Source organism: Pleurodeles waltl, chromosome 5 (assembly GCF_031143425.1).
Source record: "Pleurodeles waltl isolate 20211129_DDA chromosome 5, aPleWal1.hap1.20221129, whole genome shotgun sequence".
NCBI lineage: Eukaryota > Metazoa > Chordata > Amphibia > Caudata > Salamandridae > Pleurodeles > Pleurodeles waltl.
Genome location: NC_090444.1, coordinates 1,121,774,148 through 1,121,918,326, shown reverse-complemented (window position 1 = coordinate 1,121,918,326; position 144,179 = coordinate 1,121,774,148). Strand labels below are relative to the sequence as shown.

Genomic DNA, 144,179 nt, shown 5'->3' with positions numbered 1-144,179 from the left:
TTACATTAAAAAACCCTAGAAATTCACTAAAAAAAACAAAGGTTACAGGGAGTTATAGTTAGGTTCTGAATGTACTTGTACAAAACCATAAAAATTCTGCAGTTATGGTTAGAATTATTTCAAATACCTATAAAACGTGCCCTTAGTTAACTATAACTCGTGCCCTCGCTGTGCACTGCTAATTACCCCACAAATTACACCACTCATGACATCTTTGATAACATCATTGCTAATGGTACTATAACATCTATAGTAAAATTATTGAACAGATAACTATGCAAGGCGGTGGCGCGAGTTATAGTTACCTTAGGGCGCTAGTTGTAATAACTCTAGCTGTAACTGCTGAATTTCTATGGTTTTGTGCAAGTAAATTCAGAACTTAACTATAACGTGCCTGTAACATTTGTTTTTTTCATAAATTTATATATATGGACATACAGTATATATGTGTGTGTGTGTGTGTGTGTATATATATATATAGAGAGAGAGAGAGAGAGATTTTGCTGTACAAATGGCAAAAGACTTTGTCACTAATTAGCTCGGCGAGGATAGCACTGTGCTGATCCTATGCTTAAAAACTTTTCTAAATAAGCAGACATTTGAGGTAAGCAAATCTAGAGTGCCGCTGGTGTTGCAGGGTGCTCCTTACTAGAGCAGCTCTCCACCTAAAATTGGGAAATTCCCAGAGTTCTCCTTTGTTTTTTGCATTACTCCCTTGTGTCTGGACAAAGCTGTACCCCTCTGAAGAGCTCTAATAAGAGTGAAACACATGTCAGGGGTTGCTTTACTCATTCCAGGTTGGCTTGGACGGTGTTTGACCAGTCCAAAGCTATAATACTGTGCCTGGAGTGGTAAATGGCTTTTGTCATTTTACAGCTCAGTGAGGATGACACTGTGTCAATTCTATGCTTAAAGGTTTTGCTGTACAAATGGCAAAAGACTTTGTCACTATCTAGCTCGGTGAGGATAGCACTGTGCTGATCCTATGCTTAAAAACTTTGCTAGATAAGCAGACATTTGAGGTGAGCAAATCTAGAGTGTCGCTGGTGTTGCAGGGTGCTCCTTACTAGAGCAGCTCTCCACCTAAAATTGGAAACTTCCCAGAGTTCTCCTTTGTTTTTTGCATAATTTATGTGTCATTCTAACCCTGAATGGTCTTTGATATATATATATACATACATAAACTTAAAAATCAAAGTTTGCAAGGATGTTATTGTTAGGCTTTCTTCACATTTTAAACCTACAAAACCATAGAAATTCACTTGCTATTTTTAGAGTTATATCAAGTAATTCTAACTCATGCTGTAAGGTAACTGCAACTTGCGCTCCCGCCATGCACAGTTTTTACATAAAAAATGTTACTGCAAATATTACATTGATATTATCAATGATACTATCAAAGATATCATGAGTGCTACAATTTCTGGGATAATTAGCAGTACGTGGCGAGGGCACCAATAAGTTATAGTTACTTGAGACAGCTCTAACTTTAACAAGTTTATTTCTATGGTTTTGTACATTTAAAATGTGAGCCTAACTATCACGTCCCTGTAACATTTGTTTTTTAAGTCAATTTCTATGTTTTAAAAAAATGATATTTCCTAACCATAATGTCTTTGTAACCTTTGTTTTTTCAGTGAACTTCTATGTTTCTTTCTAACGTAAGGTAATTTTTATTACTATACTTTAATTCAACCAGGCCATGCGTGGCCTTTGGTCATGCACGGTGGGGTGCCGCAGGGCCTGGCCTGCTGCTAGACCCTATAACCAACCCTGCTAATCATGGAGTGTAATCGTCTCATCATGTGCATCGAGAGAGACATCCAAAGCCTGGTTACTTGTGGACTGCATTACCAGTCAAACATCCCTTGTGGCCATGACACATTTATTACACATAGGTACAATGTACAGAGGGAGGGGCAGGGACTTTTGTAAGCCCTCCTGTTGTTACATTTGATTCAATTGATGTGGCCCAGCTATGGTGATTTGCACCAACCATGGAGATGTGAAGCCATGTGCATACCTTCGGACTGCCATCCATACATGGAATGTGGCACAACTAACTCAAACAAACATTCTAAGATGTTAGCTGAGGGCACCTTACACCTTTTCACGATGTTTTCAAATCCAGATCTGACAGGTATCCAAAAAGATCAAGGAACACAATAATCCAAAACATTCATAGTACTTCTGTGAACGCTTTCCTTCCACACTCACCAGACTCACATGAGACATATGTCTGAGCCACTTTGCTATTATCAATTGACGTGAAGGCAGCACTAATTTTCTGCATCAAGTAGTAATTCTAAAGTCAGTCTAGCTCTTGCGTCAACAAAGTTAGCCAATATGTTGGTACATCTTTACTTCTCTGTCATTAGTACCCTATATAGACATGATTGGCTCCTATTTTGTTTGGTTGCCTGACACAAAGGCCGCACCAATTTACTTCATGGAAAAGTATCCTGTAAGTTTGCTGAGCACGTGCTACCTGACAGCTAACAATTGTGATCCTTACCATAGTGCATCAATTAGCCCTGTATGTTTCCCCAGCATTACACACAGTCAGCAAGTTAGCTGGCAGACATAGTACAAATCCTCTTATGTCACTACAGAGCATTTAATCGTGCACATTTACATGATTAGTACTCACCAACAGGGCCACCAATCACGATTCCCAGGTGGTTTAAGAGATCCTGCTCCCTGGTGATGAGGTCAGCCCACTGGTGCTTCAGCTGGTGGTCACTCCTCTGGCTGGCATACACACGCTGCAGGTAATGCAGCACCTTTCCCCACCGGATTCTGCGCGCATATGTTGGATACCCCTGTATCACCCTGCCTCGATCATGAGTGGCAAGAAATGGCACACAAGCCATATGACCCCCCCAACTCCTAAAGATGAAAAGTAAACTTAACCACTAAAAGAGCCCAACTATCCCCAAACTAACACTACCCACAACAGACTCCCACAAACAACAAAAACACTAGGTAAATGGACAAATGGACACAAAACACAGTAGTACAGTATACACCAACAATATTTATTTCACGAATGGACAAAACAGATAGCACACAGGACAAAAAAGCACAAAATCTCAGGACACCACTCTCTACACAGCCACACAGTCTAGAAGAATCATAGACTGCAAAGTGAAAGTGAAAGTACACCCACTGTACATGATCTGTAAACAGGATATCCTATAACATCACTTCCTGTATGAAATGTCCGCCCTTTTTCGCGTTATGCGTCATTTTTGTCCACCAATACTGCATTTGCATCATTTTTTTTGACGCACAGGAGTGAAAAGTAGCCCGCATCCAAATAATAGTACATGGCCTGTACAAATATCTGGATGCGGCCTAATGTTCACTCCTGTGCGTCAAAAAAAATGACGCAAATACAGTATTGGTGGGTAAAAAATGACGCTTAACGCTAGGAAGGTCAAAATTTCAGTGCATTAACTAGTTTTGGGCAATTTTTCTGTTTTTTGGTTATGTTACATTTGGGACACATCAGAGATAGACTGATTGAACACACTATGGTGTTGATGTTGTATGTTCACATGTGTGACATCATACTGCAGCGGACCATGATCCGCTACTCCCTTCACAGTATTTTTACGGTTGGCTGACGCAATAGATGGTCATAAGTGTGGCCTACATATTTGTGTTGCACAAATTGGGCATATTTGGCATAAGGAGAGGATAGCAATGTGACGCACAAATGTACAATACCTAAATGCCTTTGGCTCAAAGTGTGTGCTTTGGCAACTAATGTATTTGTTGACCAAGTGTGTATGTATCACATGAAGCATTATTGCACATATGCTTGTATGAATGTGACTTCCATGTGTCTAATCCTAAGATGCAAGTCATTGTGGAACTGAGAGAGGGCATGTGTTAGTCATACATGTAGCAACATCCGTAAGGTGGACTTCCAAGATTTAGGGTAACGTAGACACCACATGTGACAAAGCATGCACCAGATAGATGGCAGACGCTTGTTCATGTCAATGGTCCACATTTTCAACATCCTATGTCATAGAGTTTTGCTAACAGCTTCCTAGGCACTAGTTGGTGAATCCCAGAGTGAGTCATACACATGCATTGAGGAAGTGGGTACCATGTTGTTTGCACAGAAAGACAAGGGTGAATCTCAAATGTTTGATGACACTACAGTTGAGGCCATAGAAGTGAGCTGTGATGGACCAGCATACAAGACAGCACTTGTCCACATATTTCCAGTGATCAATTGCACATAGGTGTCATGTTCATGTGTGTGGTCCAATGATGATCCTGTATATAGTTTGGGGTGTAATTTGTCACAGTTCGGTCCAGGACCCATCATGAGTCAGTGGCAGCTATTCCTGTATCTACTGAGTATCCTTGGTTGATCAATGTGAGTAAAGTGGATGAGGACATGTGAACCTACATGGGGATGGTCCCACCCTGTCACTAAAGATGTGTAATGAGACAGTCAACAGGGCAACCTCTGTGTGCTGAGTGACATAATGTCTCAGGTGTCATGTTCCGGCAGGTGTCATTACAACATTTGTATACAGGTTAGCCTCTGCAATTCCCACTGCATCTGGGAACATCATAGCCTCTGTGCTTATTTTTCTCGCAGCTATTAACCACACATGGCCCATCAATATGTTGTGAGCAATGTGATTCTATGTGTGATCTGTCATGGTCCTGACATGTGTGGATTTTTCATGGACATTATCAGAGGTTGCTGGTTCTGCTGAAGGCCCCGTACCCAATCCCTGCATACGGCCCTGGGACACTGTTACACTTTGTCATTCATGCATAAATGAGACCCAGACAAGGGATGGGCCATGAATTTTGCTTTTCCCAGAGGATTTTACTCAAATGGTACAGTTAAAAGGCAGATGATGCTATACAATGTATTTGGGTATGCATTGAAGAAGCCCATGCCCAATAACCCCTGATGAATGAGAGGTTTGCTAAAGCAAGTGTGGTACATATGTAGACACAGGGATACTTTAGTGTGACGCGCAGACAGATGCCAGTCAGGCTGACAGAATGCAGGGTGAATCAGGATCCAGCAATTTGACAAGTTACATAATCAGTGGTCTGACTCAGACTGTTTGGAGGACGAACTAGACAGTTGACATGTCAAACTGTGTATGTCATATGTTTTTGAAGGTGACAAATGAACCCAAGGGCTGTGTTACACGGCTTAATTAGTATCAATGCCTAACGGTGTATTTGACAAAATGGCAACTCCTATGCTGTTCCAGGCATCAGCAGGGGCAGTGCTTGTTGAAATGGATGGTGTGCCTGGATGTGATCACAGGTGTGGGCTGCATCAGTTTCTCACCAGTCCTGTAGGTGAGATTTGCATTCTAAGGGCCAACATACTTTTTCACACGGGAAGCAATCTACAGGTGCTAACAGGGCTTAGAAACTAGAAGACAGTGTATAAATTAACCTGACGTCCATGAAGTCAGATGTTCCATGACAATGGCATACCGTAGGAAAGGGTGTAGCACACTGGATTGCTATTGTTAGTCTGTGTGTGTAGAGTAGGTAATATCAGGGTACACATCTTAGTATTCCAGGGACCTCTTCACACAGGTGGGTTGTGACCAGGTGCATGGGTGTGTCAGGAGTTGGGAAATGGGCTGACATGTACATGGAATGTCATGTGTCCACTTGTGCTGTCTACGTTCTGCTTCTATGGAACTCTAGTCACTGATAGTCTTTGCAAATATTGGATACAGTTGGACTTACTGCTGTCAAGGGTCTGGTCAGACATTCCTGTTACTGATGCAAAAGCACATTGACTGCCTCATGTATGAGGCTTGTTTTCCCCTTATTGAGTGATGGTGTTTTAGTTGGACCTTGATTTCAACATGTATGTGTGAAGTAGGTGTGGGCCTCTGCTATTGGCCTTCAAAGGAGAAATGTACATGATAGATGTCATTTACAGTGTGTGTGTATGTGACCATTGTATGTTAGGCATCACAATTGCTCTGGATTTTCAGTGTCCTAATCAGTATCTCAGCAATGCCCCATGAGGCAACACTCTTATTCTGATAAGTAGAGATGAAGGTGTGCAAAAATGATTAGCCAGACCATGATATGGTGATTATTATAGGTGTTTATTTAAATTAGTTAACTAAAGTGGTGAAGGTGATTATATTTAAAAGAAATTGTTGACGATATGTTGCCGCCTGCGTATACCAGCGGCCGTGTTCTGTAGTTCCCCCTCGTGTTGCAGGCCAGCAGCATCCTCTTCCTCCTCTTCAGGCATGTCTGGCTCTGATTCCAGGAGGGGAAAAATCCTTTTGATGCAAATGTTGTGCAGAATAGCACATGTTAGGATGATCTTACAGACCATCTCCGGGGAATATAGGAGGCTACCACCAGTGATGTCGAGGCACCGGAACCTTGACTTGAGGATGCCGAAGGTCCTCTCGACTATGCTGCATGTCCTATGTGCGTCGTTGTAGGCACGATCTGCAGCAGTACTCGGGTTGCCAATAGGTATCATTATCTATGGCTTGATGCCATACCCCTGATCAGCTGCAATAGAGAATGAATGGGATCATGTTGATGTAGCTGGCCCTATTGAAATGACCTTGCATGGCAGTAGTTGTCTTGTGTTGTCTGTGACTCTTTTGTATTATAGTGTTCCTTCTTAGGCTTGTAGGATGTACCATCTGCATTGTGTTGTTTCCTTGGCTGAACGAGTGTTTGCCTGCTGACCATTTGTCAGCAGTATGTTTTGGGATTTGCAGTACAGTGTGCCCTCCCTAGCATTGTGACTTGTGATACAGGTGTCCCTGTGTCTTCACTGGGGGTGAGATGATAGTTCCATACACAGGTTAAAATTGACAGTGTTGTTAACACGTTCAAATCAATGTACCCTGGACATCCCATACCTTTAGACTTATGCAATGGATTAATGTATTAATGTAAACGTCATTGGGACACTTACATTTTGCAAGGTGACATTTAGGCAACCCACTCCACACATTGTGATCTTTGACATCTTAACATTAGGCTGTACAGTAATTTCAGATGTGTGACAGGTTCACTGCAGACCTATGAAACATGGCTAGCGATGTCACAACCTCAGTGTGTTCCTGTTCAAATGTTGCTGTTGTGGTGTATGTGTTGTGTGTCCTAGAGGGTTGCTGTGCAGTGTGTATATAAGTAGGTTTTTGTACTTACCAACAAGTAGTCCATTGCCATGCCGTCCATCCTGGAAGTGTTCATTGATGGTGCAGTGACGGAAGATGAAGGAGTCATGTACACTCCCAGGATATTTAGCCACGATGTTGGTGATCAATCCCTGGTGATCGACAATGGCCTGCACGTTGATGGAATGTGTGTGCTTCCTGTTGCGGTAGAGGTGTTCAGTTGCAGCAGGTGGCACAAGGCGTACATGTGTGCAGTCAATTGCACCAAGGACATGTGGGAAGCCACTGATGAGGTAGAACCCCTGTTTTGTTTCCTGCTGCTTCTGCAGTGTGTTAGGGAAGCAGATGTGGCGGGTCTAAGTCCAATTATGGCATCCAGTACTTTGGGCAAAAAGGCGGAGAATGATGGTTGTGATATTCCGGCAACCAGGGCACCAGTTGTTTGAAAAGAGCCACTTGCCAGCATGTGAAGTACGGCAAAAAGCTTGGTTTCTGTTGGGATGGTGCGGGGTGTCAGCAAAGTGGGTGGCAACTGCGGTTCAAAGTTGCGCAGCAGCTGCTGAACGGCCTGCCAGTTCAACCTGTACCTCTGGAGGATGTCATGTTCCCTGAGGCCATGAAGGGTTGTTCTTGGGCGGAATATCCTCTCCTGCCTTCTGCACTGCCTTTGGGGTCCCTGCTGGTGTTGTTGTAGCTGCTGTCGTTGCTACTGGGCTCTGCGTCTGCGTGCATGCAGGATTAGAATCACCTCCATGTCTCCCTGTTGCTGCTCTGCTGTTGCTTCTGTGTGTTCTGATTAAATACAGGTGTGTTTACCCCATTTTAACACCTGCCCTGACCCAGGCATTAATTGTTGACACAAATTGGGCTGTGTGCCATTTTCTGGCTCCACCTCCCGGCCGTCCGTCATTTTTGCCCGAAAGCATAAATACGACGCACGGTCGTTTAAGTCATTTTTTGGACGGGAATGCCTACCTAGCATATGATTAACGCAAGGCGGGTTGCCGCATCCCAAAAATGACGCACACGGCGGAACTTTGTCATCCGTGGACTCGGGCGTCAAAGTTTAAATACGGGGCAATGTTTGTGCTGAATGTGCGTTTGACGCACATTCAGCGCAGGCGGAGTATAAATATGCCCCTAAGAGTACAAAAAGTCTAAAAATACCAAAAACTCACCATGGGAATGATAAATAAGTGTAAACGATGAAAAAGAACTCCACATGGTAATTGATATCACAGTACCTGTGAAACTCTGCACAATAACTGTTGTCACTATACTAGTGAAGAAATAGATGCTGAAAATGAGAAACATGATAAAACATATTAGGCCATCATGTAGGCCATATGGATAAAATATTGAAGCCAGAACCTCAGACCCATTGTACAATGACTGCAACTATACCTCCAACTCTCATTTACAGGCAGAAGGATTTTCAGTCCAAAAGAGATTTATATACCAACTGGTGTAGCCCATATCTTAATTATTTCTACTGCCCTGAAAACAATTATAGTCTTCATAGAGTCTAAAATCAGTGTGAGACTCTATTCAGAAAATAATAACCAACTGACAAAAAAAACAGCTAAAATACCTCGCCTACCATAATAATCAAACCTCACAAGAATGCTGACAGTTCATGATCTATATTAAGGCCGAAGATCACAGTTGTAAAATAATTAATGAAGAAAGTTCCTCTTGCTCTCAGCTTCTTCTCAACCTCTCCTCCTCTTCTGCCAATTTTCACTCCCTCAATGCCAATAAACCTGAGATCCTCCGCTTGTCTTTATCTGTGTTCTGAGCAAAAGTGAACCGCCATTAGATATTTATTATCTAAATTCTTAATGGCCTAATATGTTCCTTCCAATAAACTTTTAATTTGTGCATAGTGGACCATTTGTATTGCTTCCCATAGACACACATTATCATATAAACACTGTTAGTGATGTTACAATTTTAAAGGGGGTGATATAATATGGTTTTTGCCTGAACATGTCAACCAACTTTGGAACCTCTGAAGCATATTTTCAACATATGCAATTGCCACATTTGAAAGTACCTTTTGGTAGTCCAGATAAACACCCAGTTGTAGTTGTAGTAGATTAACTGACTCAACATCCTACTTAAAGTTTGTGCCTTCTACCTACCTTTGGGAAAGGCATACTTTTTGCTCAGTCCATCCCCCAAACCTTTAGACTGATACTGGTGGTTACTGACTCTGACTGTGCCCTGGGCCCTGCTAACTAGTCTCAGGGCCAGTGTTCTGTGTAAAATGGTATATGCAAATAAGACTAAATTATAATAGGCTGTGACAACCTACCTGTAATGCCCTAGTATATTGTAGGCTCATTAGCTTTAAGTACCCCAGTGTAGATAGTGCACCCAGGGGTGTACTGTTGTGGTGTCCACTGTCCTTTTGAAGGCAGGCCTGCATTCCTAGCTGCTTTTATGTTAAGATTAACCACAAACTCGACTTTGGAATTAAATGTACTTCAAAGCCCTAAATTACCTTATTTTAAAATATAAGTCATCCATAGGGTTTGCCCTAAGCGCCCCCAGGGTTGGGTGCAGTGCAGTGTAAATATAGGCAGGGACTTTATTAAAGATGTTTCATAAGTCCTGGTGAGGGAAACGCAGTCTGATTTGTTTTCCCCATGGTAGTCACTGAGTCCCAAACGCTAACATTGAAGTCTTTATTTTAAAATAATGAAGTCTTATTTTCAATAGAGGTCAGCTAAATATAGCAAGGTTGGTACCAAATTAAATGTTATCATAAATCAAAGAACTTTCCAATGTTGAATTTAACATAACTAGAACAGGGAAATTTACCAAATCCAGCCCTGTAGTGTCCTTTCCTGATTGGTCAGTCCATGGCAGGTTGAGCCAGGCTGTCTTAATGAGGTGTGAAGTGGCCTGGGCTGATACAAAGGACGCATCGGGGTGCAGAGAACTGTTAAAGCAGATGGCAGAGCAGGATGGGAGAAGAGTAGCTAAACTGGTCTTCAAAGGAGGGAAAGCTACTTGGGACAGAAACTATTAGATTAGGAGAGGGGCTGGAAGAGGTGTGGTAAGGAAACTTGACCACACCAGTCAGTGGGCTCAGCTAGATGTAACCTTCTAGGAGAGATTTCCTCCATGTTGAATGTTGCTTTCTGTGATTGATTTCTGTCACACTTCGCAGGAAGTGATCACCCCAGAGGGTGTTGACCTGTGCCACATGGGATAGGAGCACCCTCTGCTTTCCACCCTCAGGAGCAAGGATAAATATGGCAGACCTGCCCCACAATTCAGATCCCTGCTGGAAGAAGATACTGGAAGAAAGACTGCTCTGCTATATCCATGGCCTACACCTGGACACTGCGCTCAGAAGGGCTGCACCATCTGCACACTTTGGGCTTCATTAAGGAAAGGATTTTGCCTTGCTTCTGCAACTCCAGGAGTGGAGTCACTGCACGATACATGTACAAAGGAGCTAGCCAGAGTCCCCTGCATCAAGTCATGCAAGAAAAGCCTAGCTGACCAGCGTCCAGTGGCCATTTGAGGATTCTGGCTTGATGCATTCTGTGAGCTGTAGTCCCAACTTCCAAGGAACAACTTAGAGCTTCTGGGACCTTGGATCGAGTTTGTGGACACTTTGAGGACTCAAAAGGTACTTCTGGAAGAAGATCCTTAAGTTTGGAGAAGTGTGGAGCAAATTTGAAAAAGAGCTTCATAAGGTGACTGACCCGTCAACGAAAGTTAAGCAGGTGATGTTGAACCGCTACAAGGTCTGAATTTCAGGTTCATCCTGCCGAAGCCCTGGAGCCTTTCCCTATCAACAAGACACCCAAAAGTTGACTGGGACCCCGTTCTGAAGTAAGTTGTCATTGTCACATCGCAGTCTGGCCTGAAGAGGAGCCTACTCAAGGATGAGAGAAAAAGCTCCAGAAAAGTGACTAAGTCCAAATGTAAAATTTTGACCGACGCCTCCCGTCCAGTGTGGCCGATCAGGGCTCCATAGCGGTCAGCCTCGAACTTTGACTTTGCCTCGGTCGAGTGCGACCAGATGTTCCCAGTTGGCACTTCTAGTTTTTAGGCATTAGAAAGCATTGTTTTACATAAATAATCTTTAAAAATTCATATCTCCGGTTCCCTACATTGGTGTAATTTTAAAGATAAAATATTTCCTATTTTAATAAATTTGTGTTAGTTTTTTATTGTGTGTTGTCTTATACTTAAATACTGTTTTGTTGACATTAAATGGCTTTACACACCTGTCTCTTAAGTTAAGCTTAACTGCTCGTTGGCCAAGAGGGTTGAGTAAGGATTAATTTACTGAAATCTTGACTGGACCTGAGGGGGTTGTGGCCTATTTCTAAGGGTAGATTGCTACCTGCCCTTACGAATATTCTACTTTGCAACAATACCATTACAGGTTTGTCTGGCAACACTTCTCTGAGATCCGGACATCACTTGAGAATATCCCAGTGTTTGCATAAACTGTTGTATATATGTCTATTCCGATTGCTGTAAGTAGTTATGTAGCTACCTTTTTTATTAGGACCCACCAGATGTTTCACTTTGTCTTTTAGTAACTCTTCTCCAGATATTTTACTTGCCCTATATCTAGCTGTCTGTACTGTTTGTAAACCATATCCCCTTCTATGAAACCTCACAGTGATGTTAGCTGCTTGGATTTCATATTCACTTTGTAGGCTCCATTTTCTTTTAGCCCACACAAATTCTCCAAAAGGAATATTACTAATAGGCTTTTGAGATGTCCTGAGTCTGTATGTAGAATCGCATTTGTAGAGGTCAGTTTATTATATAGTCTTGAGACCAACTTGTCATTGTCCACATGTAATTCTAGGAAACAAACAGATGATTTGCTATATTCCATACTCCATTTGATATTTAAACTATTGTTGTTAAGTTAATCATTATTAGCTTTAAGTGTCTCTTCATCCACTTTCCAGATTTCAAACATATTGTCTATGTTACAACCCTAGTATACCATCTAATTTTTCTCATAAAATGATCCGGCCCAGGCATGCTCCCTCTCTTACCTACCCATAAAAAAGTTGGCATGGGAGAGAGCAAATCTGGAACCTATTGTTGTTCCTCGTAACTGATGATACAAATCATTTTGATTCAAGAAAAAGTTATTGGTCAAAACTATTTCCACTATTAATTGAGAATGAAGAAGGAAACTTGCAGATCTAGTATACAAAAAGTACTTGATAGCTTTAATGCCAGTTCTACTTATGTATAAGCTACCTACGTCCATGGTGATCATGTAAAAATCAGACTGCCATGTGATATCATGCATTTGTCTTGAAATGCGATGACAGAGCTGTGACAAATGGATTTGGAAACATATCCACATATTCAGAAATATTTTTCATCAAACTGATTATACCAGCTATGATAGGTCTACCTGGAGGGGTGGCACTCCCCTTTGTGTATTTTTGGCAACAAATAAATTACTGGAATGTTAGCGTTTCCCACTGACAAATAGTTATATTCTTCCATATCTAATAGCAGTTTATCAATATACATATGAAGCACAGTTCTAATCTGATTCTTCAAACTTTCAAGTGTGTTAAAATCTACTTTGGTATAGTTCAGATGATCCCCCAGCCATCTGTGTGCCTCTTAATCATAGTCCCTAAAAGTTCTAAATCACCACATTACCCCCTTCCTCTGCTTCCTAAATAATAATAGTCTTCTCATTTTTTAAATCATGAGGTGCTTTAAGTTCATCTTTATTCATATTTGACTGTTTACATGATAGTTTGAGCTTTTCTTAATCATTGATAACAAGATTTAAAAAAACATCAATAACATTGTCAGCTCTAAATGGAGTTATGAACTTGAATTCATCTTTCAGACCACTGGATGTACAATAACCTGAATCAATATCCAACTGGTGTGCCAAATCCGCTTTATCTAGATCCTGTTCTTCATTAAAACTCATCACCAAGGCTATATTGCGCAGCTCCCTAATGAAATTATGACTCTCTTCCTTTATAATACTAATAGGTTCCTGTTTCAGCTGCTTGTCATGAAAACATATTTTTTATTTAAATTTCCTAACAAATGTGACCAAATCTTTTTTGGCGTGTAAAGCATTTAATTTGTATGTGGGGGAAAAAACTAAGACCATGATTTATAGCTGAAACTTCAACATCAGTTAGTTGCCTACCTGACGGACCTATTACCGAATAATCCTATATTTGTTGTTCCTCATTCTCTGTAGCCTTGTCTTGACTCTTATTCTGTCTCAGCTGTCTGCATCATCAAACTTTTTCACATGTGTATATACCCTACTGTATCTATAATCCTCTTTTCTCTTAAAAATTTAGTTAATTTCTTGTCCTGGTGTTCTTCCTGAAATCTATCTATAACTCTGCCTCATAATTTTTAATCATGTTCTCCACACAATTTGAGCTCTCAATGTCAAACTTAATTTCATCTTTTTCATTTCAACAAAACATTCCTTTGCTTCTCTGAAAATTCTATGAGCATATTCATTACTTCTTTGGAGGTTCAAGTTCAAGTTCAAGTTTGGACTTCTTGAACTTCTTTGGAAGTCTGGTTAAGTTTATTCTCCCATAAATCAAAAGGATGTTAGAGTGCTGAAAGTTTTCAATCACTCACCCGCAGTCAGAGACCTGGGTTAATTCCAACATTCTTTTGCTCACCATTTCACCCCAATTTGGACCCAGCCATATGAAAATCAGTCTCGACCCTGATCCCCATGGGAACACTCCAGCCCAAACTGCCAGGCCAGGCCAGGTCCTCCATGGACTGGAAACAAGCATTCCGGGACTGGTTTCGGGGTATCGCCCCTCATCATTCAGGCTAGCTTAAATGCAGTGGCACAGTTAACAAGTGACCCATGTCTGGGCATACCCTAGCCTCTTAGGTCAACTTTAGCAACAAAAAAGGATGATGGACAGAGTGCTGAAACTTATTAAACACTCACCCCCAGTCACAGATCTGGGTTCAATCCATTGTTCTTTTTCTCACCATGCCACCCTAGTTTGGACCCAGTCACATGCAAATTCACAGTTATTTTTTTTTTGTTTAAATATACACAGAAGCCCCTGGATGGGCCAAGTCTTGGGAACAGTCTTTTCTTTTTAATAGTGGGTTCTCCAGCCTGCCCACAGCCCTGGGGACAACAACCTGCCTGGGGCAAATAATAAAATATGAGCAGTGGGGCGCATGGCCCACGCATCCCGGGGACCACCACAACACAGGGCAAAAATGCCTTCATAACATGTAGGAGGCCTGATGTCCTCCCCCACTGCCCTAGGGACCACCACCTCCTCAGGGCTATAATAAAATATGAGCAGGGGTGCTGTACGTGGGCCCTCAACTCCTGAGGCAAAAATACTTTTATAATGTGGAGGAGGCCCTATGGCCTCCCCCACAGCCCCAGGGACCACCACCTCTCAGGGTTACAATGCAATGTTAATAGGGCGGTATGGCCCCCCGCGCCCGGGGACCACCACCCCAGAATAAAAATGCTTTTATAAAATGAGGGAGGGCATCACCTTTGGGACCACCATCCCCTGCGGCATTTAAGAAATTGGGTGGGAGGGCATTTGGGCTTGACCCCCCCCCATCCTGGGGATTACTATGTCCTCAGGGCTAGTACTAAATAATGTAAAGGGGCTTCTTCAACGATGGAGGAGTGCCACGCAGACCCCCTTGTGGAGTCACTGGCCTGGGAATCAATATGTCCCCAGGGCTAGTACTAAATAATGTAAAGGGCTTCTTCAACAATGGAGGAGGGACACGCAGCCCCCCCTTGTGGAGTCACTGATGGCCCTGGTGAACACCACCTCCCAGAGCCTGCTCCTGCTATGTCCCATGGCGCTCACCCCCGGGACATAGCTATTTGCTTTGGCTTGGCAGCAGCTTTGACAGCTGCGGCCTAGTCAAAGCAAACAAAGTCCACTTTTTGACAGCGGGACCTGTCAAACTGGTCCTGCTGTCAATAAGCAGACTTTTCATCTCTGGTTCCTGCACGCAGGTATGCGTGCAGGGAGCAGAGATGAAGCTTTGCTCCAGCGAGCAGACAACTGCTGTTAAAAGCAGCTGCCTGCTTGCTGGAATAATGGGAGCCTCAAGGCCACCACACAGTCCCAGATAACCCTTAAAGCACTTAGTATTAAAAAAAAAAAATCAATTAAAAATAGTGAGGGGCCACGGGGGAGGCCTTGAGGCTTCCCCCGCAGTCCCTGATAGCCCTCAAGGACATATTAAACAATACATTAAAAAATAGTGAGGGACCACCAGGGAAGCCCTGAGGCCTCCCCCTTGGTCCCTGAAAACCCATAAAAGGCTAAAAAAAATAGAAGAACAATAGAAGAAAAGGAAAATTATATAGCTTAAGTGTGAAGGGTTACAGACCTTTACACTGTGCTTTGAGGGTTCAAATCCAAGGATGATTTTCTAATACAAACGTTTAATACTAAAAGGTGATCTGACTCTTCGTAATTGACAAATACATTTGTCTTTTCAATTTGTGCAGCAATATCTCATTCTAAGCATATCATCCATCAAAGCCTAAAACAATCTCTCTGTCTCCCTTCACCTCTCCTTCTCTCTGTCTCCCTCTCTCTCTTTCAGTCTTTCTCCTGCACACACACCCACTCACACACTTACGCACGCACTCACAGACCTACTCAGACACTCACGCATCCACTCACAGACCCACTCAGACCCTTGTGCCCTATTGACAGCCCCAGTCAGACCCTCACACACCCATTCACAGACCCGCTGAAACCCTCATGTACCCACTCAGATAGTTACACACCTACTCACAGACCAACTCATACTCTCACACACCCAGTCCAGGCCCTTTGGCCAACTGCGCCATGGTGGTTGGTCAACGTATAGTAATAAAAAGTACTATACATTAAAAAAATAGAAATTCACTGAAAACAAACAAAGGTTACAGGTAAGTTATAGTTAGGAAATAGAATTTCTTTGAAAACATAGAAATTCACTTAAAAAAACAAAGGTTAAATGGACGTTATAGTTAGGCTCAAATTTTAAATAAAAAAAACAATAGAAATTGACCAGTTACAGTTAGAGCTACCGCAAGGTAACTATAACTCGTGCCCTAAAGTAACGATAACTTGCACCCCCACCCTGCACATGTATGTGATCAATAATTTCACTGCAGATGTTACAGTGACTTTATTAATGATGTTTTCAGTGATGTCTTGAGTTCCGCAATTTGTGGAGTAATTAGCAGTGGATGGCTAATATATGAGATGTTGCATTTTTGCATTTTTGAACTGGGAGCTAATCAATGAAAACTTCTAGATTTTATGACACCCTTATGCAAAGTTTGGGATGGTGTGTGTTTATGTGTTTGTCTCTGTGTGTGTTTGAGAGAGAGAATGAAAGATAGAAACGTTCCTAATAAGTTCATCTGAAGAATACAGAGTTAAGCACTACTTTGAACATATGTTAGCAGTAAATGTGAACAATGACACACATCTTTACCTTATTATATAAAACCTATGTAGTGCATTGCATAGCCACTACTTTAGGTTTTGAGCGTTTGTGCTGCATGCCATTCTGCAACCCACCTAAGAGAGGGCCTTAAGAGATGTGGCTACAGGTGAGTATTAATGGATTATCTTAAGAGATGCTTTCAATTATCATGAGTCTGCTTTGTATGATTATACACTCAACAGTACAGGTATGATTTGGTGAATTAACATTGCAACTTGACTTTGGAAGAGGTCAGCGTCGCATCTCCAGGTACGGTGGAGGATGCAAAATAAAACTGCATTTACCAAATGAGTGGGGGAATGTACTTTCCAATCTTTAATGCCGTCTGATAAAATTCCTCCAAGAACCAGGGCAATTTATGTCCATCAGTCTAAGGTTAGAATTTATTCACACCTACTTTAGGGGGTCTTTGAAACATTTGTATGTTACCATATAGGAGCGTGCATGAATAAGAAAAGGAATTCACTTGCTGGTATGGAGTAGCTACAAGTAAATTGCAATCATTATCACATTAGGGGGTCAAGAAGGTATTATAACCAGTTCTCTAACGCTAACTCAAATTGGAGTTTGGACAGAATATTGAGGTTTAAATATCGAGATACAAGAATATTTTCACACGAATATCATAATGTAGAAAATACTGTTGACAGGAATATCACAGGTAAGAATATCATTTTCAGGGTTGTATATAATGTCATTGTTAAATACATTGGGATTAGAAATATCACTGTAGGTAATATTGTTTTTCAAAATATTTGCAATGTTAAAAGTGTTATTTATTGACTAATGCTTTATGTTGGAATGTTCAAGATTTGTTTTTAATTTAGTGATTATGTTTTTATAAACAAGTTTTAAAAAGTTATCATTTGAATTCAAATTAACAATGTTGTTTCAATTTTTAATTGTTATATTATTTTAGTGGCTGAATGTTGGATTTATTATCAAAAAAAGGCAGGGAAAATTTTAAAAATATAAGTAGTTTAAAATAAAATTATTTAAATATTCAAAATATGTAAAACATTTTTTCATATAAGTTTACATTTTACAGACGTTGTGTTAAAAGATGATAAGTGGAGTTGCTTTACTGTTAATTTATGAAGATGAGATTAATAATGTTAGTGTTTTAGCTATATTTCATGTTTTAATTGGAAGGTAAAGTGGTATATAATGTAATTTTGAATTAATATTGTATTTTAATGTTTATTTTATACTTTCCTTATGTTCGTGCTATTTAATAAAATATGAAATAATTAATCATTCTACTTTTTGTAACATTTATGAATATAACGTTTTTTAATTTTTTTATTTTCTCATTTTTTTAAATTAAAGTAAGGGAAAATATGTTTAATACATCCAATACAATATTTTTATTGATATATATTCTGTTTATGTATTTATTTCATGTTTAGATTGTTTTCTTCTTTTTAATTGGAATTTGTATGTGATAATGTATTTTATGCTTATAAAGTGAAACACCAATTTTAACTAGTATGGCTTATTACTTCAGAAGAAGTCGCTTAGATTGTAGTGGGTATATAAATCTGACCTTTTAAAGTCCAAATTATTCTCCAAAATCATTTAGGCTGGAGTAGGAATAGTAAAGTTGATTCCTTTAATGTCTAAAACCTTCCCCTAAATAGCTGATATTGGACTGGGAGTTGTAAATCAACCCCTTTAGTGTCCAACGCCTTCCCCAAAATGGTTCATACCAGAGTGTGAATAGTAAATGTGATTTCTTTAATACTCAAAACCTTTGCCCTAATGTTTTATATTTGGTGAAGGGTACCATCTACACCACTTTAATGTCCACAAATGACATATTGAGTGGGAGAAGTAAATTGGACATCTTTATTTTACAATACCTCTCTCAAAATGGTATACTGGAGTGGAAATATTATATCTGACCCTTTAATGCCCTATATCTTCCCCAAAATTGTTTAAATTGGAGTGGAAATAGTAAACTGTCCACTTTAATGTCCAGTGTCTTCCCTAAAATCCTTTAGAATGGAGTGGAAATAATAGATCTCACCCTTTTAATGTCCAACAACTTCCCTAAAATAGTTTATACCAGAATGGGAATAGTAAATCTAACCCATTTAATGTCCAGGATCTTCCCCAAAATGGCTTTGAGTGGAGTGAGAATAGTAAATCTTGCCCCTTTAATGTCCAACACCTTCCCTAAAATAGCTGAGATTGGAGTGGGAATAATAAGTATCACTTCTTTAATGTCCAACACTTTCCCAAAAATACATTACGTTTGAGTGGGTATTGACTATTTTGTTAGTCAAATGTGAACATTAATGGAAGTTATTTCAAAGAGGTATAAATTGTTGTATGTTTTGAACTTGTATCTGCTTTGTAGTAGTTGTATGTATTCACAAATAAAAAGCATTTCTTTTTACACACTTATTGATATGATTAATATAGGGATATAGGAACTGATTCACAAGGGTAAACCTGCTTTCTTTTCACAAAGGTATTTTACTATTAGTATCTCTACGACGTAGAGTCTCTGCACATAAAAAGATAGGACAGTGATTAGCAAACAATCATAAACTTACACAAAATCGGGCCATGCATCTGTTTTATATTTTTATTTAGTGTTTTTGTTAATGCTAAATACAAGTCTTATACTATTCAATTCAGTGGTCGCCGATTGTGTTACCCCTTGTTTGCACTTACCTGTTGCTGCTCTAAAGATAAGGTAAGACTTATTTTAAATAATATTTAGGGTTTCTGAGTTAGGAAGATGTGAGTAGGAGTAGCAAGTACATTGTACTGTATGTAATTGTAGTGGTTGTGTACTTTAGTGTTAAATTCTATTTTGGTTTTCTGTACAGTAGTACAGTAGGCATCAGTGTGGTATGTGGATACCTTCCTGCACATAAACAATCATTGATGGTATTTTGCTCTTTCTATGTGTGCTGTAGAATGCAGCATGCATAGAAAAATAAAAAACGAGAAGAAATAAAAGTATTTTTCCTCCCTGCACCTCGCTAACGCTACTCCTGAGATTAGTTTTTGGTGCTGTCTCAGGTTTACGATTTCTCATAAATCTAGGGAGGCATCAAAATGCAATGAGTGTCGTGGTGGAACACCAACAGCAATACTCATAGCACACCCCTTTCACGCTAAGTAATGCGTGTAAAGGGGCAACACTAAAGGTGACGCTCTGGTGGTACAAAGGCCTCATAAATGAGGCCCAGAATGTTTAACTTGTAAATTTAAAAGACATTTTTTGCTTAGTTTTAGGAGTTTGTGGGTATTGGTTTTAATAGAAATATCTCAGGGTTAATATTTTTGACATTTTATCAGATTTACTTACTATTAAAGTTTCTTTGTCTAGTTTGACGTTTGGGAAGTTGGCATTTTTAGCAAGCAGGGTTGTGTTTGCCTTTGCAATGTTTAAGTGGAAGCTGAAGCTCAGAGATATAAATAGAAAGACATATTTTAGCTATTTGCTTTGTTTAGTGGTACGCAGTTAGTTTAGTATATTTTTAAGTTAGTGGTTTATATTACTTTTGGAGGTGGTGGATCTGCTTTGTGAAGCGTAGCAGAGAGTTGCTTTCTTTTAAGTGTATCATTTTGATTAAAAACATAGCTGCTTTGTCTTCTGTTTTTATACTGGTAATTTAAGTAGTTAAATAGTTCTATTGGTTAAAGGATTTTGGTTACTTGATTTTTAGTTTAAGTTTTTTTAAGTTTGTGCCTGTGAGAAATTGGTTTGTTGATTAAGTGGTTGTGGACCCCCCTCAAGCAACAGCAAAAATCCCTGTCTGGGTGAACCACAAAAGTCACTAAATAAACTGGTGTTTAACCCTCTGGAACCATGGCACAAACTTACAAGCATTGTATAAAGTATTTATGCAACAAACAAGCAATAATAATGGTAAAACAGAACACAAGAAAAATCCCACACCAATTTAGAAAAATAAAGTTTATTTTAATAAACTATTTGATACCAAAACAACAAAAACCCAACCAGTAAAATCAGACTTATGATTTTTTAAAGTGCAAGATAAAAACTAGTGCCTAAAAGATCAAGCAGCAACGATGGACATCTAGTCGCACAAGAAGGGTCAAAGTAAAAAAATTGTGGCTGATCCTAATGGAGGGTGAGTCAGATACATAAAGTGGATTGGGCTTGGTCAGCGCTGACCTTTGGGCGAGGAAGCAACCTGAAGATAACATCTCTGAGAAGGTAGAAGTTCATTGGAGCAAAGCTGCAGGCACTGTCGGGGAAAGAGGTGTGATCGTCAGGGAGCCGATGGTTGAAGTCACAGTAAGTTTTCATTTTTTGGAGTTAGGGTCTGATTATGAGTTTGGCGGTTGGACCGTCCGACAATGATGTTTGTGGCCCTAAAAAGACTGCCACACTGGTGGTCCCCAGCCTGCCATATTATGATTCATACAGGTAGGACTGCCATTCGCCAAGCATAAAAGGCAGACTGCCAGCAGCACGGCAGTTTGGGTTTAGGCAGTCTGACCTCTAGTGCTGTTAGTGGCTTGGCCAACCACTGAGCCTATTACAAACACACATTCACCATGATGGTCCCCTCAAGGCAGTCAGACAACAGAGGTTGACCACCATTTGTATACCGTGTGTAATGCAGAGAGTGATCAGACTGCAAAGAACAATAGGCCCTGTTCCAATAACTCCAAACGCTAGCCCAGCGGACACTTGCCCAAATACACCTGTTTGTGAACTCTCAATTCAAGTGTACTCAACTTGGAGGGTTCAATTTGTATAAGGTGTGTAGTAGAGAGAGTGGTCTGACTGCAAAGCAGAATATGCCCTGTTTCAGTAACTCCAAACACCAGTCCATTGGTTACTTGTCCAAATACCATTGTTTGCGAATTCTCAATTGAAGTGTACTCACATGGGAAGATACCATTTGTATAGTGTATTTAGTGTAGAGAGTGCTCTGATTGAATAGCACAATAGGCCCTGTTCTAGTAATGCCAAACACCAGCCCAGTGGTCACTCAATTGGAGTTTACTCACCTTGGAGTGATCAAGATACTGATCATGCTCAAATCAGAGATCTGTCTGTCTACCTAGCTCCATCTTGACCTGCTAACTCAAGATGAACCATTGGGAACAAGAATGACACCTTACCCAGTGTGTACAAGTATTCATAAGGCCTCAAGCTGCATCATCAGATTGGTATTGTCAGCAGACACATTGACACAACATTGTGCACATGATGACCTCAGTCACATATACAGCCAGGTCCTGGGTTTGCCTGCATCCCACTCAACTAGGTCTCTAAATGGTCAAAGCCATTTCTTGCCTTTCCAATGTGTTGACTACACTGCTGGTAAAATGTTATTTTCTGGACATCTTCCAAAGTGCAACTGATCTGCACATCTCATCAGATGCTTAAATCAAATTGGGTTGGCATGGTCCACATATGTCATATCAAATCACCAAATACCATGGTTCCTTGGCACAATTGAATTACCTACAACTCAACTTTGTCCACGGTCTCTCCTCACTGTAACACAAAAGCTTTAGAGGTAGATTTCACATTTCAACCAGTAACAATTTACGTTTTTCATCAACAGGTGGATTTGTTGCTAGGTACAAGGAGGCAACAGACTGTCACTACCCCCTTGAAAAAAGCCTACAGTGACAACAACGTTCCTGGACTTGTGGAAGTGGAAGATGGTTCTGGCCCATCTGTGCAACCTGGTCAGGTGGCAACAGTGAGTCTCACTGTGCCCAAAACATCAACCCCAGCCCTGTTTCTTCAATATCACAGGAAGCCATTCACCCTCCAACCTGTGTACCCAGCGCAGTGTCCACCATCTTGTGCCCCCAGTCCTGGATCCTAAGTTGCAACAAGATGAAGAGGGAATGAAGTGGCAAGGGCACAGACCTGTGGGGGTAGGGTACCTGGAAGAGATGCTGTGGACCAGTGTGATGAAGCCACTGTGGCTGCCCTTGGCTAGAACACCATCAGGCACATCTTGGGGGTCTATCAGGAGGCACAAGTTGTGATGGGATAGGTGTTAACTGAACTTCAGGAAATTAAGCAGTTACAGAGGGACATGCATAGGGACATTTCCAGAAATTCCAGCATGGCCTCCCTAACAGGGGTGTTGAGGGACAAACACACAGCTCTGAGCAGGGCTTTTCATAACCAATCTACCACTTTCTTTGGCTCATCAACAGCAGTCCCATAAACATCGGCTGATCCCACAGGAAGGGAGGCCCTGCAAGAGGAACAACCAGCCACAGACACCCCTTCCTCTGTAGCAACTGATCCCACCCCCGGCAAGCGGGGATATCCATCAAAGAATCTAGGAGGTGCATATATCAAGACACCTACCACTGCCTGCATTGACCCTCTTCCTTAAGGTCCTCTTTTGTGTGTTACTCATTAACTTTGTGGGCTGATCCTGAACCCCCTTCTACTTCCAGTGGGGGGAGTACTCTGGCCCCTTCACATATATTTTATTTTGGTTGATTCATGTCACGTATATGTTCTGTTAGTTGTAGCTTCACAATAAAATCACCCATCACTGACTTATTGTCTGATGAATTTGCTTTCACATTTAGCCATGTAGATATGTCAGACCATGTGAACCATACAATGATGATCCAAGGTACTTGTTCAAGATGGGATTTGTTGCATGTACATGGTCTCCAGCTCAGGATTGCAAGCAGCCCACATGAACACATACATACAAATTTCTGGTTAAACTAAAACAATTACTACAGTGTTCAGCACATACGCTGTCAACATGTCAGAACTATTGGAAACCATAAATGATTGACTCATACTGAATAAATGAACATACTTACAGGTACAGACCTCCAGACCACATAAGGAAGGGATTTGTCAGACAGTTCTGTAGAATTGGTAAACATTGAAGTTGTTGATGTCGTCCGCTTGAGTCATATCACATACCACAAAAAAGCAATCCAACATCACATCATCCAAGATTCAGACAGACGGCAGTACAGCATTTCCTGATTAAAGGACCATTATAATCTATTGTTCATGCATTTGGTGGTTTGGCACAAACATATGTCAGTGTTTTGGTACAGGCACTGTGGCCTACAATGATGAAACACATTTATATGCGTATACATGTCATACAAAAAAAATGTGTCACACGGGCAGGCAAACGGCTATGTAGATGGATAAATGAAGTACACTATGCCCTGTTTGGTTACTTAAGGGTCTCGTTATTTTCTCTATTTACGACTCATGCTTTGCTCCTCTTTGGCTTAGTTTGTAATGGTCCTCTCTGTTCTTCCTCACCCTTCTAGTCTCGACCGGACTGGACCACTGTTGTTGTTGCACCCCTTGGACAGAAGAGTAAAAAACCAGAGGTAAGTGTATACTCTTTAGTTTTGTTTTATTTTATGGGGGTGGGTGTGAGGGAGATAATCGCAGTCTTCCCTATTCTGTAACCGTGTTGTCATGCTTGTTTCATTTACTTCAAAATGTAGCATGTGAGGCTTGTTCCTATATTCCAAATAAGAAAAGGTGCCTGTCTCTCAGATGGGTGTCCCCTTTTCACAACTGCCCATTTGCCACCCTCCCACTTTTCCAGGCAGACCCCCATGTACCTGGGTTAGCAACTGTCCTCCTTGAGCATGGCAGTGACGGTGGTCTTCTGGCTTACTCCACTAACTCTCATCAAGTTCCCTGGAAATTTCCGAAAGGGCGTTAGAGCCTCACAAGGCATCCTGTGCTAGTCGGTCTGGTCCTTTGCTGGTCTCCCACAGTGTCTCCATTTGGTGCTCCTCTCTTCCTCTCTTGTCAGCACTCCTTCCTTCTGGGTTCATCGTCCTTCTGATTTCCGGCCACCAGTCATCTGGGGGCTGATCAGTGTCACACTCAAGCCCACGCCCCTCTTCACGTCTCTCTGTAGATGTCTTAAAGGGACAGACGTCCCATGTAGTCTGTATGAACAGCCAGGTGCATCTTGTGTTGCGGAAGGAGAAGGGAAGGGCCAGGGTTAAACCTAATCTAAGCTGACATTGTCACCGTCACAGAGTGTTTAGCCAATATGAGTGGAAAATGACTTGGTTGTGAGCTACAACCACATATTTTATGACCACATGATGCATCAGGCCCACCACAGGAGACAAAACAAGTCCAACGTGCACTTGCAAACTTCCATCCAAACACCGTGCAAACTCTCTTGGCACAGGTCTCATACACCAAAACTATGTGGCCTACATTACCCCGAACAATCCATGTCCAATTTGTACGTCAGAACAGCATTACATACCTGCCAATGACATGACTCTGAAATGCCTACATGAATATGGCATGGTGAAGGTACCTGTACAAGGAACAAAACAAGGTGTATAGGCTTGAAACCATATATATGACACAAGTCACATAGCATGCATCTGGAAAACAAAGTACATAATCATTCTGCAATAATTCTGACACAAACAAAGCAACATTTTCAAGGTGGGGATGTGCCAAAAGCTATCTTATCAATCAGCCTTTGGTTGATTTTTGCAGAGTATCAGCTCACTAACTGTTTCGAGAACGCTAAACCTCATTCATTCTCACAACTACAGTTCATTGTACAGTCACAGTCTTGACATCACATGACATACTTGCACTCATGAGAAGTCTCTGTGGATGAGATCTTCTTGCAAGTCAGCTTCTTCCTCTTCACCACTGTCATCTTCTGTTTCTCAGCTCGTGGCAATGCAGGCTGCCCCTCTTCTGGGATGTATGGCATATTCCTCTGCAGGTTGATGTTGTGGAGCATGCGGCATGCCACAATGGTCTGACTCACTTCCCTGGGTAAGTAGAGGAGGCCCTACCAGTCCTGTCCAGACAACTAAATGTGGCCTTTAGGAACCCACAAGCCTGCTCCACTGCCCACCTTGTTCTTTCATGGGCCCCATTGAAGCAGATTTTCCCTGGCATAGTTGACTTCCTCAGTGGCGTCAATAGCCAAGAACAGGTTGGATATGCTGATTCTCCTGTTAAGGAATAGGACATAAGTGCAAGAATGAGTCACTCACTTCATGATTGTAGCACCTGACATTGCTCACACACAATCAAAACTAACATGACTTACCAACCAGCCAGGCCTTCTCTGGTTGCATTTGTGACATCAGCTGGGGTATGGTGCTGTTCTGCATTATAAAGGAATCATGGGCTGATCCAGGAAAACAGGTACACACATTTGAGATGTAGATATGCCAAACAGACAATTTGCATGTTAATGGAGCAGAAGTTTTTTCTGTTGTGATAGACTTGTTCTGTGGACTGTGGTGGCACTAAGTCAACATGTGTGCCATCAATGGCCCCCACCATATGTGAGAGGAGGTCAAAAGCATAGAAGTCAGCCTTCACAAAGGCTAAATACTCACATTGTGGGAACCTGACATAGCTGTCAATCTGTTTCAACGTTGCTGAGAGGAAATCTTTCCACACCAGACAAAACATAGGTTGGGACAAACCACCAGATTGGGCCACTGTATGTTGGAAGGACCCTATGGCCAGGAAGAGCAATACTGACATGAATTCTATCTGTCTTCAACTGATGGCATAAACACACTATTGTTTGCCTATTCATATGGTAGAGCTGGATCACGGGGCATTCCTCCATTTTCTGAAGGTCTGGCACTGGACGGTAGACAGGAGATTGTCGCATCCTCTCTCTCCCAGGGTACCTATGTGTGAAATTACATGATTTGGAATGTTAGGCACTGTGTGTATAGCAACATACATGAAGCATGCCAACAATATCATGTGACAAAACATTTCTGACTGGATATACATGACACACAGTATACATCACAGCTTGCAACTACACAAGGGTCACATGTAACCCCATGGTTGACAACACATGTATGCACAATATTGATTTGGGAGACACCCAACTATCTGCTACGCAATTGCCACTCAAAATATGACTGTATTTTCTGACTGCCAAAAATACAGTTGGGTGGTGGCTGTGTCCCGCTGTCATATGCCATCTGTGCCCTGCAACTCACTCCATTGGTGGTTGTGTAGTCGGACCTACAGATCAAGACAGATTGACGATGGTTGTGATGATATTAAACTTATATTGTTTTTGTTATGCATAGAACGGGACCACATAGTCTTTCAAGCAGTGAAAATGGCGGATGCCTGACCCACCCCATTGGACATTAGGAACTGCCCACAGCCACCAGCGGAAGTTGTCTGCAGAGTAAGGGGTTCCAAACATGGAGGCGGACACAGCCATAGGCTCACTTGAATCAGTCACTTGACTCCTTACACTGCTGCCAGCAACACTGTGTGCAGCCTCAGAGAGCAATCATACCATATTCAGCAGGTGAAAGCGCCCCTGCCTTCTCTCCACAGGAGCTGGAGAGGTTTGTGAGTGAGGTCCTTCCCCTGTATGGTTAGCTCTATGGCTTACCAGAGGAGCCGTTAATACTTCATAGGCACAATTCACTCTGTTCAACACCATCATTTCTCTCCTCACAGGCTACAATGTGTCCCTGTGTGCAAGTTAGACTTCTTTTGTGCCTGTTGTTGCAGTCTGTGTGGCATCAATGGGATGTAGATGGTGCAAGTATTGGTGATCAGTGTTATGTGTTGTGTAAATTCATATTGTGTTGGTGATGTTTTTTGGGGTCCTAGATTCACCTTCTGTTGGATGCATATAACTAGGCAAGGAGACTTTACTGCCATCAAATGACATTTTTTTGTTTATGATTGCTGTAAATATTAACCAACATGTATGTGAATGACAGCATGAGCTGTGTATGCATCTTGTCTGAGTGATTTGAGGATCTTGTAAGCAATGTGTATTGTGCCACAGAGCTCCTTAACACTACATCTGGCCTTGCCAAACTGTTGTCTGGAAGGCATATTATGACTCACTGTGCCCTTCAGGTTGTGACACAAGCAACATTGCTGATGGCCACATGATGTACTGTCATGCATGGAAGTGATGTAACTGTGAGTGTCATGTAGGTTCTGTATGCTCAGCTTGCAGAGACCACGGCCTGTCAAATGTATCTCCCAGTATGGGACATAGGCCAGACTGTTAGAGAGTCACTGTGGCTATGCAACTGTGGCACTGTGCCCACTCCCTGTAGACCTGCAGATCATGTGAGGTGGCCAATATGAAGCTCTAGGGACAAACCTTGACTAGGTTAGGAATAGGAAATGCAATAAATCCCAGAATTAGGCATATGTGCATTTTGCCTCATTGTCAACGTGTGTCTTTGACTTGTTACAGGTCCCTTACTCCTACAGCTCTATTGTCACCTTCACAAAAGTCATATTTGTCCTGTACAGGCTTATTGCACAAATGACAGACCCACAGTGCGAACAGTGTGTAGCTTCTCGGGAGGCCATGACATGTGACTCAGTGGCTTGATTACATAGCAGAAATTGCACAATACATATCTTTGTATGTTGAATGCCATCTCTGCATGTTAGAAACATATGTTCAAAGGAGTGTTTTGCGGTACAGGCAGATACCACAGAAACCCACCCTGAAGTGACAAGAGTCTGCATTTGGTAGGACAAATGTCCACACATGCACAGGGAAGGCATTTTCCATACCCACCATGCCAGCCCTTTCATTGTCACTCATATGTAAGGGTGAAGTCTGTACTGTGATAGTTGCCCATAGGAACTGTATGTAGTGAGTCAATCTTGTAGAATATAAATGTGTTTGTCCAGTCAGGCCTAAGGAGTATACCCTTCAGAAGCCACACTGTTGTGTAGTGTTTCATTGTGGTTCACATCACAGTACATGTTGCTGGAGCATTGCCTACTTCATGTCAGTAGGCTTGTCTAGTCAATGAAGTCACCCATGAGCAGGGTAGTGAGTTAGTCTACAGATGAATCCAAAAGTGTGTAGTCATGTCCCTGTACATATTGGCATGTGTGCTTTACACTTGTGGCGTGCTTTGCCCATTTTGTGCTTGTCATTTCTGACGTGTGTGAGAAAACCATTTGGGTAAAAACTTGTATTTGTAATTGCTTGATTTATCTCTTGCACCCACACCGGCAAACGTCCATCAGAAGGAGGAGATTTGGAGAGCCATTGCACGGAAGTTGTGGACCCTAGGGGTTCATTGCTAGCAAAGCGTCCACTGTCGCAAGAGGTGGGAGGACCTGAGACAATGGGCCCAGATTATCCCAGAGGTCCAGCTGGGGCTATCCTCCCAATGTGGGCAGAGTGCTCCTCAGAGCATGAAAGCCCTAATGGCCCACATTCTGGGTGTAGCATATCTGGACCTTGCTGGACATTTGAGGGGAGCACAGCAGCCAGATCGTGGTGAGTACAGGGCATATTCCTGCCCGTCACATAGCCAAGTTCATATGTTATGTTCTGACATCTCCCCTTACGATTAGGGATGGCCCATGTGTAACACAGAAGATGAGTAACTGTTTGCTTAGATATCTAATGTGGTGCCTACTGATGTGCCTTGCCTATTAGCCCAGGAACCTAGGACACAGATGAGAACAATCCACAAAGAAATGCTCTCCAGGGACAACACATGGCTGTGTACATTGATAAATCAAGTAATGTTTGTTTTTGAGAGTTAATTGGCATCTGCCCCCCCATCGGCCATATTTCTTCAATGTGTGATGAGTGCTGGGGCCTTACTACTGTCTGTCATGTGAATATGGCCATCATACATGTGACAGAGCATACATTGTTTTTTTGGGTGCAGCTGCAGATCAAGACTTTCCCTTGGTAAGCAGGGAATGTCCATTGACATGATTTATGTGGCATCACTGTTGCCAACATTCTTTGTGCTGACATGTTAGCAAGTGTCCCTTTCTCTTCTGACAAAATGTGTGCACTGCTGTTTCATGCATGGTCAACCTGTGTTCATGTTATGATTTCTGCATTCCATAACACATATATATGCATGCCAACCTGTGTTTTGAATTGGACATAAGCAATGGGGCTACATTTCATGCGGTGCAACAGTCAGGAGTGTGTCACCATTTACTGTTGGTTCACACATACCCTCACCCATCATTGCATGCCATTTGGCATGTACAACTGCAGTAGCAATGAGGGACATGACAGGTAGGACTAGAGTTTTTACACACAATGCTCATTTCCATGCCACTGATGTGGCATTGTGTGGTAAAGTGCGCTGCACATGTGAAATGGTAAAGGTTTGTTACCTGACTGTTGCCATACATCAAGGAGTGACTTGCAGTTATGTTGGAATCACATCTGATAGAGTACAGCCATTCATCCACGGACATCTGGGTTTGCAGGACTAAAATGCAGAAAGTGATGTCACTTCCCATTGGGCAACGTGTTGCAGGCCTTCTACTAGTACTTAAAAATCCCTGGGCATCTCCAACATACCAAGGACTAATGACTTCTACTGATTCAATCAGAGCTTCATTGTAAGGGGTGCCATACAGTAGTGGTGATATCACTGGGGCCAGCTGATTCACTGTGTTGTAGATTTTAGAGACACATCTCCCTGACAAGTTGCACATTTTGACTAAATTGTACATTTCCATGTCAAATGTGTAGCATATCTGAGCAACCATGTCTCCATTAGGACAAATTATGCATGGTGAGGGGTGCATTGTTGATATGTTTCCAGTGTGAAATTAGTATTTCCATATCACCTTCTTCAGGATACTGTACTGCTGTCAGTAACATGGCAGGATTTTGGAGTTTTATTTCTTATTGTTGTGTTATTGTGTATGTGACAAAATGTCTGCATAACCTTGTGTGGGATCAGTGGGAATGAAGTTGTCATTGAGCTACTATTGTATGAGAACAGGTAACTAGGGTATGCTCCATGAGGCAAAGCATTGAAGGTGCTCCTACTTGTTCAACGGTCACTCTGATTGCACAACTTCAGCCATGTAATTGTAGTTTTTCCTGTGGGCAACCTTTGACAGTTCATGCAGCATGTATTCATATGGTATGGTACGTACAGGAGCCACTTTGATATAGTTTTTACTGAGGCCTACTTGATGTCAAGGTGTTGTAGAAACATTTTAGTGATGTCTGTGGGCACGTCATTTTTTCACAATTAGGCCTGCTGCTTGTGCCTTTTAGCCGAGTAACATTTAATTATATTTTAGTATGGGGGTCATTACGACCTTGGTGGGTGGCTACCGCCGCCCGCCAGGCGGTAACCGCCGTGCGGCCGCCATTGCGGCCGCACTCACGCGGCCCCCATTATGACATTCCCGCTGGGCAGGTGGGCGCAAATCAAGTTTGCGCCCGCCGTCCCAGCGGGAATGAGGCCGCAACATAGAAGCCGGCTCCTAATGGAGCATGCGGTGTTGCTATGCAGACAGTGAAAAGCTGGCTGGGGCCCTGTTAGGGGGCCCCTGCACTGCCCATGCCAGTGGCATGGGCAGTGCAGGGGCCCCAGGGGCCCCAGGACACCCCTTACCGCCAGCCTCTACCTGGCGGTGCAAACCGCCAGAAACAGGCTGGTGGTAGGGAGGTCATAATCCCCATGGCAGCGCTGCCCTGGCGGATTATCACCGCCGGGGCTAAAACGGTGGTAAACCGCCGGCCCCGGCGGTGCGACCGCTGCGCTACCGCCGCGGTCGTAATAAGGGCCTCCGTACCGCCAGCCTGTTGGCAGTACGGACGCCACATTTTGGTCGTAATGACCACCTATATTCTTTTAGAATCGGCCACATTCGTGGTGGTGATTTATTTTCCTTTATCTTGCTGTCCTTCTTTCACTCTGGGCTTTCTTCAAAGCTGCAGTGAGATAGGATTTTTGACACAAGTGGTACACACTTATTTTTATGTAGGGACACTTTCGTAGAACAACAGTTGTTTTATTACAAAAACATTTCCCTGCCCCATGCACATTAGAGGGCGGTTTCCAGTCAGAAGACCACAACTGCATGCTGTTTTACCTTGTTACAGCTGCTCGCTGAGACCGCAGGCTTCATGGCCAACATGGGGATGGTGTTGCTATAGGTAATAGGCCACTGCTGTCATACTCAGGTATGGGGGATGATATCTTCCTGTGAGTTGTGCTCTAACATAGCTTAGGTAGAAATTACATGTATTGTGCTTAGTGGCAGTATGGTGGGACGTTTCCTGTGTTTTTTTTGCTTCTAGTATGTTTCATCATTCTAATTATTGCATTTCATGTTATTTTATCTAAGATGCAGCTGATTCAATAAATTCAAAGGAGACAGGGTGCAACCAAGTGGAAAAGCATCTAGCAACAATACCTTCATTCATAACACCACTGACGTGGAGGGACCCAGTGCCCTGGAAGTTGAAGGGAGTGCCATGGAGGACACAGGATCAACCTCCTCATCATTGGATTCTACCTCCAGTGGTGACTCCCTAGTGGTGGCAGACGCATCAGCACATGCTGCTGAACCATCCTTGTCCACCACCCCCCTGTACACAACTGTACTCAAGCACTGTTCTTCAACCCACTGTTTATCTTGTCAGCCTGCCCTGTGATTGTCTCTCAATAACTGATTGGCAAATCCTGTCCCTCTGCACTGTCTGACACTTCACCCCAGCATGTCCAATAACATGTCCTTTTGCACTTGTGTAGCATCACAATGGAAGATGTCACACTAATGGACTCACAATCATGGACAATGTACATATAGCACTGTTAAATAAATAGCACTTACACAACAACTTTGTCTCTGTGTAATGTGGCACATCAACCGTGATGGCCATCAGTGATGTTAACCTCAGCTCGAGGATCACTGATTGTCTATACACCTGACCTGAATGATTCTTGGCTGATAACTATGCACAATGGACTCATTACAGTAAGCAAAGAAACAAATAGAGACTATCAACCAGGAACTTGAGTCCTTCAATTTATATGTAGTCAAAAGAAAGACAAGCTAAGGAAGGATATTAGGTGGTTCACCAAAGAACAAGCCTATCCTTATCTATCGGATAAATATTATTTAAATCAACAACAAAATGGTCCAGAATAGGATCGTCAGTTCTGGACTAACAAAAAGATTGTCACCTTTTCCGATACCTCCGAGTCTGAAGGAGAAGGTAACTCCAATCAGTTTGATCAATACAGTGGAAGGTCAGGCCCCAATGAAGGCCCCAGCCGCTCTAATCATTTTTTGTCCAGGGGAGGAAGACCCCGAGCGAGATTCAGGATCTACCAGAGAGGGAGATTTCAGAATGTGGACAATCCACCGCATATCCTACAAACACGGAGACAACAATATGGGAGGGATTAAAAGCAGTACCGGTTTTTAACCTTAGATCTACTCCCATAGACACCGATACCAAATCGCTGCTTAAGAAAGGGCTGTCATTTATTCCCACTACCTCTATTAATAGGTTTGACCTCCTTTCCAATCTCCATGCTTTTTTTCGGAGAATTAGACTCAAAAGATTCTTTGAAGACAGAACCGATAGTAGAGAGTTGAATCTATCAAGACTAAAACCAGTTTCCACCTTAACTCCCTATCTAGATATGGTAGGCCCTGAAGTTAAAATCTTTTAAAATATTGTTTCAGACAAGATCCAGACTCTGTTGAAATTTATTCCTAAACCTCATTTTAATCTAAGCAAACGAGAACAACAGGCCCTTCAAAAGCTACAAAAGGATAAGCACATTACAGTAAAACCTTGTGATAAGGGAGGTGGCATTGTGTTACTAGATACTGAAACTTGTAAATCGAAAATTCAGATCATGCTCAATGAATCTGACTACCATCAAAAAGCAAAGAGCAGCTGGCAAGAACGAGTGAAAAGAGAGATAACTCAATTAAGTAATGAGGCATTAAATAAGGGCCTTATTTGCCAACAAGAATTTCAATATTTGAATCCCCAGAAGACCAGAACCCCAGTGTTCTATGGAGTTCCCAAGATTCATAAAAACAAGGTAGATCCTCCGATGCGACTGATAGTCTCTACTATAGGGGCTTTAATAGAACCTTTGTCTAAATACGTAGAGAAATTCTTGAACCCTAGAGTAGCTCAACTCCCTGTGTTTATTCGAGACACTAGCCATATCATCGCCAAATTGGAAGGTATCCCCTTCAATTCGAATACTCAGATGCTAGTCACAATGGACATTAAAGCACTATATACGAACATCCCTCAGAAAGAAGCTTGGCATGCAGTTGCCTGTCTATTCAAAAAAGAAGGCATGACAGAACATTTTGCCTTTATTTTACAGTGCTTAGATATCGTTCTATGAGAAAATTTATTTGAATTTGATGGACAGCTATGCCAACAAAAGAAAGGAGTCAGTGTGGGGGCCGCCTGCGCTCAGAGTGTAGCTAACATCTATGTAGGCTCCTTTGAGGAAGTTCATATCTAAAATGAGGTGGCGCCCTTCTTTGAAAATATCCACTTCTGGTCACGATACATAGATGACATCTTCTTCATTTGGACTGGTGAAGAAGAATCTCTTAAAGAATTCAGTCAGTGGATTAACTTATGTGACCCTAACCTTAAATTTACTATTCACACTAGTCGGGATAAAGTAGAGTTCTTAGACATTTAGATTGGTCACAACAGTTTTCAACTTGAGATGTCGTTATTTACTAAACTGACAGCCAGAAACATTATACTTCATTTTGACAGCTTCCATCCTACCAGCCAAAAACAAGGGATACCCTTTAGCCAGTTTCTACGTGTTTGTAGAAACTGTTCCAATCTGCGTGATTTTGAATATCACGCACATATCCTATAGCAAAAATGTATTCTGAGAGGGTACCCCAGAAGACTCGTCAGAGATTCCTACAAAAGAGCTAAGTACTATAGGAGGACCAGCATGTTCGAGAAACAGAATAAAAAATCCCAATCGCAGACAGTTTGTGTGATCCAATATTCCAACTTGAATAAAAAAATCAGAAGGATAATTCTCTCTAATTGGAAAATCCTTAATAGTAACCCAAATCAGGTTCCATTGGAACGTCCTCTCCTAGCTTTTAGGAAAAATCTAAATATTTCTAACAAACTAGTGAGAGCTCTTCCACCGAGAAATGAGAACTTCTGTCAGAAATCCATCTGTGGGAACCAACCCATCAAGGGTAATCACAAATGTGGCAATTGTAAAGCTTGCCCTAGAGCAATAGTGGGTGACTCTTTCCATTGGAAACATAGAAACTACAAATTTACTGATATGACTAATTGTAAAACAGCAATTGCATCTATTTGATCTGTTGCCCCTGTACCCTACTATATTTCGGCGAAACAGGGAGAGAAGTTAAAATAAGAATATTGGAACATATGTCCAACATACGCAATGACAAGGAGAGTGCCCCACTAGTCCAACATTGGAAACAACATGGACATAAAGTTGATGATCTCACTTGGACCGTATTGGAAAAGATTAAGAAATCAGGACAGATTGAGGACAATAAAATCAGGAAGAAACAGGAGGTCTTTTGGATCTTTACTTTGGATAGCTGCGAAAAGGGGTTGAATGAATATATTCCTTGGGAAAATGCCATTATTTAATTGGTACCATATGTATCCTTTATTCACTCCTAGTGAGATATGGTGTGTCTTCGCTTAATTATTCCTGTATAGTCATCTGATGAGATATTTTTCTCTCCCCTTCTTTTCAGTTCTTTACCTTGAAGATACTAGAATACCAACTTCCATGGCAGTAATGGTAGTTTTACATCTAAACCATTTTGAATATTCCATAATATTTACTTTTAAGTGTTAAAATACCGAATAAAGTATTGTTTGGCTTACTGCTATTACCAACCGCCTTATAAGCTCTTTTCCTATTTTTTACAAAAAACTCTCTAATCCAGTGAATAATATGTAATCCTGTCCTTTCCAACATGGCCACCATTTGACCTCCATTTATTCATTTTCTTTATTTTCCCTGTACTTTCGGTCTAATCCAACATGTCATTTAAAATATCTTTACAGATATAATCTATCCTCTTACAGGACATTATTCACGATTCCTATGCCCGTTATTTTTATATATAGCCCATTTGCGTTAGCCTCTTTGATTCTCATTCTGTTTTTTGCTTTTCATTTTAAGCAAGGCTCCGTTCATTTCGGGAAATCCAATATGGCGGCCGTTGTGTTCGGCAAGCTCTATTCGTCTAGTGCGGTCTAGAGTTCCCTTGAGTCTACTAATTAGACCAAGGATAAAACTGAACGTGGCCTGTGGCCGCCGACAGTAATTATCTATTGTTAAGCCGTCCTGCTCGCAGGTAAGCACCAGGTTTCCTTCTTTGATACGAGAGACCACCTTGTTATTCGTTATACCAATAGACCGCCCTACGTCAGGTTGAGAATCCTTCCCTAAAAACTATTTGTGATATTTTTCTTTATTTTGTTTTAGCTTTCCTATTTAATACATACATCATGGAATGGCTATGGGATCCAACCCAAGCTTGAGGATCCTTTAATGACCGTAAAACGTGACTTTTAAGCCTGTTACATCTAACGGCGTTTCAGGTAACTCTTAGTCCTTTATCTATATAAAAATCCTTTTACATATGGGCTATGCCTGTAACTTTTTACTAACCGTAACAGTATATTATTATACTGTCTCTCTGCATCTGAGCTCTTTAATGGACTAGAGCGTTTTTCTCTCAACAGCATGTCTACCCTTATTGACAACCAAAAGTTCCTTCACGCCACATTATGAGAATGGAACAGCTTTACGTCAGTCATACTGTATAGACTGATACTACAGGTATCTCAAAGAAGAATAAAAGTACTAACCTACCATAATTATTTTCACAACACACCTGGGTGCATTGTATATAGATTTGGGAAAGGTAGTAAAGGCAGCACTGAATAAGGCATATTTTTATATAAGTTTATTGTTTATTAGACTTTCTATTATTATACCAAATCAATTTTCCCAATAATCTCTAAAATATACTTCTTTTATCTTTTTATCTCCTACTAACTCCACAGTTCAATGCCCACTTTTGACTGTCACCATGCTTTCCCCAATAGAGAACCATGTCTCTCCTCCATATAATTGACCTATAATTTATTAACACTTGGTCTATTGAATGATAAAGTAAGGACCTACTATAGGTCCATAAAATTCTACTCTTTAATATGAATAATCTTTTTTCGTCCCTGTTTTATATAAATTCAAACTGGTGATTTTCTGGACTCTAGCACTATATTTTTATATATATATATATTTTTTTGTTCATTAGATATCATGACTACATCATTAATGAATATCCAGAACCTATAATAAAAATTACCAGGACGTTCGGCTGCTAAAATTAGTTTATTATTGGACTGTAATATTGGGACTGGCCCTGAAGAAGGTGACCTTTACAACTGAGGAACACTGAAACGCGCGTAGGCCCTGTCCCTACAGTACCTCTCTGACCAAGCAATTTCATTATCATCTTTTGCTAATTACAGATTTTGTTTGTATCAGAAAATAAATTGTTTTTGTGAACTGTGTTTGTATTCTCTTAGATTAATATATAGATTTTTTTGTCGTTGCATCAATTTGCCATTTGTGCCTCTCAGTTTTTGTTTGTCATCATGTCAATCTTAGTATATATTATATTTAGTTTTTACTTGTGTATTTTTCATTTCATTTGTCTTTAGCTCAGTATGAGTGTGGTATGTCTGAGTCAGGTCCCTAATATTTTGGTGATAAAATATCTTCAATTGTTATCCCTATTCTAGGTTCAGCCGTCCTGTTCCTTTAAGTGTCTTTTCTAGTTCTCGACATACCATGTTATAGTTATCTGTATCCATAGCGATTTGTACCTAAGGATTATTTTTCCTACAGGTTTATTGTTGTAGCTCGTTTCGTAGATTTTCTGTACTTCTGGATTGTACCATCATCTGCCCTCCCTGAGGGTTATTTCTGAGCAAAATATAAACTATCCACCAAAATGCTGTGTTGGACAGAATAACGCCTCCTCAAGGGATGTCTAAGCCAGAAAATAGTGCCTTCGATTGTTACTGAAAGTCAAAACTAACATATGTGACATTTTCGCCAATTGTGACCTAACACACACCAAACAGCATGAAGGGATATGTATGAGTTTCCATACAAATAAGTAACCGTGCTGAACATTGTAACAAATGATATGTGTGAGTTATGTATACCATACTACATGAGAGCATACTACCACTCACCTTATAAGGATTTGCTTGGACATCAGGCTGCAGGCAGACTTTACACAGTGTCCCCAATACCAAATCTGGTAGCAAAGTATGCGACATTGAAAACATACAGCACAAAATAACCACACTTTTGGATCCATAGTAACCGTGAGTGGTGGGTGCAATGGATGGCCGAATCTTTGCTAAGTAGCTTTGGTGTAGCTGCCAATGTAACAGCTCAGTTGGGATATGGTTGCAGGATGGGACACAAAAGCTAATACAAAAGAGACACTGTTCACTCATGTCAAGGCACTGATCTACAAGCATTTGACACATACTGTAAAGGATATTTATTAAACAGTAAAAACAGAAGCTAAAACCATGGGAAACACCTAACCTAACCTATTCTACTCTAACTACACATTACCCACAACTGTCCCTAACTAACCTAAGCTAAACTTACTAATCACATTTAACGAAACGATCTAAACATCCACCCCCACCCCCCTTATAAGACGGGACACATGGAGGACAACAGATACTAATCTAAACACATACTATCTAATACTAAACAAATATATTTTTTTGTATTTTTTTAAATGTTTTTTTATTTATTTTTGTATTTTTTCATTTTTTAAAACACCAAAACCCCAACATTGTCACATAATAAAAAACAGTTGGAAAAAGTATTAAACCCCCACCCACTACTACTAACTAAACAAACAGCCTATACTAACCTAACACTAAGCCCCCTAAACCCACTAAGTTAAAGAACCAGAAAAGAGGAGGGAGGGGAGGAAATCATGTCTGAGTAGAAGCCTACAAATTGGCCCTCCTCAGGGTCTTTTTAATGGCACGCACCCTCAGGTTTACTTGTGCCACCTCCTGCTGCAGTCTGGTCATTTTTCCGTAGGACACGGTCCAAGTTCCTTTGCATTTGGGCAAAAGCTGCAGGGTCTATGACTGTGGCAGGGGTGGTCTGGGTGCCAGTCGATGAAGTATAGGCCCTTGTCCGTGCCATGTCCGTAGGCTGAGGTGCAGGTGGTGCTGTGACTGGTCCTGGAGCTGTTGCTGTAGATGGTCCAGCAAAGGTCCCAGCTGCTGTTGGTGCCACCTGGGTGGTAGTGGTGGTGCTGGTGGTGGTGGCTGTGGTGGACACGGAAGGGCCCTCTTGTGCAAATGCCCTCCACACTCCGGAGGCTCTTTCATGGCAATATCGTCTTGCCATGTGGCGGTACCCAGACTCCACATCCAGAATGTGGCAGTAACGCATTGCCCTGCGTTGAAACTCTCGAAGCTGGATGGGAGTCATATTGGCAGCTGTTAAGACAAATAGAAAACCAAACATTAGGTACTGCATTGTGTGAAATGGCTCAAGAAGTAAATCAGACAATACATCTAATGTACCTGTAACAGCCCATATCATCATACAGATCACTGATAGTCCCTGAGTAAGCACATGGCAAGCCAACCTACAAATGTCCTAACATCAAATAGCACATCCAAACCCTACAAGATGGGTAACAACTGGAATGACTTTGGCATCATAGTTCTGCCAGTTTTCAGGAAAACATCATGCTACATATCCTCCACTACTGACAGGCCAACACATTTCTATGTTCTGGATGGCAATCTAGAGCCACAAGATTTGCGAGTTGTGAATGGGCTTGCCAGTATAGAATGCATGTGCTAATCATGAGTGGGTATCCTAGGTTTGTCAAGTAATTTACTGATTTACATGTCTGTGTATCAAACTTGGATCATCAGTCCTACACTATTCACAACCCTACGCCTGTGTCCTGGGGAGGGTGGACAAAAACTAATAATTTCTAACAACAAGGACACCCAGGAAGCTTTGGAAAGCTGGACATGGGTTTGGCCAGCACACCACAGGTATGGAGGAACTCCAAATAGGATACACCCAAAACCTTGGACAATCCCATCAACACTTATCTTTGGAAATGCAGACCTTTGTCCACATCAGTTACTACCAGTAAGCCATGACTTTCAACAAACATATAGATGCAAGCACACCTCTGGCCATGAGTTGCATGCACACCTAGGCCATTGTACTCAAGTGCCTCATACTCTTAGCACAACATGTGGAGCTTCATGCTGCTAGGAAGTTAAACATACAGTCCAACATGTTCATTAGTGAATAGGGAAGCTGAAGTCTGTGGGTAAGACTTTGGCATCCCTATTCTGGGAGAATCAGGGTCTGACTGGCTGACTAATTAACTAATATGGTCCACTGCTACATTTTATGATTTCATATTTTATCCACATAACTCATCCCTATTCACATTGCCGTGCCTACAGGACTGACATAGAATCCCACAATATGACAATACGATAAGGATTGGCCAACTCAAAGATGGTGATAAAATGATATTCCACTCAAGGAGCAAAACAGATGATTGATCAGCGCATCACACCTTGCTATGTGTCCAACACACAGGAGTCAATCACACATCATCAGCAAACACAACACAGAACAGAAATATCAACACTTACTGGAGATGTCTTGGTCCTCAAATCGAGCCACCTCTCGAATAGTGTAGGGTGCAGGTCCACCTGTAAGGCATGGAAGGGAGAAATGTGCTCAATGTCTGTGCACTGTACAACACTTCAAAATACTATGTGTAATATTAACTCAGAAAGTAAAGCCTCTCAGACATGATGATACTGCATCCTAAATACCACTGCAAACATGTACAGACTCGGGGACTCCAGTGAGTGATACACACATATCTGCACACATGCAGTGGCCCTAACTATCATGTGGTGGCAAACATGCTACTTCATTAATGAGCAGACAAAATCATGGAGGTATTCCTCTCATCATGTGTATCCATGAAGACATCCAAAGCCACTTTCTGTGAGGAGTGCAATACCAGTCACCCAGACATTGTGACTAAGACCAATTTTAGACACACAGGTACAATGTACAGAGGGCCTGGGACAGTTGTTAGCCCTCAATTTGTATCATTTTCTTCATTTGATGTGCTATGGTGAGTTGCACCAACCATAGAGATATGAACCCGTGTGCATACATTTTGCCAGCCATCCCTAATTGAAATGTGGTACTACAAACTCAACATATCAGTCTAAGATGTTACCTGATGTAAGCTATAACTTGTTATGTATGTGTCAGCATCCAGTTCAGACATGTATCCGAAAACAATTGAGGGACACAATATTTCAGGAAAATTTATGGATTTCCAAGATGTTTCCTGATCCACTCAACGACCACACATGAAACATATGTTTGAGCCACATTGCCATCATCAATTGACGTGAAGCCAGCACAAATTTTCAGGCTCCTGTTGTGTTTAGAAAGTTAGTCTAGATGTTGCGTCAACAAATGACAGTAATGTGTAGGAAATATTGTATACCTCACAGGCAACTGTGGCCCATATCTATACATCTTTTGCACCACATTTGTGTTGCTGTTTGACACAAAGGCGGCGCAAACTTACAAAATACAATTGTATTTTGTAAGTTTGCGCCGCTCTTGCTTCAAAACAGGTCGCAATTGCGGTGCTAACAAAGTAGAAATATGGCCCTGTATGTTTCACTAGCATTCCACATGTTCAAAAACATTGCTGGCAGAATACGAAAAAATCAGCTACTGTCACTACAAAGCATTTAAACGTGCACATTACTCTGATTTTTACTCACCAACAGGGCCACCAATCACAATCCCCAGGTGGTCCAGCAGATCTTGCTCCCTGGCAACAAGGTCAGCCCAGTGGTGCTTCAGCTGGTGGTCATTTCTAGGTGTGTTGTATATTCTCTGCAGATGTTACAACACCTTTGCGCACGGGAGCCTCCTTGCCTCTGTGTGATAGCCTTGGATCACACGACCACCTGCCTCTATCATCAGGGGTAGCAAGTGGCATGCCAGCCAGATAAACCCACCCAGCTCCTCCTCTGCCATCCTGCCAAGACAAGGCCTACCCAACATTATTACACCACAAATAAAGAGGGGATACAGGGGAACAAAGGAGAATACAGGGAAAGTAGGACAGGAAAATGCAAAATAACTACAAACACAGCCCAACTATACCCAAACTACCACTACCCACAACAGACTCCCAACACAACAAAGACAAATGTTGACAACACAAATGACCACAAAAACACTCAGACAGGATACCACAGACAGTTATTATACACAAAAAGACAATTTAAAGACCACACTGGAGACAAAATCACACTAGAGACAAGTCTATACACAGCCACACAGTCATGAAATATCACAGACTGCAAAGTGAAAGTGAAAGTACACCCACTGTTCCAAACCTGTAAACACGATATCCTATTACATCACTTCCTGCCTCAAATGTGGTGTGTATTTCTTGTTATGCATCCAAATATAATGAAGCTTCCAGTCGGTGCGTCATTTTTTTTTTTACGCACATGATAAGAAATAACCCCGCATCCATATTGTTAAATATGTGTTGTACTTAACCAATTTCCGGGGGTTCAGTGTGGGCATTACCGCTCAGGGCCAATGGATGTTTCAGGGCATTGTTCGTCATATTTTGACACATATGTGTTGAAATTTCTGTCATTAACAGGGTTTGGGTCATTTCTCATTTTGAATGGGACATGACAGCTGTGAAAATACAGAGATAGGCTGATTGCACCCACATTGGGCATTACGGTGTATGGGCACATGTGACAGATCATACTACTGCGGACCATGATCCTCTACTTGGTGTGCTGGATTTTCACACTTCAATGACGCAATGAATGGCCAAACGTGTGGGATACAATTATGTATTACCCAGTTTGGTCATGTTTTGTGTTAAGAGAGGATAGCAAGGCGACGCAACTCACTACAATAAGTCAGTGCCTATGGGTCAATGTGTGTGATTTGGCTACTACTATTGTTGTTGACCCACTGTGTGAACATCACAAGATGCATTTTTGCTAATCTGCTTGTATGCATGTGGAGTCAATGTGTCCAACCCTCAGATGCAAGTCAGTGTGGAAATGAGAGTGGACATGTGTTAGTCATACACATAGCAAGAACTGCTGTGTGCACTTCCTAGGATTTTTGAAACATAAACACCACCAATGACAAAGCATGCACTGGATAGATAGCAGACGGTTGTTCATGTCAATGTTCTAAAACTTAACCTTCACATGTCCTGGAATGTTGGATACTACTTCCTAGGCACTTGTTTGTTAATCCACCATGAGTCAGGCATGGGATCATACTATGTGGGTACCATGTTTGTGACACGGAGTCCCAAATATAATACACAATTGTAATTTTACGCCACAGTTGGAGTCATATAACAGAGCCATGTCTCTCCTGTGGCAGTGGAGGACCAGCAGACCAAGCAGCACGTGTTCACATATTTCCAGGGGTAAAATGCACAGAAGTGACTGATTCATGTGTGTGGGCCAATGTTTAGCCTGTATAATTATTGGGGTCTACGTTGTCACAGTTACGTGCAGGTCTAGTCATGAGTCTGTGGAGCTATTTCCTGTTTCTACAAAGTATCCTTCACAGATCAACAGAAGGAAAGCCAATGGGGATTTGAGAACACACGTGGGGATGGTCCAACCCTGTCACTGCAGACATGTTATGAGACTGTCAACAGGGCAATTTTGGTGTGCTGACAAAGTTAATGTCTCAGGATTCTTCTACCAGCAGGTTTCCTCACAACATTTGTACACAGGTTGGCCTTTAAAATTCCCACAGCATCTGGGAACATCAGTGCCTCTCTGCTGATTACTCTCACAGCTATTCACCACACAAGCCCCATCAATATGTTGGGAGCAATGTGAATCAGCGTGTGGACTGTCAATGTCCTAACATGTGTAGACATTTCATGCACATTATCTGACGTTGTTTATTGTGATGGAGGCACCACACCCAATCCATGCACACAGCCATGGTACACTTTCACAATTGGTCACTCATGCATACATGAGACCCAGACAAGGGATAGGCCATGATTCGGCTATTTGGAGACAAGTTCCCCCCATGGTACAATAAATAAACTGATTATGCTATACAATGTATTTGAGTATGCATTGTAGATCCATCTGACACAATACCCCAGGAAGAATATGAGGGTTGGGAAAGCAACTATGATACAAATGAAGGCCCAAGGAACCTTTAGGGTAACGCTAAGACAGGAGCCAGTCAGGCTAACAGGATGCAGGGTCAATCAGCATCCAAACATTTCACAAGGTAATTACACAGTGGTCAGACTGAGTGGTCAAAGGAGGAACAAGACAGTGGAAATGGAAAAGTGTGTTTGTCCTGTGTGTTGGAATGTAACACATTAACCAAAGGGCTGTGTTACACAGCTGATTTATACGGCAAGGTATAACAGTGTTATAGATGAAATGGCTGCTTCTATGCTGTTCCAAGCAGCTGCAAGGGCAGTGCATGTTCAAATGGCTGGTCTCCATGGAGGTGCTCTTAGGTGTGCGCAGCATCAGTCTCTCGCAAGTCCTGTAGGTGAGATACAAGTTCAAAATGCCAACAGCGCATGTCACATGGGAAGCAATGTACAGGTGATAACAGGGCTTAGAGACTACAGGCCAGTGCATTATTTAACCTGACGTCCATGCAGGCAGAAGTACAATGACTATGGCATACCATACTAAAGAGGGTAGCACACTGGATTTACATTGTGAGTCTGAGAGTGCGCAGAGATGGAATTATCTGAGGACACATATTATCATTCCAGTAACCTCTGAAGAAGGGTGGGGTAAGACCGGGAACATGGGTATGTCAGGACTTAGGACATGGGCTGTCATGTGCAGGGGATGCCATGTGAGCAATGCTAGTCATACCTGGGGCACTTGTGCTATGAATTTGCTGCTTATATGGAAATCTAGTCACACATAGTCCTTGCCAAGATAGGTGATGTACGACTTTCTGCTGTCAAAGGTCTGGTCATACATTCCTGTTACCAATGCAATGGCACATCCACTGCCTAATGTATGAGGCATTTTTTTCCCTTATTTACTGATTGTGTGCCAATGCTGCGATGAACCATGTTTCCAACATGTATGTGTGAAATAGGTGTGGTCCTCTGCTATTGCCCTTCAAATATGAAACGGACAGGATATATGTCATTTACTGTGTGAGTGAATGTGGCTGTACATTCATACGCATCAAACTAGTTTAGGAATTTTTCGTGTCCTAATCGGTATTTCAGCAATGCTCCATGAGGCTACACTCTGATTCTGATAGTTAGAGATAATGTTATGCAAAAATGATTATCCAGACCATGATATGGTGATTAGTATAGGTGTTTATTTACATATTGTAAGACAGTGGTTATGGGTGAGTAGAGTTAAGAGAAAATTTGGGCAATATGTTGTCTCCGACGCAATCCTGCAGCTGTATTTGGATGGTCCCCCTCATGTTGATGGACAGCATCCTCCTCTTCCTCCTCTTCAGGCATTTGTGGGTTGGGATCATATAGGGGAATGTTCCTTCTTACACATATGTTGTGCAGGATGGCACAGGTCAAAATTATTTTGCACACCATTTCTGGTGAGTATAGGAGGCTGCCTCCGATGATGTCGAGGCACCTGAATCTTGACTTCAGAATGCCAACGGTCCTCTCGACTATGGTATGTGTCCTCCTATGTGCCTCAATATAGGCACGCTCTGCTGCAGTGCTTGGGTTTGCAAATAGTCATGATCCATGGCTGGATCCCATACCCCTGATCAGCTGAAAGAGAAAACGAGTGAGAACATGTTGATGTAGCTTGCACCATAAATATCACTTTGCATGGCAGTTGTTCTCTTGTGTTGTCTGTGACTCATTGGTGTTCGTGTTATTGTGTGGGATCCTAGGCATCTAGGATGTACCATCAGCATTGGGTTGTTTCCTTATCTGAACGGGTGTTTGGCTGTTGACCAGATGTCAGCAGTATTTTTGTAGAGTTGCAGTACAGTGTGTACTCCTTTGCATTGTGACTTGTGAAATAGGTGTCCCTGTGTCTTAACTGGGGGTGAGATGATACTTCCATACACAGAATCAATTCAACACTGGTGGTAACACGGTTACATCAATGTACCCTGGACAACCCATAAATTTTACATATGCAGTTAGACCCTTAGATTTTGCAAGGTGACAATGTGCAAAACATCTCCTTACGTTGTGAGCACTGACGTGTTAACAATTGACTACGCACTAATTTCACATGTGTGACAGGTTCCCTGCAGACCTATTTCTCTGCCCTTGCCAAGTCGACTCAGGTTGTAACGTGTACATATACTACTGAACATGTTCAGGTTCAGATGGCTAACTTGGTTGTGAGGTTGTCATTTAGAGTATCAGAAGGTCCGAATGCCAGTACATCTGTTGTGTGTGTGTTAATTTGTCGCAATGCGTATGTGTGGGAATGTGCACTTTCAATATTGTCCCATCAAGATGTGTTCTTCGCACAGTCCACTTGCTTCTTGGTAGTGGGCAATGTGAGAGCAGGAGTGATGTGAGTTATTGGTACAGCCTCAATGATTGGACGTGACCTTCATTGTAGTCACCATTGTAGTCATCATCATGCTATGTGTGTCATGGTGTTTGACCTGCAGAAAAACACATTACACACCCCTTACACAGTACGTATTGGTTTGAAGGGTGTTGGATTGAGTGTTATTGATGTGATATTGAAAGATTAATCTTCCCAGATGTACTGCCATTTGGGGCCATGTGTTTGTCATTGTGTTGTTTTAAATTTTTCCCTTGTGTCTGTGGAGTGGCATCAGTTGTTATTTGGAACGGTCATTTGTCCCTAGGTGTGTCTCCCATTGGCTGAGGATATCAAACATGCCTAGCGGTGTCACAACCTCAGTGTGTTCCTGTCCACGTGTCGATGTCGTGGTGTATGTGTTGTGTGTCTTAGAAGGTTGCTGTGCAGTGTGTGTATAAGTAGGTTTCTGTACTTACCAACAAGTAGGCCATTGCCATATCCTCCATCCTGGAAGTGTTGATTGATGGTGCAGTGACGGAAGATGAATGAATCATGTACACTCCCAGGATACTTTGCCACAATGTTGGTGATCAAACTCTGGTGATCGACAATGACCTGCACATTGATGGAGTGTGTGTGCTTCCCATTGCTGTATAGATGTTCGGTTTCAGCAGGTGGCACAATGCGTACATGTGTGCAGTCAATGGCACTAAGGACGTGTGGGAAGCCATTAATTTGGTAAAACCCCTGTTTTGTCTCCTGCTGCTTCAGCTGTGTGTTGGGAAAGCTGATGTGGCAGGGTGTGAATGAGATGATGGCATCCAGTACCTTTGGTAGGAAGGTGGAGAATGATGGCTGTGAGATCCCAGCAACCAGGGCACCAGTGGTTTAAAGGAGCCACTTGCCAACATGTGTAGTACAGCTAGCAGCTTGGTTTCTGGTGGAATGGTGCGGGGTGTCTGCAAGCAGGTTGCCAACTGTGGCTCAATGTTGCGCAGCAGCTGCTGAATGGCTTGCCAGCTAAGCCTGTACCTCTGAATGATGTCTTGTTGGCGGAGTCCCAGAAGGGTTGTCCTGGTGCCGGATATCCTCTCCTGCCTTCTGCTTTGCCATTGGGGTCCCTGCTGGTGTGTGGAAGCTGCTGTTGTTGGTCCTGTGCTCTGCGTCTGCATACATGCTGGATGAAAAGCACTTCCTTTTGGAGCTCTGCTGTTACTTTTGTGTGTTTTCCTTAAGTAGTGGTGTGTTTGCCCCATTTTAATGCCTGCCCTTACCCAGGTGTTATTGTTTTATGTAAATCAGGTGGTGCATCAAGTTCCGACTCCGCCTCCCGGCCGTGCGTCATTTTTGTGCAGTAGCATAAATAAGGCACAGGGCTGTTTAAGTCATTTTTTGGATGGCAACGCCTACCTTGCATGTCATTAACGCAAGGTGGTTTCCAGCATCCAGAAAATGACTCACACAGCGGGATTTTGGCATTCGCGGGCTCGGGCGTCAACGTTTAAATCTGGTGCACGGTTTACGCCAATTGTGCATCAAAAGTTTTGATGCACATTCAGGGCAAACAGAGTATAAATATGCCCCATTGTTTGCATTGTGAGCTTTGGATATTTGTTTCACAAACTATTATGCATTCCATTGGCCTTCCATTGGGTTGCAATGTGGGTGATGTGTGGGTTAATTACAGGGATGTTTCATGAAAGGGGTATTTGTTTACCATGTCATATCCATACATATGTGTCTTCAATCTTACAACAGTCCAAGACATGTGAGGAATGTGAGGGCCTCAGTAGAAATGGTTGATGTTATGTAGCTGTGGTGTTGCTGCTGTGTGACACGATGTTCCGTACACTTCACTTTCACTGTGCCTGAGATGGTCAGATGTGTATTATTGTGAAGGGTGGCAGTCCAGTGTCAGTGACCTGTCCAAAGGGGGCGTTTGAGAGCTGCGAATGTGTCATTCTTTGTGAATGAGTCTGACTGTGAACACAATGACAAGTGTAGTGGGTGCCCGCAGCATGAGCCTCCTATCATGTGTATGTCAGTATGACGATCTGTTGTTGAGCTTAATGAAACAGGTAGGTTTGTGTTCTTAATGTCGATTGTGTCCATGGCAGAGTGTATTTTGTGCATCATCGATAAGCAGCAGCTGTGGCAGGACGTGTGTGATAGGCTCCATTGTGGCATAGGACGTGCAATGCAGCCTGCAGGTGAGTTGCTTTATTTATGCTCTCTATTTCTATTTCTGCCTGCTGGGGCATGGTGGTTGGACTGCCACAGTCACATTGGTGGTGTGTAACATCATGATGTGTCCAGCGGCAACACCGGCTTTGTCATTCCTGATTCGCCTGCCTCACCACCACGGCACTCTGCACTGCCTGGTGGTGCCAGCGAGAGCTCCCCGGTCTTTCTTCATTGGGACAGCTAGCAAGCCGATGGCGGTTCAACTGCTGCCGCTATGGAGGTGCATGGACTGCCAAACTTGTAATAAGGCCCTTAGTCTTTTTTTATGGGAAGTTGAAAATCTCCAGTTGAGCAAGGCTGGTGGCTGTAGCTGACTAAAGTTCCACAACACCAGAAAATTCTTAAATGCAAGACTGCTGAATAGGATTTACTGCTGCCAAGATGAAAGAAGCGGGAGCTGCTGAGAATTCAGGCCGGCGATGCACCTCCAGTGGATAGACGTACAGGTGTAAGTCCCAAGTTTTGGATTTTGGCTATCTGGGCACCTTTAACACCACCACCAAGTGTCCAGGACTTCAAGGGCACCACTTGATGGGTCAGGATTCACTCAGGCTGTATCCAGCTACCAATCTAGGAGTTTGTCACTACCAGGACATATAAGTACATGTTAAACCTTTTAATTACAATACACCCTGCCCTATGGGCTTTTTAGGTCTACCTCAGAGGTGATCTATATGCATTAAAAGATTTTAAGGCTTGGCACGGTAATTATGGTGCCAAGTTGAATTGGCAGTTTTAAAACTGCATTCAGGCTGCAATGGCAAGCCAGGGGCATGTTTGCAGGGGCTACTTAAGTGGGTGGCACAATAAGTGCTTCAGGCCTACTAATAGAACATAATTTACAGGCCCTGGGTATATGGTGTACCATTCTACAGGTGACTTATAAGTAAATCAAATATGCCAATTAGGTGTAAGACAATTTTACCAGAGCAGCCGTTAAAAAGGAGGCACACCATTGATTACAATGGGCCTCAATGGCCTTTGCAAAATTAGCGTCAACATTTTTTATGCTAATTCTGCAATGCTCTGGACTAGCGTAAAAAATTATGACTCTAGTCCCCTAACTACCGCAATGGTGTGCCATTATTTAAATACAGCGCACACCTGGTGGTGTTAGGTGGGCACTAAGGGAGCACAGGAAAAGTGTTGCTGCACTGTGTGCAGTGCCACTTTTCTTTAATATGCCCCTTAGTGTTCTTTTTCATTTGTGTTCATTCGGTCTAAAAGTTTAGACCATTAAAATTAAAAAATAACAGTCTTACATGATGAATTTGAGCCGTTAAAATTCATAATAACAATCATACATAATACTGATAAAACCCAATAGCCAGCAATCGGTTGAAGTGTTATGGTAAAATCCTTAGAACTAAGGCTATGATCATAGTTAAAATACAATAAAAGAGACATACAATAAGATAAAAGAACTTTGATAAAAAAACTTATGTCCATCATACAAATATATACAGCTATTACCTTCCATGAAACTTTACTCAGTATCTTAGACAATTTATAAGCTAATGAAATTCATTTTCATGTATAAAATGTTTTATCAAGTGTCGTGGCAAATTTTGGATGGAAGTTCATCTCTATAAACTTATGGGGTCTCTACTACTCATATAAGAGACCGCAAGTTCCTAATAAGATTCCTAAAGAGACCACATAAAAGTTTTAAAGAAAAAATTTGCATCAATATCAGATTGCATGACACATCTAAAAGATAAAAAACAGAGAAAAATATGTCTTGTTAAAATCTCCTTCTGAAGACAGGAGAGGTGCCTAGCCGACTCAAGGACCCTTGGCTGAGATATACCTACGGCGGATAAACCAAGCTTCAGATAGATATTTAGTGACTGAACTAACTACCAGTGTAGATGTATCATATTTGCATATTCTGATGGCGTTGGCTCTGTCCTGCAGTAATACATTTTTACAGAGGGGAATGATCCACCTCCCTCTGGGGCTCTTGTATAAGGGGCAGAAAAATAGCATATGCTTACTTGTTTCCTTACAATGGTGGCAAAGTATACATCTATCAGTTGAAAAGTTGCTTGGTGACCAACGAGCCGTGTAGCTGTTAATAGGCAGGGTGCCATATCTTAGCTGGAGATATAAGGCACGGGCATATGGAGGCATAGGGAGATTCATGAAGTTCTCGGGCCAGGGTTCATGTTTGAGTTGAAGAAATTCTATTGTTAGCCTGCCCGCCCCATTATGATGCAGGGAATCTTCATTGATTTTCTCCCAATATCTTCTTTTGACAAATTGCCTTGCATTGTTGGGGATCAGTTCAGGGTGTTTTCAATAATGGGGAAATCCTATTTTGTCCCCGGCAAATTTAATCTCCTTCAGCCAAAGGATTTTTTCCGGTCCCTGGGGAGATGCTATGAGTTCTCTTATCGCCACCCTGAATGGTTCAAGTTCGACAGTTTTCCATAGACGGATCCAGTAAGAGAGTGGTCTCAGGCCCGCTATAGTTTTAATGCTATTTAATCCTAGGTCGAGCCTGAGAGGGGTCATTGGTGTGCCCATCCCTAACCTGGAAACCTGTCTGAGGAAATGGTTTTCTTTGGTTTGTAAAATGTCCAATTTTCTGTGCGAACCCCAAAGTTCCTCTCCGTACAGGGCCGCTGCACGGATTTGGACATTATAAATCTCCACGATTGTATTCAGGGGGGGACTCAGAGCCTTTCTAGACCTGCGTACTAGGGCCCCACTTCTTTGGCTTATAATGAGTGCCCCTTTGTCAATAGCTGCCTCCCAATTACCTGTGTTCGATAGTCTGATACCTAGGTAATCAAACTCTTCCACTTTCTCCAGCGGGATTGAGTTCATTACTATTCTTGCACGAGATCGTTTCCTTGAGGTACTGTATATCATGAGTTTTGTTTTCTTGACATTAACATCCAGCCCATAGTCTCTACAAAAGACACAAAATTGGTTGACCAGATTTTGAATTCCCATTGGTGATTTAGCTAGCAAGATTGTGTCGTCCGCGTATAGCAGACACAGGATTTTCTTTCCAGCCAATTTGTGCGAGTCGTTTGTACAGTTCTCTAGATAATGAATACAGTTATTTATGTAAAGCAAGAAAAGAGTGGGGGCCAGGACACAACCCTGTCTGACTCCTCTTTTAATGGCTACAGGATCTGTCAGCTCACCCTCCTTACCGCATCTAATTTGAGCATAGGTGTTATCATGCAGTCGGGTAATGAGTTTCAAGAGGCCAGATGGAACCCCCATATTGGAGAGTGTTAACCATAGCATATTCCTGGGGATCAAGTCAAATGCAGCTCTAAGGTCTATAAAGACCACATACAGACCCCCCCCCCAGGTCCACGTTCTTCCATTTAATTGCCAGGAATCTCAGGGCTTAGTCTATGGTACTCACAGCAGGTCTGAACCCCTCTTGTAAATTAGATAAAGCTTCAGACTCCGAAATCCATTCATCGAGGTGAAACAAAAGATGTTTTGCATACATTTTTTGGGAGTTGTCAAGAAGACAAATCGGTCGGTAATTGGCAGGAATATTGGGGCTACCTTTTTTGAAGATGGGAACTATCTCAGCCCCTTTCCAGGAAGATGGGGCAGGGGCTCCAGCTGCAATTGCATTGCAGATTAGGTTAAGATAATGTGCCCATACATCAGGTCTTGCCTTATATAAATCGCCCAGAATCTTATCAGGGCCAGGGGCCTTTCCCCAATTCAATGAGTCTATTGCAGCTCTTGTTTCGGCTAAAGTGAATGTAATCGGGGTGGCCCCATGGATTATGGGAACGTCGAGGGTCCTAAGAGATACTTCAGATGGACCTTCATATAATTGACCAAAGTGCTCAACCCATACTGCAGAGAGAATTGAGGTGCCAGGTACAGAAGCAGAATCTCTACAGTCATCTGCTATCAATTTCCAGAACCTGGAAGTATCGTTAGATTTGGCAGTCTCCAAGATAGCAGCGCATCTGGCCTCTTCCCAGCTTCTACGCGCCTTAGAGCATTACTGCTTGTAATCCTTCCTAGCTTTTCTTATGAGCTCAACGTGGCCTTCTTTTAGTGATTTCAATAGGTTGAGCTGTGCTTCCCTGCATAAGTTGTTAAACCACCGTGCACAGCACTTTTTCTTGGGATTACTAATAATCTCTTTTGTGAAGAGATACTTTAAAGAGTTAAACAGTTCAGTGTGGGCTGCTAAAAGCCCATCACCATCACCATCCTCATTGTATTGAAGCATACACTCCATTCGATTAGCTAACAAGTTATATATTGTTGTAAGGTGTTCAGGGGATGTGATAACAGACTCCCATTTTATATTGCGTCTATTATTTGTTAGGGCAAGCTGTTGTGCATAAGCCTTGGAGTGGGGTGCTTCAAGCGAAGGGAAGAGGCCTCTAGTCAATAGGATCAACGGATCGTGATCACTCTCATCATGCTCGTGTACTCTCATGTCAGACATGTGGCGCCACAGTCGAATGTCAAGAAGTATATAATCAATCTGGCTCCTATGCCCTCAACGCCTAAAAGTGGGGTGCAGATTAATATCTGAACGGGAGCGACCATTGCAAGCTCGGAGACTGTGCGTTAATGTAATGTCAGCCACTAGGCGCGCTGTTTTGTTCAGTCTCGGTCTTTTATTAGAAGCTAGCTGAGGGATACCCCAATAGGCATCCTCTTCTTTATATATCTCTTGGACCAGGGGATTGGGCTCAAATGTAACATTAAAGTCCCCTCCAATCGGGATGAAATGGGATGAGATATTGTTTTTAAGAAAGCTATCCAGTAAGGAAAAGGTGTCAGAGTCATAGTGGCTGCCCACACTCCTATTATAGATATTAATTATTAATAAAGATCTCTCCTCAGAAATCATTATTAGTGAGGCATGTAAATCAGGACAGCCCATGTCTATTGCTTCAGCTTTGCACCTAAGAGAACTACTCTATCGTTTGGAGACGGGCTACAATGGGAAGAAGCAGCGTGGAGAGCTCTTCTCTTATAAGATCCCTAGTATGATCGTTTGCCTGTCGTCCGTTGGTGTTTTCTAAGGAGGTTAGAATCGCGTCCTTATTAAAGGACTGGGCTGGATTAGAGGGGCTCAAAGTCCTAGATCGTTTGTTTTTAATAACGGGCTCCCTTAGTTTCCTTTTTCCTTTGATATTGGGATCTACGGTAATTGAGGACCCTCCGTTGAAAGGGCTCTGAATTAGCAGTGTTGGCCCGGCAAAGGCGTTAGGTTCATTTGAAAGTTCGCACTGGTACTCCTGGGGGTTTCTAGAGGGAGAGGAGAGAGGGTGGTCGGTACAGGCTGCGATTCTATTAGCAGGGGGGCTGTAAGGCATGACCAACATAGGCTGGACTAGTGGCTGGAGAAGAGGGAACAGCTAGGCGGCGCTGTACCAGCTCTATTTCTTTTTCAAGTGCCCCGACGGCCTTTTGTAAAAAACCATCTAGGGTTTTATTAGACCCATGCATTTCTTCAGCCCCCCCCGCGGTCTGCCCATCTTTCCTTCTTAATTCCGGTTGCCTAGGGTAAACACTAGGTTAGTGGCGTACTTGGCCTACGGGCCCCACCCACTATAGATCTGCTAAAGACCCGTCACCGTGGATACGACTTGTAAACTCCTCGGCCCCTGCTGCTGACGGCAAGCAAAGGCAAACCCAGGGACAAAAAATAAGGGATATGGCCCGGCCCGGCCTCTTTTGGTCACTGAGGGGCACAGGACGGGCCCGCCCTTGGCCCGGGCTTTGCCCGGGCGCGTCCTGCGGTAGCGGGCACGCGTTAGCTTTTAAAGGGGCTGCTTCCCGCCCCCACTCCGGCAACCAATAGGCGATGGGGCTTGGCTCCTGCCCCTGCCTCACCAGCTGAAGAAAGCGCGACCCGCGGCAGCGGGCGCACGTTAGTTTTTAAAGGGGCTGCTTCCCGCCCCCACTCCGGCAACCAATAGGCGAGGGGGCTTGGCTCCTGCCCTTGCCTCACCAGCTGAAGAAAGCGTGACACGCGCCAGCTGGCGCGCGTTAGTTTTTATAGGGGCTGCTTCCCGTCCCCACTCCGGCAACCAATAGGCGAGGGGGCTTGGCTCCTGCCCCTGCCTCACCAGCTGAAGAAAGAGCGGCCCCTTAGTGTTCTATCCAGTAAATGTGAAGGTAAGGAAATAGGAGGCATAGCATCCTCTCTTGACAGTGTATATCTGTGTCAAGCAAATATAATAATCACTGAGCTATGATAAAATGTGATTATTTTAGTAGTGTTTGAAATTGTGTGTGTTGATAATTGGGTGAGAGAAATGTCATTTGGGACAGCTGGAGGAGGTTGCAATTGTGGGAAAATGCCCTGGTGTCCTATATGACCTTTCAATTAATTTGAAATATATTACTCTATGTGAGCCCCAGATTATAACTGAAAGCATCCGTAGCTGTTACTAATCTTGGTGATAAGTATTGGACGCTGCAAATATATGCAGATGATATTTAGGAACATGGGGATGGTGTACTTTCAAATTACAGAGAATGAGCCCAAGGACCAAATGGGACTAGCAGAAGGATATTGCCCTCAAGTCCACTATCAATAGGCATCAACATTTTCTTCAAGGCTGGCGGAGCCCAGTGAAGAGGACAGTGAGAATGAAGTTTCCCTTACATTACTAATGGGTGATGCTGGCCAGTGTTTGGGGTCATTTAGACATGTTCCTGTACTTCATTCATGATGCAGAACAGCTCTGTGGCAGAAAGTGATTAAAGTGCTTTTGAAGAAGTTGTGATATATTGTGGAGCACATTGTGCGAATCATGTTAGCGCCTGTAAGACCTCATGACTCCAACCCATATATAAAGACTCCCAACCACAGCTTTACAAACAAATCCTTTAATTCCCACAACCGTTTCATCACTTCTTACAGTACACTCCACTTAACAATATTATGACATGAGCCTCTCTGACAGCAGCCTACAAATCTACTCAGAAACTTTTATCCATGTTTACTTTTTGCCCACCGTCTCTCTGCACACTAGATTCTCACACCCACTATCTCCCTTACACTCTATGTCGTCCAGCTCACATGGGCTGCATGACATAAGCATAAAATGATGTGTTAATTGTGCAACAGTCATACCTGGGACATGAGAGGCAGAACATGAAATAATTAACACTACTGGGGACATCTTTAATCGCATCCTTTATCTCATTACTTATTTAATGTAATGCCTCCCAGCTCAGCATCAAACCTCTCTAATCACAAGTCAAACCTCATTCTACAAATAACCCTGCCAATCAGATCACAGAAAGTCTCACTTTAAACCCGCCACTGCAAACAATAACTTCAAAATAAACTCTACTAAAAACAAAACTCTGAAATATCACAAAACTGTACCACAGTGCCTCCAATCCACACAATAATCTGCAAGATGTCATACACTGGCACTCTTTCTGAGATGGCACACATCCCAATGCAACATGTTTCCGAGGTTACTGGATAATTCTGTGTGGAAATGATTGACTTTTTTCACACATTTCTCAGCCAAATCCTGGCCAAATGGGTTGGTGAAAATTTCATAAAACTTACTGCCACAATTTGGTACAAACGCACAGATTTCCAGGTTAATTTTCCATCTGATAGAGTACAACTTGGTATGGTGTGGTACCACAATTTGCAATTCTGGTTAACAGCCTGCCACAATATTGATGGCACAGTATATTTTCATTAAGGTAAGTAGGTGAGGAGTTAGAATAGTAAAGCTATACTCTCCCATATATGCCTACCATGAGAATATTGTGCAAACTGGTGTCTTTATTATTGTAGATTGATGTTTTTCTGTTTATTATATTGACACACAACCCTTAGAATGCTACAGTATTCCTGAACCTTAGATGTACCACTTCCAAGAGAATCAGTGTGAGGCAAGATTCCTTTTTGCACCTTGAACCCCTATTATTTTTGTGTAACTGATGTCCTTGGCTTTTGAACTCTGTACACTGGCACACTTCTAACCAGGCGCCAGTGCATGTTCTCAGACTGCTAAAAACTTGTTGAATTGGTAGAAACTCCTAATTGACACATTTAACTTATTTATGGGTCCCTACTACACTATACTCAGTGTACCCAGGGCCTCTAAGTTAAGTGTTACTAGTACAGTAGACTGCAGCACGATTGTGCCGCCACTAAATTGATAATGCAATGCATGTCTTCATGCCTCCCCCTGCAGCCTCAGTGGGCAATTTTAAAAGTGCCAATTCACTCCAGCAAAATAACCCTTTTGCGAGGCCTTAACCTTCTTTGTTAGTACTTATAGTTCATCCCTAAGGTAGGACCTAAATGCCTATAGTGCAAGGTGCATGGTATTTTAAAAGTAGGATATGTGTACTCATGTAAGCAAATACTTCTTATTGCATGATCACAGCCAATTTGTAAACTGGTGCTGTTGGTTTTTGGAATCTGCATACAGGGACCTTGTGACCTAGGCCCCAGTGCATCTGCTCTGACCCCTTAAAACACTTTTTAATTGTTTAAAACTCCTAATTAGCACATTTAACTTATCTATGAGTACCTAGTATACTATATACTAGAATCACTAAATATACCTGTGGCCTGAAGGGTGCATGGTATTTAAAAAGTAGGACATGTGAAATTAGGTTTTGCATGTCCTGGCAGTGAAATATCCAAATCTCCATCTCACTGTGGCATGGTTGGTTCTCCCATGAAAAGCACTAGTTTACATTATAACATCTTATAATACATAACCTTAGTTTGACATAGCTAGAACTATGGTTCAAAGACTTAAATTAATAGAAATTAAAAATCAATCTGATGGAAAAGTGGAATTATTAGAATACTATTTTGAAAATGCCACTTTTAGAAAGTTTTCATTTCCCTGCCTAAAACCTCACGTAACCTTTTCAGAGTTAATCCCTAACTTTCACCTTGATGCCTGCTGGTCTCCTGCAAGTAGGTATGAATAGCTCTCAGGGAAAAGAACAAAAGGGCCGTGGCTGGGAGGAAGTGTGACTTCATCCAGGCAGTATTGCATGTTGCAGGTACCCATCAACTTCACAAGGAATGCCCCAGCCATTGTTCAAGTAGCCAGAGTATCAACAATTTAGTAGGTGAAAACCTGTTCTAGAAATGGTTTCTATGGGAGTTCCTCATTTCCCTATATACACTTCATGGGTTTGCCCAGAGCTCTAACAAGGAGAAGAAAGAGTATACCATTTAGATTTTGACAGCAAAGGGCACTGTGGGATTGTTTAGGGCAAATCTCCTAGGAAATTATGTCAAAGTAAGTGAGCGTGCCGTTGGAAACTTTTTGCCTATTGGCTAGAAGTTTTCCACCAGGCATGGGCTAGTACCAGCCATAAAAGTGCAACCCGGGTACTTTTTTCAGAACACCTCTGAAGCTGTGGGAGACAGAAGTACTGCACCTGCTGTTAACCAGTGGAAAGAAACCCTAAGGGTTGGACCTGTTCCCCACTTGTGCAAAGCAATGAATTATTGACTTCCAAGGCTAGTTGGCTAGCCTCCTGTTAAGCTCCAGGAACACAAAAGCTGCAAGAAGTCCATGACTCTGCTGCGCCCAGCTGACCAGATACAACCAGATTTGATCTGGAACCTTCTGGTGGCTTCTGGTAGATTGGGTCCCAACCCCCAAGCGGTACCCAAAAGGTTCTGGACCCATAGCTGGTACTAGGGTGTACTCTTTCCCCCTTAAACACAGTAAGACTAGACACTAAGGCCCATATTTATACTTTTTGATGCAAAACTATGCTGACGCAGTTTTGCGTCAAACATTTTTACGCCGGATAACATCATTTCTTTGTGCTGTTTGGGCGTCAAATTTATACTTTGACGCTCAGCAGCGCAAACCGCTGGTGTGAGTCATTTTTTTGGCTCAAACCAATGCGTCACGTCGTAAAGAAAAACAACGTTAACGCTGCGAAAATGACTTTGATCCAGTTTACGATGTCGCAAACTGAATATGTGCCTTTTTTTGACACAATTGCGTCAAAAAGCAGCGCAAACACAGCAAAATGTGCAAAGGAGAGCCAAAATGGGTCCCAGAAGCTTTTAGAGACCCCAAGAAGATGACAACAGACCAGGAACCAGCCAGGAGGACCCACACAACACCCAGGCGTGGGAGAAGAAGAAAAGGAAGTGTCAGTTCAGTTCAGTGCAGAGGAGCAGGAAATACTGGTGAAAGAGGTGACGGAACACCAGCACCAACTTTTTGTCACCTCTAAATTGCCAATTAGTAGGAGAGAGACAATTTGCCAACAAATTGTTGACAAGATAAACAGGGTGGCAGAAGAACAGAGAACAGTCATCGAGTGCAAGAAGCACTGGCATGACCGCAAGCGCAGGACCAAGGAAAAGATGGCCAGGAACATGAAGGCGGCACTGCAGACTGGAGGTGGAAGTCCTGCACCGCAGGACGTCCTGGACCACAAGGAGGAGATGGTGACCGCCGTCATCCCTGAGGAGATCGTCACAGGGATTCAAGGACAGGACAGCACAGACTACCAGGAGACAACACAGATGTAGGGTAAGTGGCATGGGGAACAAAAAAGCCCAAATGTTAACTGTAAGTGGGGGGGCGCACATACCTACTACACAAAGCATGTAAGTCATGATATTCAGGGAGTGGAATGGGCAAAGGGGCATGGCACGGGGGCATGGGCTGTTCAGAGGAAACCTGGGGCACAGTACTACACTACACCAACAACCTTTGCATTGGGGTATGCTGCCATGCCAAGGATGTTGGAAAGGTAAAGCCAGTACAGGAGGGTAGGGTACAACGTAAAACTGGCCTGTTGTCACACGACAGCTGGTATTCTCCCTGCATGAACAAGGGCTCAATTAACAGTCTTAGGCCATATCCACAAATTTAATTTAACATTGACAACAGTTGCCACTACCACCTCTGCTGTGTGTGCAGGTCAAGTAGCTAATGGCAGTTACGTGCCCATGAATCAAACACACCCAAATTAGAGGGCTCAGGATGACAACGTTATCAATCCCCTGTAATCAATACAAATGTGCCAATCCTGTCAAATGTGAATGTCCATAGTTGCTACAAACATCAGCCATTGTCATAAACATTATGAGGTACACAGAGAAATGTCATATCCATGCTGCAAATGCCAGGGACCACCCTGTGCCTGGGTCACAATAGCTGCAATGACAACATGCAACATCCCAACTGTTATACTGCTCAGACAACAGCAATGAGGGAGAGGACATATGTTTCCGGCTAGTGAAACACACCCGCAGTCAGAAGAGGAAATGGAACACTGCTAGGACCATCAGTGCAATCCAATGTAGCACACATTCCCCAACATCAACATTACACACTACCAATGATGACATCTGTAGTGTGCCATGCCAATGCTATACATAGTATATGCTAGGTCTCAGCAACATATAGCTGGATGTGAAATATCAGAGACATGGGCAGTTCCAGATTAAGTGTGGTGCAAGTGCCATCAGAACACCCACAGCCAGTGCAAAGCCACAACTTGAGAATGGAAGTAGACGGAGGGTTGAGTAGGACAATAAGGTGGCAACATACAATTTGGGCAGAACATACACCTAGAGGATGTGACACTGACAATTCCCCAAACTGCCCACACTACATGTGACATGCAGGTGGGGCATAGGCCTGGGAGAATGCTAATATTAAAGACAGGAACAATGAACAGGAACCAAGATCACAATGTGCAACTAATAAGAAGTCAGGGACATCACATTACAAATGCCACAACACAGACACACTAATTGTACTATATCTCATTGCAAAGGATGATGGCTCCACTGGGGATATGCCTGTCCTGGACTTCCCTGATGACATGGATGATGAGCTGACAAACATCAACCAGCAGACCCTCCCAGATGTCCTTGGAACCCTCCAGATCCCACCCTCAGTCACAAGGAGGAGCACATATACAGCAGCCATCACAGAAGATCCACCCACCACCCCAGTTGTACGACCTGCCAGCTCCAACCCAGCTGAGGACTCTGATGACACTGGCACCAGCTTTGAGAGAACTGTAATTGGAGTACAGCGGGAGCTTGCCAAGGAGGTGCGGGTGGGGATGGAAAATATGGCAGCCAGCCTAGGAGGGGTGCGTTCGTGCATGATGTCAACTGCAGAACAGGCAGCAACCATGCAAGGGAGAACATCAATCTTGCAAGAACATCAACAAAGTGTGAAGGATATCAGCACAGCAGTAAGGAAGTTGACACAACACCTCCAACAACAAACCTTTCAACGCGTGCATGAATTCAATATTGACCCCCTCAGGGCAGACCTGACTGCCTACCACAGTGATGTAGCTGCTATCCTTTAGAACCAGCAGCTCCTCCTTGCTGCAGTACTGCCCTTAATAGACCCATGGTTGGCAGCTACCGGGATTTTTTTGACTCCACATCTTCAAATACTGAAGTGTGTGTTGCCCCTTCAAACCCACCACCACCAAGGGCAGAGGAGACGACACACACATCAGGAGATGAAGACGTAAAACAGATCACCTTCACCCGTAAGAGTACCCGGTAGCACAAGTCCTTGCCACATGGGCACTTATATCCAAGGTCCTGTGCTTTGTTACATGCCAGTCTTGCAACAGCTGCTCAAAAGCACTGTTCTCCACCCACTGTTTACCTTGTCTCTATGCCCTGTGATTGTCTCTCACTACCTCATTGGCAATTCATGTCCCTATGCACTGTATGACACTTCACCCCAGCATGTCCAAAGACATGTCCTTTTGCACTTGTGTAGGATCACAATGGAAGGTGTCACACTAATGGACTCACAATCCTGGACTCTGTAAATATAACACTACAGCACTTTAAAATAAATAGCACTTACACAACCACTTTGTCCCTGTATAATGTGAAACATCAACCGTGAGGGAGGCTATTGATGTTTGCCTCATGTCAATGCCCATAGAATGTCAATACAACTGCCCTGAAAGATTGCGGGCTGATAACTATGCACTGTGGTCTAGATGTTATCATCACTTGCACTTCCTGAGGGTTAATTCTGAAGTAAATTGAAAAATTACAGTATAATGCTGTGTTCGACAGGATAAGTCTTCTTCAAGCGATGTCTAAGCAGAAAATTATTTCCTTCAAATTTTTCTTCCACACAATCTTTAGGTATGTGACATTTGACTCAAATCTTTCATCACACACACCATACAGTAGGAATGGATGTGTACGAGTGTACGTACATATAAGTAACCTGGCTGTACAATGTAACAAATGATAGGTGTGAGTTAAGTATGCTATACTACATGAGATTATACCATCACTCACCTTATCAGGGTTCAGATGAACATCAGGCTGCAGGCAGACGTAACACAGTGTCCTCAATACCAAATTCGGTCTCAATGTATGACAGATTGAGAACATATATCAAAACTTAACAACACACTGTGAACCATAATAACTAAGGATGGCAGATTCCTAGCGAAGTAGCTTTGGTGTAGCTGCCAATGTGACAGCTCAATTGGGATTTGGATGCAGGATGGAACACAAATGCAAATATTGAATTGACACTGTTCACGCATGCCAAGGCCCTGACACCCAAGCATATGACACATACTGTAAAGTAGTACCCACGTATTTATTCAACTGTAAAATTAGGATGCTAAAACTAGGGGAAATACCTTAACTAACCTAACCTATCCTAACTACACATTACCCACAACTGGCCCTAACTAACCTAAGATAAACTTACTTATTACATTTAACTAAACACTCTAAACATCAATCCCCCCCCCCCCCTTATATGACGGGACACATGGAGGACAACACATACTAACCTAAACACATACTATCTTATACTAAACAAATATATATGTATTTTTTTTATTTTCTTTATTTAATACGCAAAAACTCCATCATCTCCCACCTACCCACAAAAAAAAAACATATACAGATATCATACCCTCCACCCCCAACCCACTAATACTAACTAAACTAACAGCCTATTCTAACCTAACACTACGCCCCCTAAACCCACTAATTTAAAGAACTAGGAAAGAGGAGGGAGGGGAGGGAATCATGGGTCATGGTATCAAATTCACAAGTTTGCCCTCCTGCGAGTCGCATTCACATTTTGCGAGTCGGTACGGACCATGCAAAATGCTACGTACATCTGGCCCTTAGGGTATGACTTGCTGACTAAAAAATGAAAATGGCCCTCTGCAAATTTTTCTTTACAAGAAATGTAACAACAAATGTCACCCTATTCACATGGCCATGCCTACAGGGCTGCACTACAAAAATCAAACTCCAGTCAAGTTACAAATCAGATAATGTGCCAGCACATCATACCTCTGAGAAAACAGGGCTGATTTAATTTTCTGCTTTTGGCTGGTGTTTTCCTGACTCTGATGGTGCCCTGGGTACTGCTAACCAGTCCCAGGGCCTGTGCTCTGTGTAAAATTAATATGCAAATTAGGCTAATTATAATTGGCTAAGTCAACCTACCTATAAGTCCCTAGTATATGGTATGGCATGTAGGTGTAGGGACCACAGCATAGGTAGTGCACCCATAGGTGCACTGCTGAGGTGCCCAGTGTCATTCTAAAGGCAGGCCTGCCTTGCTGGCTGCTTTTAAATTAAAGTTATATGCAAATTCGACTTTGGAATTAAAAGTAGTTCCAAAGTCTTAAAATACCTTATTTTTACGTATAAGTCACCCCAAGGGTGCCTTGTAACTATAAGCAGGGACATTATAAAAGTAGTTTTATATACCCTGGTGAGGTAAAAACAGCCAAAATTGTTTTCCCCTCATTGTAGTGAATGGCCTTCATAGGCTAGAAGGGGGAGCCTTTATTTTAATTTTAAAAGTCCCCTTAAGTGACAGATACAAAGAGTTTGGTTTCAAATTAATTTTTATAATAAATCCTACAACTTCCAGTTGTTGGATTTAATATAACTTGTTCAGGTAAAGAGTTTTAAACTTTACCTGAAAAGTTGCCAATTACAGCCCTGAATTGTTTATCCTGCTGTGCCCTGGTTGGCCAGCCTCTGGCAGCCTGGCGAGCCTGCCTTGATAAGGTGTGAAGTGGCCTGGCTTCACACAAAGAGATGTGCCTGTGGGAGGGAATCTCCCCTCAGCAGCTGGTGAGGCAGGAAGGGGAAGGGCTGCCAAACGGGTCTTCAAAGGCAGAGAAGGACATTTGGAACAACCCAGCAACACCCCGACATCCTGCAACCCCAGACAACTAGGTGTCCCCTTGATTAGATTAGAAGAGGGCAGGAGAGGGGTGTGTTTCTGATTTTTAGCCACACCAGTGGGTGGGCTCAGCCAAATGTAACCTCCAAAAATCATTTTCAGCCATGATCGATTTTTGAAGAATGTTGCCTCCTGGGATTGATTTTTTCCACACTTCCCAGGAAGTGGTTATCACAGGGGAAAGGACCCTGCACCTGATTGGAGAATCAGATCCCCCCTGTTTTTCACCCAGGAGCAAGGCTAAAACTGGCAGTCCTGCACCCACACCTCAGTTCCCTACCACATCCCTACCAAGAAGACCTACAGAAGAAGGACTGCCCTGCTGGACCCCTGGCCTGCACCTGGAACCTGCTCTCAGAAGGACTGCACCAGCTGCACACTTGGGCTTCACCACAAGAAGGACTTTGCCTCGCTTCAACTGGTTCAAGGAGTGACTCCCTGTTTGCTACAGGGGAAAAGTAGCTAACCAGAGTCCCCTGCACCAACTCCTGAAGAAATCAACCAGCTTACCACTACCCAGAGGCCAAAAAGGAGTTTGCGCCAGGTGCATTCCGGGGGTTGTAGTCCACACCCCCAAGGATCATCTCAGAGCTTCTGGACCCTTGAGGTGAGTTGTAGACACCAAAAGAACCTTAAAAGAACATCTGGGAGGAGACCCAGAAGTTTGGAGAACTTTTGAAAAAGCTCCATAGAGGGATCGACCCGCCGCAGCAACTCTAGCCAGCTTGCCTCAACCGCGACCCGGCCTGATTTGCAGGTTCATCCCAGTGAAGAAAATCTCCAAAAAAGAGACTAAGTCCGAACGTACAAAGTTGACCGGGACCTCCCAGCCAGCCTATCCGAGGAGGGCTCCAAGGACGTCAGATCAAGATCCTGGTTTACCCCGGTCGAAGGATTTTCACCTTTAAAAAGCGACTAAGTCTGAAGGTAAAAATCTCCACTGAGGATTCCCGCGACGCGTATCCGGAGAAGGGTTCCAGGAGGTCAGATTGGACTGGCAGGTTTGTCCTGCTGAAGAAAATCTTCAGAAAAACAACTAAGTGCGAAGGTAAACTTTTGACTGAGGCCTCCCGCGGCCTGTAGCCGAGTCGGGCTCCATCGCGGTCAGCCTTAAACTTTGACTTTGCCCCGGTCGAGGTACAACCAGATGACCCGATTGACGCTTTTTGTTTCTAGGCACTAAAAAAACAATAATTCTTTAAAAATTCATATCTCCAGTTCCCCTTATCCAATTTTATACATTTTTGTTTCATTTTAAAGATAACACTATAATCTGTGTTCATAAATTGGTTTTGGATTTTTAAACAGTTTCCTGTGTTTTATTTAATTACTGTTTTGTGATATTTGAATGCTTTACACTCTGTCTCCTAGGTTAAACCTTGTCACTCGTTGCCGAGCTACCAAGGGTTGAGCTGGGTTTAATTTACTGAGACCTAACTGGACCTAAGTGGGGGTTAGTGGCCTATTGCTAAGTGTAGGTACCTACCTGACCTTACCAATAACCCATTTTCCAACAATACCTTGCTATTTATCCAACACACAGGAGTCAATCACACAACAGCTACAAACACAACACAGAACTGAAATATCAACACTTACTGGATATGTCTGGGTCCTCAAATCGAGCCACGTCACCAATTGTGTAAGGGGCAGGTCCACCTTGTAAAGCATGGAAGGGTGAAATGTGCTCAATGTCTGTGCACTGTATAACACTTTCAAATTAAATTACTGTATGTGACATTATGGGGGTCATTTTGACCTCAGTGGTCTTTTTGAAAGACCGCAGAGGGACCGCCGTGCGGAAGACCGCCAGTGGCAGCGGTTTTCCGCTCGGCCTATTATGACCGTTGTCAGCTCTCCGTTCTTTTTCGGACGGAGAGCCGCCAACAGCCATACTGGCGGAAGGCGGGGAAGTGGAGGTTGCTCCACCTCCACCGCCACACCAACAGAACACCGCCCAGCGAATCACGTCCTGTGATTCGCCGTGGTGGTGTTCTGTTGGCGGTGTGGTGTCGGCGGAGCTGCCCCCATGGCTCCCGTCCCCTCCCGGAGGATCGTCGGACCAGGTAAGTGGATCGTCCGTGAGGGGAGGGGGGTGGGGGGGTGTTGTGTATTGTGTGCGTGTATGGGGGTGTGCGTGTGTGTATGTGAAGGGGGGATGAGTGAGTGTATGCTTGCGGGGGTGTTGTGTGTATGGGAATGAGTGCATGTATGTCTGCGGGTATGTCAGTATGGATGTGTGCATGAATGTTTGAATGTGGGTGTGCGTGTCTGCCTGTGTGTGTGTGTATGTAGGCATGTATGTTGGCGTGTGTGCGTGAGTGTGTAGGTGGTGCCTGCGTGCGTGTCGTGTGGGAATGGGTGATGTGATGTTGGGGGTCGGGGTGGGGAGGGGGACCCTGCCACCTTTAGGGGGTGGCAGGGGTGGTGGGGGGGTAGGGAAGGGAGTCGGGGTGGGGGTGGGCGGTGGGGGAGACCCCTATCAGTGCCAGAGAAGGAATTCCCTGGCACTGATAGTTCTTACCGCCATGGATTTCATGGCGGGTTAAACTGCAGGAAATCCATGGCGGTAAGCCGGATCAAAATACCGCCGGCGGAACAGTGACGACCGCCGGGCTGGAGACCCAGGTCTCCAGCCTGGCGGGTGGAACGGAGAACCGGCGGATGACCATGGCGTTAACCGCCATGGTCATAATTCCATGAAGGGAGACCGCCAGCCTGTTGGCGGTCTTACCGCCGGTTAGCCGCCTTCCGCCAGGGTCGTAATGACCCCCTATATCTGAAAGCCCTGCCGCTCAGGCCTGATGATACTCCAACATACATACCACTGGAAACATGTATAGACCCTGTTACTCCAGTGAGTGATACACACAGTGACGCTAACTATCATGTGGTGACAAACATGATCCCTCGATTGTTTGCAGACTCACTTATGGAGTGTACTCCATTTCATCATTTGTTGTAATGAGAGACATGCAAAGCCACATTCCTGGAGCGCTGCAATACCAGTCACTCAGGTATTGTGGCTTGTTCATTAAGGGACAATCAGTTACTGTGTGATGCTCATGTGGGTTGAGGTTAGCTCATGATTTATTATGCTTTCTATGGTCCCTTACTTGCGGGCCTGTGTTGTGTGTATGTTACATATGCTACATTTACAGTGTACCCTGAGCCACATATGCCCCCTATGACACCATAATGGCAGGGATGACAATCTGACGCTAAGCATGGATTGGCCATTTATCAAAATTAATACAACAAAGAAAAATATGCTGACAGTGTATATTGTGGTCATCCATGACAGAATGCATGGGCACAGGTGTAGTCATTGCACCTGAAATGTGTCACTCATTGCCCTGTGTACCCATACTGGGTTTTGCAATTCACAGTTAGCCACATCCATCATCTTACATTTGCCAAGTTCGGAGATCAGCGGGCATACAACAAACTGACACTGTCTCATTATTGAAACATGGTTTGGCAAATGTCCTACTATGTCAATCATGATGATGTAGGTTTCAATTTGTATGCACCTTTGGAATGGCAGCAGTCACAGGAATGCTGGTCTTCTGATCTTAGCATACACCCATGTCTGTGATAGCTTCCATACTGGGAAGTTAGCTATAGTATATATGCTGCACTAGATCAGCAGGGCAGTACCAAACGTAAACTAGCAAAGTATTTGGGAACTTTATATGTATGATGCAATTACTCAGGGATACCTTGCACAACATCATGCAATTAATACATTGTGACCATGCATTCCCCAACATCAGGTATCCCATGATGACCCAATAACTTATGAGAAGTGCATGGCTATAAAGAAACACAGATAGGAAATGCATCAGCTCTGTTCCAGCTATTGTGCCCGAGACCAATTTAAACCACACGGGTACAATGAACAGAGGGCCAGTGATTGTTGGTATTCCTCAAATTGTATCATTTGCTTCATGTTTTACATTACAGCTATGGAAAGTAGCACCAGGCATTTAGATATGAACCCATGTGCATTCGTTTGTCATCCATTCCTAATTTAATTCCGGCACAATCAAGTCAAACTATCAGCCTAAGATATTTTCGGAGTTTAGGAAGAAATTTGTACGTATGGGCCGTAATACAGTTCAGACATGTATTCAAAATAATTGGGGAACACATTAATTATTTGCTTTAGCTTGTGAAAAACATCTCTTTCCGGGTACACTCACAGACTCCATGGATAAAACATATGTTTGAGCCGCATCACCATCATCTATTGACATGAGGGCAGCCCCAATTTACAAGATCAAGTTGTGTTTTGTAAGTTAGTGCAGCTGTTGCGTCAAAAAATGACGGTAATGTGTAGCAATTATTGTATAACTCAGGGCCACTGTACACTGTATGTTTAACTTGCATTCCACATGTCCAAAAACATTACCTGCAGCATATCAACAAATCTACTACTGTCACTACAGAGCATTTAAATGTGCACATTACTCTGAATTGTAATCACCAACAGGGCCACCAATCAAAATACCCAGGTGGTCCAGCAGGTCTTGCTCCCTGGCAACAATGTCAGCATAGCAATGCTTCAGTTGGTAGTCGTTGCGCGGTGTGTTGAACGTGCGACGGAGATGGTACAACACCTTAGACCACCTGAGCCTCCTTGCCTCCGTGTGATACCCCTGTATCACCCTGCCACCTGCTTCAGTAATCAGGGGGAGGAAGTGGCACACCAGCCAAATGAATGCCCCAAGCTGCCCCTCACCCATTCTCCCCAGACGTGGCCTACCCAACATGACAGGAAAAATAAAGGGTACAGAGGAAAATAGAGGGAAAGGCGGGACGAAAATGAAAGGAAAGTAACCCTCAAACAGCCTAACTATTCCCAAACTAACAATACCCACAACAGACTCCCAACAGTACAAAAACAAAATTTGACACCAAATATGACAAATAAGCATTTACAATGAACAACTGAGACAATTACAAATAAAACAGATGACAAATAGGATGGCACACAGGAGACAAAAGCACAATTGGGACAGTCAAAACTCTAAGCACAGCCACACAGTCTAGGAAAATCACAGACTGCAAAGTAAAAGTGAAAGTACACCCACTGTACCATTTCTGTAAACAGGATATCCTATTACATCAATTCCTGCCTCAAATGTGGTGCGTTTTTATTATGATGCGTCAAACTTTTATGACTCTTACAGTCTATGCGTCAAATTTATTTTACGCAAATGCTTAAAAATTACCCTGCATCCATAGTTCAAAATATTTATCATTGGTAACCAATTTCATGGGGTACAGTGTAGGAATTACCGTTTGGGGCCAATAGATGTAAAATGTCTGTGAGCATCATTTTTCTATGCATAAGCGGCGATTTTTGATGCATATGCATCTTTTTTTACACTTTTGCGTCACAATTTCTATCTTTTACTGTGTTTGTGTCATTTCCCACATTTTTTAAGTAAATGACAGCTGTAACTGTAAAGATATAGGCTGTTTGCACCTGCATTGTGTATTAGTGTTTGGGCACATGTGGCAGATCAAACTACTGCAGACCATGATACTCCAATTGTTGTACCAGGTGAGCACTCTTCATTGACGCAATAGATACCAAAACTTTTTTAATACAAATTACTATTACCCAGTTTGAGCAGGTTGTGCGTCAATAGAGAATAGCAAGGCTACGCAACTTAATACATTAACTCACTGCCTGTGTGTCAATGTCTGTGAATTGGCTAATTCAATTTTTGTTGGGCCTCTGTGTGAACGTCACAAGACGTGCTTTCATTAATGTGCTTGAATGCATGTGTTGTTAATGTGGATAACCTTCACATACTTTTCATACTTTTCAGTCTAGATATGAGTCAGGATATGTGTTTGTCATGTGACATCTAATGGTGTGTAAACTGCACTGACTTTTGGGACAATACATCTCCCATGACATACTATGCACAGGATAGATAGAGGATGATTGATAATGGCAATGAGTAAGCCATCACTTGTACAGGAATGTTAGATACCACATCCTGGTAACTTGTTTGTATACTAGCCATGAGTCAGTCATTTGAAAATGCTTTGTAGGTACAGTGTTTGTGGCACAGAGTTGCAAAACAATCCAAAAATGTAATGTCACTCCACTGTCTGAGTCCTATATATTACCTATGTTTCTCGTGTGGCAGTGGAGGTCCAGCAGACCAAACTGCATGTGTTCACATATTTTCAGTGGTTAATTGCACAAAGGTATCCAGTTCAAGTGTGTGGCCATGTGTACCTGGTGTCATTGTCCACCATGTTGTCACTGTTGAGTGCAGGTCTACTCATGAGTCTGTGGTTCCATTCCCTGCATTAACAGAGTATCCTACAAAGCAGAATTGACTGAAAACCAAAGGTAATTGACAACACACATGGGGATATTTGAGCTATGGCACTACAGAAGTTTTATGAGGCTGACAACAGGGTAACCTTGTGCTCACAAACGTAATGGATCAGTAAATAGAAACCCGGCTGCTTTCATCACAACATTTGTACACAGAGTGGCCTCTAAAATTCCCACTGCAACAGGGAACATCAGTGCCTCTGTGCTGATTAATCTCACAGCTAGTCACCACGCAAGCACCATCATTGGTTTGCAGCCACTGTGAATCTGTGTGTGGACCATCAAGCGCAAACATGTTTTGTCCTTTCATGCACATTAGCAAACGTTGTTTTTTGTGCTGGAGGCGCCATTCCCAATCCATGCATACAGCCATAGGACACTGTCACTGTTTGTCACTCATGCATACTTGAAACACAGGCAAGGGATAGTGCCGGGATTAGGTTATTTGAATCAATGTCCTAGACCTTGATACCATATGTAAAATGATTAAACTATACAATATATTTGTGGAACAATACCACAGGAGGAAAGTGAGGGCATGAAAGCAACTATGAGTGAAATTTAGCCACAGGGAACCTCTATGGTTACACAAAAACAGGTAACAATCAGGCTAACAGGATGCACGCTCTGTCACAAACTAACATGAACAAGGTAAATGCACAGTGAGCAGACTAAGACTGGGAAAAGCCTGAACACTGTGGATAATTAAAACTGGATTTGTGCTGTTGGCTGCAACGTTACACAATAACCCAAGGGCTGTGTTACACAAGTGGTTTATACGGCATTGCTCAACAAGGATATACATAAAAAGGCAGTTTCTAAGCAGTTCCAGGCAGCAGCAATAGTAGTGCAGATTCAAATGGGTGGTCTGCATGGAAGTGCTCACTGTGCAGCTTCAGTCTCTCACAAATCCTGTAGGTGAGAATCAAGTTCAAAGGGCCAACAACACCTTTCACATGGGAAGCAATGGACAGGTGATTACAGGTCCTACAGACTACCAGGCAGTGCATTTTAGGACCTGCAGTCCATGCAGTCATATGAACTAGGACTATGGCATGCCATACTAAAGAGAGAAGCACACTGGAGTCAGAATGTGAGTCTGGGTGTATGTAGATGATGGATTATCAGGGTACATGTACTCCTGTTACAGGGCCACCTAGAGAAGGGTGGGGAGAGACTGAATAAATGCCTGTGAAAGAACTTATAACCTGGGATGGCATGCACAGGGCATGTCTTGTGAGCAATGCTTGTCATACTTGGGGAAGCTTAGATGGACTTCTTGTCACACATGCTCCTTGCAGAGATAGCCGATGCCACACTTACTGCTGTCAAGGGTGTGGTCATACATTCCTGTTACTAATACAATAGCACATCCACTGCCTCATGTATAAAGCAGGATTTTTACTTGTGATTGATAATGTGTCTTAGTTGTGTGCCATATGTTGCAGTGAACCATGTTGCCAACATGGATGTGTCCCATAGTTGTGCTGCTCTGACATTGCCCTTCAAATGTGAAATGAACACCATATATGTCATTTATACTATATGTGAAGTTGGGTATACATTCATAACCAACAAATGTGATGTGGCTTTTTCAGTATCCTAATCTGTATTACTGCACTGCTCAATGAGGCTAAACTCAGATTGTGATTCCTAGGGATCATGTGATGCATAAATAATTACCCAGACCATGATTTTATGATTAGATTAGGTGTTTAATGAGATATGGTAAGAAAGTGGTGATGGTGACTATAGTTAAAAGAAGTTTTGTACAATGTGTTGTCTCCGACACAATCCTGCAGCAGTGTTTGGAAGGTCCCCCTCATGTTGATGGACAGCATCCTCCTCTTCCTCCTCTTCAGACATTTGTGGGTCAGGTTCATAGAGGGGAATGTTCCTCCTTACACATATATTGTGCAGGATGACACAGGTCAGAATGATCTTGCAGACCATTTCCGGGGAATATAAGAGGCTGCCTCTGGTGATGTCGAGCACCTGAATCTTGGCTTACGGATGCCAAAGGTCCTCTCTACTATGGTGCGTGCCCTCCGATGTGCCTCATTATAGGCAAGCTATGCTGCAGTGCTTGGGTTTGCAAATGGCGTCATGATCCATGGCTGTATACCATACCCCTGATCAGTTGAAAGAGAAAATGAGAGAAAAGGTTTGATGGAGCTTGCACCATGATTATCACTTTGTATGGCAATTGTTATCTTGTGTTGTCTGTGACTCATCTGTGTTTGTGTTATTGTGTGGAATCCTAGGCTTCTAGGATGTACCATTAGCATTGGGATGTTTCATTCTCTGAACTGGTGTTTGCCTGATTGACCGGATGTCAGTGGTATTTTTGTAGTCTTGCAGTGCATTGTGCACTCCCATGCATTATGTCATGTGAAAGAGGTGTCCATGTGTCTTAACTGGGGGTGACATGATACTTCCATAGACAGAATCAATTCCACAGTGGTGGTAACACGGTTGCATCTATATGGCCTGGACATCCCATCCAATTTCACATATGCAATAGAATTTGTTAAACATCAGTGAGGCCCTTTGATTTGGCTAGGTGACAATGTCCAACACATCTCCATAAGTTAGCAGCACTGAAGTGTTGACAATTGACAATGCACAAATATCCCATGTGTGACAAGTTCTAAGCAAACCTATTTTTCTGTCTTCACTGAGTTGGCTCATGTTTAAACGAGTACCTACACTACTGAACCTGGTCCAGGTAAGCTGGCTAACTTGGTTGTGGGGGTGAAAGTTTAAGTGTCAGAAGGTCCATATGCCTGAACATTTGTTAAGGTTTGTGTGACATTGTCTCAATCCGTATGTGTAGCAATGTGCACTTTGCAATATTTTCGCATAAATATGTGTTCTTAGTACAGTCCACTTGCTTATTGGTAGTGGGCAATGTCACCCCAGGAGTGATGTGAGATGTGGGTACAGCCTCAATGATTCCATGTCCCATTCATTGGATTCATCATCATCATGATGTGTGTGTCATGGTGTTAGACCTGCAGCAAAACACTTTGCATACCCCTTATACAGTACGTTTTTGTTGGAAGGGTGTGTGATTGAGTGTTATTGATGTGATGTTGGAAGATTATTCTTCCAAGATGTACTGCCAGTTAAGGCCATGTCATTGTCACTGTGTGGTTTTAAATTGTTCCCTTGTGTCTCTGGAGTGGCATCTGTTGTTATTTGCATCTGTCATTTGTCCATAGGTGTGTATCCCATTGGGTCAGGATATCAAACATGACTAGCAGTGTCACAACCTCAGGGTCTTCCTGATCACGTGTCAATGTAGTGGTGTATGTGTTGTGTGTCCTACAGGGTTGCTGTGCAGTGTGTATATGACTGTTTCGGTACTTACCAACAAGTAGGCCATTTCCATATCGGCCATCCTGGAAGTGTTGATTGATGGTGCAGTGGCGGAAGATGAATGAATCATGTATACTCCCAGGATACTTTGCCACAATGTGGGTGATCAAACCCCGGTGATCCACAATGGCCTGCACATTGATGGAGTGTGTGTGCTTCCTGTTGCAGTTTATATGCTCGGTTGCAGCAGGTGGCACAATCCGTACATTTGTGCAGTCAATGGCACCAAGCACATGTGGGCAGCCGTTGATTTGGAAGAAGCCTTGTTTGGTCTCCTGCTGCTTCAGCTGTGTGTTGAGGAAGCTGATGTGGCGGGGTGTGAGGGAGATGATGGCATCCAGTACCTTGGGTAGGAAGGCAGAGAATGAGGGCTGGGAGATCCCAGCAACCAGGGCACCAGTGGTTTGAAAAGAGCCACTTGCCAACATGTAGAGGACAGCTAGCAGCTTGGTTTCTGGTGGAATCAATCAATCAACAAAAATTTATAGAGCGCGCTACTCACCCGTGAGGGTCTCAAGGCACTTGTGGGAAATAGTAGGAGGTCTTTGGTTTTACGGAGGTTGGTGGGGAGGGAGTTCCAGGTTATGGGGGTGAGGTAAGAGAAGTCCCTGCCTCCTGTGGTGGTTCGTTGGATGCAGGAGACTATAGCTAGTGCGAGGTTGGCTGATTGGAGGTTGCGGGATGGAGTGTGGAAGTTCAATCTTTCGTTGAGGTAGGGCGGGCCAGTGATATGGAAGGATTTGTGTGCATGGGTGAGGATCTTGAAAGTGATTCTCTTGTCTATGGGGAGCCAGTGAAGGTTTTTGAGGTGTGGTGAGATTTGTCTGTGGCGGGGGAGGCCAAAGACGAGGAGTGCGGCTGTGTTCTGGATTCTCTGGAGTTTGCGTTTGAGTTTGAGTGTGGTGCCGGCGTAGAGGGCGTTACCGTAGTCTAGTCTGCTGCTGATGAGTGCATGGGTGACTGTCTTCCTGGTCTCTGGGGGAATCCATTCGAAGGATTTTTTCAGAGTGCGGAGTGTGTGGAAACAGGAGGAGGTTAGTGCATTGATTTGCTGTGGCATGGAGAGGTTGGGGTCCAGGATGATGCTGAGATTGCGTGTGTGGTTTGCGGGGGAGGGTGCGGGGCCTAGGGCGGTGGGCCACCAGGAGTCATCCCATATGGTTTTGTTGGGGCCGAAGATGATGATCTCAGTTTTGTTGGAGTTAAGCTTGAGGTGGTTAGTTGTCATCCAGTTGGTGGTGTCGAGGAGAGCAGCGTGTAGGTTGGTTTTGGCGGTGGTGGGGTTGCAGGTGAGGGAGAGGATGAGTTGGGTGTCTTCTGCGTGGGAGAGGATAGTGATTCCGTGTGGTCAGAGGATGTTGCCTAGGGGAATCATGTAAATGTTGAAGAGTGTGGGGCTGAAGGAGGACACTTGGGGGACACCGCAGATGATTTTGGTAGCGGTGAAGTGGAAAGGTGGAAGGCGGACTCTTTGGGTTTGGTTGGTGGGGAAAGAGGTGATCCAGTCTAAGGCTTTGTGGCGAATTCCTGTGTTGTGGAGGCGTGTGCGGAGTGTGTGGTGACAGACAGTGTCAATGGCTGTGGAGAGGTCTAGGAGGATGAGTGCGACGGTCTCGCCTTGGTCGACTTTGATCCTGATGTCGTCAGTGCATGCGATGAGGACGGTTTCCGTGCTGTGGTTCTTGCGGAACCCGGATTGTGAGTGGTCAAGAGTATTGTTTTCTTCGAGAAAGTGTGACAGGTGGGCGTTGACTAGTTTCTCAGCAACCTTGGTGGGGAAAGAGAGGAGGGAGATGGGGCGATAGTTGGAGAGGACCTCCGGGTCGGCTTTGTTTTTTTTTAGGAGAGCAGTGATTTCTGCGTGCTTCCAGGGGTACGGTAGGTGGCGGAGTCGAAAGAGGAGTTGATTATGTTGCGGAGTATGGGGGCGATGGTTGGGCTAGCTTTGTTGTAGATGCAGTGAGGACAGGGGTCAGAGGGGGATCCGGAGTGGATGGAATTCATGCATTTTTCAATTTCTTTGTGTGTGGTGGGGGCCCAGGTGGTAAGTGTGGTGGGGGATCATGAGTGGTGGTTGAGTTGGGTGAGTGAGGGGTGTGTGTGGTGGGTGTGTGTGGTATGAAGCTGTTGTGGATGCCCAGGATTTTGTGGTGGAAGTGGTTGGAGAGGGCGTCACATAGGTGCTGTGTGTGTGTGGGGTCTATGTTGCTGGCTTTGGGTTTGGCTAGCTCTTTAATGAAGATGAAGAGTTCTTTGCTGTTTTGGGAGTTGTTGTCAAGCCGTGTCTTGTAGTAATCTCTTTTGGTGGTGCGTATGAGTTGGTGATGGGTGCATATGGTAGTTTTGAGGGTGGAGAAGTTGGTTGTAGAGGGTTCTTGTCACCATATTTTCTCCGCTTGGCAGCATTTGCGCTTGGAGTCTTGGAGTTCGGGGGTGAACCATGGGGCGTTCTTGATGTTACGGATGGCAATGTTTTTTCTGAGGGAGGCAAGTGTGTCTGCGCAGGTAGTGATCCATTTAGAGAGGTTGTGTGCTCCTGCGCTGTGGTCGTTGGTGTGGGTGGAGGTTTTGAGCCAGATGGGAGTTCAGGCATTCCGTGGGGATCTTGTCCCACATGCGGTAGGGTGTGGTGTGTTGATGGTGGTGTGTCGGGGGTTTGGTGAAGGAGAAGTGGATGCAGTGGTGGTCAGTCCAGTGGAGTTAGGTGGTGTGGGTGTATGTTGTGTTGGCTTGAGGTGAAAATTGCGTTGAGCATGTGTCCTGCTGAGTGGGTGGGTGCGGTGACCAGTTTTTTGAGTCCGAGGTTGGTGAGGTTGTCTATGAGGAAGGTTGAGTTGTGGTCTTGAAGGTTCTCCAAGTGAAAGTTGAAATCACCGAGGAGGATGTAGTCTGTGGAGGTGAGGGCGTGCGAGCTGATGATGTTGGCGATGGTGTCGCAGAAGGCAGGGCGTAGTCCCGGTGGTCTGTAGATTAGTGTACCTCTGAGGGTGGAGTTGTTGTTAATGTGGATTAGGAAGTGCAAGTGTTCTGTGCTGTCGATAGTGTCTTGGGAGCTGGTGGTGACTTTGATGGTGTCCCTGTATAGGATGGCAATGCCACCACCTGGCCTGTTGAGGCGGTCTTTGCGTTGGAGTTTGTATCCCTTGGGGGTGGCTATAGTTATGTCAGGTTCCGAGGAGGGGTTGGTCCATGTTTCCGTGAGGAAGGCGATGTCAGGCGAGTGTGATGTGATGAGGTCCCAGAGTTCTAAGGCATGTTTGTGAAGGGAGCGGGTATTGAGGAGCAGGCAGTTGAGGTGGTTGTGGTGGGTGGTGTTGGTGTGGTGCATGAGGGTGTTGTTGCGGGTGTGTTCTGGTTGTGGGGTGGTGTGCGGCGGGGCTGGTTGGTGGGGGTGGGGGCAGAGCAGGTGTATATTGCGTTGGGGGTGTTGTGTTTGTTGTTGGGGGGTCGCTGTGGTTGGTGTGTGGTGTGAGGGATGAGGAACAGGAGAAATGACAGGTGTAGCAGGTGAAGGGGCCATGAGTGTGTGTGGGGCTGGAAGGGGTGAAGGTGGAGCGAGGGCCTGGGTTCAGTGAGTGGAGAGTGAGGTGGGAGTAGATTTGTCTCAGGGGGCCAGGGGGTCTGGCGCTGGGCGCGGTCTTGGCGCGGACTGGCGCAGACGGGCTTGCCTTTGGTGTGCCAGTGGCGCGTCCGCGCTGCGGCCGGCATAAGAGGGGAGGTGGGGGGTAGTGGCAGCTGGGAGGATGGGATGGAATAGCCAATGAGAGGGCAGTGGGGGCGGGGGAGCAGGGCTCAAGGCAGGAAACCAGAAATAGAGCGGACCGAAGAGTCGAGATGGAGGGAGGGAGGGGGGCGGGACCGCTGTGAGGCAGGGGTGTGGGAGAGCCGGGGAAAGAGAGGAAGATTGGATCAAGCAAAGCAGGTAAAATCCGAGGAATGAAAGAGAGAGAGATTCGATCAGGCAAAGCAGGTAAAAGCCGAGGAATGAAAGAGAGAGAGATTGGATCAGGCAAAGCAGGTAAAAGCCGAGGAATGAAAGAGAGAGAGATTGGATCAGGCAAAGCAGGTAAAATATGGCAGCCGGGTTTGGCAGCGGAGAAGAGGGAAGCGACCTGCCTACAGGGTCAAAGGTCGCTACCTTCTCCGCGCTGCGGCTGGCATAAGAGGGGAGGTGGGGGGAGTGGCAGCTGGAAGGATGTGTTGGAATAGCCAATGAGAGGGCGGTGGGGCGGGGGAGCAGGGCTCAAGGCGGGAAACGGAAATGGAGCGGACCGGAGAGTCGAGGTGGAGGGAGGGAGGCGGGGCTGTGGGGAGGCAGCTGCGAGGGAGAGCCGGGGAATGAGAGGAAGATTGGATCAGGCAAAGCAGGTAAAATCCGAGGAATGAAAGAGAGAGAGATTGGATCAGGCAAAGCAGATAAAAGCCGAGGAATGAAAGAGAGAGAGATTGGATCAGGCAAAGCAGGTAAAATCTGGCATCCGGGTTTAGCGGCAGAGGGGATGGAAGCGACCTGCCTGCAGGAGGAGGGTCAAAGGTCGCTACCTTTGCCGCACAGCGGCCGGCATAAGAGGGGAGGTGGGGGGGAGTGGCAGCTGGGAGGATGGGGTGGAATAGCCAATGAGAGGGCTGGGGGAGCGGGGCTCAAGGCGGGAAACTGGAAATGGAGCGGACCGGAGAGTCGAGGTGGAGGGAAAGGGGTGGGGCCGCGGGGAGGCAGCGACGAGGGAGAGCTGGGGAAAGAGAGGAAGATTGGATCAGGCAAAGCAGGTAAAAGCAGAGGAATGAAAGTGAGAGAGATTGGAGCAGGCAAAGCAGGTAAAAGCCGAGGAATGAAAGAGAGGGATTGGATCAGGCAAAGCACGTAAAATCTGGCAGCTGGGTTTAGCGGCGGAGGGGAGGGAAGCGACATGCCTGCAGGAGCAGTGTCAAAGGTCGCTACCTTTTCCGCCCTGCGTCCGGCATAAGAGGGGAGGTGGGGGGGAGTGGCAGCTGGGAGGAAGGGGTGGAATAGCCAATGAGAGGGCGGGGTGGGGGAGCGGGCCTCCAGGCGGGAAACCGGAAATGGAGCAGACCGGAGAGTCGAGTTGGAGGGGGCTGGTGCGCGGGGAGGCAGCGGCGAGGTAGAGCTGGGGAAAGAGAGGAAGACTAGATCAGGCAAAGCAGGTAAAAGCCCAGGAATGAAAGAGAGAGAGATTGGATCGGGCAAAGCAGGTAAGAGCCGAGGAATGAAAGAGAGAGAGATTGAATCAGGCAAAGCAGGTTAAATCTGGCAGCCGGGTTTAGCGGCGGAGGGGAGGGAAGCGACCTGCCTGCAGGAGCAGGGTCAAAGGTCGCTACCTTCTCCGTGCTGCGGCCGGCATAAGAGGGGAAGTGGGGGGAGTGGCAGCTGGGAGGATGGGGTGGAATAGCCTATGAGATGGCAGGGGAGTGGGGCTCAAGGCAGGAAACCGGAAATGGAGCGGACCGGAGAGTTGTGGTGCAGGGAGGGGGGCGGGCCGCGGGGAGGCAGCGGCGAGGGAGAGCCGGGGAAAGAGAGGAAGATTGGATTAGACAAAGCAGGTAAAAGCCGAGGAATGAAAGAGAGAGAGATTGGATCAGGCAAAGCAGGTAAAAGCCGAGGAATGAAAGAGAGAGAGATTGGATCAGGCAAAGCAGGAAAAAGCCGAGGAATGAAAGAGAGAGAGATTGGATACGGCAAAGCAGGTAAAATCTGGCAGCTGGGTTTAGCGGCGGAGGGGAGGGATGCGACCTGCCTGCAGGAGCAGGGTCAAAGGTCGCTACCTTTTCCACGCTGCGGCCGGCATAAGAGGGGACGTGGGGGGGCGTGGCAGCTGGGAGGATGGGGTGGAATAGACAATGACAGGGCAGGGGGCGCGGGGCTCAAGGCGGGAAACTGGAAATGGAGCGGACCGGTGAGTAGAGGTGTATGGTGGGGTGGGGCGTCGGGAGTCTTCGGCGAGGGAGAGCCGGGGAAAGAGGGGAAGGTTGGATCAGGCAAAGCAGGTAAAAGCCGAGGAATGAAAGAGAGAGGGATTGGATCAGGCAAAGCAGGTAAAAGCTGAGGAATGAAAGAGAGAGAGATTGGATCAGGCAAAGCAGGTTAAATCTGCGAGCCGGGTTTAGCGGCGGAGGGGAGGGAAGTGACCTGCCTGCAGGAGCAGGGTCAAAGGTCGCTACCTTCTCCGCGCTACGGCCGGCATAAGAGGGGAGGTGGGGGGAGTGGCAGCTGGGAGGATGGGGTGGAATAGCCAATGAGAGGGCAGGGGAGCGGGGCTCAAGGCAGGAAACCGGAAATGGAGCGGACCGGAGAGTCGAGGTGCAGGGAGGGGGGTGGGGCCATGGGGAGGCAGCGGTGAGGGAGAGCCGGGGAAAGAGAGGAAGATTTGATCAGGCAAAGCAGGTAAAAGCTGAGGAATGAAAGAGAGAGAGATTGGATCAGGCAAAGCAGGCAAAAGCCGAGGAATGAAAGAGAGAGAGATTGGATCAGGCAAAGCAGGTAAAATCGGGCTGCTGGGTTTAGCGGCGGAGGGGAGGGAAGCGACCTGCCTGCAGGAGCAGGCTCAAAGGTCGCTACCTTCTCCGCCCTGCGGCCTGCATAAGAGGGGAGGTGGAGGGGAGTGGCAGCTGGGAGGATGGGGTGGAATAGCCATTGAGTGGGCAAGGGGGGGGCGGGGGAGCAGGGCTCAAGGCGGTAAACCGGAAATGGAGTGGACTGGAGAGTCGAGGTGGAGGGAGGGGGGCGGGGACGCGGGGATGCAGCAGTGAGGGAGAGCCGGGGAAAGAGAGGAAGATTGGATCAGGCAAAGCAGGTAAAAGCCGAGGAATGAAAGAGAGAGATATTGAATCAGGCAAAGCAGGTAAAAGCCGAGGAATGAAATGAGAGAGATTGGATCAGGCAAAGCAGGTAAAATCTGGCAGCTGGGTTTAGCTGCGGAGGGGAGGGAAGTGACTTGCCTGCAGGAGCAGGGTCAAAGGTCGCTACCTTCTCCGCCCTGCGGCCGGCATAAGGGGGAGTGGCAGCTGAGAGGATGGGGTGTTATAGCCATTGAGTGGGCAGGGGGGCGGAGGAGCAGGGCTGAAGGCGGTAAACCGGTAACGGAGCAGACCGGAGAGTCGAGGTGGAGGGAGGAGGGCGGGGCCGCGGGGAGGCAGCAGCGAGGGAGACCTGGGGAAAGAGAGGAAGATTGGATCAGGCAAAGCAGGTAAAAGCCGAGGAATGAAAGAGAGAGAGATTGGATCAGGCAAAGCAGGTAAAAGCCGAGGAATGAAAGAGAGAGAGATCCGATCAGGTAAAATCTGGCAGCCGGGTTTAGCGGCGGAGGGGAGGGAAGTGACCTGCCTGCAGGAGCAGGGTCAAAGGTCGCTACCTTTTCCACGCTGCGGAAGGCATAAGAGGGGAGGTGGGGGGGAGTGGCAGCTGGGAGGATGGGGAGGAATAGCCAATGAGGGGGCAGGGGAGTGGGGGAGCAGGGCTCAAGGTGGGAAACCGGAAATGGAGCGTACCGGAGAGTCAAGGTGGAGAGGGGGCCGCGGGGAGTCAGCGGCGAGGGAGAGCCGGGGAAAGAGAGGAAGATTGGATCAGGCAAAGCAGGTAAAAGCTGAGGAAGCAAAGAGAGAGAGAGAGATTGGATCAGGCAAAGCAGGTAAAATCTGGCAGCCAGGTTTAGCGGCGGAGGGGAGGGAAGCGACCTGCCTGCAGGAGCAGTGTCAAAGGTTGCTACCTTCTATGCGCTGTGGCCGGCATAAGAGGGGAGGTGGGGGGGAATGGGAGCTGGGAGGATGGGGTGGAATAGCCAATGAGAGGGCAGGGAGGGCGAGGTAGCAGGGCTCAAGGTGGGAAACCAGAAATGGAGTGGACCGGAGAGTCGAGGTGGAGGGAGGGGGGCGGGGCCACGGGGAGGCATCAGAGAGGGAGAGCTGGGGAAAGAGATGAAAATTGGATCAGGCAAAGCAGGTAAAATCCGAGGAATGAAAGAGAGAGAGATTGGATCAGGCAAAGCAGGTAAAAGCCGAGGAATGAAAGAGAGAGTGATTGGATCAGGCAAAGCAGGTCAAATCTGGCAGCCGGGTTTAGTGACGGAGGGGAGGGAAGCGACCTACCTGCAGGAGCAGGGTCAAAGGTCGCTACCTTTTCCGCGCTGCGGCCGGCATAAGTGGGGACGTGGGGGGGAGTGGCAGCTGGGAGGATGGGGTGGAATAGCCAATGAGAGGGCAGGGGGAGCGGGGCTCAAGGCGGGAAACCGGAAATGGAGCGGACCGGAGAGTCGAGGTGTACGGTGGGGTGGGGCGCCGGGAGGCTTCGGCGAGGGAGAGCCGGGGAAAGAGGGGAAGGTTGGATCAGGCAAAGCAGGTAAAATCCGAGGAATGAAAGAGAGAGAGATTGGATCAGGCAAAGCAGGTGAAAGCTGAGGAATGAAAGAGAGAGAGATTGGATCAGGCAAAGCAGGTTAAATCTGGCAGCCGAGTTTAGCGGCGGAGGGGAGGGAAGTGACCTGCCTGCAGATGCAGGGTCAAAGGTCGCTACCTTCTCCGCGCTACGGCCGGCATAAGAGGGGAGGTGGGGGGAGTGGCAGCTGGGAGGATGGGGTGGAATAGCCAATGAGAGGGCAGGGGAGCGGGGCTCAAGGCTGGAAACCGGAAATGGAGCGGACCGGAGAGTCGAGGTGCAGGGAGGGGGGTGGGGCCATGGGGAGGCAGCGGTGAGGGAGAGCCGGGGAAAGAGAGGAAGATTTGATCAGGCAAAGCAGTTAAAAGCTGAGGAATGAAAGAGAGAGAGATTGGATCAGGCAAAGCAGGCAAAAGCCGAGGAATGAAAGAGAGAGAGATTGGATCAGGCAAAGCAGGTAAAATCTGGCTGCTGGGTTTAGCGGCGGAGGGGAGGGAAGCGACCTGCCTGCAGGAGCAGGGTCAAAGGTCGCTACCTTCTCCGCCCTGCGGCCGGCATAAGAGGGGAGGTGGAGGGGAGTGGCAGCTGGGAGGATGGGGTGGAATAGACAATGACAGGGCAGGGGGCGCGGGGCTCAAGGCGGCAAACTGGAAATGGAGCGGACCGGTGAGTAGAGGTGTATGGTGGGGTGGGGCGTCGGGAGTCTTCGGCGAGGGAGAGCCGGGGAAAGAGGGGAAGGTTGGATCAGGCAAAGCAGGTAAAATCCGAGGAATGAAAGAGAGAGAGATTGGATCAGGCAAAGCAGGTAAAAGCTGAGGAATGAAAGAGAGAGAGATTGGATCAGGCAAAGCAGGTTAAATCTGGCAGCCGAGTTTAGCGGCGGAGGGGAGGGAAGTGACCTGCCTGCAGGAGCAGGGTCAAAGGTCGCTATCTTCTCCGCGCTACGGCCGGCATAAGAGGGGAGGTGGGGGGAGTGGCAGCTGGGAGGATGGGGTGGAATAGCCAATGAGAGGGCAGGGGAGCGGGGCTCAAGGCAGGAAACCGGAAATGGAGCGGACCGGAGAGTCGAGGTGCAGGGAGGGGGGTGGGGCCATGGGGAGGCAGCGGTGAGGGAGAGCCGGGGAAAGAGAGGAAGATTTGATCAGGCAAAGCAGTTAAAAGCTGAGGAATGAAAGAGAGAGAGATTGGATCAGGCAAAGCAGGCAAAAGCCGAGGAATGAAAGAGAGAGAGACTGGCTCAGGCAAAGCAGGTAAAATCTGGCAGCCAGGTTTAGCGGCGGAGGGGAGGGAAGCCACCTGCCTGCAGGAGCAGGGTCAAAGGTCGCTACCTTTTCCACGCTGCGGAAGGCATTAGAGGGGAGGTGGGGGGGAGTGGCAGCTGGGAGGATGGGGTGGAATAGCCAATGAGGGGGCAGGGGGGTGGGGGAGCAGGGCTCAAGGTGGGAAACTGGAAATGGAGCGTACCGGAGAGTCAAGGTGGAGAGGGGGCCGCGGGGAGTCAGCGGCGAGGGAGAGCCGGGGAAAGAGAGGAAGATTGGATCAGGCAAAGCAGTTAAAAGCTGAGGAAGCAAAGAGAGAGAGATTGGATCAGGCAAAGCAGGTAAAATCTGGCAGCCAGGTTTAGCGGCGGAGGGGAGGGAAGCGATTTGCCTGCAGGAGCAGTGTCAAAGGTTGCTACCTTCTCGGCGCTGCGGCCGGCATAAGAGGGTGGGTGGGGGGGAATGGGAGCTGGGAGGATGGGTTGGAATAGCCAATGAGAGGGCAGGGAGGGCGAGGTAGCAGGGCTCAAGGTGGGAAACCAGAAATGGAGCGGACCGGAGAGTCGAGGTGGAGGGAGGGGGGCGGGGCCACAGGGAGGCAGCGGAGAGGGAGAGCCGGGGAAAGAGATGAAAATTGGATCAGGCAAAGCAGGTAAAAGCCGAGGAATGAAAGAGAGAGAGATTGGATCAGGCAAAGCAGGTAAAAGCCGAGGAATGAAAGAGAGAGAAGCAGGTAAAGTCTGGCAGCCGGGTTTAGCGCCGGAGGGGAGGGAAGCGACCTGCCTGCAGGAGCAGGGTCAAAGGAATGATGTGGGGTGTCTGCAAGCTGGGTGCCAAATGTGGCTCAATGTGTCGCAGCAGTTGCAGAATGGCTTGCCAGTATAGTCTGTACCTCTGGATTATGTCATGTTCCCTGAGGCCCAGAAAGGTTGTCCTGGTCCGGAATATCCTCTCCTGCCTTCTGCGTTGCCTTTGAGGTCCCTGCTGGTGTGGTGGAAGCTGCTGCTGTTGGTCCTGTGCTCTGCGTCTTTGTGCATGCTGGATGAAAAGCACCTCCATGTCTTCCTTTTTTAACTCTGCTGTTGCTTCTGTGTGTTTTCCTTAAGTACTGGTGTATTTGCCCCATTTTAACGCCTGACCCAGATGTAAATTTTTGACATAAATTGGGCTCTGTGCCATTTTCCCACTCTGCCTCCTAGCCGTGGCACATGGCACATGGGTGTTTAAGTCATTTTTTGGATGGGAACGCCTACATTGCATGTCATTAACACAAGGCGGTTTCCCGCATCCAGAAAATGACACACATGGCGGAATGTTGGCGTTCGCGGGCTCGGGTGTCAAAGTATAAATATGGTGTTAGATTTGCACCGAATTTGCGTTAAAAAAAATTATACAAATCCGGCGCAAGCAGAGTATAAGTATGCCCCTAAGGGCCTGATTTATACTTTTTTAGCGCCACATTTGCATAATTTTTTTACGCAAATTGGCGCAAACTTGCAAAATATAATTGCCACTAAAAAAGTATAAATCAGGCCCTAAGAATCTTTTCCAAACTTTCTGCCAAAAGAACCACAGGGTACCTCCAGACCACCACTGAGCCACTGACGTTGAACTGCCAGTCAGGCTCAACTTGCTGGTTTGCCATATTAAAAGGATTCTGATAGCCATAAACGTTTCCAAGTCCAAATATAGAGGATTTCACTGGGTCCAATGTCAAGCAGCATGCCTTCTAGGGCCCTGACTTTGGACTTCAGCCTCTCAGAGTTTTTCCATCTTTGATACATAGAATCTCGTCTGGCTGCCACAGCCCAAGCTCCCACGAGAGCCTGCAGTTCAGCCAGCCAACGTTGATGAAACCCTTTTCAGATCAGCTGGCACTCCAAACCACTGACTCACAGAAGAACTTTTCTCCAGAAAAACAATTAAGCTCGAAGATTAACTTTACAACCTAATTTCCCCTAATATTCAACTCACCCTCCATAATGGTTGATTTTAACTTCTGACTTTGACCCGGCCTAGCGTGACTATATACCAGTGGTTGAACTCTGTGCCTTTTGGTGCTAGAAACATCTAAGTATTTGAAAAAATCATACTTTCTGTTCCCTATATCTGTTTTTTATTGTTTTTTGTATATTTGTTCATTAATTTTTTTCTAATTTTAAAAGTTGGAGTAGGTTTTTATTGTGTTGTGTTTTCTACCTATTAAATGTTTTGGTTCTAATAAATTCTTTGCATATTTCTCCTAAGTTAAGTCTGTCTGCTCTGTGTTACGGGCAACACAGGTTGAACTCGACTTTCAGTTTTTGAGACCTAACTGGACCTACTAAGAAAAGTGCCATTATGACTTTAAAAGCACTACCATCCTCTTTAACTAATGAACTACTTTCTCACAATCAATCATTTCGGGAACAAGAATACAGCATCTTTTTCTTGAGTACCAGGAAAAGAGGGCCTCTCAGTCAACCCAACATAGGTCATACAAGATCATCATGGTTTTGGGAAGAGACACCAAGGCCCATATTTATAATTTTTGGCGCAAACCTGCGCTAACGCAGTATTGCACCAAAAAGTATAGAGCCGACGAGCGCAATTCCTAGACCCCCGCCAGGTGCCATATTTAAGGAATGGTGCTAGCTGGCGCTATGGCCCCGTTAGTGTCCTTGGAAAGGACACTAACAGGGTCTGGGAGGCATAGCGGGATCCGGGAGTTGTGCGCCAACTTATGGCGCTACACTGTTTAGAGGCAAAAAACTTGCCTCTAGGCAGTGTAGCGCCATTTTCTGGCGCACAAGCTCCATTGACATAGCTTCTGTCTCAGTAAGGAGACTCATCTGGACTTACCTTCGGATGGGTCCCCGATCCGTAGGTCACCTCCTGGTGTGGGTAGGGTGGGTGGGGTGTCCCTGGGGACAGGGAAAGGCGCCTGTGGGCAATTTTTATGGTCTCCAACCATGGATATCTGCCTACAGGTCTTCTAACGCCTGCCCATCCCTAGGGATTAAATAATGGCGCTAAGCAGGCTTATTTAAGGCCCTCCTCCTGCTGTGCGTGGTTTTTGCACGGGAGGATAAATAAGGCCCTAGGGCCTTTGAGGCATTTTTTGCCCTGGAACGCCTACCTTGCATCTCATTGATGCAAGGTAATTTTCCGCAGGCAAAAAATGACGTTGACTCCAATATTTTGGCGCTAGACATGTCTAGCGCCAAAACATAAATATGGAGATAAGTTTGAGCTGGATTTGACTCAATGACCCAAATCCGGTGCGAACAGAGTATAAATATGCCCCTGAATACTTTAGTTCTTATTTTGATGTTTTTAGTTTGTTGGGTATCCCTCTGAATCCATTCCTTAAGCCAATCTTGTGGGGTGTTATACTTCAATAGCTCAATGTACAAGTATAAAGATTTGAGTATTATATATTCATAATGTGTTAAGATTCTACACAAAAAAATGCAGTATCCTTCAGGATTAGTTGGATGATGAACCATCTTTTTGCGGCCTCACAATAGCTTGGCACATATGTGCTCTATTTTTCATTTAATAAAAGACAAAATAAGTCATTTAAAACTAATTCTGCAATTCTAGGTGAAATTGTAATTTACCTCAGACACACTTCCCCTTTGGCTTTGATACTGTGGCTGTTTATTATTCTAACCTCCAAATTATGTGAAATGTGTAAAAACATGGATGGCTGCATAGTACTGGTTTTGGTTAAGGTGTCGATGAGGAGCTGCAAGGTGCTGCAGTGCGAGGTCCCAACTCATTTGCGCTGGGCTGTATCATGTTGCTCTGGTTCCCTTGAAGTCCCCATTCAGGAGCTGCAAGGTGCTGAAATTCAACGTCTTTCATTGGGCTTGGTCACGATGAGCCCTTCCCAGGAGTCACAAATCAGGAGCTGAGGGGGGCAGCAATGTGAGGTTTTGTGTCTGCCTGCATCACTCTGCAGCAGTGAAAACTTCAAGTGCGCTGGAAGGAGTACAGTCTCACTCCAGTCAAGGGTCCAGGACTTGGATTACAACATTTGGGCTCATATTTATACTTTTGTTTTGCACCGCACTTGCGTCACTTTTTGACGCAAAAGCACTGCAAACTTACACATACAATTATTTTTTGTACGTTTGCGCCACCTTTGTGTCAAAAACTGACACAAATGCGGTGCAAAAAAGTATGAATATGGACCTTAGTGGGTCAAGACACATTCCCACAGAGGCCAGAAGAGACTACAAGGTCAGGTCCAGTTGAGTGTAATCAGCTAGGAAGCAGAAGAGGCTCCTGAAAATTTGTCATGTCCCTGTAGCTCACATAGGAACCAACTGACCCTTGGAGTCATTTCTGTGGAGCCTGGGATCACGGCAAGTAAGGTCTAATCTACCTTCCTCAGACAGCAAGGCAGTCCTTCAAGCAACAGGGCAGTCCTTTATATGAATCTTACACAGGTTCAGGAGTATTTTGAACAGTGGTTTTGAAGATCCTATTTTTATGCTTGGTGGCAGGCTTTGTCTGGGAGAATTCCCTGACCTACCACAAAAACTGGTTCTGGTAATTTCTTTCCCTTTCCCTGAGTTTGTCTCAAAATGGACTAGGGCCTTGTGTCAAGTTCATTGTGGGTGATGTTGGTAAAACCCTTTGAAGTATAAGTGAGGTTGGAGACAGCCCCTTTCCAGCCCTCCTGTCAGGATGGCCCATCATATTCACACCTAAGACCCTTTTGTCTCACTGTCTGGACACAATACCCAAACTCAAACATAAGAGCCATGCACAGTCATGTGACATGGTTCATGGGCAGACAAGCACAATTGATTTGAGGAGAAAAATGCTAACTTTCTACATGTGGTATTTTCAAAATTATAACCTGAATTATGATATGGCTGACTGCTGTTGTTATCCCTTGCACTGGTTCTTTAATAACTACTCCTTGCCAAGCCTTGAATCATGTGCTGAGATGAGTGGGTGATGTCTAGCATTAGGATTTGTATTGGCCCCAATACCCTTATACCTAAGCAATGAAAAACTCAGAGGTTTCCCGCATATATTATGTGGGCTGTGCACTGCAGCACACATTAGTGAGTACTTTAAATACTTCCCTGTTTACACCTGCTTTATGTAGGAAGTAGTGTATGACACAAAGCCCAGTCATGAGATCTTAAAAGATCAGACTTTGAGTCGAAATTTATGTGTGTTACCCACTTTGATGCAACACATTATGCACTGAATAGTTAGCAACATGCAATGCTTAGCCTCCCTTTATGTAACCAAATCCTCAGTAAATCTGGGGCTTCTTCTTTTTGCCCAGATCTCTGAGCTGCAGTAAAATCAAATTAATGAGTGTGCAATGGATTTGTGAAACTGCTGATCTCTAGCTACTGGTGAGCTGTCGGAGGAGTAGTTTGTTTTCTAGCTTCTACACATTTTGCTCTTTCATTAATTGATTTTACAGGTATATTTGCATACCATGAGCTTCCTTCTGAATGAGAAAATAACTCTAAGAACCAGGACCTACCCACAATATGCAAACAATTCAAATACCAAAGCATTATTCCAAAACATCAAACATTAGTAAAGTCATCAGTTTCCTGTGATCAATGATAATCTACAAAACAAATCAACATGTATAAGTTGAGTCTGTACTTCCATGTCTCACTTAGCAACAAACACCAATTCCACAGAGCTTAAAGACGGATGCTTTGCTTCAATGACTAATGGTATTTCAAACAAGAGAGACTCTCATACCCTTATTCACCATACAAATTTTTACACACCTCCCAAGTGCAGAACATAGATATCTCTCCTCGATAATGACCAAAACAAAAAACGTTTAATTTACAAGCTTCATTTCAGGATAGATGGGAGAACAGAGCTTCAACCAACCAAAAAGAATATGAATGGTTGGTCAGATTTACAAGGCCCTAGCGCCACGGGAGCGCCACTTTTTGGGATGCTCCGTTGGCACTGTGCAGTGCGCTGTATTTACAAGGTGGTGTTAAGCCACTTTTTGTGGTTTAACGCCACCTTGTAAATACAGCCACTTCACATGCAGCAGTTTATGTGGAAGGGGCATACAATGGGTGTGCTGTGGGCATTCCGCAGCAACACCCATTGCATTTTGACGCTGCCCCAGATTGATGACATTTCATAAATCAGAGGCAGTGTCAAAATCTAATGCCACCCCAGGCGGGGCGTTAGCATGGCACATCGAGGAGAAATTATTTAATTTCTCCTTGTTTTTTGCTCTTTTTATCTGTGCTGCATTCTGCTGCACACATAGAAAGAGCAAATCGCCATAGAAGATTGTTTTTGTGCAGGAAGCTGTCCCATGCTGCACAAAACCAATCTCCCCCTCAACGCAGCCATCCTTGCACTATGGTGCAAGGGTGGCTGCATTGGTGCAGAGGGAAACCCAGGGGTGTGACGTATTATCGTAAATACAGCACATCCCTACATTTCCAAACTGGCTGTAGGAGGCTGGCCTGGCTTGTAGTGGGTACCAAGGGGCACTTACACTCTGTACCAGGTCCAGTTATCCCTTATTAGTGTAGAAGAGGTGTTTCTAGCAGCTTAGGCTGATAGAAGGTAGCTATAGCAGAGCAGCTTAGGCTGAACTAGGAGACATGCAAGGCTCCTACTATACCACTGGTGCCATATGTACAATATGATAGGAAAACACAATACACAGATATACTAAAAATAAAGGTACTTTATTCTTATGACAATATGCCAAGAGTATCTCAGTGAGTACCCTCAGTATGTGGATGCCAAATATACACAAGATATATGTACACAATACCAAAAATATGCAGTAATAGCAAAAGGAAGTAATGCAAGCAATGTAGAATAACAGTGGATTGCAAAAGGAGCACATAGGTATAGGGGCAACACAAACCATGTACTCCAAAAGTGGAATGCGAACCACGAATGGACCCCAAACCTATGTGAGCTTGTAAAGGGTCGCTGGGGCTGTAAGAAAACAGTGAGGGTTAGAAAAATAGCCCACCCCAAGAGCCTGAAAAGTAGGTGTAAAGTGCACCTATATTCCCCAGAGAGCACAGAAGTCGTGATAGGGGAATTCAGCAAGGAAGACCAACACCAGCAATGCAACCAAAGTGGATTTATGGACGAGAGTACCTGTGGAACAAGGGGACCAAGTCCAAGAGTCGCAACAAAGTCGAGATTGGGCAGATGCCCAGGAAATGCCAGCTGAGGGTGCAAAGAAGCTGCCACTGGATGGTAGAAGCTGTAGATTCTGCAAGAACGAAGAGGACTAGGAACTTTCCCTTTGGAGGATGGATGTCCCACGTCGTGAAGAAGCTTGCAGAGGTGTTCCCATGCAGAAAGACCGCAAACAAGCCTTGCTAGCTGCAAGGGTCGTGGTTAGGGTTTTTGGATGCTGCTATGGCCCAGGAGGGACCAGGATGTAGCCACTTGGATGAGGAGACAGAGGGGGCACCCAGCAAGTCAGGGAGCCCTCACAGAAGCAGGCAGCACCTGCATAAGTACCAGAACAGGCACTTGGAAGAGGAGTGAACCGGAGCTCACCCGAAGACACAAAAGGGAGTCCCACGATGGCGGAGGACATCTCAGGAGGTTGTGCACTGCAGGTTAGAGTGTTGGGGACCCAGGCTTGGCTGTGCACAAAGGAAATCCTGGAAGAGTGCACAGGAGCCGGAGCAGCTGCAAATCATGTGGTACCCAGCAATGCAGTATAGCGTGGGGAGGCAAGGACTTACCTCCACCAAACTTGGACTGAGTCACTGGACTGTGGGAGTCACTTGGACAGAGTTGCTGAGTTCCAGGGACCACGCTCGTCATGCTGAGAGGGGACCCAGAGGACCAGTGATGCATTTTTTTTGTTGCCTGCGGTTGCAGAGGGAAGATTCTGTAGACCCACGGGAGATTTCTTCAGAGCTCCTGGTGCAAGAAGGAGGCAGGCTACTCCCAGAGCATGCACCACCAGGAAACAGGCGAGAAAGCGACAGGATCAGCGATACAAAGTTGCAGTAGTCGTCTTTGCTACTTTGTTGGGGTTTTGCAGGCGTCCTGAGCAGTCAGCGGTCGATCCTTTGGCAGAAGGTGAAGAGAGAGATGCAGAGGAACTCTGATGAGCTCTTGCATTCGTTATCTAAAGAATTCCCCAAAGCAGAGACCCTAAATAGCCAGACAAGGAGGTTTGGCTACCTAGGAAGGAGGATAGCCTCGCAACACAGGTAAGAGCCTATCAGAAGGAGTCTCTGACGTCACCTGCTGACACTGGCCACTCAGAGAAGTCCAGTGTGCCAGCAGCATCTCTGGTTCCAAGATGACAGAGGTCTGGAGCACACTGGAGGAGCTCTGGGCACCTCCCCTGGGAGGTGCAGGTCAGGGGAGTGGTCACTCCTCTTTCCTTTGTCCAGTTTCGTGCCAGAGCAGGGCTGGGGGATCCCTGAACCGGTGTAGACTGGCTTATGAAGAGATGGGCACCATCTGTGCCCATCAAAGCATTTCCAGAGGCTGGGGGAGGCTACTCCTCCCCAGCCCTGACACCTTTTTCCAGAGGGAGAGGGTGTAACACCCTCTCTCTGAGGAAGTCTTTTGTCTGCCTTCATGGGCCAAGCCTGGCTGGACCCCAGGAGGGCAGAAACCTGTCTGAGGGGTTGGCAGCAGTAGCAGCTGCAGTGAAATCCCGGGAAAGGCAGTTTGGCAGTACCCGGGTCTGTGCGAGAGACTCAGGGGATCATGGAATTGTCTCCCCAATGCCAGAATGGCATTGGGGTGACAATTCCATGATCTTAGACATGTTACATGGCCATGTTCGGAGTTACCATTGTGACGCTATACATAGGTAGTGACGTATGTATAGTGCATGCGTGTAATGGTGTCTCGCACTCACAAAGTCCGGGGAATTTGCCCTGAACAATGTGGGGGCACCTTGGCTAGTGCCAGGGTGCCCACACACTAAGTAACATAGCACCCAACCTTTACCAGGTAAAGGTTAGACATATAGGTGACTTATAAGTTACTTAAGTGCAGTGGTAAATGGCTGTGAAATAACGTGGACATTATTTCACTCAGGCTGCAGTGGCAGGCCTGTGTAAGAATTGTCAGAGCTCCCTATGGGTGGCAAAAGGAATGCTGCAGCACATAGGGATCTCCTGGAACCCCAATACCCTGGGTACCTCAGTACCATATACTAGGGAATTATAAGGGTGTTCTAGTATGCCAATGTGAATTGGTGAAATTGGTCACTAGCCTGTTAGTGACAAATTTAGAAAGCAGAGAGAGCATAACCACTGAGGTTCTGGTTAGCAGAGCCTCAGTGAGACAGTTAGGCATCACACAGGGAACACATACATGTAGGTCACAAACTTATGAGCACTGGGGTCCTGGCTAGCAGGGTCCCAGTGACACATAACAAACATACTGAAAACATAGGGTTTTCACTATGAGCACTGGGCCCTGGCTAGCAGGATCCCAGTGAGACAGTGAAAACACCCTGACATATACTCACAAACAGGCTATAAGTGGGGGTAACAAGGCTAGAAAGAGGCTACTTTCTCACAAACCCCCCCCCCCCTCAAACGAAGGACAATAAGGCTAACCTTGGCCAGTTGAGACTTTATTGTCTAAGTGGTGATAAGTATAGATTAGCTCTGCAATAGACTGGTTACTCCCTTTATCATCCACTATTTGGTTACTTCCCTGTGGGGATGTAAACCACCCTGTTTGAAGTTTTTTAGCTAAGCAACAATGTGAAGATATGTTTTCACAGTTTCTATCAGTAAGTTTTAGTTTAGAGCAGTGGGAATTGTCCACTGGACCTATTTCTAGTGATGAGAATGCCAGACAGGGATGCTGTCTCAGTGAAGCCATAGCTGGGCAAAAACATTGTCCATATGGCTGGAAGAGAGAACAGGGATGCTGTTTCTTTTGAGTTGGAGCAGGGCAGGGATGCTGTCCTATGAGCTCCACACTAGGGCAGGGCTGCTGTCCTAAGTGTTGTGAGGCAGTGCAGGGTTTCTGCACTAAAGTTTCTCTGGGAGGGTTGGAGGGATGCTCCATGTTAACTAAAATGGTGCTCTTTTTCTCACCAATATGAGTTATCCCACAGAGAGGTACTTCCACCTCAGGGAGTACAGCTATGCTAGCTGATGATTCCCTTGGAACAGGTGCCCCCTCAGGAGAGGTTTCTCCCACCACAGGACTGGTATCCTGAATGGCAGGGTGGTTAGGGGATACTGTGATACCCTTTTTACCTGTTGTTGGAGAGAGATCCTGAGTTCTCAGGCCTTCTCTCCTTTGCTTTTTCATTTCAGTAGAAATGAGAGGGAACAATTCCTCAGGGATACTCAGCATGGCTGCATGGGTATAAAACTCTACATCAGCCCAACCTGAGGCCTCTAGGTCATTACCTAAGAGACAGTCTACAGGTAAGCTAGGTCACACTACCACCTGCTTAGGGCCAGTAACTCCACCCCAACTAAGCTGAACTATAGCTAAGGGAAGAAACTTAGTGGAGTTATGGACATCAATAATCTTATACTGTTGTCGAATGATGTGTTGTTCAGGAGCCACTAGGTTTTCAGTCACCAAAGTGATACTGGCACCTGTGTCCCTGTAGGCCTGGGCCTCAACACCAATTATTGAAACTGTCTGCCTGTACTTATCCATTGTAAGGGGACAAGCAGCCAGTGTGGCAAGGCCAATGCCACTCGGTGTGACAGAAACTGTCTTGGGACTGACTACCCCAGTTTCTATGATGGACCCATAAGTGAACCCAACTACACCCTTAGCTTGACTGTTGCCAGCAGTACCACCACTATTACCACTACTGCTAGGGGCACTAGAGCTTGATGTATTAGTGGTGGTAGGCTCAGGGGGTTTACCTGGACAGGACTTATCCCCTGGCCTATGGCCTTTATTTTTACACACAAAGCATCAAGGCTTTTTAATGTGTGTAGGTTGTGAAGAAGAAGAGGAAGAATTTGTTTGATCCCCACCCCCTGAAGAGTGTTTAGGATTTGAAGAAGGATCTTTGCTTTTACCCTTATCCCCATGTTTATCCTGAGATTTCTCACCATCTTTCTTCTTGCCATCCTTGTCACCACCTGTATGAACATTTCTGTTTACTCTTGTTCTGACCCATTTGTCTGCCTTCTTTCCCAATTCTTGGGGAGAGGTCAGATCTGAGTCCACTAGATATTGGTGTAACAAATCAGACACACAGTTATTCAGAATATGCTCTCTCATGATCAGATTATACAGGCTTTCAAAGTCAGAAACTTTACTGCCATGTAACCACCCCTCCAAGGCCTTCACTGAATGGTCAACAAAGTCTACCCAGTCCTGTGAAGACTCTTTTCTGGTTTCTCTGAACTTAATCTTGTATTGTTCAGTGGTTAAGCCAAATCCATCCAAGAGTGCATTCTTTAAAACTGTAAAATTATTGGCATCACTTTCCTTAACAGAAAGGAGCCTATCCCTACCCTTTCCACTGAAAGATAGCCATAGGATAGCAGCCAACTGCCTTTGAGGGACCCCCTGTACAACACAGACCCTCTCAAGTGCAGCAAACCACTTGTTAATGTCATCCCGCTTCTTGTGAGGGGGAACTATCTTATGCAGATTCCTAGAATCATGCTCTTTCACAGGATTACTATCTGGAATACTGCTGCTGCCACCATGGGGTCCACACCCCAACCTCTGTCTCTCTTTCTATAAGTCTAAAGATTCCCTGTCTAGAGCCAGCTGTTGCTGTTTAAGCTTCAGCCTGGACTCTTCCACTCTCAATCTATTGAGCTCCCTTTCTAACAATCTGTCATCAGGGTGGGTGGGTTGGACATGCTTAGACACAGAAGAATGATGTGAATGAACAGAGGGAGACCTGTCCCCAACAGTTGGCACCCTAACAACCTGTCCTGCAGGAACAACATCCCTACTGTGATGTGAGCTCACAATAGTACAAGCTATGCTAGGTGGTCTGCTAAGGGGCAGGTTGGGAAGAACACCTTCTAACACTCTTACTAGGGGTGCCCCTGAGTCAGAGTGTGAACCATCTCCTAACTTCTCAATGGATGTGCCAGCTAAGGCCTTATCATTCTCAATAAGCATGTTAGATAACAATTCCCTAGAGGGATTCTTTCCCACCCCTAAACCTCTATCAATGCAGAGACTCCTTAAACCCTTCCAGTTAAGGTGGTCATAAGCTGAACTGACCAAGTCAAGAGAAGTTCCTACATCAGACATGATAGAAGAAAGGTTTAGGGACAGATAAAAGAGAGAAAAAGTTTCAGGACTTTTTAAGGAAACAGAAAAAAAAACTTTTTCAACTTTTTAGAAACTTTTTGAAAGTTTAGAGGTACTTTTCAGCACTTAGCAGATAGTGTAAGAGAAGAAAAGCAAAACTTTTTGGTTAGGTGTACATACACTGAACTTGTTTTGTATATTATTCTCATATGAAAAGTACAATATGACAAAGTGGTAAGTAGTTACAAGTACTTATCCCACCGCTGCACAACCAATGTAGGAGGCTGGCCTGGCTTGTAGTGGGTACCAAGGGGTACTTACACTCTATACCAGGTCCAGTCATCCCTTATTAAAGTAGAAGAGGTGTTTCTAGCAGCTTAGGCTGATAGAAGGCAGCTATAGCAGAGCAGCTTAGGCTGAACTAGGAGACATACAAAGCTCCTACTATACCACTGGTGTCATATGCACAATATCATAAGAAAACACAATACACGGATATACTAAAAACAAAGGTACTTTATTTTTATGACAATATGCCAAAAGTATCTCAGTGAGTACCCTCAGTATGAGGATGCCAAATATACACAAGATATATGTACACAATACCAAAAATATGCAGTAATAGCAAAAGGAAGTAATGCAAGCAATGTAGAATTACAGTAGATTGCAATAGGAGCACATAGGTATAGGGGAAACACAAACCATATACTCCAAAAGTGGAATGCGAACCACGAGTGGACCCCAAACCTATGTGAGCTTGTAGAGGGTCGCTGGGGCTGTAAGAAAACAGTGAGGGTTAGAAAAATAGCCCACCCCAAGAGCCTGAAAAATAGGTGTAAAGTGCACCTATATTCCCCAGAGAGCACAGAAGTCGTGATAGGGGAATTCTGCAAGGAAGACCAACACCAGCAATGCAACCAAAGTGGATTTCCGGACGAGAGTACCTGTGGAACAAGGGGACCCAGTCCAAGAGTCGCAACAAAGTCGAGATTGGGCAGATGCCCAGGAAATGCCAGCTGAGGGTGCAAAGAAGCTGCCACCGGATGGTAGAAGCTGTGGATTCTGCAAGCACAAAGAGGACTAAGAACTTCCCCTTTGGAGGATGGATGTCCCACGTCGTGAAGAAGCTTGCAGAGGTGTTCCCACGCAGAAAGACCGCAAACAAGCCTTGCTAGCTGCAAGGGTCACGGCTAGGGTTTTTGGATGCAGCTATGGCCCAGAAGGGACCAGGATGTCGCCACTTGGATGAGGAGACAGAGGTGGCGTCCAGCAAGTCAGAGAGCCCTCACAGAAGCAGGCAGCACCCTCAGAAGTACCAGAAAAGGCACTTGGAAGAGGAGTGAACCGGAGCTCACCCGAAGACACAAAAGGGAGTCCCACGACGCCGGAGGACAACTCAGGAGGTTGTGCACTGTAGGTTGGAGTGTCGAGGACCCAGGCTTGGCTGTGCACGAAGGAAATCCTGGAAGAGTGCACAGGAGCCAGAGCAGCTGCAAATCACGCGGTACCCAGCAATGCAGTCTAGCGTGGGGAGGCAAGGACTTACCTCCACCAAACTTGGACTGAAGAGTCACTGGACTGTGGGAGTCAATTGAACAGAATTTCTGAGTTCCAGGGATCACGCTCGTCGTGCTGAGAGGGGACCCAGAGGACCGGTGATGCAGTCTTTTGTTGGCTGCAGTTGCAGGGGGAAGATTCCGTCGACCCACGGGAGATTTCTTCAGAGCTCCTGGTGCAAGAAGGAGGCAGGCTACCCCCAGATCATGCACCACCAGGAAACAGGCGAGAAAGCGGCAGGATCAGCGATACAAGGTTGCAGTAGTCGTCTTTGCTACTTTGTTGGGGTTTTGCAGGCGTCCTGAGCAGTAAGCGGTCGATCCTTTGGCAGAAGGTGAAGAGAGAGATGCAGAGGAACTCTGATGAGCTCTTGCATTCGTTATCTAAAGAATTCCCCAAAGCAGAGACCCTAAATAGCCAGAAAAGGAGGTTTGGCTACCTAGGAAGGAGGATAGGCTCGCAACACAGGTAAGAGCCTATCAGAAGGAGTCTCTGAAGTCACCTGCTGGCACTGGACACTCAGAGCAGTCCAGTGTGCCAGCAGCACCTCTGTTTCCAAGATGACAGAGGTCTGGAGCACACTGGAGGAGCTCTGGGCACCTCCCCTGGGAGGTGCAGGTCAGGGGAGTGGTCACTCCCCTTTCCTTTGTCCAGTTTCGTGCCAGAGCAGGGCTGGGGAATCCCTGAACCGGTGTAGACTGGCTTATGCTGAGATGGGCACCATCTGTGCCCATCAAAGCATTTCCAGAGGCTGGGGGAGGCTACTCCTCCCCAGCCCTGACACCTTTTTCCAAAGGGAGAGGGTGTAACACCCTCTCTTTGAGGAAGTCTTTTGTCTGCCTTCATGGGCCAAGCCTGGCTGGACCCCAGGAGGGCAGAAACCTGTCTGAGGGGTTGGCAGCAGCAGCAGCTGCAGTGAAACCCCGGGGAAGGCAGTTTGGCAGTACCCAGGTCTGTGCGAGAGACTCGAGGGATCATGGAATTGTCTCCCCAATGCCAGAATGGCATTGGGGTGACAATTCCATGATCTTAGACATGTTACATGGCCATGTTCGGAGTTACCATTGTGACGCTATACATAGGTAGTGACCTATGTATAGTGCATGCGTGTAATGGTGTCTCGCACTCACAAAGTCCGGGGAATTTGCCCTGAACAATGTGGGGGCACCTTGGCTAGTGCCAGGGTGCCCATACACTAAGTAACTTAGCACCCAACCTTTACCAGGTAAAGGTTAGACATATAGGTGACTTATAAGTTACTTAAGTACAGTGGTAAATGGCTGTGAAATAACGTGGACGTTATTTCACTCAGGCTGCAGTGGCAGGCCTGTGTAAGAATTGTCAGAGCTCCCTATGGGTGGCAAAAGAAATGCTGCAGCACATAGGGATCTCCTGGAACCCCAATACCCTGGGTACCTCAGTACCATATACTAGGGAATTATAAGGGTGTTCCAGTATGCCAATCTGAATTGGTGAAATTGGTCACTAGCCTGTTAGTGACAATTTAGAAAGCAGAGAGAGCATAACCACTGAGGTTCTGGTTAGCAGAGCTTCAGTGAGACAGTTAGGCATCACACAGGGAACACATACATGTAGGTCACAAACTTATGAGCACTGGGGTCCTGGCTAGCAGGGTCCCAGTGACACATAACAAACATACTGAAAACATAGGGTTTTCACTATGAGCACTGGGCCCTGGCTAGCAGGATCCCAGTGAGACAGTGAAAACACCCTGACATATACTCACAAACAGGCCAAAAGTGGGGGTAACAAGGCTAGAAAGGGGCTACTTTCTCACACACCCCCCCCCCCCCCAAACGAAGGACAATTAGGGTAACCTTGGCCAATTGAGACTTTATTGTCTAAGTGGTGATAAGTATAGAGTAGCTCTGCAATAGACTGGTTACTCCCTTTAGCATCCACTATATGGTTACTTCCCTGTGGGGATGTAAACCACCCTGTTTGAAGTTTTTTTAGCTAAGCAACAATGTGAAGATGTGTTTTCAGAGTTTCTATCAGTAAGTTTTAGTTTAGAGCAGTGGGAATTGTCCACTGGACCTATTTCTAGTGATGAGAATGCCAGACAGGGATGCTGTGTCAGTGAAGCCATAGCTGGGCAAAAACATTGTCCATATGGCTGGAAGAGAGAACAGGGATGCTGTTTCTTTTGAGTTGGAGCAGGGCAGGGATGCTGTCCTATGAGCTCCACACTAGGGCAGGGCTGCTGTCCTAAGTGTTGTGAGGCAGTGCAGGGTTTCTGCACTAAAGTTTCTCTGGGAGGGTTGGAGGGATGCTCCATGTTAACTAAAATGGTGCTCTTTTTCTCACCAATATGAGTTATCCCACAGAGAGGTACTTCCACCTCAGGGAGTACAGCTATGCTAGCTGATGATTCCCTTGGAACAGGTGCCACCCCAGGAGAGGTTTCACCCACCACAGAACTGGTATCCTGAATGGCAGGGTGGTTAGGGGATACTGTTATACCCTTTTTACCTGTTGTTGGAGAGGGATCCTGAGTTCTCAGGCCTTCTCTCCTTTGCTTTTTCATTTCAGTAGAAATGAGAGGGAACAATTCCTCAGGGATACTCAGCATGGCTGCATGGGTATAAAACTCTACATCAGCCCAACCTGAGGCCTCTAGGTCATTACCTAAGAGACAGTCTACAGGTAAGCTAGGTCACACTACCACCTGCTTAGGGCCAGTAACTCCACCCCAACTAAGCTGAACTATAGCTAAGGGAAGAAACTTAGTGGAGTTATGGACATCAATAATCTTATACTGTTGTCGAATGATGTGTTGTTCAGGAGCCACTAGGTTTTCAGTCACCAAAGTGATACTGGCACCTGTGTCCCTGTAGGCCTGGGCCTCAACACCAATTATTGAAACTGTCTGCCTGTACTTATCCATTGTAAGGGGACAAGCAGCCAGTGTGGCAAGGCCAATGCTACTAGGTGTGACAGAAACTGTCTTGGGACTGACTACTCCAGTTTCTATGATGGACCCATAAGTGAACCCAACTACACCCTTAGCTTGACTGTTGCCAGCAGTCCCACCACTATTACCACTACTGCTAGAGGCACTAGAGCTTGATGTATTAGTGGTGGTAGGCTCAGGGGGTTTACCTGGACAGGACTTATCCCCTGGCCTATGGCCTTTATTTTTACACACAAAGCATCAAGGATTTTTAATGTGTGTAGTTTGTGAAGAAGAAGAGGAAGAATTTGTTTGATCCCCACCCCCTGATGAGTGTTTAGGATTTGAAGAAGGATCTTTGCTTTTACCCTTATCCCCATGCTTATCCTGAGATTTCTCACCATCTTTCTTCTTGCCATCCTTGTCACCACCTGTATGAACTTTTCTGTTTACTCTTGTTCTGACCCATTTGTCTGCCTTCTTTCCCAATTCTTGGGGAGAGGTCAGATCTGAGTCCACTAGATATTGGTGTAACAAATCAGACACACAGTTATTCAGAATATGCTCTCTCAGGATCAGATTATACAGGCTTTCAAAGTCAGAAACTTTACTGCCATGTAACCACCCCTCCAAGGCCTTCACTGAATGGTCAACAAAGTCTACCCAGTCCTGTGAAGACTCTTTTCTGGTTTCTCTGAACTTAATCTTGTATTGTTCAGTGGTTAAGCCAAATCCATCCAAGAGTGCATTCTTTAAAACTGTAAAATTATTGGCATCACTGTCCTTAACAGTAAGGAGCCTATCCCTACCCTTTCCACTGAAAGATAGCCATAGGATAGCAGCCTACTTCCTTTGAGGGACCCCCTGTACAATACAGGCTCTCAAGTGCAGCAAACCACTTGTTAATGTCATCCCCCTCCTTGTGAGGGGGAACTATCTTATGCAGATTCCTAGAATCATGCTCTTTCACAGGATTACTATCTGGAATACTGCTGCTGCCACCATGGGGTCCAAACCCCAACCTCTGTCTCTCTTTCTATAAGTCTCAAGATTCCCTGTCTAGAGCCAGCTGTTGCTGTTTAAGCTTCAGCCTGGACTCTTCCACTCTCAATCTATTGAGCTCCCTTCCTAACAATCTGTCATCAGGGTGGGTTGGTTGGGCATTCTTCGACACAGAAGAATGATGTGAATGAACAGAGGGAGACCTGTCCCCAACAGTTGGCACCCTAACAACCTGTCCTGCAGGAACAACATCCCTGCTGTGATGTGAGCTCACAATAGTACCAGCTATGCTAGGTGGTCTGCTAAGGGGCAGGTTGGGAAGATCACCTTCTAACACTCTTACTAGGGGTGCCCCTGAGTCAGAGTGTGAACCATCTCCTAACTTCTCAATGGATGTGCCAGCTAAGGCCTTATCATTCTCAATAAGCATGTTAGATAACAATTCCCTAGAGGGATTCTTTCCCACCCCTAAACCTCTATCAATGCAGAGACTCCTTAAACCCTTCCAGTTAAAGTTGTCATAAGCTGAACTGACCAAGTCAAGAGAAGTTCCTACATCAGACATGATAGAAGAAAGGTTTAGGGACAGATAAAAGAGAGACAAAGTTTCAGGACTTTTTAAGGAAACAGAAAAAAAACGTTTTCAACTTTTTAGAAACTTTTTGAAAGTTTAGAGGTACTTTTCAGCACTTAGCAGATAGTGTAAGAGAAGAAAAGCAAAACTTTTTGGTTAGGGGTACATACACTGAACTTGTTTTGTATATTATTCTCTTATGAAAAGTACAATATGACAAAGTGGTAAGTAGTTACAAGTACTTATCCCACCGCTACACAACCAATGTAGGAGGCTGGCCTGGCTTGTAGTGGGTACCAAGGGGTACTTACACTCTGTACCAGGTCCAGTTATCCCTTATTAGTGTAGAAGAGGTATTTCTAGCAGCTTAGGCTGATAGAAGGCAGCTATAGCAGAGCAGCTTAGGCTGAACTAGGAGACATGCAAAGCTCCTACTATACCACTGGTGTCATATGCACAATATCATAAGAAAACACAATACACAGATATACTAAAAATAAAGGTACTTTATTTTTATGACAATATGCCAAAAGTATCTCAGTGAGTACCCTCAGTATGAGGATGCCAAATATACACAAGATATATGTACACAATACCAAAAATATGCAGTAATAGCAAATGGAAGTAATACAAGCAATGTAGAATTACAGTAGATTGCAATAGGAGCACATAGGTATAGGGGCAACACAAACCATATACTCCAAAAGTGGAATGCGAACCACGAATGGACCCCAAACCTATGTGAGCTTGTAGAGGGTCGCTGGGGCTGTAAGAAAACAGTGAGGGTTAGAAAAATAGCCCACCCCAAGAGCCTGAAAAGTAGGTGTAAAGTGCACCTATATTCCCCAGAGAGCACAGAAGTCGTGATAGGTGAATTCTGCAAGGAAGACCAACACCAGCAATGCAACCAAAGTGGATTTCCGGACGAGAGTACCTGTGGAACAAGGGGACCCAGTCCAAGAGTCACAACAAAGTCGAGATAGGGCAGATGCCCAGAAAATGCCAGCTGAGGGTGCAAAGAATCTGCAACCGGATGGTAGAAGCTGTGGATTCTGCAAGCAAAAAAAGGACTAAGAACTTCCCCTTTGGAGGATGGATGTCCCACGTCGTGAAGAAGCTTGCAGAGGTGTTCCCACGCAGAAAGACCGCAAACAAGCCTTGCTAGCTGCAAGGGTCACGGTTAGGGTTTTTGGATGCAGCTGTGGCCCAGAAGGGACCAGGATGTCGCCACTTGGATGAGGAGACAGAGGGGGCGTCCAGCAAGTCAGGGAGCCCTCACAGAAGCAGGCAGCACCCTCAGAAGTACCGGAACAGGCACTTGGAAGAGGAGTGAACCGGAGCTCACCCGAAGACACAAAAGGGAGTCCCACGACGCCGGAGGACAACTCAGAAGGTTGTGCACTGCAGGTTAGAGTGTTGAAGACCCAGGCTTGGCTGTGCACGAAGGAAATCCTGGAAGAGTGCACAGGAGCCGGAGCAGCTGCAAATCACGGGGTACCCAGCAATGCAGTCTAGCGTGGGGAGGCAAGGACTTACCTCCACCAAACTTGGACTGAAGAGTCACTGGACTGTGGGAGTCACTTGGACAGAGTTTCTGAGTTCCAGGGATCACGCTCGTCGTGCTGAGAGGGGACCCAGAGGACCGGTGATGTAGTCTTTTGTTGGCTGCGGTTGCAGGGGGAAGATTCCGTCGACCCACAGGAGATTTCTTCAGAGCTTCTGGTGCAAGAAGGAGGCAGGCTACCCCCAGAGCATGCACCACCAGGAAACAGGCGAGAGAGCGGCAGGATCAGCGATTCAAGGTTGCAGTAGTCGTCTTTGCTACTTTTTTGGGGTTTTGCAGGCGTCCTGAGCAGTCAGCGGTCGATCCTTTGGCAGAAGGTGAAGAGAGAGATGCAGAGGAACTCTGATGAGCTCTTGCATTCGTTATCTAAAGAATTCCCCAAAGCAGAGACCCTAAATAGCCAGAAAAGGAGGTTTGGCTACCTAGGAAGGAGGATAGGCTCGCAACACAGGTAAGAGCCTATCAGAAGGAGTCTCTGACGTCACCTGCTGGCACTGGACACTCAGAGCAGTCCAGTGTGCCAGCAGCACCTCTGTTTCCAAGATGACAGAGGTCTGGAGCACACTGGAGGAGCTCTGGGCACCTCCCCTGGGAGGTGCAGGTCAGGGGAGTGGTCACTCCCCTTTCCTTTGTCCAGTTTCGTGCCAGAGCAGGGCTGGGGGATCCCTGAACCGGTGTAGACTGGCTTATGCAGAGATGGGCACCATCTGTGCCCATCAAAGCATTTCCAGAGGCTGGGGGAGGCTACTCCTCCCCAGCCCTGAAACCTTTTTCCAAAGGGAGAGGGTGTAACACCCTCTCTTTGAGGAAGTCTTTTGTCTGCCTTCATGGGCCAAGCCTATCTGGACCCCAGGAGGGCAGAAACCTGTCTGAGGGGTTGGCAGCAGCAGCAGCTGCAGTGAAACCCCGGGGAAGGCAGTTTGGCAGTACCCAGGTCTGTGCGAGAGACTCGGGGGATCATGGAATTGTCTCCCCAATGCCAGAATGGCATTGGGGTGACAATTCCATGATCTTAGACATGTTACATGGCCATGTTCGGAGTTACCATTGTGACGCTATACATAGGTAGTGACCTATGTATAGTGCATGCGTGTAATGGTGTCTCGCACTCACAAAGTCCGGGAAATTTGCCCTGAACAATGTGGGGGCACCTTGGCTAGTGCCAGGGTGCCCACACACTAAGTAACTTAGCACCCAACCTTTACCAGGTAAAGGTTAGACATATAGGTGACTTATAAGTTACTTAAGTGCAGTGGTAAATGGCTGTGAAATAACGTGGACGTTATTTCACTCAGTCTGCAGTGGCAGGCCTGTGTAAGAATTGTCAGAGCTCCCTATGGGTGGCAAAAGAAATGCTGCAGCCCATAGGGATCTCCTGGAACCCCAATACCCTGGTACCTCAGTACCATATACTAGGGAATTATAAGGGTGTTCCAGTATGCCAATGTGAATTGGTGAAATTGGTCACTAGCCTGTTAGTGCCAATTTAGAAAGCATATAGAGCATAACCACTGAGGTTCTGGTTAGCAGAGCCTCAGTGAGACAGTTAGGCATCACACAGGGAACACATACGTATGGGGCACAAACTTATGAGCACTGGGGTCCTGGCTAGCATGGTCCCAGTGACACATAACAAACATACTGAAAACATAGGGTTTTCACTATGCGCACTGGGCCCTGGCTAGCAGGATCCCAGTGAGACAGTGAAAACACCCTGACATATACTCACAAACAGGCCAAAAGTGGGGGTAACAAGGCTAGAAAGAGGCTACTTTCTCACACTGGCGCTGTGCTGCTAATTGTTGCGCAGCTCCGCACTGCATCAGTTTATTGTAAATTTGGCCAGAAGTTGTCTAAATGGAAGTATAAAGCCTTGGGAAGCTCACATTTTCTGGCAATGGCAACACTTGAGGGAAAAATAGAAATGCAGGAAGAGGGAGATGAGTAAACAGGACACATGAGGACGAAATAATTACTAATTGTTTAATAAAACATTAGAAGTTACCAGCAATTACTTACCTGGAAACGGAGCTCATGCCCGTGTTGTGATACAGGCCATTAGTTCAGCAATGCATGTTTTCTTAAACCCTCAAAGCAGTCCAATACAAATGGTCCTGATATATGTCACTTCTCTAAAATGCCAGGTGTAGCAGATGTGAAAGCACATGCACTTTGACAGTGTGTGGTGTTGTTATATTCTGGTCCAGTGCATATCTGACAAACTATAAACTATATTCTATTTTCAGGTACCCCCAGAAAAGGTGATAGATTGAGAGGCATGCAGTGTCCAGTTATAGAATTGTACAAAGCAGCAAAGAAGTACTTGACATATTATATAGCTTTCTAAATGCTAAATTCAATGATATGCAAATACATACAATCTATTTTTTGCTTAAGACATTACAGTGACTATTTCTTAAACTCAGGAGCACAGTGGATTGCCTGATAGCCATCATGCCACAATTTAATCCATCTACAAATAGCATGTTACATGATTTAAAAAGTGTGCAATGCAAATCCTAATGCACAACAAGGTAGGTCTTAAGTGAACTTAATTTTGCCCGTTGCAATTGCGATCCACCAAAATTGTCTTAATCTATTCTAATCCATTTGACTCTTAAGGTAAAGGTGTAAAATGTATACAGCAGGACCTCAGTAAAATAGACAGGTTAAGAGTTATGCTTGGTGTTCAGTTAATGCAGCGATTAGGTCCATGACGGACTGTTAGATAACTAACAGCAGCAAAATAGATGCCGCCCACCGCTCAGTTTTAATACTCTAATTAGTTACCGTACTCTTTATCGCTCCGAGTAATAGTCATCCTCGTCGCCAGCCTAATACAATAAGCCTTCTGCCTCTCACGGTGACTTCACCCATATGAGATTAAAACTACAGAGGTGCCCCCTCCACTGTGGCCAATACAGTAAGTTGTCACTGTGTGAACCATGTAGGAGAAACTCATCTGTGTACACATCCTGAAAGTACCAAACTTTTGCAAACAATAGCCCCCTCCCCATCCTCTCCAAGTAAGGGAAGGTGGGAGGGAAACCTGGGACAGTGACGAGGAAGACCAAAATTTTGAGTACTTAGAATTACCGTTGAGTGAAGAAAGCATTACCCGTCTGCCTCCTCCCAATCCTAACACAATGACCATTTACCCAAGCAATTATACGAAACAACTGCTTCAGATAAACCACCAATGTATCTGAAAAAGCATGGTTCTGCATGGGCATACTCTTCCCACTTGGGGCAACAAATGCAAAAATCGGTCCTAGGATCTTTGCGACTGGGAGTGAATGCTTGATTTGCTCTGCATTCCGTCCATCACTGTTGTTTTTGCATTTGTCGTCCCAAGTGGGGAGGGCATGCCCAGACATGGGTCCCCGTGCTCTCTGCACCACTGGATTCAAGCTAGCCTGGTTGATGAAGGGTGATACCCTGAAACCGGTCCTGGGCTGCTTGTTTCCAGTCCAGGGAGGACGTGGTTTAGCAGTTTGGGATGGACTGTTCGCATGGGGAACAGGGTCAAGGCTTATTTGCATATGGCTGGGTCCAAACTGGGGTGGTGATGTGAGCAAACAAATGATGGATTAAACCCAGATCTTTGTGATTGGGGGTAAATGTCTGTATTGTTCAGCATTCCGTCCATCATCTTTTTTTTTTGTTGTATTTGTTGCTTCAAGTGGGAAGGGTATGCCCAGATGTAAGTTCCGTGCGCACTGTGCCACTGGATTCAATCTAGCCTTGCTGATGAAAAGTGATACTCTGAAACCGATATGCTTGTTTCCAGTCCAGGGAGGACCTGGTTTAGCAGTTTGGGCTGGACTGTTCCCATGGGGAACAGGGTCAAGAATGATTTGAAAATGGCTGGGTCCAAACTGGGGTGGCAATGTGAACAAAAAAAAGATTGATTAAATCCAGAGCTTTGTGACTGGTGTTGAATGTCTGCATTGTTCAGCATTCCATTAATCATCTGTTCTTTTTGCATTTGTCACCCCAAGTGGGAAGGGTATGCCCAGACATGGGTCCTGTGCTCACTAGGCCACTGGATTCAAGCTAGTTTCACTGATGAAGGGTGATAGCCTGAAACCAGTCCTAGGATGCTTGTTTCCAGTCAAGAAAGCACCTGGCTTGGCAGTTCAGGCTGGACTGTTCCCATGGGGAACATTGTCAAGACTGATTTGCATATTGCTGGGTCCAAACTGGGGTGCCAATGTGAGCAAAAAATAATGGATTAAATGCAGATCTTTGCAACTGGAGGTGAATGTCTGCATTGTTCAGCTATCCATCCATCATCTGTTCTTTTTGCATGCATCCAGGTATGGCCTCCGGCAGTAATAGAAGATCTGGAAGCCACAGTTGCAGCAGACAAGGGGTTGAAGGTAATATAAAAAATAATTCTAACCTGCTGTTCCATAATAGATAGTTTGGAAGTGCCCTCTTCTGTTTGTTGTATATCTTCTGCCAGAGCCTGGAAGTCTTGGATGAGTGTGTGTGTGCCCGCACAAAGTTAGAAGCAGAATATTCTTTCTTTGTTGCTCCTTCTACCATCTCATTATCGTACCAGGGGAGCTGCACTCTCAGATTTTATGGTTCCATTCAATGATAGCTTGGCCATTAGGGAATCCACTTTAACTGGTTAGGGAATTATTTTTAGAACGTCTCAGAGGGTATCTTTTTGCAAAGAACATTGGAAAATTGTTTTCTCAGTATCTGCCCATTCCAAGGTTCATAAACCTCTAATGGCCTTATGAGTAAAGAAGGAGTCCTGTATTGGCAAACTACATCATCATTTTTGGAGCATCTAGGAATAAGATACTCTCTCATGTGTGCAATTAACTCCTTTACATATGTCCACTGAATGTATCTGCCCCCGTTCCTCCTTCTTGGAATGATTTGAATCAACATCTTGGGAAGTAGATACCTTAGACAACTTTGTTGCAGGCAGAAACCTGCAGAGAGCAAAAACTGTTTCCCCAGCCTTGGTTATCATGCTTTGTGCAAACTTCGGGGCATATATATACTCTGTTTGCTCCGAATGTGCATCAAACATTTTGACGCACATTCGGCGCAAACCCGTGCACCATATTTAAACTTTGAAGCCTGTGAACGCCAAAATTCCGCAGTGTGCGTCATTTTCTGGATGCGGGAAACTGCCTTGTGTTAATTACATGCAAGGTATGCGTTCCTGTCCAAAAAATGACTTAAACACCCGTGCGCCTTATTTATCCAATTGCGTAAAAATCCTGCACGGCCGGGAGGCGGAGGCGAAAAATTACGCATAGCCCGAATTGCGTAAAAAATTTACGTCTGGGCCAGGGCAGGCGTTAAAATGGGGCAAACACACCTTTAATTAATGAAAACACACAGAAGCAACAGCGGAGCTCCAAAAGGAAGACATGGAGGTGCTTTTCATCCAGCATGCACGCAGACGCAGAGCACAGGACCAACAACAACAGCTTCTACAACACCAGCAGGGACCCCAAAGGCAACGCAGAAGGCAGGAGAGGATATTCCGCACCAGGACACCCCTTTTGGGACTCCACCAACAAGACATCATCCAGAGGTAAAGGCTGAACTGGCAAGCCATTCAGCAGCTGCTGTGCAACATTGAGCCACAATTGGCACCCAGCTTGCAGACACCCCTGTCTCTACATGTTGTCAAGTGGCTCCTTTCAAACTACTGGTGCCCTGGTTGCCAGGATCTCACAGTCCTCATTCTCTGCCTTCCTACCTAAGGTACTCGATGCCATCATCTCCCTCACACCCCGCCATATCAGCTTCCCCAACACACAGCAGAAGCAGCAGGAGACCAAACAGGGCTTCTACCAAATCAACGGCTTCCCACACGTGTTTGGTGCCATTGACTGCACACATGTACTCCTTGTGCCACCTGCTGCAGCCGAACATCTATACCGCAACAGGAGGCAAACACTCCATCAATGTGCAGGCCATTGTCGATCACCAGGGATTGTTCACCAACATCGTGGCAAAGTATCCTGGGAGTGTACATGATTCATTCATCTTCCGCCACTGCACCATCAATCAACACTTCCAGGATGGACGATATGGAATTGGCCTACTTGTTGGTAAGTACAGAAACCTACTTATATACACACTGCACAACAACCCTCTAGGACAAACAACACATACACCACTACATTGACACGTTGCCAGGAAGACAATGAGGTTGTGACACTGCTAGGCATGTGTGACATCCTGATTCATTTGGATATACACCTATGGACAAATGACAGAACCAAATAACAACAGATGCCACTCCACAGACACAAGGGAACAATTTAAAACAACACAATGACAATGACATGGACTCAACTGGCAGTACAACTTGGAATATTAATCTTTCAATATCACATCAATAACACTCAATCAAACACCCTTCCAAAAAGATACATACTGTGTATGGGGTTTGTAATGTGTTTTGCTGCAGGTCAAACACCATGACACACATAGCATGATGATGACTACAATGAAGGTCAAATGGAATAATTGAGGCTGTGCCAATATCTCACATCACTCCTGCTCTCACATTGCTCACTACCAATAAGCAAGTGTACTGTGTGAACAACACATATTGATGGGACAATATTGAAAGTGTACATTCCTTCTGACACTCCAAATGACAACCTCACAACCAAGTTAACCAGATGAACTAGAACATGTTCAGTAGTATAGGTGCACGTTAGAACCGGAGTCGACTTGGCAAGGGCAGTGAAATAGGTGTGCAGAGAATTTGTCACACGAGACATTTGTGCATAGTCAATTGTCAACATGTCAGTGCTGACAACGTATGGAGATGTGTTGTACATTGTCACCTAGCCAAGTCTAAGGGTCTCACTGATGTTTAACTAATTCTTTTGCGTATGTGAAATTGGATGGGATGTCCAGGGTATATAGATGCCACTGTGTTACCACCACTGTGGAATTGATTCTGCGCATGGAAGTATCATGTCACCCCCAGTTAAGACACAGGAACACCTCTTTCACATGACATAATGCAAGTGGTCCAAGGAGAGGATGGCATAGGTGCATAGCGAGCGCCCCCTTTGATGCATGTTTGACAATAAGGGGACACTCCCCCTCCTGGACACCAGAAGCCATTACCCTCTAGGGATTGGGCCACCTCAAGGCAGTTCCTTGGTAAGGTAGGCTGTTTACTTTATTGCTTCTTAAACCTGTTACTAATTTAGCAGAGTTTTTCTCCACTCATAAAGTGAGTCTTAGGGATCCAATGCCCTGATGAATGCCCGAGACCTTCCTAGGCTCATAACTGAGGGCAGAAACATGTTGGCTACAACTTCTTAGATAGGTGACCCTGTGAGTCCTTGTTCTCACAGTGGTGTCCCCCTCTTCACTTTTAACCACACCAAACAGACCCTATTATTAAATTGTAACTTTACACAGGAGCCTGTTTAGGTGTTTTTATCCCACAGATTAGCTGGATCCCGATCTTTCCAGACCTAGTACTTATTTACGCACTCCCTCCTGTTCTTTTAAAAGTGATGTTGAGTCCGCCCAGGTGGCACTGTCCTACCTGGGTGGGGCTAGGTGGTCAAATGATGAAGCATGACACTATGGGGGTCATTCTGACTCCCGCCGGCCGCGGTAACCGCAGGGCCGGCGGGAGCCGCCAGAATACCGCTGCACGGTCAAAAGACCGCCGCGGGTATTCTGGGTTTCCCGCTGGGCTGGCGGGCGACCGCCAGAAGGCCGCCCGCCAGCCCAGCGGGAAACACCCTTCCATCAGGATGCCGGCTCCGAATGGAGCCGGCGGAGTGGAAGGGGTGCGACGGGTGCAGTTGCACCCGTCGCGATTTTCAGTGTCTGCATGGCAGACACTGAAAATCATGGTGGGGCCCTGTTACGGGGGCCCATGCAGTGCCCATGCCATTGGCATGGGCACTGCAGGGGCCCCCAGGGGCCCCACGACACCCCATACCGCCATCCTGTTCCTGGCGGCCAAAACCGCCAGGAACAGGATGGCGGTATGGGGGTCGGAATCCCCGTGGCGGCGCAGCACGCTGCGCCGCCATGGAGGATTCCCCAGGGCAGCGGAAAACCGGCGGTACACCGCCGGTTTTCCGAATGCCCAAGGGAGCACCGCCAGCCTGTTGGCGGTGCTCCCGCGGTCGTTGGCCCTGGCGGATTTTACCACCAGGGTCAGAATGACCCCCTATATAGTGTGGTAGACCACCTAGTCCGTAAAGGAAATCCCCCCTTGTTTTCCCCTTTAACTGCTCTCCTAGCTCACACTGACCCCCTTTTCCTCCATTAGAGGACCACGAGGAAACCCTGGGCACAACTGGTACCACCGGAACCCATCCCTCGATATATAATAGAACCCCATACTCCTTAGTGTTTTTTGGTGATTTAGGGAGTTGAGTACGGAGTGGTTCCCCCAAATGTCTCCCCTTTTTTCTCCCTCATACTCTCTCCATGTGTATTGATAATGCAAGGGAGTACACAATATACTGCAACTCTACAAAAATACTGCTGACATCTGGTCAATCAGCCAAACACCCATTCAGATAAGGAAACAACGCAATGCTGATGGTACATCCTAGAAGCCTAGGATTCAACACAATAACACAAACACAGATGAGTCACAGACAACACAAGAGAACAACTGCCATGCAAAGTGATAATCATGGTGCAAGCTACATCAACATGTTCTCACTCATTTTCTCTGTCAGCTGATCAGGTGTATGGGATCCAGCCATGGATCATGATCCCATTTGCAAATCCAAGCGCTACAACAGAGCGTCCCTATAATGAGGCATATCGGAGGGCACGCACCATAGTCGAGAGGACCTTTGGCATCCTGAAGTCAAGATTCAGGTGCCTCGACATCACCGAGGCAGCCTCCTATACTCACCTGAAATGGTGTGCAAAATCATTTTGACCTGTGCCATCCTGCAGAACATATGTGTAAGAATGAACATTCCCCTATATGAACCCGCCCCACAAATGACTAAAGAGGAGGAAAAGAAGGATGGTGTCCATCAACATGAGGGGGACCATCCAAACACAGCTGTAGGATTGCGTCGGAGACAACATATTGTCCAAAGTTTCTTTTAACTCTACTCATCCATCACCACTGTCTTACCATATGTCAATAAACACCTATACTATTAACTATATCATGGTCTGGGTAATAATTTTTGCATAACATTATCCCTAACAATCAGAATCAGAGTGTAGCCTCATGGAGCATTGCAGAAATACAGATTAGGATACAGAAAATTCCACATAATATTTGATGGGTATGATTGTACAGCCAACTTCACACACACCGTAAATGACTTATATCCTGTCCATTTCACATTTGAAGGGCAATATCAGAGGACCACAGCTATTTCACACATACATGTTGGCAACATGGTTCATTTCAGCATATGGCACACAACTAAGACACCATCAGTCAATAAGGTAACAAAATGCCTCATACATGAGGCAGTGGATGTGCTATTGCATTGGTGACAAGAAGGTATGACCAGACCCTTGACAGCAGTAAGTGTGACATCAGCTATCTTTGCAAGGAGAATGTGTGACAAAAATTCCATATAAGCAGTAAATGGATAGCACGAGTGCCCAGGTATGACTAGCATTGCTAACAAGACATCCCCTGCACATGCCAGCCCAGGTCTAAAGTCCTGCCACTGCCATGTTCCCTGTCTCACCCCACCCTTCTTCAGAGGGCCCTGGAAAGGGAATATGTGTACCCAGATAATCCCTCATCTACACACACCCAGACTCACATTCTGAAGCAGTGTGCTTCCCTCTTTAGTATGGTATGCCATAGTCATTTATCTTCTGTCTGCATGGACTTCTGGTTGAATAATGCACTGCCTTGTAGTCTGTAGGACCTGTAATTCCCATGTGAAAGGTACTGTTGGCCCTTTGAACTTGATTCTCACCTACAGGACTTGTGAGAGACTGAAGCCTCACACACCTGTGAGCACATCCATGCAGACCAGCCATTTGAACATGCACTGCCCTCGAACAGCATAGAATCTGACATTTTATGTGTTACACTGTTATGCATTGCCGTATAAATCACTTGTGTAACACAGGCCTTGGGTTATTGTGTTACGTTCCAACACACAGGACAAACACAGTTTTCATTTTCCACACTGTTGTTCCAGCTTTGACCTGACTCAGTCTGCTCACTGTGTATTTGCCTTTCTTACATTTTTGATCCTGATTGACCCAGTATCCTGTTAGCCTGACTGGTTCCTATCTTTGCGTTACTATAAAGGTTCCCTGAGGCTACATTTGTCTCATAGTTGCTTTCCAAGCCCTCACTTTCCTCCTGGGGTATTGTGTCAGATAGGTCTACAATGAATACTCAAATACACTGTATAGCGTAATCAGTTTACTTATTGTATCATGGGGTGGAACTTGTCTTCAAATAGCCTAATCATGGCCCATCCCTTGTCTGAGTTTCATGTATGCATGAATGACAAATAGTGAAAGTGTACCATGGCTGTATGCATGGTTTGGATATGGTACCTCCAGCACAACAAACACCATCAGAAAATATGCACGAAATGTCAACACATGTTAGTACCCTGACAGTCCACACGCTGATTCACATTGCCCCAATATATTGATGGGGCTTGCGTGGTGAATAGCTGTGAGATTAATCAGCACAGAGGCACTGATGTTCCCGGCTGCAGTGGGAATTTTAGAGGCCACCCTGTGTACAAATGTTGTGAGGAAAGCTGGCGGTTTTAAATTAGTGATCCATTAACTTTGTCATCACACCAAGGTTGCCCTGCTGTCAGTCTCATAATACGTCTGCAGTGCCATAGCTGGACTATCACTGTGTATTCTCAATTACTCTTCGGCTTTTCCTCAATTCAGCTGTGAAGGATACTTTGTAAATGCAGGAAATGACTCAACAGACTCATTACTAGACCTGCACGTAACTGTGACAACATGGATCCCGATAATGACTCAGGCTACACATGGCCCCACACACTTGAACCAGACACCTTTGTGCACGTTACCACAGGAAATATCTGAACACGTGCTGCTTGGTCTGCTGGTCCTCCACTGCCACAGGAGAAACATGTCTCATTTATATGACTCCAATTGTGGCATGACATGACATTTGTGGATTGTATTTGGGACTCAGTGTCACAAACACCATACCCCCATATCATTATCCAATGGCTGACTCATGGGTATTATACAAACAAGTGCCTAGGAAGTAGTATCCAACATTCCAGGACATGTGATGGCTTAGTCTTGGAACATTGCCTTGACCAACCGTCTTCGATCTACCCTGTGCATGGTTTGTCACTGGTGGTGCTTATGTCCCAAAAAAACTAAGAAGTTCACACAGCATTTGTTGCTACGTGTATGACAAACACATTTTCTTTCTCATTTTCACACTGAATAGCATCTGAGGGTTGGACACATTGACTCCACATGCATACAAGCAGATTTGAGAAAACGTATCTTGTGATGTTCACACATTGGGACAACTACAATAGTAAGAGCCATTTCACACACATTGACACTTAGGCAGTGAGTTACTGTATTGAGTTGCGTAGCCTTGCCATTCTCTCTTGACGCAAAACATGCCCAAACTGGGTAATACCTATTTGTATTCCACATGTTTGGCCATCTATAGCGTCAGTGAAGAGTGCAAATCCGGTACAACAACTAGAGGATCATGGTCTGTAGTAGTATGATCTGTCACCTGTGCCCATACACCAGAATGCACAATGTTGGTGCAATCAGTCTATCTCTGTATTGTCACACCTGTCATGTACTATTAAAAATGAGAAATGACCCAAACCCAGTAAAAGACAGAAATGTGGACGCATACGTGTAAAAAAAGACACACGTGTCAATAAATGACGCATATGGGTCAAAAGATGACGCTCATTGCCATGATACATCCATTGGCCCTGAGCGGTAATCCCCACACTGTACCCCATGAAATTGGTTAAGTATGAAACATAATTGAAAATATGGATGCTGGATTATTTCTAATCATGTGCGTCAAAAACAAATGAAGCACAGACTGTAAGCGTTATAATATTTTGATGCATAAGAATAAAAACACCCCACATTTGAGGCAGAAAGTGATGTAATGGGATATCCTGTTTACAGAATTGGTACAGTGGGTGTACTTTCACTTTGCAGTCTGTGATATTTCCTGACTGTGTGGCTGTGTTTTGACTTGTCCCTCTGTGCATTTTGTGATTTAGTCTCCTGTGTTGTCTGTAAATTGTCTTTTTGTGTATCCTAAGTGTCTGTGGTATCCTGTGTAAGTCTATTTTTTGTCATTTCTGCTGAATAAATTTGTCTTTGTACTGTTAGGAGTCTGTTGTGAGTAGTGTTAGTTTGGGGATAGTTGGGCTGCTTTCTGGCATTTTTTTTCCATGTCCCTCTCCTACTTTCCCTTCATTCTCCTCTGTACCCCTTTATTCCCTTTTTTTGTGCAAGCATGTTGGGTAGGCCTTGTCTTGGCAGGATGGGAGAGGAGGAGCTGGGTGGATTTATTTGGCTGGTGTGCCACTTCCTACCCTTAATGCTCAAGGCAGGTGGGCGTGTGATACAGGGGTATCACACAGATGCAAGGAGGCTCCGGTGGGCAAAGGTCCTGTTCCATCTCAAGCGAATCTACAACACACCGCGGAACGACCATCAGCTGAAACACCATTGGGCTGACCTGGTTGCCCGGGAGGAAGACCTGCAGGACCGCCTGTGGATTGTGATTGGTGGCCCTGTTGGTGAGTACAAATCAGAGTAATGTGCACATTTAAATGACATTGAATTGCTCTGTAGTGACAGTAGCATATTTGTAATATGCTGCAGGCAATGTTTTTGGACATGTGGAATGCAAGTTAAACGTACAGTTGCCTCTGAGTTACACAATAATTCCTACACATTACCGTCATTTGTTGACGCAACAGCTGCACTAACTTACAAAACACAACAGGAGCCTGTAGATTAGTGCTGCCTTCACGTCAATAGATGATGCAAATGTGGTTCTAAAATATGTTTTTTGCATGGTCTGTGAGCGTACCAGGAAAGACATGTTTTAAATCCAGATATTTTCAAGAAATAAAGTGTCCCTCAATTTTTTCAGATACATGTCTGAACAGGATCCTGACACATACGTAACAAGTCATAGCTGACCTCAGGTAACATCTTAGACTGATATTTGGACTTTGTTGTGCCACAATTAAATTAGGGATGGATGCTAAAAGTAATGCACACGGGTTCATATTTCAATGTTTGGTGCAACTAACCATAGCCCCTGCACATAAAAAGAATCAAATGATACAAATTGAGGGCTAACAACTGTCCCTGGCCCTCTGTAAATTGTACCTGTGTGTTTTACATTGGTCCTAGTCACAATAGCTGGATGACTGGTATTGCAATTCTCGAGTAAAGTGTCTTTGCATGTCTCTCATGGATACACATGATGAGAGGAATACACTTCATGAATGAGTCTGCAAACAAAGGATGGAGCATGTTTGCCACCACATGATGGTTAGGGCCACTGCATGTGTGCAGATATGTGTGTATCACTCACTGAAGTGCCTGAGTCTGTACATGTTTGCAGTGGTATGTCGGATGCAGTACCATCATGTCTGAGAGGCTTGACTTTCTGATTTAATATTACACATAATATTTGTATTTGGAAGTGTTGTACAGTGCACAGATATTGAGCACATTTATCCCTTCCATGCTTTACAGGTGGACCTGCCCCCTACACTATCGGAGAGGTGGCTCGATTTGCGGACCCAGACATCTCCAGTAAGTGTTGATATTTCTGTTCTGTGTTGTGTTTGCTGCTGTTGTGTGATTGACTTCTGTGTGTTGGACACATAGCAAGGTGTGATTCACTGGTCAATGATTGGATATGTTCCTTGAGTGGAGTATCATTTTTTTGCCATCTTTGAGTTGGGCAATCATTAGCGTATAGTCATAATTTGGGATTGTAGGGCAGCCCTGTAGGCACGGCTGTGTGAATAGGGATGACTTTTGTGGATAACACTTAAATTTAGAAAATGTAGTAGAGGACCATATTTGTGATTTAGTCAGCAAGTCAGACCCTGACTCTCACAGAATAGGGATGCCAAAATCTTACCCACAGACTTCAGCTTCCCTATTCACTAATGAACATGTTTGACTGTATGTTTGACTTCCTAGCAGCATGTAGCTCCACATGTTGTGCTACGAGTATGAGGCACTTGAGTACAATGGCCTAGGTGTGCATGCAGCTCATGGCCAGATGTGTGCTTGCATCTATCTGCTTGTTTTTTTTTTTTTTAAATCTGTTTATTGCATTTATGACATAAACAAAAACGCATCCATTTAAACAACACAACTGAGATACTTAAAAGAGATAGGAGCAGAATAGGAAATGTGAATAGATAGTAGGGGGTATGAACTTTATAGTTTGCTTGGTGAATGACCACGGGTCTAATGTTTGGTGATCCAGTGGAGGAAACAAGGCAACCGTGGAAGGGGCACGCATAAGAGGCGAACAGGATATGAGTTATTAATTTCGAGCAGGGTATGTTTGTCATAGGAGAAGTGTACAACTGTGGGTGTAGCTTTGCAGCGGTTTATCTAGGGCATGTGTTTGTATACTTATTATCTGCGTTCAAGTTAAGGTTCTTATCTGAGTGGTTGCGCGTACGATATGTGTCGGTTGTAATGTCTTGGGTGATTATTATTCCAGTAGTCTAGGGAGGTCGTGTATCATCTTTTTCCTGTAGTTGATCTGCGAAGGAATCCCATATGTCAGCACCCTTGATTACCACCCCTATGTCACGTAATGTATGTAATACCTGTATTTCTGCATTGGCCCATCGCTGTAAGTCAGTTATCCAGTGGTGGGAGTCTGGGGCGCTAGGTGATTTCCACTGCGTGGCGATGAGTCGTTTGAGGATAACAAATGCGAGATCTGCGCATCTATGTTTAGGTTTATCTTTGCTGCGTCTGTGTCGGATGCCCAATAGGCAGGACTCAGGGGTAGGTGCTAGAGGTATTCCCAGCCATGTCGCGGTTTGTTGTGTGATGTCTTGCCATACGCGGAGTAGTGGTGGGCAGTTCCAGGTCATATGTAAGAAATCAGCTTCCGTGTTGCCACATCTTGGGCAGTCAGGACTGGCTTGGGGGTACATTCAGTGGATGCGGTGTGGAGTCAGGTATGTCTGATGTAGGTAGTTGAGTTGGGTGTATCTGAAACAGGCATTGCGCGATACCTCGCACGTGGTTGTAAGAGCCATGGACCATGTTGGTGTTGTAAATTGTGTGTGTAGTGCTTTTTCCCATTTATTCTTGGCTTGTAACTGTACTTCTTCTGGATTGGCCCGTAGTGTGTTGTGGATTCATGAGATTCGTGTTTGTGTGCCGGTGTCTAAGAGCAATTCGTGTAGAATAGGTGATGACTGCGGTTCCCTGCTGCCGTGCCCCCAAACGTTACGTATTAAAGATTGCAGTGCGCCGTACATAGTGAAACCGCCCTGTCCCAGAGTATACGTCGTCGCAAGTGCTTCATAGGAGATAAATTGGCCCTCTGCAAATAATTCTCCCACTAACTGGAGACCTCTGGTGGCCCAATCAATAAGGCATGCACGGCCATGTAGTTTGTGTATACCTGGGATGGCGATTAATGGGATCTTGGGTGAGTATGGTGGTTTTCCAGACCCCCTGTTCACGTAGCGCCGCCACACCCAGTCAGCCACTTTTATCAGGATATTACCATGACGCAGAAGGGCCACGCGTCCTATAAGCCATTCCAGTGTATTTAAGCCACCCAGTTGTACGCCCACAGTGTGGCTTTCAGAATGAGTGGGGTCTCGTAGCCAAATTAGGATGCAGTGCAGCTGAGCTGCTGCGTAATAAAGTTCGAATTGTGGTACTCCCATCCTGCCTCTGTCCAGTGGTAGACAGATCTTAGTCAAGGCCACACGACTGCGTCTGGTGCTCCATATCAAATCAATCAATAGCTTGTTCAGCTGTGCAAAAAAAGTGCTGGGGAGCCATAATGGTAGGGCAGCGAAAAAATATTGGTGCCGAGGAAGTATGATTATTTTGATTAATGCCACTCTGCCCATAGGTGATAGTGGTAGTGCACACCAGAAGGGCAACAATCCTTTTATTGATCTAATCCCCCGGTCTAAGTTGCCCTCCTTAAGGTCAGATTCATCATGATATATGTGCACACCTAGGTATTTAAAAGTGCTATAAGTCCATTGTAAATTATGCTCGGCGGATATATGGATCTGTGTGTCGGGTAGTCAGCGCATGGGGAATAGCCGGATATGTCTGCGAAAGAATTCAGTAGTTGTAGCAGGTTTGGCAGGGATTCAGAGTAGTTACGTAGGTATATTAATGCATCGTCTGCGTATAAGGAGACTATGCGGTGTTCCATGCCGTCCGGTATGCACCATCTCATGGCTTCATTGCGCAATTTAGCCGCAAGGGGTTCATTGGCTTGTGCGAACAAGAGTGGTGATAGGGGGCATTCCTGGCGTGTACCTCTACCGATCTTGAATTTTTCCGAGGTGATGGTGCCAGTTTTAACTCGTGCTATGGGGTCTGAGTATAGGATAGATATCCAGCGTGTGAACGCTTTGCCAAATCCCATTAACTGCAGAGTTGCCATCAAGTATGGCCAACCTAGTGTGTCGAAAGCTTTTTCGACATCTATTGAGACTGCCACTCTGGAGTAGTCTGTGTGTCAGGAGTTTCAGCTATCAAATGCAATAGGTTACTGATGTTAATAGAAGTGCTGCGTCCAGGTATGAATCTGGATTGATCTGGGTGTATCAGGGAGGAGATTATTGGTAGAAGTCGGTTCGACAACCTTACCCAATATTTTACAGTCCGTGTTTAGTAGTGACAGGGGTCGGTAAGAGCGTACGTCTAGTGGGTCATGACCCTTTTTATGGAGGACTACAATCGTTGCTTCACGTTGTGAATCTGAGAGACGACCTGTTTCATATGCCTCCTGTAGCATAGTCAGATACGGAGTGAGCGTTTGTGATGGGAAAATCTGGTAGTACTCGATCTGTAGTCCGTCTCCCCCTGGGGCTTTATTGTGGGCTAGTTGTTGCAATGCTTGCTTTATTTCGTCGCTTTCTATGGGTTTGTCTAGCTCTAGTGCTTGTGCTGTCGTTAGGTGATTTACATGGGAGGTCCTGAAAAAATCTTTTAATTGTGTTGTGAGTGTGGGAGGTTCTGCCTGATATAACCTTGCATAATACTGCTTGAATGCGTCATTTATTTCTGATTGTGTATTCACAATCATACCAGTATCTAGGCGAATGGCGTTTATAGGAGTATGCCGCTGAGTCCCTTTCGCTAACCAGGCCAACATGCGGCTTGATCGATCACCCTCGGTGTGTAGTCGCACTGTGTAGTGTTGATAGTCAAATTTTCGTAAACGGGTTTCAATGTCCCCCCATTGCTTTTTGAGTGTGACTGTGGTATTGCTAGCAGTACTATTTGAGGCCGCTTCACATTCCGCCTTATGTAATTTCTCCTCAGTATCATGTAGCTCTGAGGGTAAAGTGTGTCGAATACCTCCTGCAGCCCCGATACACATGCCCCTAATTACCACTTTGTGTCCGTCCCACTCGATTGTGCGTGTTGTGGCTGTTTGGTTATTCATTGTGAAGTAGGACGCTATGGTGTCAGCTAGTTGTTCCCGGAAGGGCGGGTCGCGCAGCAATGTGGGTTGTAAGCGCCAAGTAGGTGTTCGTGATGGCTGAGTGCCCCATCTCAGAGTGGCGATTAGAGGGCAATGATCCGACAGGGTTTTGGCCAAATAATTGGCGCTGTGTATTAAGTGTGTCATTGTGGCCGAGCATAAAAGTAAATCAATCCGTGTGTGAAGGTTGTGTACCGGTGAATAAAAGGAGTATTCTTTGTCAATTGGATAAAGACTTCTCCATTCATCATGTAGCCTCCGTTCTGTTTTCCAGGACCTTAGCAACTCAGGGTGTGATCTGTCCACAGAGATGTCCATTTCACTATTAAAATCACCACCCAAGATAATTGGTATGGACGGATCTTGTGAAATCTGTGCAGATGTGGCCCTCAGGAATTCCCTTTGTCCCGAATTTGGAGCATATATACAAGCTATGGTTAATTGTCTACCATCCAGCTCTCCGATGAGGCACACATATCTGCCATCTGTGTCTATATATGTGTTTTGGACCACGTAAGGGACCCCTGAAGCAATCCAAATTAGTACTCCCTTCGCATATTTTGAGACTTTAGTGCCATAGACAGTGCCTGGCCAGCTCTTATTAATTTCCCCTAGTTCTTGTGTAGTGGCATGGGTCTCCTGTAGTATAGCTATATGCGCCTTGTGGCATCTGAGATAGGCATGTACTCTGCGTCTTTTAGTAGTATTGGCCAGGCCCCTTAAGTTCCAGGTTACAATATTATATGTAATTGAAACATTTTGTGGTCACACCGCAAGCGGTATGCGTCTTTAAATAGGATTCGCCACGTCCCCCTGCCCCCAGATTTGGACCACCCCTGGAGTGTAGTGTAATTAGCACATACTTTGAGGAGTTAAGAGTGAGAGGAGTAAGGAAAAAAGGAAGAAAAAGAAAGAAGTGTGAGTAACCAGGCACAACAGGTGCAAGAGTGGTTTTGAGCTGATTCGTGTCCATACGGGAACCCATCTGGGTTAGGGGGCTACAGTAGTATATGGTCCAAGGTGGCCGCAAGGTCCGGCCTATTCGGATGACGCCATCTCCCATTCAGGCACAACATGGTCTCCGGAGGGATTCCAATTTGCTTGGTGTGATACGTGTTAGGGCAGCACATCTTTCACTCACAGGCAGGTCAAGGGGGAAATGATCAATTCCTGGATGTAGGGTCTGCCCAGGTGTTAACAGGGAATGCCTATACAGGTTGGAGAGTACGCAGACTGCGCTCACATAGTGTTTGTACCTTACGGAATAGGTTGATCGCTGCATTTATGTGTTATTTTTAAAGGTCATCCGCTGTGCGCGGTGTGAACGCCGGCCCCAAGATCGGGATGGTGCGGGGGGCTCTGCAGGGTCCCCATCGAGTCCGAGTCTGTGGTGCAAGATTCGCGGTTGTGCTGCATTCGTATGTTCGAGAACCTATTGACGTCCTTTAGGGCTTGGGCTTGCCCGTCCGCTGCTTGTTTTTCAGTGAGATGTGATCCGGTTCTGGGTTTCGATTTCCTTTTCTTACGCGTCTTTTGTGTTAGCCATTCTTTTTGCTCCGTGTGTTCATCTGAGGGGTCTGCTAAGCCCTTGGCATAGGTCCAAGTCCAGACATCTTCTGAGGTCGGGAAGACATGGGTTCTGTCGCCATCCACTACACGTAGTCTAGCAGGGTACATGAGGGAGTATGAAAAGTTCTTGTCGCGTAGTACCTGTTTTGCTTTGGTGAAAGTGACGCATTTGATTTGGACCTCCGCTGTATAGTCCGGGTAGGCCGTGACTTTTACGTTTTCAGTTTCAACAGGACCCAGCGCGCGAAAGCCCTTTAGGATTTGATTTCTGTAACGGTAATTCAATAGCCTGGCTATTAATGGGCGAGGGGGGGCCCCTGGGCGTGCGGGTCTGCCCGGGATCCGGTGTGCCTGCTCCACCGACAGGAAAGGGGAGACCTCCTGTTTCAGTACGTGATCGTTTTAGCCAGCGCTCCAGGAATGACTCTGCGTTAGGGAGCTCGATTCGCTCCGGGAATCCCAGGAATCTAATGTTATTACGGCGTGAGCGGCCCTCCGCATCCTCCGCTCGTCTTTGGAGCTGTATTATCTCAGATTCCTGTTGTTGTATTCGGGTTTTCATGACCAGGAATAGGGTGGACCCTGAGCTGTATTATCTCAGATTCCTGTTGTTGTATTCGGGTTTTCTTTTTGTTTGTCTTTCCTTGCTGCGTTGTTACATCTGTATGGTGAATTTTATAACATCCAGCATGAAGAGCGCATGAAGAGCGCACACAGAGGGAGCACCCAGCCCATCGAGTACTGGAGAGCGGTGCCCCGCGGGCACTCCCCAAGGCAGTGTCGTGTGCCCGGCGGCAGGCGCGTGGGAATATGATGCGCTCTGCAAGAGTCATGCGCCGGATGTTTGCAGTTGACTATTGCGCGTTGTAGCGTTTGCATCTATGCGTTCTATGTTAGGAAAGAGTCAGCATTGCTCCCGAGCATTACACAAAATTAAGAAGTGTCATTGAACCCAATTTCGTTGGTGGGTGTGGTGGTTAACTCTCAAATTGCTTGATTCTGGGCCCAGGGGCTCCCCTAAGTCACTCTATCAAAAGGGCACAGCGTAGTTTGAGTTCCCCTCTGAACTCCGGTGTATGTTTCGTGCAATAAATAGCTAGCGCTCCTCGTTTTTGCAGGGCCCCGTACCTCAACTCAGACCTGATGGCCTACCCGCGCACCCCAGCGGGGACAGGGGCCTCCGTCCCACACCGCCGGATCCTTCTTCTGCACCCAGGTGCCCGGTGTCATTGGGCAGCAGTTCTGAGCAATAAGTCACGCCGGTCCTCGTCTGTCCCTTCCTCGTCTGCAGCTGGATCACAATCAGGCCACGCAGCCAGGCGCGCGCCCAGCAATCGGGCCCTTTTTTCCACTCGGAATCTCAAACCACCCGTCAGGTTAGGCGCCCATAGCATGCGCCTCCACGAGGGTCGGCACCTACGGAGGTGCACCCGCAGCACTCCGCCGTCACCGCCCACTGCGGTGGTATCCCTCCGTACCTGATCGCAGGGATCAGCTGCCACGACCGCCGGTCCGCTCGGCTCCATGCTGGGTCCGTATCCCCGTCTCCGTCCGGGCCCTGAACGAGCCGCAGCATCGGTCAGGTCGAATTTTCAGGGTCTCAGGAGATTGTTGCATAGAAGGCATGCGGGTCTGGTGGTTTTTATCGCCTGGGGACAGAGGGATTGCAGGATAATTGTAGGCCGTGTGCGGAGCTCTGATTGAAGCGACTGCACTCGCCGCCATCTTGGCCACCCCCCCCCCCATCTATCTGCTTGTTGTAAGTCATGTGTTACTGGTAGGAAATGATGTTGACAATTGTCTGCATTTCCAAACATAAGTGTGGATGGGATTGTCCAAGGTTTGGTTGTATCCTAGTTGGACATCCTCCTTACCTGTGGCGGGCTGCCCAAATCCATGTACAGGTGTCCAAAGCTTCCTGGGTGTCCTTGATGTTTGAAAGTATTTGTTGCTTGTCCATCCCCCCCCCCCCCCAGGCACAGGCATAGGGTTGTGAAAAGTGTACCTAGGACTGAGGATCCAAGTTTAGTACACAGACATGTAAATCTGTAAGTCACATGTCCAAACCTAGGATACCCACTCATGATTAGCAACTGCATTCTATCCTGGCAATTCCATTTACAACTCACAGATCTTGTGGCCCTTGATTGTCATCAAGAAGATAGTCATTAGTTGGCCTGTCACTTGTGGAGGACATGCAGCATTTCTTTTACGTGACAAATGGCTGAACAATGATGCATAGGTCATTCAAGTTGTTACCCATCTTTTAGAGTATTGCTGTGCTGTTTGATAGGACATGTGTAGGCTGCATTGGCATGTACTTGCTCAGGGACAATCAGTGATCTGTATGATGATATGGGCTATTTCTCAGATATTCGATGTAGAGTCTGATTAACTTTTGAGCCATATCACACAATGAAGTACCTAATGTTTGTTTTTCTCTTTGTTTTAACAGCTGCCAATATGAATCCCATATAGATTCGGGAGTTTTAGCGCAGGGCGAGGCGTTACCGTCACATTCTGGATGTGGAGTCGGGGTTTCGCAACATGGCAACGTGTTTTCGCCATGAAAGAGCCTCTTTAGTGTGGAGGGCGTTTGCCCAAGGGGTCCCTTCCGTGTCCACCACAGCCACCAGCACCACCACTACCACCCAGGTGGCACCAACCTTAGCAGGCACCTTTGCAGGACCGTCAACCTCCACTGCTGCAGGACCTGTCACAGGTACCTCCTCCAGGTACCACCTCCTCCTACAGGCATGGCACCGACAAGGGGACATACTTCTTCAACTGGCACCCAGACCACCCCTGCTGCAGTCATTGACCCCACAGATTTTCAGCAGATGCAACAGAACTTGGACTGTATGTTGAGGATAATGACCAGACTGCAGCAGGAGGTGGCTCAAGTAAATAGGAGGGTGTGTGCCATAAAAAAGACCTTGCAGAGGGCGAACTTAAAGACAATATACCCTCAGTCATGATTCCCTCCCATCCCTCCTCTTTCCATGTTCTTTTAATTAGTGGGTTTAGGGGGCTTAGTGTTAGGTTAGTATAGGCTGTTAGTTTAGTTAGTAGTAGTGGGTGGTGGGGTGGGGGTATGTTATCTTTAATATCTGTTTTTTATTATGTGTGTGGGTGGGTGGGTGATGATGTTGGGGTTTTGGGGTTTAAAAATAATAATAATAATAATACAAATATATATTTATATATAAAATATAAAAAATATATACTTGTTTACTATAAGATAGTATGTATTTAGGTTAGTATATGTTGTCTTCCATGTGTCCCATCTTATACGGGCGGTGGGGGGTTGATGTTTAGATTGTTTTGTTAAATGTGATAAGTAAGCTTAGCTTAGGTTAGTTAGAGCCAGTTGTGGGTAATGTGTAGTTAGGATAGGTTAGGTTAGGTAAGGTGTCTCCCCTGATTTTAGCTTCTGTTTTTACTGTTTAATACATATTTAGGTAACCCTTTACAGTATGTGTCACATGCTTGGGTATCACGGCCTGGGCATGAGTGAACAGCGTCTCTTTTGTATTAGCTTTTGTGTCCCATGCTGCAACCAAATCCAAACTGAGCTGTTACATTGGCAGCTACACCAAAGCTACTTTGCTAAGATTCTCCCATCCATTGCACCCACCACTCACGGTTACTATGGATACCAAAGTGTTGTTCATTTTGGATGTATGTTTTTAATATCACATACTTTGCTAACAGAATTGGTATTAAGGACACTGTGTTAAGTCTGCCTGCAGCCTGATGTCCAAGCGAATCCTTATAAGGTGATTGATAGTATGCTCTCATGTAGTATGGTATACATAACTCACACCTATAATTTGTTACAATGTTCAGCCCGGTTACATATTTGTATGTAAACTCATACACATCCATTCATGCAGTATGGTGTATGTTAGGTAAAATTTGGGTCAAATGTCACATACATAAGTTTCGTCTTGAAGGAAAATTTGAAGGTAATAATTTTTGGCTTAGACATCCCTTGAGGAAGCGTTATTCCGTCCAACACAGCATTATGGTGTATAGTTTCTATTTTCCTCAGAAATAACCCTCAGGAAGGGCAGATGATGGTACAATCCAGACCACTGTGCATAGTTATCAGCCAACATTCTTTCAGGTCAGGTGTATTGACAATCTATAATCATTGACCTGAGGTAAACATCACTGATCTACCTTACGGTTGATGTGTCACATTACACAGAGACAAAGTTGTTGTGTAAGTGCTATTTATTAGAAAGTGCCGTAGTGCTATATGTACATTGTCCATGATTGTGAGTCCATTAGTGTAACACCTTCCATTGTGATCCTATACAAGTACAAAAGGACATGTCATTGGACATGCTGGGGTGAAGTGTCACACAGTGCAGAGGGACATGATTTGCCAATGAGTTAGTGAGAGACAATCACAGGGCAGTGTGACAAGATAAACAGTGGGCTGAAGAACAGTGCTTGAGTACAGTTGTTGCAAGAATGGCATGTTACAAAGCACAAGACCTTGGCAATAGGTGCCAATGTGGCAGGGACTAGTGCTACTGGGTACTCTTACGGGTGAAGGTGATCTGTTCCACGTCTTCATCTTCTGATGTGTGTGTTGTCTCCTCTGCCCTTGGTGGCGGTGGTTGTGTAGGGGCAACACACACCTCAGTGTTTGAAGACGTGGAGTCAAACATCCCGGTAGCTGCCAACTGTGGGGCTTTTAAGGGCAGTACTGCAACGAGGAGGAGCTGCTGGTTCTTAAAAATAGCAGCCACATCACTGTGGTAGGCAGCCAGGTCGGCCCTGAGGGGTTCAATATTGCATTTGTGCACGAATTGACAGGATTGTTTTTGTAGGTGTTGTGGCAACTCTATTACAGCTGTGCTGATTTCCTTCAACCTTTTTTTAAGTTCCTGCAAGATTGTTGTTCGCCCTTGCATAGCTGCTCCCTGTTCTGCAGTTGACATCATGCACAAACGCACCCCCTATAGGCTGGCTACCATATTTTCCATCACCACCCACACCTCCTTGGCCAGCTCATGCTGTACTCCAACTACAGTTCTCTCAAAGCTGGTGCCAGTGTCGTCAGAGTCCTCAGCTGTGTTGGAGCTGGCAGGTCGTACATTTGGGGTGTAGGGTAGGTCCTCTGTGATGGCTGCTAGTTCTGTGCTCCTCCTTGTGACTGAAGGTGGGACTGGAGGGTTCCAAGGACATCTTGGAGGGTCTGCTGGCTGATGTTTGTCAACTCGTTATCCATGTCATCAGGGTAGTCCAGGACAGGTATATCCGCAGGAGAGCCATTGTCCTCCGCAATGAGATATGGTACAATTAGTGTGTCTGTGTTGTGGGATTTCTAATGTGACGTGCCTGCCTTCCTATTAATTTCACATTGTGATCTTGGTTCCTGTTCATTGTTCCTGTCTTTCATATTAGCATTCTCCCAGGCCTATGCCCTGCCTGCATGTCACATGTATTGTGGTCAGTTTGTGGACTTGTCAGCATCACATCCTCTAGGTGTTGTTTTTGGCCAAATTGTGATTTGCCACCTTCTTGTCCTGCTCAACCCTCTGTCTACTTCCATTCTCATGGTGAGGCCTTTCACTGGCTGTGGGTGTTCTGATGGCACTGGCAACACACTTAACATTCTGGAACGGCCACAGTCTCTGATATTTCACATCCACCTATATGTTGCTGAGACCTAGCATATACTATGTATTGCTTTGGTATGGCACAATATGGATTTCAGCATTCGTAGTGTGTACTGCTGATGTTGGGAAATGTGTGCTACATTGTATTCCACTGATGCTCCCAGCACTGTTCCATTTCCTCCTCTGATTGTGCAGGTGTATTTCTGTCACCAGTTACATATGTCCTCCCCCTCAATGCTGTTCTCTGAGTAGTATGACATTTGGGATGTTGCATGGTGTCATTGTAGCTATTGTGAGCCAGGAATAGGGTGGACCCTGACTTATGCAGCATGGGTATGACATTAGTGCTGTGTGCCTCATAATGGTTATGACACTGGCTGATGTTTGTTGTCATCCTGAACCCTCTCATTTGGGTGTGTTTGATCCATGGGGACATTCATGCCATTAGCTACTTGACCTGCACACACAGCAGAGGTGGTAATGGCAACTGTTGTCCATGTTAAATTCCACTTGCCAATATGGCCTGAGGTTGTTAATTGGGCCCTAGTTCATGTAGGGAGAATACTGGCTGACGTGTGACAGCATGCCAGATTTACGTTGTACCCTACCCTCCTGGCCTGGCTTTACCTTTCCAACATCCTTGGCGTGCAAAGGTTGTTGTTGTAGTGTAATACTGTGCCCCAGGTTTCCTCTGAATGGGCCATGCCCCTGTACCGTGCCCCTTAGACCACACCACTCCCTGAATATCATGACTTACATGCATTGTGTAGTAGGTATGTCCACCCCCCTGGTTGCAGTTAACAATTAGGCATTTTAGTTCCCCATGCGACCTACCCTGCATGTGTGTTGTCTCCTGGTAGTCTGCGCGTCCTGTCCTTGAATCCCTGAGGCGATCTCCTCTGGGATGATGGCTGCCACTATCTCCTCCATGTGGTCCAGGGCCTCCTGCGGTGCTGGACTTCCACCTCCAGTCTGCAGTACTGCTTTCCTGTTCCTGGCCATCTTTTTCTTGGTCCTGCGCTTGTAGTCATGCCAGGGTTTCTTACACTCGATGACTGTTCTCAGTACTTCTGCCACACTGTTAATCTTGTCAACAATGTGTTGCCATATTGCCTCTCTCCTACTAATTGGCAACTTTGAGGTGACAGACAGTTGGTGCTGGTGTTCCATCACCTCTTTCACCAGAATTTCCTGCTCCCCTGCACTGACGCAACACTTTCTTTTCTTCTTCTCGCTGTCCTGGGTCTTTTGTGGGTCCTCCTGGCTGGTTCCTGGTCTGTTGTCATCTTCCTGGGGTCTATGCAAGCATCTGGGATCCATTTTGGCTCTCCTTGGCACATTTTGCTGTGTTTGCGCAGCTTTTTGACGCAATTGCGTCACAAAACGGCACGTTTCTGTATTACGACATCGTAAACCGACTCACAGTCATTTTCGCCGCGTTAACGTTGTTTTTCTTTACATTGTGAGGCATTGGTTTTAGTAAAAAAATGACCCCCACTGGTGGTTTGCGCCACAAAGTATAAATGTGAAGCCCGCACGGTGAAAAGAAATGGCGTTAGCCGTCAGTAACATTTTTGATGCAAAACTGCGTTGGCGCAGTTTTGCGTCAAAAAGTGTAAATATAGCCCTTCATGTCAGGGATAAGATGTGAATTTTTCATCAGCCATGGGGTAGCTTCATTGCCAGAACTGGCCTTCTGGATATGCTTGCTTTCGGCAGCATGCTTGCCCATCATTTTTGCAGAAGCCAACGCAGATTGGAGATAACCATCATTAAAGCAAAAAACACTTCAGAAATTCTACCATTGCTAAGCAATGGACCACAGTCATAGGACTACTTCCATTTTAGAGTCAAGCATTTTAGTCCCTCTTAAAATAGACATAAACTGAGAAAATATTTCTCTTGGCAATATGCAAATATTTAAGCTCCAGTAAGAACAACTCAGGGCCTCAGCTACCTCCTAATCGCTGGGTGTGGGAGTTAACCAACATCACAAAACACAGAGGGGCTGTTGGAGGTGGTCTGTCAGGTAGGGTCTAGACAGCTTGTGTTGATCTAGGAAGCGACTGCAACAGCGTGTCTATGCATATTAAGGATACAGCACTAGGATATTAAATACACATTAAATACTCATTAAATGAAGGCAACTTGCTGTGCTGTGTCAATTGGAAAGGTCAGGAATGCACCATATCTATTAAGATACTGCCAGGATAGGCCCCTGCATTATGGCAGAGGAGCGTCGCCCCACTGCGGAAAGGCAGCAAAAATCAGAAAAATAGAATGATAATATTATTATCATTTTATTTTTCTCTTATCAAGTCTGCCAGTGTTGGGTGGGACGAGCCATCCTCTACATCAGCTGCAGGGAGGAGAAGTGGTAGGTGCACTATACCTACACCGATGTCTATTGGTTGGCCATCTTAGGCCGGCCAAGCCCACATGCACACTTAGGGCCAGATTTATACTTTTTGACGCAAAACTGCTCTAATGTAGTTTTGCATCAAAAAATTTAGCACTGGCTAATGCCATTTCTTAACACCACTTGTGCTTCAAATTTATCCTCTGACGTATGGTGGTGCTAAGAACAGGTTAGACTCATTTGTTTTGACACTAACCATTGTGCTTTGTCGTAAGGCAAAATTACGTTAACGCAGGAAAAATGACTCTAATCCAGTTTGCGACATGGAAAAACGTCGCAAAATGGATATGGGCCATTTTTCACCGCAATAGTGTCAAAAAGCGACGCATAAGCAGGAAAGAGTGCTAAGGAGCCCCAAAATGGACCCCAGAAGTCAGGACAGACCCCAGGGAGACCTCAATCAACCAGGAAGCAGCCAGACCCAGGGGAGAGACAAGAAGAAGAGGCAGTGTTGCATCAGCGCAGAGGAGCATGAAATACTGGTGAGAGAGGAGCACCAGGATCAACTCTTCATCACTTCTAAATGACCAATTGTAAGGGGAGAGGCAACTTGGCAACAGATTGTGGACAAGATTAACAGTGTGGCAGAGGTCAGGAGAATGGTCACTGAGTGAAAGAAACGCTGGCATGATTGCAAGCGGAGGACGAAAGAAAAAATAGCAAGGAACAGGAAGGCAGCACTGCAGACCAGAGGTGGGAGTCTAGCACCACCAGAGGACCTGGATGAGATGAAGGAGATGGTTGCAGCCATCATCCCGGAGGAAATCATCACTGGTATCGCAGGACAGAACAGCGCAGACTACCAGAAAACAACACATATACAGGGTAAGTTGCATGGTGGACCAAAATGTCAAAATATCAAGTGCAAGAAGGGGGAGGCACATGCCTACTACACAATGCATGTCACCCCTGCAAATCAGACAGTGGAAAGGGCAAAGAGTCACAACATGGGACTACCTGCACTGCCCATGCCAGGTGAATGGGCTGTGCAGGGGCATCCAGGGGCACAGCACAACACCAAACACCTTTGCATGGGGGTACTCCGCCATGCCATGGCTCCTGAAAATGCTGAAGCAGACCAGGTAAAACTGGGCTCCGGACACAGGACAGCTGGTATTGTCAGAATGTAAGCTAGGGGACAATGCCCAGTCTCAGGCCATTGGCTCAAGCGGCTTTTACCTTTGACAACACTTGCCACTACTACCTGTGCTATGTGTGCTGGTCAAATAGGAAATGGCAGTTAGGTGCCCATGGCACAAACACACCCAAAATGAGGGATCAGTATGACTACGTGATCAATCCCCATCAATCCATATCCAAGTGAAACTCCTGTCAACTACTCATGTCCATAGACTCAATAAACATCAGGCACTGTTACATACATTATGAAGTACACAGCAGTAATCTCATACACATGCTGCACATGGTGTCACAATAGCTGCAATGCCACCATGCAACATCTCAGGTGTCATAGTGCATAGACAACTGCATTGAGGGGGGACATATGTGTGTAGTTAGGAAAACACACCCACACAGTCATAAGAGGAAATGGAACTCTGCCATGGCCCATCAGTGCAGTGCAACGTAGCACACATACTCAAACATCAACATCAGAAACTACCAATGGTGACACGTATTATTTCATGGAAATGTATTACATAGTATGGTGCTAGGTTTCAGCACCGTATAGGTGTATGTGAAAAATGATAGACTAGGACAGGGCCACATTTTTATGTGTGGTGCATGTGGCATCAGCACACCAACAAGCATTGCAAGGCCTCACCATGCTAGTGGTAGCAGAGGGACGGTTGATTAGGACAAGAAGGTGGCACGCCACAGTTAGACAGACACCACACCTAGAAGATGTGACGCAGACAAATCCCCCAACTGCCCACACTACATGTGACATGAGGTGGGGCATAGGCCTGAGAGACTGCAAACATTAATGTGTGCTAACATGTCAAGAGTGGGATGTGGATGCAGGACGGAATACACAGGCCAACAGAAAGTTGGGACAGTACACTCATGCAAAGACCAAAATCCCCAATAATATGACACATACTATAACGGAGTACCTAAAACTTTAATAACTATGTATAAAAGAGAACTTAAAACTATGCCACACACATATAATAACGAAACCTATCCTAACTATACAATACCCACAACTGCCCCAAACTACCCTATGCAAAACTTACTTACCATATTTAACTAAACACTCTAAACATTTACACCTCACCACCCTTATATGACGGGACACATGTAGGACAACATAAACTAAACCTCAACAGATAATAATTCTAAACAAATATTTTTTTTTGTATCTTTTAAAAATGTTATTTTTTTTATTAGAATACACAAAAGCCCCAACATTAACCACCACCCACCCACAAACTAACATGTAATAATATGAACCCCCACCCCCAACCTACTTATCCTATCTAAACTACTAGCCTACTCTAACCTATCACTAAACCCCCTAAACCCACTAAAAAACTGGATAAGGAAAGAGGAGGGGACGGAATCAGGGGTGAGGTTATGCAGGAGTTAAGAGGTTTGGCCTCTTCGGAGTTTTACTAATTGACTTTAGCCTCCGGCTAATCCTGTCCACGTCTCGCTAGAGAGTGTCAATCTTCTTTAGGACTTATCTCGTGTCTCACAGTAGCTGTGTTATTGCGGCCATGTCCAAAGCAGCTGCTGTGGTGGTCTGTGTCCCTGATGCAGTTGCTCCTGCATGTGCCATGGTCGGGTGCTGTAATTAAAGATGCAGCAGGTGTTGTAGATGTTGCTTCCGAGGTTGAGGGTCCAGCAGGTGGGGCTGATGTACTGGTGGCCACTGTGCCACTGGCTTAAGTGGTGGTGGTGGCTACACCTGTTGTGGCCAATGCCTGTCCCCCTTGGCTGAAAGCCTGCCATGAACCTGTGTCTCTCTCCATACAGTAGCATCTTGCCATCATTCTGAACTCAGACTCCACATCCAAGATGTGCCTGTACCTCACTGCCCGCCTCTGGAACTCCCTTATCTCAGCGGCATTCATGTTGGCAGCTATAAAAATGAGACAGGCAAGCATTAGTGTCATCATTGCGTGATGCATGTACAGATGATAATCTAACACTCTCCCTCAAATTGCACATGCAGTCCAAATCACAGTACAGATGATACATTGTCCCTGATGAATGACATGGCAACGCAGTCTAACGATCAAGTATTTAACAGCACAGCAAAGCACAACAAGGTGTGTACCAAATAAACTGATCTGTACATTTCTGTAGTGCAATGTGTCACAATGCAAATGCAGCAAGTACTTAAAATAGGCCAGTCCGACTAATCCCTATCATCTGGATCAACTTCAGGGCACCAAAACCAGTGATTTGTAGATGTAATTGGCAGGATGGTATGCAGTCGCTAATCATAAGGAGGTCAGTGTTGTTTGGGACACATGCATGTTTGGATTAGATGTCTGTTATCTACATTGTGACCATCACACCTACCTACATATATGTTCTCCTCCTACCCCTGTGCCTCAGGGGGATGGGCATGCAATACATCATCATAACTGTCAAGGACAACCATGAAGCGATGTCCACCTGTACATGGATTTAGTGAGTGGAACACATATGAGGAGGCCTGCCAACTAGGAGTGAGGTATCCATTTGTCAATCACATCTACATTCATGTTTCCATTTGTGAACAACCATCAACACCTGATCTGCCAACACATTTCCAAAATCACCCACATTGATGCAAGCACACGTCTGGACTTGACCTGCATGCATGCCTATAACATACCACATAAGTGTCACGAAAATGGAGTACAACATTTGGGGCTAGATGCTGGGGGACAGTTACCCATACAGTCCTACATGTGCATTACAATACAGGGATGCACAATGTTGTGTGGAAAACTGATGCATCACTGTCTTGTGTAAATGAGGGTATGACTTGCTGACAATATTCTGACACTGGAGCACTTCCATATCAAATGTGGGCCTACATGTGGCTACTAATCACCTTGTTCACATGCTGCTGCCTATTGCACAAGACTCCCCAGATATGGCTCTCTGGCTGTGAATGTCTAACCCTTGCATGGAACCCTATGTCAACCTCCAGTCAAGTAAAAGCTCATCATATCTTGCAATGAGTGCAACACACAAGAGTCACTCACACAACAGCTGCAATCACTACACAGGACAGACATTTTCACACTTACTGGATATCCCTGGGTCCTCAAATCGAGCCACTTCCCCAATGGTATAGCGGGACAGTCCACCTGTAAGACATGGAAAGGAGATATATGCTCAATGTCTGATCACTGTTCAAACGTGTGGACAACATATCAGAGTGTGTGACATTTTATATGAGTGAGCTGCCGATCCTACATGTAGACACTCCAACAGACATACCACTGCAAACTTGCATTGACACTGACCCTCCAGTGAGTGATAGACACACATATGCACACGTGCACTAGGCCTAACAATCATGTGTTGCTTGACCTGACTGCAAAGTTTTGTGGCTAATCCATTTCATATGGTACTCCATGTCATGATTTGTAATTTGGTGACAATTGCAATGACACTTTCCTGGTGCACTGCAATACAAGTGACTTAAGTATTGTGGATTGTGCATCAAGGGGCACTGATTAATTGTGTGATGGACATGTGGGTCAATGTTCAGTGAGCAATTATCATGAATTCAGTGGTCCATAACAGATGTGGTACAGTTGTAGGTAGGTAACAAAGGCCCCATTGGCAGTGTGTCTTAAGCCATATATATGCCCCCTATGCCAACATGATGGCAGGGATCATGTGTGTGTGTAATGGTGACAATATAGCACTAAACATGGATAGCCCACTTTGCTGTCCCAAAACTGTCAAATATGGTATGCTGACAGTGTCTTAACTGATCATCATTGACAGAATGCATGGGCACAGGTGTTGTCATTGCACCTGAAATGTGTTACTCAGGACCATATGTACCAATGGACTTTGTTATAGTCAACCGCTACTGATACAGAGTTATTAGTTAAGCTTAATTATCAGACAGACACACTATGATAGCGTTACCTACTCACTAATTGGCACTGTTTTATCACAGGCTTATCATGGCCACCATTCTTCGAATGTCTGAACTCATCCAATACATGACAATCAGTGTGCTATAGGTAAGGCTTCCTTTTTCTGCCACTGAGCACAGGGAGTCTCACTGTATTATTTTCAGAGTTCTTTTCTCCTCCCTTAGTGGAGAACAATAACTAATCCCTATTGGGATAGGTTACTTCATATCTCAGTTAGCACAACTTACCCACCTCAATACGGATCTGCGAATTTCTCTAACTACACCCAATGGTATTGTTGGCTTATGTTTTACTATTAATAGTAGACATTTATAAATATAGTATATTCTTTAAGGCTTAATAATTTTACTTTCTTACTCAATCCAACAAAGTAGTTTGTTTTCCATACTGCAAGAGACCCTTTTTCAGGGTGGATGAACAACACTGGAATTTTTTTGGGCTTTTGACTTCTTTCTCCTCTAAAGCTTTATTTTCAATTACGACACATTTTCAACTAGGTTCGAATTCATTTAAACAATATATGGTATGTCTCTTTTCTTTATGACTTACCTGATCACCACTAATACTTTTTCTTATATCACTTGGGCTCATTTTGTTGGATTTCTAATAAGTATATCACCTTTTGTGACTGATTCGGTAATGCGTGACATTCTCGGTTTTACAAAGATTTGGATGTCACGTATGTGTACACATACTCATGGTTTATTGATTTCTACATAATCTCTTCTGTTTTGATCCCACATCTTTATCCGGTTCCTTTCACAATGACTGAGTGAGTCTCTGCTTAAGCACTTTAACACACATATCTACTCACTTTTTCCTTTTTTGGGCACTCAACACAGTTGTTTCCTAACCCGCAAAATCCTATGCAAAATGTTTTCTAGATATGTATCCCTGTTAGTGCCATTACACTTGACTGTATATATTATATATTTTACTGTATATCAACTCTTACAGCCTTGAAAAAGTCAGATGACGAAACACATGTTGGCTGTTTTCTTTGGATATACCATGATCTGGAAAGAATAAATCCCCTACAAGACGTGCTCAAGACTCTTATTTATTTAGCTCATGTTTGATTTGGCTTGACGAACTGCTCCGGTGTGCACTGGTAACTCATGATAATTATTGTGGCTGATTGGTTCCCAGTTGACACAACTTACACCCTTGGTGCTTGGGTGTAAACTACCAGTGAGGCACCGTTGGAACAATTTTCATCACACTCAGGACTCTCTCATCCCAGGATATTATATTGACACATCGAATGTGTGAACATGATAGCATAACCACCTCTCTATATTTTGTCAAAAATGATGATGCTAATCCTGCAAAGCACCCAGAGGCCCATTGTAATCAAGGAGAGCCTCTGTGTAATGACTGCACTTAGGCTGCTGATAGGAATGGCACAAAGGAATCTCATAAATCCTTTGCTCCTTTTTTACGCCTCCCCCAAGCGCCAGAACAACCCCCCTTGCATACAGTGCCTGGCCCAGGCATAATGTAGCGCAAGGGGTTACAAAGTGGCCCAATGCATGCATTGTGCCACTTTTTAAATATGGTGCAGCGTTTTTCCCCTTCCAACACCACATTAGCATCTTAAAAATGACACTAATGTGATGTTGGAACGGCGCAAGGGCTCCATAAATCTGGCCCTCAGTGTAATACATCTTGAGCTGCGTGTGCAGATTTTGTCATGACAACCACTGGTCATGCAAATCAATTTTGACTGACGAAGAGCAAACCCTCAATCACATTCACACAGCAAAAGATGGTCTGTTTTAAAGACAAACCTGTGAAAGAGCGAGGACTCAATCAGATTTACAGCTTATGATGATCTGTTTTAAAGAAAAACCTGGCAAAGTTAAACAAGAATGGACACTGTGCTATGAGCCTTCAACTCCTTTGTGAACATGGTCTGTACCAGCCCCTAACAACAGTGTAGTCATGAACCTCCTCCTTTAGCAGCTAGAGCAGATGGTGGCTGCCACTGGGCACAGTGTTCGGCATAAAGGGTCAGACCTATCAAGGGGTTGTGTGGCCCTTGCATCATGCAGGTTGTTGCAAGAGCAATGCAGTACCTAAATAAGATTTACCAATCAATGCAAGGACCCCTTGCATGGTAAATCAGGACTAACACAATACAGTGCAAGTTCCTGTCTTGTGTTTCTCTGTGTTCGTAATAGCAGCCACTATATGTGCAATTGTACTATTATGAAACAATTCACACAGAATAATTATGGAAATACTGACTGTCAATAAAAAGAATGTAAAGAACCAAAAAACAAACTTACATCATCTTATTTAAGGATGAACTCACTTAGCGTCTGATTACGACCTGGGTGAATGGGATACTCTACCACAAGGATATAATGAAACTTGTAATATGGAGGATGGGATATCCATTGTGTTTGTGATAGAGTATCCCATATGCCAAGGTCATTATCATGCCCTTAATCTTTTGTTTCTCACATGAAACGATGTCTGATCAGGAAGTTTGGTCTCACCTCAGAGCAGAATAGAATGAAATTCAGGGACACCTAGAAAGCCAGTAGCAAGGCCTGGGTTGACTTTGTAGATACCTCAGTTAATGCAATAGAGTGCTAGATAATGGGTAACATAATAAGTACCTATGAGGGACTATGCAAGTTAGAGTCTACACTGCCTAGCCCTAGGGAACTGGGTGAGACAGCTGATGAGTGCATGATCAAAAGAAAGGAGGACATGTCCTCTCCCAGGGGAAAGCCCTGGATAACCAAGATAAAAAAAGCAAAAGAGTCTTCTAAAGATGAACACACAACTGCATAAGAAGTGGGGCGAGCCATTCCACTTCCAAGAGGAGGGGGTACTCGGAGAAACACTTTGATCCTGCAAGGACAGGGAAGATATCTGACCCTTGAAGGTCAAGGAAGTGTTTTTACTGCTTGCAGCCAGGATACAAAAGAGGAGATGTTGACTGATCAAAGAAACCCCCCACTAGTAGGCAGTCCTAAAAGAGTGGTAGTGTAGGCGTGAGGGTGGAAGTTGGACCAGAGATCAGACAGGCATTAGGTCTGGGCGGTAAACTCTGCTCTGCTGGTGGAGTTTTGGGAATTCAGGAACTTAGCGTTACGCAGAGTAGCACGGAGTTCCCGAATTCCGCCATCTGGCATAAAGCTGATTTTTTTTCCATGATTTTTTTTTATGAGATTTCTTTTTTATCATATTTATAGCCTATATTGTCAGGTTGCTAGCAAGCGCGCACAAAATCTTGCACCCACTGGCACAGCTTTCAGCCACAACGCTGCCAATTCAGTGTCACTCGGGAGCAGGAACACATCTCAGGTAGATATTCGAGAAGCAGCTAAATCTACTGAAAAATATGTTTTCATATTAATTTTCTTCTCCAATTTACTGTTCAAGTTATTTTTTTAGTGTGATCCTTTCTTTTTACTTTTTTTTTCCAACAGAAAGGAAGTGTCCCAAAGACTCCAACTTTCCTGTTCCTGTCTAGCAGGTCCTCCCAGTACTTTGTCCATCTCCTGGTCACTTTTCACTTGGATTTCAAGGAGGAAGTAACACTCTCTTTGTCTCCTTGATATCTACCTTTGAATTTAAGGACTTTGTTTTTGGGATGTCACACAAGTAAGTTAAAAAAACTATTGTATAAGGGCCTTGTTTGTTTGACAGCACAAGCAGCTGTATTTCTTTGTACTTTGATTTTTAAATTTCATTTTGGTGGGTGGCCTCTAGTTTAAGAAGGGGCCTAGTTATTTGTTTGCATTTTATTTTTCAGCTTTTATGAAGGAAAATGTTGCACAGTTCAGTACGCTTCCCCCATGTATGTTATATTTGAATTTTTTTTTTTTTTACTATGTGGCCTAGACTTCCAACCGGCTTTCTAGCCGTTAGCCTCAGTACCAGTGGTCATCAGTGCATGAAAGAAATGTTTCTATGGTATATGTTTTTAAAACTTCATTTAGAGATGGCATTGGATTTAATAAGGGAATATTAGCTATTGTTTGCTTTTCATTTTTCTCTGCAAAAAGTCTATATGTTCGGTAATATTTGATACCATGGTAGGATGTGTGTAAGATTTGTGTAGCACAGTTAATTTTTGTGTTTTGCATGTCTGAATTAATGGTGGTATTTTCTTCAGTGTTACTAGCCAGTGTGTGTGTGTATGTGTCTGTCATCAGTCACCATTTCTTTTGTTCTCCATGCCATGTGGCCAGGGGCCTTTTTGTGTAGTCTGTGTCCATAGGCCTGAATATGTTCTTTGTTCCCCATGCCTCCTTGCTTGCTTTGGTTATTTGACTATGTGGTGTTGTAGGACTCTCGTCATGAGGATGAGATTGCTGGTTTTGGGCGGCAGCACCACTGCACGTGGGGGACTGAGTCTTGTCCCACACCATCTGATAGCTGTCAGCCTAACCTTTCAGCTAGCTGACAGCACCTCGCCAAAACCCAAAGGTCAAGGTGATTTGTGGCAGCTCGACGCATGACACTATGGGGGTCATTCTGACCCTGGCGGCCGGTGACCGCCAGGGTCACCGACCACGGGAGCACCGCCAACAGGCTGGCGGTGCTCCCGAGGGCATTCTGACCGCGGCGGTTCATCCGCAGTCAGAAAGGGTAAACCGGCGGTCTCCCGCCGGTTTACCGCTGCCCCAATGAATCCTCCATGGCGGCGGAGCGCGCTCCGCCGCCATGGGGATTCAGACACCCCCTACCGCCATCCTGTTCATGGCGGGAAACCCGCCATGAACAGGATGGCGGTAGGGGGTGCCGCGGGGCCCCTGGGGGCCCCTGCAGTGCCCATGCCAATTGCATGGGCACTGCAGGGGCCCCCGTAAGAGGGCCCCGCAAAGTATTTCAGTGTCTGCTTTGCAGACACTGAAATACGCGACGGGTGCAACTGCACCCGTCGCACCCCTGCAACTACGCCGGCTCAATTGTGAGCCGGCGTCCTCGTTGCAGGGGCATTTCTGCTGGGCCGGCGGGCGCTCTTTTGGAGAGCGCCCGCCGGCCCAGCGGAAATGTCTGAATGGCCGCCGCGGTCTTTTGACCGCGGTGCGGTCATTCAGCGGCGGAACCTTGGCGGACGGCCTCCGCCGTCCGCCAAGGTCTGAATCACCCCCTATGACTTCTTAGGGACGTCGTGGTGGAACAGATCTTACCCCTTTCTCTCAGTTACAAAAGTCGCATACAAGCACAAGACAAAAAGAAGAAGGCTTTGGTTCAATACATTTTATTAAAGTAACTGTGTTCTAAGTAAAAAGGCATGAATTGCAATTATTAGGATGATGAAACACAACACTATTATTACTATGACCAGAAAAGTAAAACAGCTAAAAAGTACCAACATTCGGTCACACTAGTGAATCTAAAATCCATACCTGCACTACTAAAAATCTACATGAGATCAATAGCAGTGTTAACCCTAACCTGCCCATACTCTTCTCTGCAAGGAAACCCTAACCCCTTAAGTAATAAACAGTGGAGCCCTGTTGGTCTGCTGGCAGAGTGGATGGAGAGGTGACACCAACTTCAGCAGAGCTGCAACAACATGCTACAGCATATGATGGCTGGATGGAATGCCCCCTATATCTTAGTTTGGGGTAGCATGTTGTTTTATACTAAAACATGTTGAGAACTGCCCTAACCTAATAATGTGTCTTTTCTGTGTAGGGTAGACAATGTACTCTTGGACAGGCAATACTCAGTAAATAATCCTGTACAGCCTCGTACAGCCTTGGGCTGAGCACAAGATGAAATGTTGTGCAAAATAACTAGTAACAAACTCTACATAGAAGGACAACTGTTAAAAATAGTAAAACATTGCCACTAAAATGAAGCCTTGCTAAAATAATAAAAGTGAATACATTAAATGAACTAGGTAAAAGGGCACAGGCCTCAAGGCCAGAGCTTAAAGAAATGTGCCCATGCAAAGCACCAAAATCACACTAGGACACCCTACCCATTGTCGGTGCAAGAGTTCAAAATCACTACTCATGTAAAAGCAGGCTTATATGTACATAAAAAAGAGAAAATGTTCATGTTGACAAACAGGACAGACCAAACTCATACTGCCAAGAGACCACCTGTCTGGTCCAAACACCCCCAGCCCAATAATTGGGGCAGTGGAATGCGCAATGGGGCTGAGCATGTGGCCCCTTGCACTCCCTACGACAAGTGCATGGGCAGTAGAGGGGCTCCCAGGGGCTCCCTGATGCCCCCTTTCCACCAGCCTTTCCATGGCCATGACCATGAAAAGGCAGGCGGTTTGAGGACTCGTAATCCAGAGGGCAGCGCTGCTTGCAGCGGTGCCCTGGCAGATTATAACCGTTGGGACCACCAGGCTGCGGGCAAACTGGCGGTGTTGGCGGTCCAACCATGGCGGCTCCACCAAAGTCATAATGTGGTGGTCGGACCACCATGACCCCGGCAGTCTGACCGCCACCGTGAGGCTGGCGGTCTCAAGACCGCCAGACTTCTAATGAAGCCCTATATCTTCTAACAGGAGACTAAGGTGTCCTTTAATGGCCGTTAGTGTGGAAGATTTTAACCACTTTTGACATAGTTTGTCCTCACCATATGTGGTGATGATACCAGGATGATGTGCCGTGATGTAAGGAGGGTAAGATCAGCTTGCTCTAATACCCTGCATGTAGTTTACAAAACATGTGTAACCATTTGTGTCCACTGGCCACAATAACCATCCTTTGGGACCTGAAAGTGTTGAATTAAAGGTGCTGTTCTAGACCCATCCATATTTATACTATGATGCCCGACTCAGCGAATGGCAAAATTCCTCCATGTGCGTCATTTTCTGGATGCGGGGAACAGCCGTTAATGACATGCAAGATAGGCGTTCCTGTCCAAAAAATGACTAAAACACCCATGCAACATATTTATCCTACCATGCAAAAATTGTGCACGGCCGGGAGGCGGAGTCAGAAAATGACACCCGATTTGCGTAAAAAAATAACGCCTGGGTCAGGGCAGCCGTTAAAATGGGGCAAACACACCACTACTTAAGGAAAACACACAGAAGCAACAGGAGAGCTCCAAAAGGAAGACATGGAGGTGCTATTCATCCAGCAGGCATGAAGACGCAGAGCACAGGACCAACACCAGGAGCTTCCACAACACCAGCAGAGACCTCAAAGGCAACGCAAAAGGCAGGAGAGGATATTCAGGACCAGGACAACCCTTCAGGGACTCTGGCAACAAGACATCATCCAGAGGAACAGACTCAACTGGCAAGCCATCCAGCAGCTGCTGCGCAACATTGAACCACAGTTGGCACCCAGCTTGCAGACACCCCACATCATTCCACCAGAGACCAAGCTGCTAGCTGTCCTCCAACTGGTACCCTGGTTGCCGGGATCTCACAACCCTCATTCTCTGCCTTCCTACCCAAGGTATTGGATGCCATCATCTCCCTCACACCCCACCACATCAGCTTTCCCAACACACAGCTGAAGCAGCACTAGACCAAACAGGGCTTCTACCAAATAAACGGCTTCTCACATGTTGTTGGTGCCATTGACTGCACACATGTGTGCATTGTGCCACCTGCTTCAACCGAACATCTATACCGCAACAGGAAGCACATACAATCCATCAATGTGCAGGCCATTGTCGATCACCGGGGATTGATCACCAACATCGTGGCATAGTATCTGGGGAGTGTACATGATTCATTCATCTTCCGCCACTGCACCATCAATCAACACTTCCAGGATGGACGTTGTGGAAATGTTCTACTTGTTGGTAAGTACAACACCCTACTTATATACACACAGCACAGCAACCCTGTAGGACACACAACACTTACACCACTACATAGAAACATGGCCAAGAAGACACTGAGGTTGTGACACTGCTAGTCAAGTGTGATATCCTGACCCAATGGGATACATACCTATGGACAAATGACAGATGCAAATAACAACAGATGCCACTCCACTGACACAAGGGACAAATTTAATACAACACAATGACAATGACATGGCCTTAACTGGTAGTACAACTTGGAAGATGAATCTTTCAATAGCAGACCAACAACACTCAATCAAACACCCTTCCAAGCAATAAGTACTGAGTAAAGGGTGTGTAATGTGTTTCGCTGTAGGTCAAACACCATGAGACACATAACATGATGATGATGACTCTAATGAAGGTGACATGGAATCATTGAGGCTGTACCAATATCTCACATCACTCCTGCTTTGACATTGCCCACTACCAATAAGCAAGTGGACTCTGCTAAGAAAATATATTGATGTGACAATATTGAAAGTGCACATTCCTACTCATACGGTTTGAGGCAATTACACATATACACAACATATGTACAGGCATATTGACCTTCTGACTCTCAAACCGTCAACCTCACAACTAAGTTAGCTAGCTGAACTGGACCAGGTTCAGTAGGATAGGTACACATTTTAACATAAGTCAACTTGGTAAGGGCAGATAAATAGGTTTGCAGAGAACTTGTCACACATGGGATATTTGTGCACTGTCAATTGTCAACAGGTCAGTGCTGCAAACCTATAGAGATGTGTTGTACAATGTCACCTAGACAAATTAAGGGGCCTCACTGATGTTTCACTAATTCTATTGCATATGTGAAATTGGATTGGATGTCCAGGCCATATAGATGGAACCGTGTTACCACCACTGTTGAATTGATTCTGTGTATGGAAGTATCATGTCACCCCCAGTTAAGGCACATGGACACCTCTTTCACATGACATAATTCTTCGGAGTACACAATGTACTGCAAGTCTACAAAACAACGCTGACATCGGGTCAATCAACCAAACACGAGTTCAGATAATGAAACATCCCAATGCCGATGGTACATTCTAGAAGCCTAGTATTCCACACAATAACACAAACAGATGAGTCACAGACAACA

General features: G+C 45.2%; 1 long non-coding RNA gene across 3 annotated transcripts; it reads left to right on the top strand.

The window, feature by feature from the left end:
* The first annotated feature begins 35,762 nt into the window (after window positions 1–35,762).
* Window positions 35,763–107,238, top strand: LOC138297358 (uncharacterized). 3 transcript variants are annotated; one of them, XR_011204051.1, is made up of 4 exons: window positions 35,763–35,829; window positions 35,961–36,076; window positions 36,221–36,317; window positions 36,799–36,995. It is a non-coding gene; the product is annotated as an uncharacterized lncRNA (long non-coding RNA). The 3 variants fall into 3 exon arrangements; XR_011204052.1 differs by lacking the exons at window positions 36,221–36,317; window positions 36,799–36,995 and adding an exon at window positions 107,176–107,238; XR_011204050.1 differs by lacking the exon at window positions 36,221–36,317.
* Window positions 107,239–144,179: the final 36,941 nt, after the last annotated feature.